Raw genomic sequence first — 121,896 nt, 5'->3', positions numbered from 1 at the left:
AAACAATAAAAGTTTGTTTGTTGAGTATTCTATTCACAATGCACAATAGTTTTACCAAAACTACCAAGTTCGATATTAGCTCAATTCTTATTTTAGTACCTTTTAATCTTCAGTAGTACCCCTGTTGTAGTATTACTGATCGTATTGCTGTCTCAGTTAATGCCCAGGCCTAGTTGTACGAATCTGTGAAAACGTACACATTGCAAATTTAATTGTGTTAATGTGGTTATGTTTACTGAGTAAATGGAATTGCAATAGAATTTCCAAAATTCATGGCTTACAGATAAAGAATTTAGCAAATGAATTTTAAAAAATGAGAAATAACAGTGGGAAAGCACAGTGTAAACGTTGTAAAGTGTATTTCAGAGCCCAGAAAACTGGTTTAAGAAAACATGTCTCCTTGAAAATCAGAAAGGTCACCCACTTTATACTATTGCCATCTGCCCAATCCATTGCATACTGCAATTCTACTGCTCTGGCATAGTATGCAATTTGCCATAACACACCACCGTCAACAGTTCAAAATTGCGGTCGCCGCCTGACAGTTCCAAACCCAGACTTCTGATGTGTTTCCAACTCCAGATGTTTCCATTAAATTGATGATTAGTAAAAGTATATAGCTGCAAAATAATTCATCTTTATATTTCGGTTACAAACAGTACATACATATCCTCTACTTTTGCAGCGCAACCTCGCTACTTTTTAATCTTCAAATCTGGCAACACTAGCTTCAATATCGAAAATAAAATTGAATTGAATGTATTTCTCTTGCATCAACTTAGATATGAGGAATGTCCTCAGGTAAGTATATCATACGTCATTTGTACTGAATACAAAAGGAAATAATAATAATGGGTAAAATCAAGTAAAGTTACCTTGTCGTGAGATTTATGTAGGCCTACTCCTCAATCGTATAACAAGAATTTTCTGATAGAAATTATTTTAACTTTTGTCTAAACCTTTTCATATTTTCATCATATTTTATATCAACAGGTAATATATTGTATAACTTAACACCACCATAATTTACACTTTTTTTTTGTATGTTGCTGATCGGTGATTATATAAGTGAAAATCATTTTTATTTCGCGTATTACAATAATATACATCTTTATTTGTTATGAAAGTGGATGAGTGACTTCTTAAAAACAAAAAGAGATGATACAAATATAAGTATCCAATGGTAGTATATTAAGTACTATTATAGAATAAAAAAAGAGTATAGTAAAAGAGTAATAAAAAAGCATCCAGATTAGTCCAGAAATGTAAATCAGAGAAAGTACAGTACTTAAAAAAATGCCTGAGATTGGGCATCACCCATGGTCATTGTTCATAGTTCATGGTAAAGACACAAAAGAAAAAAGTATTTTAGTACCTATTTTCTGATAAACGAGCTCTCGTGCACTCACTTGCCAGATAAAGCATATCAAGGACGTCATTTTTAGTGTTACCATGATTTTCCGCTACATGCAGAGGCAACGAAATAGTTAACAGATCTTCCGCTAGATGTCAGTTGAAGCGTTCTCCTCTCAGCTCTGGTGACGTCGAATTGGTTTATAGATCCAATATTACAACTTGTACGACGGCAGTTAGTTCCCGAGCGCGGCAAACGTTTAGTTCAGCTTATCGTGCAAGTGTATTCGATTGTGTTTAGATGTGCGCGCGTGGACCGATAATGCGCGCTTTCATGTGAACTTAAAAAGCAGCCGGCTGCAGAATTAACAACAGTGTCAGTGTCACTTATGATCAGCTGTTCAAGTCATTTATTTACTCTTGGTTTGTTAGTGATGCATTTTTGAAAAAAAAATAATTTTCGAGTGAGGGGTGTGTATGTGTAGATATGTTGTTTACTTAGAGGCTGGATGAAGTAGTGTCTTGAGAGAAAATTTTGTTTTGGGGGGGACAAAATATGGATGAAGAGAAATTGAAAGAAAAACCCCTTTCTGTTGGGGTTGTGGTTAGCAGCAATGGAAAACCGGGTCACATCGAAGCTGCCAAAAGATGCGAAACCGCGAGTGATGTTGGTGGTCCATCTACAGCAGCAAATAAAACTGCACCAAACCCAGAAATTCAGGTCCCGAAACCACCACGAAAGGTCAAGACTGTTTCTTTCCATAGTGCGACAAGCTTGCCCACAGAAAGGAAAATATCTAGCGGTAAGATATGTTACAATTTTATTACATAATAAGTGTGTTGTCATAGAACACATGGATATCCGAAGAAATCCCTTTCTTTCATACCAAAGCAAACACTGTGCAGTTCCATTTAAAAGTTCATAATTATTACACTGAATTATCTTTCGGCCTTGACCACTGTTGGAAGAAGTGTGTAGTTAATCTAGGTTTAGGTCACTTTGGTCATTTGATAAGACGTTTTGTATTCGCGGTTACTGGTACACACACACACACAAAAAAAAAAGAAAGAAAGAAAAATGAAAGAAAAAATGCAGTAGACAAGAGGTTTCTTTTAACATCAAGTGTCAGCTGTTCCGAACTGTCAAAATGAGAAACAAAGATTCATGTTGTGGAACAGACAGGATGAAAGAACAGTTTTGTTTACATTCGTAGTGGGACTCAACAACTGGTAGGTGATTGCTCTGATTACGGTTTAGAACATATGAGAGCAACCATCCTTAGCTATCTTTCAATAATAGTAAAAGCAAGGGAAACCAAAACACTAGGCGAAAATTATTTCTAGTTTCTAAACCTTGATTTTAACTACAACTGTTTAAAATGAATTTTGTCTAATAATTTATTCCAAAAAATTAAATAACCATGATAAAGCATTTAATGAATGTATTACTCTTGAATTAATGTCCTAATACTAGAAGGTTTCTTATAATTTGCGAAATATTGATTGAGGTAGTGTATCTTAGCTTGTCAGACAAGGAATCAAATAAATTTATTAAACGAATATACAGTAATTCCGCTTGTATAGCTGATCATGTGTTTACTAACACGCAGTTTCTGTAATCTCTGACAATAACAAATATCTGTAGAATGGAAGCAATTATATTTCGGCTTAGACATAATATTAATGTATCAAATTTCCGTACTTTTGCTGTACACATTCAATGTTCTAATTTGTTTTTGCACTATGAATACTTTGGAGTAACAACGTAGTACCCATTCTCTGTTTCGTATGTAAACAAAGCCATTGCACATACGAAACTACGAGCATTGATTGAATTAATTTCATTAATATTGCAGATATGAATGGGATCATGAAGGATTGCTTTTAGTTCATGTCAGATACATAGAAACATGTAGAAAGTGTATTTATATGCTTTTTTTCTTATTGTGTGCTGAAAGTAGCTATCTACAGTACAAAATATATTAATGTAGCTTCGACTGATCGCTACAATTTGAGTACCTCATTGCTATTATCAAGGTGTTCGGATTACCGTGTGACGGACTTTTAATAAGACATTTTTAATTTCACAAATAAATGTATGTTATTCGGCAATATCTTAATAGCATAGCGATATTATGTAATTTATACAACTAACTACATTTCACAAAATCGTTTACGGACATACTTTCGTAGTTACAGCTGGATGTGTTAGAAATTAAGCACTGCAACACTATTAATATTATTAATTATGTGCAAATGTGTATAGGAATCTTGAAGTAGTTGTCTGTACCTCCCAAACTCAAATAATCCTCCATCTCCTAAAATCCCATCTAGATGTCTGGTTAGTTATGATTCCAGGGGTAGCCCGGCGAATTTCCTCCTCGGAGCTACGAAATCCCCCCCTTGAGCCACATCTTCTATTCTCTTCATTGTGGAATCTCAGTATTTTCGAAGTACTATTCTCTCTCAGTGTATTAAAATCCCCCTCGGGAGAAATGTTTTCTGAAATCATGAGCGTCGGGCCCAGTACGAGTGCGAGGAGAGGAATTATACCGGAAGAGAAAGAAATTAGAAAACAATTTAGACATTGTTTTGTTCATTATTAACATGCAAATTTTAGAACAGATAATCTGACCTCAAATATCCATCTATGGGTGCTCCCATGCGTATTAAGTGTATATCCATATTAATGGTAGATATGTTGAGTGTTTCAGCCATCCATCCATCCAAGTTTACTCAAGGGACACGCGTAAGACTTCATTATCGTCAGGGTATCAATTTAATTGTCTCAGAAATAATAGTCGAGTAACTTCTATTACCCAATCATTTTTCTGATTTAGACATTCGGTTCTGTTTATCAAGGTCAAACAATCAGTTTAAGAGATTTCTACCAGTCGTGCAGACAGAATTTCAAGGGGGTTCAAGCTTCCGATGAGGCGAGTTGATGCCCAATTTAATATAATAAATGTTTTTTTTTTTTATTCTGTAATATCTTGCTCAAGGGGGAGATTAAAACTCCGTTACCTTTTTCGGATACACAACTGCCAACAACACAGTGATGTGATATGGATATAGCTACCAGCAGGTTAATGTAGAAGTTCAAGAATCTTCTCTTGACACTTTAAGTAATTATAATTTTCCAATAAGTTTTCAGACAAGCTTGAGGCGTTGAAGCCAGAGATTCAAAGATAATACGAAAAAAAAAACTGCAGAAATGCAATATGCAGAAATCATATTTGTTCTGAAAGAATACGAAGTTGAGTGCTTGAACTCCACTCGCGTATGCCACTGGGTGAAGTTAATGTGTCAGTCAAGATATGTGTCAAATAGACTTGTTTTAATTACAAGTTTCAAATATGAAATTATGGCTATAACCACTTGACGTATTACAACAATTTGTCTGTGTTTTTTACTATTTGTCAAGCATGAATGACAATCTCAGTGCTCCTGTATTTCGTAATATGCATATTTTACATTGCTCAAGTGTGGAAGTAACTGCTGTCATACAACGATTATTTTACAATGTGCATTATTAACTTTATTTTTATAGTGCTAGGTCAAGGTTAAAATTTGTTTACTCTCCATTGTTCACACAATAAATCCATTTTTGGCACGATAATTAGCTAGAAGTCATACATAAATGGTATTGAGACATTGTGTCTACAGGACCTTGGCTTATCTATTTTGAAAAGTGTATATATTTAGTGCTCCTTAAATGCTACTTGTTAGTTATTGCGGCAATACATTTTGGAGGTTTTGCTCTCAATCATGGACAACACAACTAGTGTTTTCCTGTCGTATACCAAATTAAAATTGTTTGGGCATGGCAGTTTTCTTTTTCTTTTTTTTAAATCGCATTTTCTAGAAATAATGACTTTATCTGATAAATGTTTGTCGTTTAAAATAAACTATGCAAATTATTCTTTTAACCCTTATCCGGGCCAGACATTTTTGTAACGTAAACGGGCAACCGGGGCCTGTCAGGCCCAGTATATATTTTAAGTGCAGAACACTCAAAATTCAATGTCTGTTGCCGCATACTGTTCCGACTAAAGGTTACAATAGTCACGTGTTCAATATATAATTATGTGACAATTTGATCTAATATTTGACAGAAATTTCACTAAAGTTATACGGGGCCTCCTAGGCCCCGGTTGCCCGGTTACGTCAGGAAAAGATTTTCAAATTAAAAAAAAAAAAGCTTTACCAACTCGATATGTTCATGATTTTAACTTCGACGAAAGATAGAAGAATTCAGTATTTTATGTCTTAGAAATATGTATGGTTATTGAGAAATTTTAGAAAAATGAAGCTACTGGGCCTGGGAGGCCCCGGTTGCCCGGATAATGGTTAAAATACAAACTTCATTGTTTTAAAAGTATGAATCAATAACAGGACACAAGAACTGATCTATTCAAAATGTCGATTTTCAGAAAACTAAAAAAAATGTCCCCTCGAAGCTACATGATAAAGCAAATACTAAACGAATGTTTGTTTAATTATGTTTTCTATTTTGTAATCGAGTTCAACTATTTTTGTAAAATGTGGTGAATACATGTTTCTGATAGAAGAAAACTGTGATTGTAAGTCTTGACTTAAAAATAGTAGGATACTGCACGAGAGAAAAGAGCCAAACAATTCTACTTAAACAGTTATTCTTCCTTTTTCTGTGTGTGTGTGTTTGGCAACAAGATTGAAATATTATAGCAAATTACATAGGAAATTCACGCAGAGTCTTTCACTGCCGAATTCTGTGTTGCAAATGTTTTTTACAATAAATATAAAATATAATTTGTTTAGGAATTATTTCAATAAGTGCTACCGCGTGTTGAATGGTGCTTCACATTCTTTTACATCGCGAGCTCCTCCGTGGCTAAGCGGTTAGCGTACGCGCCTTTGGCGTGGGAGACCCGGGTTCGATTCCCGGCGGGAGCTCATGTGGTTCGGATTCCACGTTAGTCAGTAGGTCCACGTCTCATATAGCCTCGCTGCTGAACGGGACGTTAAACTCAAAATCAACTCAAGTCTTTTACATCGCATGGTTCCCATTACTCTTGCCCACGAGACGAGACAATAAATAAGGTTTTCTAGTCTTGATTCTCAAAGATTTTTTTTTCATTTTGTTTTGTAAAATTATGTAAAAAAAAAAAAAAAACTTCAGTTTCCGTTGATTTCATCTAGAAGCTACCAAATCCTTCGGCATCACGAGAAATCCGCGGAGGGTGTGATATAAAATTATTTATACAACATTTATTTATTGGAGTATATTGTCTATTGGCCTCATATCTTTAAACGTTCTTAAATACTTTTCATTGTTCCGTACAATCGCTTGATCCATTTCTATTTTTGATAGTACAAATCATGCAACATTAAAACAGTGATTAACCCTTTCAGTGCGTAATTTTCAGATGTGAACCGCTGTAAAAAGTGTAAGTTTTTTTTTGTCATTATCACTAAAAGCGTCATCACTTTCCTCCGACTCTAAACCTGTTTACTCTAAATCTGTTTCAAAATCTCTTACATCAGAATCACTAATTAATAACTCTTCCTCTATGTCAGCATCGTTGAAATATCGTTTTGACGCCATTACTGTGCTGCCTGCTCTCAAACAAAACATAGAATGAAAACTGTATTTGACGAAGCACAAACTCTATTTTAATTTCTTTCTTTTTTTCTCTTCCTTTAATTAAGCAACAATAGAAACCAGCTGAGCGCAAACTCGCTAAATATTGTCGGGATAACAGTACTCATAGTATGGGCAAGTATATTCGCCATACGTAATACAAAATGGCCAAAGCAAAATGAAAGCGTATATATACGCCATCTGCACAGCAGGTGCGTTTTGAAGACACGAGTTAACTCGCCACCCACACTGAAGGAGTTAAGATCTTTGACTTGGGTAGATTATTGTTGTCCACGAGACTCGTGAAACTTCTCGTCTCTTCTCAAATTTAACCCATTGCACTGAAATAATGAGTTTAACTCGTCATGGCCTCCAGGTGCCAAATCGCACAATGATGAGCTACACTCGTCATAAAATTAAAACTATTGTAGCATCATGCAGGGTTAGTATATTGATGTTTTGAAATTTATTTAATGATAAACCATCTATAATACACTTTTATAACTTCAATTATCAAAATTCAGAAAGTAAATCGTAGTGGAAGGGGGTTAAAAATTTACTTCTCGTCTCGTTATGAAACGAGATTAGAAGTTTTTATCTCGTGGGCAGCACTAGTCTCCAGTAACGACGTTAGGTTTAATTTCTTGAGGAAAGGTGCTCAAACAAATGTGCGGAGACAGTGGGCGCAACTATTTTTTCGTATATCGAAAAGGATAGTATTACGTGTTCTACATTACATACCTGGGAGAAGGCGTCGCCACTGGAGAACACTATTTTCCTTTTACTTTCTCTGACATTGGTCACTGCTGGTCCCGGTTTTGATTCTCCACAGGAGAATCTTTTTATGGTAAAGACTCAACATAGTGAGACATTTTTATCTACTGAAATTTATGATGTTATAAACCCCTGTCTAGAACCAACAATTACTGCAATGGAGGCTAATTTGCTGACCACACATAACCTAAAGATCCTCCGGTTGGACATCTCTTCGTGGTCTGTAAATTACCACCAGGAAGTTTGAGTTATGTTAATAAATGTTACGTGAAATTAGGGAGAACAATTTGTCTGAAAGTTTCGATATATTCTGTTTCTTTGCTATCAAATTTTCATACCTAAGGCGGGATGGTACTTCACAAGCTTCAAGTGATCTACTAAATTGCATATGGAGGAAGGGATTTGATACTGTGTATTTTTTCACCTTTGTTACATAAAATCTCTCGCTTTTGCTGAACATTTATGACTACAGGAATTCCGCACTTTAAGAATAAAAATAAATCATTTACTAATTATTCGTTTTATAAATGTATTTATTTACATCAAAGAAGTCGATTGCGTTTTAGCTTATTCAAAGGTTATCTTAGTAGGCTAGTTTGTAATGTTTGTTTATATGTAATATTTATGGAATATTTTATAATTTATTATTCGTGAGGATAAAATACTTGCTGATAACTTTTCGATTGAAGGATTCACATACATTGCGCAATTCAACTTGAAGACCATCTGAATTGCATATTATAAATGTATTGGATTTGCTTCCCTAAACATGTGTAAGTTCGTGGAATGTGGGTGGGTGGGTGGCCATTTTTGTTTCGTTGAAGTTTATTTTCCTGTTTTCAGCACTGATGCTATATACAACGTGGAGCTACAGTTTAATACAGAATCGGAACCACCGCAATGCGTTCAAATTTCAATACTCTTGCACTGGAAATCGAACGCGGTACTACGTGCACCTATGGAGCGCTAGCTTGCAAGACCAGGAACGAGGGCCAAGGTGGGTCAGCGGATAAGTAATGAAAGACAGTGTCATCAATTGTACAGTAGGAAACGAAGATTGGCAACGAAACTTATACTACATGCTTAATTACTCAACAAAGAAAAAGAACACTTGTACTAGCGGTAGATATGTAGGTAGGGTTAGGCATATTACCGAGATCGAGACGGACTTCTGTAAATCGAGTTGAGACCGAGCCGTACTCGAGGCAAGGTAGAGACAGACACTTGCAATTTGAGACAATACTAAGCCCTGTATAGAAGGCTCAGTCTCGTCTCGAATATTGGCAGAAAAGTACTGGAATTATCTTTACTCAGAATTCGTGCAGTTTACGTTAGGTATAAGATATTTGAACAATTTCCATAGGGTAGAACTAGTCATAAGGGGAGTAATTCTGTATACACGGCAGAAGGGGGAGGGAATTACCACCTCTGATTACGTGGTATATCGAAGATGTTTCAAACAGCATACCATTTTGAGTTGCGATCCAAAATATTTCATTCTCTTTCTATTCATTTTGTTACTCAGAGTATGTTACCAACATATTCCAAAAATAATTTTGTGAAGCAAACACATGTGGTTTCAATCTCCCAACAATATCTTTCTACACAGTTCATGAATTATCATGGAAAAATGTGTTTAAAAATTCTTGTCTCTTTGCTGTTACTGCTCGTATAAGTAATGATACCAATTTTCATGGTCAATGGGAAGTACACTTCTTTCCAAAAGAGCCTAAGTAGAGTGTTCACTGGGAATCGTTACTGGGTCAATCCATCTAAAGTGGTCCAAAGATGGCAAAATGGTTGCTCGACCATCTCAAAAAATATATATAAATTAGAGTGATGAACCTTGTGTATGAGAAGGTTAATAACATTATTCACGTTGTCGTATGTACAAGTATTCCTGAATGGCGGCCATCTTTGTTGTCGGTGGAGTGCCAATTTTTGCATTTGGAAGCATTTACGAAAGAACTATAGTTGCTTGGGACATATGAAGCAAACACCAAACAAAATCGAGTGTTTAAAGGAGAAACTGAAGTACACGGAGAACATATATTCTTGCTCCTAAATAAATATCCAGTGTTACAAACCAATTCATGAAGTCACCAGAAAAAGTACAGAAAATTTCACTTTTAAAGTAGGGGCTGTAATTTGGAATGGCATAAAGTAAGAGGTTCACAAATTCTGTGCTGAATATTATTGCATGTAAACAGTCTGCAGAAACATCCATACCTACTGACACCATAGATTTATGGGGGGTAAGGAAGTTCAAGTTTGTGATTTTGATGTCATTTTTGGGGCGTAAGATATCACGAGGCCAAAGTACTAACAGTTACTGTTTTGACCACAAAATAATTCTGTAAGTGAGTAAACTATTGCAAAAGAATCATGACTGATATTACGTGGAGAAAAAAGTGAGGACATGGTAAAAACGCGAAGAAAGCAGGTGCGTAACGATGGTCATAGCCCGGAAAAATGTCTTGATATGTTTCATCCTAGATCTAAAAAAAAACTATGCATGGTTCAGCAATTAGATCCGCTTTTGTTTGTGTTCAGTTGTGCAAAAGCTTGCGAGTGGTCTTTGTACTGTCTTTCTAGCTCCATGACCGTTGTCATTTCTATATGGTAAGGGGGTTAGCTCCCCCTTTCACCCACGACACTCATCGTCGAACTGGACCGAGGTATTAAAGTACTTAATGTATCAGCAAAGTATCATTAAAATCCAATCCCAGTTACGAAGTTAATTTGTTTACAAGGTTGCGTTATAGCTATCTATCCTCCTCACTTCTGCCAAATTAAATAAATAATAATATTAATAACAGTTAAATTAGAACTACTTCATTAATAAACAGAATGTTACATATCAATGAAATATGGAAATATATTTCGATGTTTATTGTATGATATCCTTAATGTCCGTTTTTAATTCAGAAACTCTACTTCAGAACATACACGTAACTAGAAGGTACAAATACTTTTTTCATTTGGGTTAGGTCCAAGGGCAGTAGGGCTTCATACTTCCATGACTTCGGTATTGACAGGAGTTGATGCGCATTAAGATGATGTGTGTAATCTTCTGTGGTGAACACATCAGTTAAAGAAGAATTTAGCGAATAATGAATGAGAAATCGTGAAATTTGAATTAACTGCCTTACTGCTATTACTGCGTTATCTGGTATGTATGATTGTCACTGATTCAACAGGAAGGGTACAAAAATACAGGGTGTCCAATATACAACGCAACTCGGAGTTTGGGATAGTACAACTTTTGAACCTGAAGCGATACACAAATAATTGTTATATCAAAATGAAGCTTTGTTCATGCATATATTTTTAAACTAGGAAGCAGCGATTGAAGTACACTACGAACCACACAGTGTTGTCAGATGTAACCGAAGGTGTAAATCTTTTTTTTTTTTTTTAAAGAAAACACGTAAATTGACTCATAACTCATACGTATGGATGTTCTGTCGATAATTTTCAGTTTGTTTAGTTGCAATAGCGTAGAAACTATGGAGCAGAAAAAAATAATAACTTTTTATTTCCATCGATAACTAATCGGATGAGGCCTCTGTGTGGGGGAACTAGGGAAATCGTAGTTTTTATAAATTAAAACTCTGAATTGGCAACATTGCTGATGTTTCAGTGCATCAAAAGATGTGATAAGGACTGTCTACATTACACAATTCCTGAAAACAACGAAAAAGATACTTTGAAACTATCATGATAACCTTTTACTTACATGTACCCGGTAACACTGCTGTTCACTTCTATGGGGCTATTTAAAGCAAGAGATATACACGAACAATTCTCGAACTATGCAAGACCTGGAAACGAACATTCGCAGTACCATTGAAAACCTTAACATTTCTACTCTTCGTAAAGTTACTGCCAACATGATGAAATGTGTAAACCAGTGTTCGAATCAAAACAGGGGGCACTTCCAGCATCGCTGATAACCTACTCCAACTAAACAAATTAAAAATTATGGACAGAACATCCATACGTGTGATTCATGATCCATTTAAGTGTTTTATTTTTTTAAAAAAATACATCTTCGGTTACATCTGGCAACACTGTATGGTTCCTAATGTACTTCAATCATTGCTCCATAGTTCAAAAATATGTACATGAACAAAGCTTCATTTTGGCATAACCATTCTTTGTGTATCGCATCAGGTTCAAAAGTTCTGCTATCCTAAACTCCGGGTTGCATTGTAAATTGGACATGCTGTAGTATTGGAGTTGACAGTTGCTTGATTAAAGTTTAATTGTATAGGCAATTGTAAGACTATATTAGACAAAATTTATTGCTTAAAGTGGGATGTGAATCGTTAGTGAGTCTTTATCCAGGGCTTAATACACTCACTGAACCCGTGAACATAAACATACAAAGCATGAGAATTAGCTGCTTAGCTATGAAGCGGTACGCGAACTATAATAATTTTCCAGTCAAGAATAAAGCAAAAAAGTATTTAAAAAAGAAAAAAGAGAGCAAACGACAAGTTGTCAAGTTATAAGATGTTAGCACTCGGACATTTTTGCACACAATTTATTTTGCTACTGTCAAGATGAGACCGATACGAGAACGAGATGGAGATTTTCGACTCGATACGAGACCGGTACTGTATAAACTCTCATCTCGATACCATCCCTAGGAAGGGCGCACGACTTTGGTGAGTGAGATTTCTGATTTGGTTTCAAATCATGTGGACTTGAGATCGACAATACCTTAACTATAAATTTTCTTAGATTTCTCCTGCTTCCTCTAACTCTCGTCATACCGGTTATTTTTCATAATCCTTAAATTGTGTTTAATGCAGCCAGTCTTCTTTAGCCTATACGTTATATATGTGAGACGTGAAACTAAACATTTAAATTGTCTCTTAACCGGCGATGTCTCCGTAGTAAATCACCCACTCCAAGCTCAAATGGTCAGGAAATCGATCACAGGCTATCGAAGATGTTTTGTTGTTTCAGTTGTCTTTCCAGTACCGAGGCTGTATGATACGTGGACTTACAACTTAATGCGTGATCCGAACCACATAACTTTCCAGAGCTCCTCCGCAGCTAGGTGGTTAGCATATGCGCCTTTGGCGTGGGAGGCCCGGGTTCGATTCCCGGCTGGAGCTCATGTGGTTCAGATAACACGTTAATCAATACGTCCCGTCTCATATAGCCTCACTGCTCAAAGGCACGTTAAACTCAAAATCAACTAAACACATTAGCTTCCACCGGGAATAGAACTCGGGTCTTTCGTATAGCTACAAAGAAAATCTGGGCCATGGAAGCACTTAAGGGCAATACTGTGTGCGCATGGGCTATCCCTGAGTACTTCTTCATGGTTTATATATATATATATATAGGATGTACAAAAAATCAAAAACATTTTCAAAAGTGTGAAGATCATACCTAGTATGGTGTGGGGGCCTTTTTTGCGTCCAAAACAGTTTGGATCCAACGTGGAGTGGACTGCCTCGAGTCGAGATGTGTGGAAATTTGTGCAGTTCGCGGCATAGAAATTGTTACAAGCATTCTAAGTCCAGATTAATAAAAAAATCATGCCCCGTTTTCTTATGCATCCAGAAATACATGTCTCAATCAATTAGTTGCTTCTAGTATTCAATACAACTCCTCCACTTCTCCTTGTCTAAAGCAGCAAGTGTGACGTAGTACACTCTTTCCATTCAGCTGAAAAAGAATCAGGAATCAAGTTTACAACGTTATAGCTTTAAAACAATCTTTTCCATTCGTTTGATCTGAAATATTTTTAAGAGGCTAAATTAAAAAAAAAAAGTCTCACAATGTTCCAAGAACTTCATAAAGACCTTTAGTTTCATTCTTTCTCTTCTTTAAAGAATTCAAGCTAGTAAGACGCTCTTTAAGAAATCTATGGAAATTGCCAATAACGGCAGTAGGTTTTGTGCTTCCTAAAACGACAGTAGGTAATGCACGCACAGAGCTCTAAAATAACTACTGACAGAAATGAGTGTTATTCAATGATTCATTTCATTTCTTTTCAGTAATTGCAAGCAAATGTTCCAGGGAGGTCATTTCGGAAGGACAGGAGGGTGTAATTCTCCCTCCCTTGAGCTTCATAAATACGTATTGTTTGATCAAATGTATAGTAATACTCTAATAAAAAAGTGAAAAAACTTATGTCATCGGAGAATCCCCCCCCCCGGAATAAAATCTAAAAGAGACTGCTTTTAGCAAAAAACCTACAGAGTAACGATAGCACATTGCTAGAGAGCTTACATTTGGTTTCAAGAGTCTGCGGAAGGTTTGATCTCAAGCCATATGCTTCCTGAGAGACATTGAGAGTGAGGGAGAGATTCAAGTATGGAGACAGAGAGGGATGATTTATATACACAGATTTAGAATTGGGGAAAAATGATCGGACGGCATTCGTATTATGACGAACATTTTGATTTTGTGAAACAGAAGGGAAGGTTTCGAACTGCGAGGATCACATTAGGCAGTTGCCGAATTAAGGTGGAGAACTCTTTTTAGAGCATCAGATGATTACGAAGGCAGAGAAAGATCTTGAGAACTGAGGAATTAGGGATTTTAAAAATCTGAAACTTCCGAGACGGGTTTCGAACTACGAACCTTGTAGTTATCGAACCATGATTTTATCCATTCTGCTACGGAGAACTCTATGTACTCGTTACATACGTTTCCTTTAGGTACGTTAAAAAGCTAACTTAATGGGATATTCCAAAAGTTGATTCGGTGGATTCGCCGTTCAGATAGGATGTGAACCTCTTGTAACTTGTTACAATGTATCGTGGCGGATATAAATCATTGATCAGGTAATGGCGACTGCTTTGAAAAAAATGCAGAGTATGAGAATTAAATCAGTCATATATGTGGTTTCGTGTGGAGAAGAAACAAACTTGTGAACCAAAGGTTTAAGAACAACTCAAATTATTAATATAAACTTTGCCGAAGATTATTCACTTATATCATCATAAAAAAATACGAAAGACGTTCTGAAACGAAGAAATACAAGTTTGAAAGCGGAAACAAAGAAACCTAAAGTAACGAGACTAAAGACGAATCATTTACCGCGTAGTGATCGTGGTTCAGTGGTCAAGGCACTGGATCAGTAATCTGGAGGTTCGTGGTTCGAATCCACGTCGGGCATTTTTTTACTTTAGGATTTTTGTCAGCGATTAATCGACAATGACACACGTTTTATTATATTTAGATATTTGAATACTCGGATGTTTCAATACTTGAACTATCAAACCTTCATGAATAATAATAATAATAATAATAATAATAATAATAAACTAATAATAATAGTTATTATCTCGTAGAAGATTAAAAGCTAGGAGCTAATTATCGCTCAGTTCATGCCATTACAAGCAGAAACGTGACATTTGGCAAGAATATTTAGGTTTTGTTTAATGTTGCCCACGAGAAGAGGAATTTTTCATATCGTTTTTAAAACAAAAAAAAAATCAGAATTAACATTTTACATTCGAGACGGGACAAGGCTAACTCAAATTATCGTCTCGCTTTGGGGATAAGAATCGAGACGAGACGAAAAGTATCGTAAACATTTCTCGTCCTGTCTCGATTCTCGAAATAGTGTATGTCCATTCTTTAAGTAACAATTGATCTGTAGACTGAATCTTATAGGCTTTTTGTTACTTTGTATTTCAAAGCTCATTGAATTATGGTCTGTGTAAGTATTTTTGTAGCAAAGCTTTTATAATTACCTCTACATATCCTAGAAATTAGTTTATTATATTCCTTACTGTTGAGTGATATTCAGTTATTTTTATTACATTTATTTTCCTTAAAACATACAGTAGAATAATTTCTGCATGAAACTTTAGTAAAAAGCTTTTGTTTACAATGTGGGTAGTTGCAGAGGTGTGTCTTGAAGAAACGGAACCCCGTCTCCGAAATCCCTAGTCATTGAAATATTAAAGGTCCTCGCTGTATCTGTGTTCGTGCACCTGTCGTTCAAAGTTACTGGAAATACCTGTAAAACGAGAATAACCGAATATAATAGAAATATGTTACGGAGATACTTTCGGTCTTTTTTATAATTTAAACCTGAATTCTCTGGACTATAGTATTTTATCATGACCAAAATCAGTGTTTCATCGTTAACAAAATATTGGAATCGTAAACGTTTGCAATTTGCTACATAGACGAATGTTTCTTGACTCTTACTTAAAAGAGCGATCTTAGGGTAGTGGCTTGAGCATTCGTTTCGTGAGTTCGGAGTCCGCGGTTGGCGTCCCTCCCGAGGATATTCAGAAAATTTTTTATAATTTAGAATGTAGATATTTCTGAAGTATAATAACATAAAAAATAGTCAACTTCTCTCGTTCTTACAAGTTAGAACTGAAAAGACCTCCTCAACAGAGGAAAAATCTAAAAACAACGTCACAGTCTACAATCTTGATTCCAACTGTCTGAAAACTTCGCGTGTTTCGCAAACAATTCATGAATACAAACTGGTCTTCCTTCAGGCCTACTATATGAGTCATAAATTTGTCTGAAACATCATTGTGGAATTCTTATTAAGTTCTTCCACTCGAACTAGAAATATTAATAATATTTTCGTTCGCCATTTTCAACACGTTCCATATATTCGTTCAACAAAAATTGGTAAATAGTAACTATTCTTTTATATATTTGTTTCTATATTTTGTTAAAATATCAATATTACGCATACATAATCCAATGTCTTTTACCCAAAGAAAGGGTGTTACTATGTGTCGTGATGAAGACAAATCCTACTTAGTTTCTGTTAAGGCATCCGAAGGTTCGATTTTCATATTGTCCACTAGCTGACACCTTTCCCCCCTCTTTTCTTTCCAAAATAACTCTTATAAGGCAATTCATCCTTATAGAGGATCCAAAACATTTCTTTTTATTTTTCTTAACTAGAGTATGCTAATTTGCATTCGAATAGGTCGTAATATTGAGGTCTCAGATATACAGTAATAATAATAATAATAATAATAATAATAATAATAATAATAATAACTAATGGTGTTAAAAGTTTTAAAGTTGCCCTTAAATTTGGCAAGACTTACTTAAACGTAGGGATTTCGGAGAGGGGTGTGCCGTACCTTCAAGACGCGCCTCTGCAACTACCCACATTTTAAATAAGAGGTTTCCACTAAAGTTTCATGTGGAACGTATTCTACTGTATATTTTAAGGAAAATAACTAACAAAAGTAACTGAATATCACGCAACAGTCAGGCATATAATAAACTAATTTTTAGGACATGCAGAGGTAATTATAAAAGCTTTGCTACAAAAATACTTACACAGACCATAATTCAATGAGCTTTGAAATACAAAGTAACAAAAAGCCTATAAGATTCAGTCTACAGATCAATTGTTACTTAAAGAATGGACATACACTATTTCGAGAACCGAGACAAGACGAGAAATGTTTACGATACTTTTAGTCCCGTCTCGATTCTTATCCCCAAAGCGAGACGATAATTTGAGTTAGCCTTGTCCCGTCTCGAATGTAAAATGTTAATTCTGATTTTTTGTTTGTTTTAAAAACGATATGAAAAATTCCTCTTCTCGTGGGCAACATTAAACAAAACCAAAATATTCTTGCCAAATGTCACGTTTCTGCTTGTAATGGCATGAACTGAGCGATAATTAGCTCCTAGCTTTTAATCTTCTACGAGATAATAACTATTATTATTATTAGTTTATTATTATTATTCATGAAGGTTTGATAGTTCAAGTATTGAAACATCCGAGTATTCAAATATCTAAATATAATAAAACGTGTGTCATTGTCGATTAATCGCTGACAAAAATCCTAAAGTAAAAAATGCCTGACGTGGATTCGAACCACAAACCTCCAGATTACTGATCCAGCGCCTTGACCACTGAACCACGATCACTACGCGGTAAATGATTTGTCTTTAGTCTCGTTACTTTAGGTTTCTTTGCCTCCGCTTTCAAACTTGTATTTCTTCGTTTCAGAACGTCTTTCGTATTTCTTTTATGATGATATAAGTGAATAATCTTCGGCAAAGTTTATATTAATAATTTGAGTTGTTCTTAAACCTTTGGTTCACAAGTTTGTTTCTTCTCCACACGAATCCACATATATGACTGATTTAATTCTCATACTCTGCATTTGTTTCAAAGCAGTCGCCATTACCTGATCAATTATTTATATCCGCCACGATACATTGTAACTAAGTTACAAGAGGTTTACGTCCTATCTGAACGGGGCATCCACCGAATCAAATTTTGGAATATCCCATTAAGTTAGCTTTCAACGTAGCTAAAGGAGACGTATGTAACGAGTACACAGAGTTCTCCGTAGCAGAATGGATAAAATCATGGTTCGATTACCACAGGGTTCGTAGTTCGAAACCCGTCTCGGAAGTTTCAGATTTTTAAAATCCCTAATTCCTCAGTTCTCAAGATCTTTCTCTGCCTTCGTAATCATCTGATGCTCTAAAAAGAGTTCTCCACCTTAATTCGACAACTGCCTAATGTGATCCTCGCAGTTTGAAATCTTCCCTTCTGTTTCACAAAATCACAATTTTCGTCATAATACGAATGCTGTCCGATAATTTTCCCCAATTTTAATCTGTGTATATAAATCAGCTCTGTGCGTGCATTACAGACTTTAGGAAGCACAAAACCTACTGCCGTTATTGGCAATTTCCATAGATTTCTTAGGGAGCATCTTACTAGCTTGCAGTCTTTAGAGAAGGGAAAGAATGAAACTAAAGGTCTTTATGAAGTTCTGGGAACATTGTGAGACTTTTTTTTTGAAATTTAGGCTTTTAAAAATATTTCAGATCAAACGAATGGAAAAGACTGTTTTAAAGCTATAATGTTGTAAACTTGATTCCTGTTTCTTTTTGAGCTGGATGGAAAGAGTGTACTACGTCACACTCACTGATTTAGACAAGGAGAGGTGGAGAAGTTGTATTGAATACTAGAAGCAACTAATTGATTGAGACATGTATTTCTGGATGCATAAGAAAACGGGGCAAGAGTTTATTAATTTTGACTTAGAATTTTTATAACAATTTCTATGCCGCGAATTGTACCATTGTTCCTCCAAAACATGCTCCAGTTCCTTAAAGGATGCTGGTGGAAGGTAATGAGACCGACCACGTCTTTGTAACTCGTACCACAATGGCTCAATGATGTTCAGATCTGGTGATTGTAGGACCCAGAAGAGGTGTGATATCCCCTGGTCATGCTCCTCAAACCATGGTTTCACCGTTTTTACAGCGTGACAGAGTGCTAAATCATCTTGGTAGATGCCATCACCATCAGGGAACAATATTTGGAGCATGGGTAGAACCTAGTCCCCCAAAATGGCCACATATGTCTTTAGCATTCATCATTCCATGCAGACCTATGATAGGACCTTCGAAAAACCACGATATCACTGCCGATACTGTAACAAAACCACCCCGATCTTTTACAGTTGAGAGCAGACAGTCTTTATCATAGGCCTGCGACGGTGTTCTCCATACGTAAACACGACTGGTTGTTGGAAACAAGGTGAAGGTCGATTCATCGGACACATTACATGTTTCCACTGCTCATGAGTTCACGCCTTGTGTTCCTTGCACCACTGGATACGCCTCTTCGCATTTACTGCTGTGACCAGGGGTTTGGCGATAGTAGCCCTGCCATGAATTTTCATTTTATGAAGTTCCCGTTGCACTGTTTCGATGAAACCGGGTTTTGTAGGCTGGAATTGGGTTCAGACCTAATTTTCATTGCAGTGGTAGTCTTTTTAGCTTGCTATAATCCGTTTTAATGCCCTTCGGTCCCTATCTGAGAGGATTGTCTTTCGACCACTGTTGTGTTTTGCAGACGTCATTTGCCTATGAGTTGTGTATGCCCTTGTGATATTGGCCTTTCGATATAGCCACAATGTTCTCCACTGTTACCACTGAAGCTCGAACCAGACGAGGGCCGCGGTGGCTCAGTGGTAGAGCGTTGAGCTCTGGTGCTTGGGGTCCCGGGTTCGATCCAGCCACCGCCAAGTGAACTTTGTGGTGGACAAACACCGTGTGCGTGGGTTTTCTCGGGGTTCTCCTGTTTCCTCCCACTTTCTTCATTCCACCATTTCATTCATTATTCATCATCACCGTCTCCTTTAGCCTAACCGGCATAACCGTGGGACGTAAAAGTCAAAGATTTCATTTTTTCCAACCAGACGGGCAACAACGATCATGCCCATTTGGAAGTCTGTCAGGTTGCCCACTTTACCGCACCACTTTCACACCACGACACTGACAACTGAACGGGTTACTGCTGGAAGAGGAAGGTCCACATGACACATTGAAAACAAACAAACAAAAAAAAAAAAAAAAAAAAAAAACGATTGGGAACCGCATCACGTGTTGTAAAGTGGAGGGCCAAACTTGTGTCCTGTATGAAGTGTTTTAGATTTTGTCTTCCCCTGTATATATACAGGGTGACTAGTAATTCCATGCATTCTTTCCAAGTGGAGATATTCTACAAGTACTTTTGAACATTTTCACCTATATCAACGAGGGTTCTCAAATCAATAGTTTCTGAGTAATTTACACATGTGTGCTTTCTTTGAAATTTGCTGACTAACGAGAAATGGGCGAAAAAGTTTCACCCTGACCCACTTATACATATCGTAGAGCGATGAAATTTTACATGTGTAAACCTGCATACCTATGGAGGTGAGGTAGTACAGCTCGAAACTCTGCACCGTTGCTGTGTTACAGATCCGAACGTGAAGTAAGGTGTATTGGTCCAAAATCCATTACTGCACCCCAGAAAGCAGTATGACAACATCGAAGAAGTACTTGCCCCTAGGAACTGACTGCATGGTTGGTAAGAGGTGGAATGAAGATAGTGTGCGGCAAAGAGAACACGTGAACTGTGATGAATTTAATACGCAGGTTTGTGCATCTGTCTGGCCAACATTCGAGCAGTGAACGGATGCTTTGTTTTTCAGGAGGACATTTTTTTTATCAGTATGCCATGCTCTGGGATTTCACGGAATCGCACAACGCACGCAACAGTGAGGCATAGTATATCCTGGTAATTGTGGTTCCCTTTGCGTGGAAAGCAAGTAGTAATACCCCATGCTGATCCCAAATAAAATGTTTATCACTCTTGTCGCTCAGAGTTGAACACGGACTTACTTTGGTGGTGCAACGTCGACACTGTCATTGGTTTGACTAGGTTTTTCCAGTTTTTCTTCACTCCCACTAGGCGAATGCAGGGATTGTACTTTCTAGAAGGCCAGGGCCTGTTCCTTCCCAAATCCTAGACCCACATAAAAGACCGATGTGACTCCGGAGTTGGAGGTTCGAACCCTTCTTTGAGTCATTCCCTCGTATAAATAAATAAATAGCATTCAAATACATCACTTCAATAACTCTGAACAAATAAACAATAACTCAATGCAATGAAATCGTAATATTATAAGCTTTCTACAAAGGTAAATATGTAAACTTTGGAAAGTCGTAACAAAATAACACATTTAGCACTGTAACACTCACAAAAGCTTGTGAGAAATAGAAACAGAGCGTAGCATGCTAACAAAAGGTCTCCGCCTCCTAGAAAACAAAGCAACAGTTCACTGCTCGAGTGTTGCCCAGACAGATGCACGACTATGGGTATGAAATACGTCATAGTTCACGTTCTCCCTTGACCGCACACCATCTTCATTCCACCTCTTACCAACCATGCAGTCAGTTCCTAGTGGCAACTACTTCTGCGATGTTGCCACGCTATTTTCTGAGGTGCAATAATGGATTTTGGACCACTACACCTTACTTAACGTTCGGACCTATAACACAGCAACGGTGCAGAGTTTCGAACTGTACATTACTACAGGAAACACCCTCGCAACATCTGAATTTCACCTAATAATGCGACCGTGTTGCTGCCAACGAGGAAGAAATATGCCAAGGTGTTTCCTCTCGACGTTTCTCCCATTGTGCGCTTGTTTCAATGGAGGGGAAACTAACCCCTGTTTTCATGTCAAATTTTGCAAATGACCCCCATTGGAGATATTCACGATACGCCACTGGTGTCGCTACTATTTTGATTGCATTCTACACATACGATTTGGTAATGCAGTTTTTTGTTTGGTGGCTCTATGTTCAGTATTAGCTGCGATATAGGCCTGGTATGTTCTTATTGAATCACCCGGTATATATATATATATATATATATATATATATATATATATATATATATATATATAAAATATGATACAGGTTGGTCCATTTGAATTTTTCCACGGAAATGTCTCGAAAAGGGTTGAACAGAAATGAACTGAACAAAAACTCAAATAGAAAACACCATGGAGCAAATCGAATGGTAATGTCGCGGTGCCCCCAGGGCCGCTCTTCAAGGGTGCCCAGGCACAACCTAAAAATTTTAAATAGAAAAATGGATCGAGTGATACCTCGTTCGATAGATCTTCATACACTAAGCAGCGTTGTGGCAAAAGATTGTTCATATGGGTCACTTTTTTTTTTTCAAAATGGCCGCCAAGACATGGTGTCTGTATCAGATAAAACGTCCAGTACCACTAATATGAAAACGGTTGAAGATAATAACGGATGAACAGAATAAAACTCCTATAGGAAATCACAGAGAGTATTTATCATTCCACGCCTCGAGAATAATCCAATGGAGAAAAAGATTATTAAAGTGACAAAGTGCTAAAGAGAAAATCTAATTGTTAAAAAATATCTTCCCGATCTTCCTCCGTAAGTGGGTGAAGCGGGAATGAAGGGTAGAATCTCAAATGAGAACCCCACTTTTACTTGCAATAGGTATGGTTTGTCTGAAACACTTGAGTGTACAAGTGACAGGTACTGTAATGAACCGATATTGTGCAGACGACTTTTGAGCAAAACCAACGTTTGTATACATTGTTCTAAATTGCATTGTTCAACAAATTGGTTTCGCATTTCAGTTGATTCATTCTTGCGCAAATCATTGCCTACAATCAAAATGGAAGGTGCTATTTAACAAGAATTTTACCTACTTTTTTCCATTACAAACATCTATCTCTTATAAAAACACATTTCAGATAATTTTGTTGTGTAGATACAATTTGCAAAAGCTAAGGTTCTCATTTGCAATCCCACCATTCCTTCCCGTCCCGCTTCACCCATTTACGGAGAACGTTGGAACGATGATTTTCGAGGAATTGGATTTCGTCCTTTGTATTATGACACTTTTACTTCAATCATCTTCCCTGTTGCAACATTTTCGAGCCGTGATTTCTTATTGGAGTTTTATTCTGTTCATCTGTTATTATCTTCAACCGTTTTCATATCAGTGGTACTGGACGTTTTATCTGGTACAAGCACCATGTCCTGGTAGCCATTTTGAAAACTGTGACCCATATGAATAATCTTTTGCCACAACGCTATTTAGTGTATGAAGATCTATCGAAAGAGGTATCATTTGATCCATATTTTCGTTTAAAATTTCTAAGTTGTGCCTGGGCCCCCATCAAAGACGGCTCTGGGGGGCACCGTGACATCATCATTCGATTTTCCCCATAGTTTTCTTTTTTTTTTTTTGTTTGGTTCATTTACGTTTAACCGTTTTCATATTAGTGGTACTGGACGTTTATCTGATACAGGTAACATATCTTGGCGGCCATTTTGAATACAGTGACCGATCACATCGCCTTTTAGTTTTTAAAGATCTATCGAACGAGGTGTCAGTCGCCCCATGTTTCCATTTAAACCCGGGACCCTTGATGAGCGGCTCTCTGGGCACCGCGACATCACCATTCGATTTGCCTCATGGTATTTCCTATTTGAGTTTTTGTCCAGTTCATTTATGTTTAACCGTTTTCGAGATATTTCCGTGGAAAGATTAAAATGGGCCACTATATATATATATATATATATATATATATATATATATATATATATATATATATATATATATATATATATATATTTGTTCTTGGTGAGGCAGTGAATATGACTTACGACATTTTACTAAAGCTCTCCTCGAAGCTCGTACATTAACAGAAACAAAACACAACTTTTGTAGTGGACATGGGCATATTTGTTTGGTTTTTGACCTCTGGTCTGCTATAAGATTAAGATGATAACATACGTAAATGCATTATTTGAAAGTATTATTTTGGACGAGGCGTGTGTGGGAGGTGGAGAAAGTAATCATTAGGAAATGGGATTATCTTAGGAAATCGTATGATTCAGACGTTTATTAAGCTTATTTCGGGACTTGACGCGGTACTGTAATCTAACTTTTTGAGGTGATATAGTATGATATTGGCCTGATCTGTGAAAGATGATCTAGGTCTAGATAATAGTTTGCACTCGCCAACTGCACCAGGTTTAATTCCGGCATTGTTCAGCCTACATTAACGGTGGATTATGTTCCCAATAACGTCAGCGTTGCATAAGAGCGTTACAGCGACAAAGTCAATTATTCAATTAAGCATCACTCTGGCATGAAGAAGCAAGGTGGCCAAGATTCTCTTCCCAGTAGAGGTACAAATTCTCGGATGAAGATCTGAAATGGGTTTGGGTCTTATTTTATGCAAAAGAGAGTAGAAAAAAATGAATGCAGGGGAAAGTAAGAAAGAAAGAAAGAAACAGGCTGACTCACTAAGTATTTGATGTCTTTCTGTTCAACAAATGAACTTCCGTATGCAAATCTGATACGGATAACCTCAGACGAGGTGTTTAGTAGATCCTGCATTTGCGCTATCTGAAGGTCTTCTATCCTGAAATAAACATACCATACAATAGTATTAATAGCATTATTTGAAACTTTTTCCGTGTTTGTTCTTTTTTAATGAAAATTAATCTTTTATTTTATAACTGGGTGCAAACAACTCTCATATACATATAATATAAAATGTATATGTGTGTGCTTGTGTAAACAGCCTTCTTTCTATTTGCTCGAATTCTAAGCTAGGCTGCTGTGAAAAGAAGGGAGGAAAAAGTAACTACGATCATACAACATAAAAAGAAGCGTTCTTACCACTAGCAGATCTGCTAATTATGAGTTTCATATATTGTTGACTATGAAGTATGTCCCGTTTTCATACTGCATAGTTTGAAAGCAAGATTATTTTAAAATTGTAAGCAGTTTATTCCTGTATAGAGTTGCTGGCTTCAACAGATTTGTTATTGAAACTGGATCCATAATTGGTTGAGGCGTTTCTGTCTGTTTTATCATTGCCTATATATATGTATAAAAAATGATGCATCTGGTCGGAGTTTTACTACGTTGAAAAGATACGTGTTTCCAAAAGTGAAACTAAATGTTAAGTTTAATATTTCTTTGTTATATATATGCCTTTTAGGTTAGTGGCAGATAGTAAGTGTGACAATGGCAATGGAAGAATTGATGTCATGAGAAGGTGGGAGAACTCTGAGAAAACCCACGTACACAGCGTTTCCAACACAAACTTTTATGGCTCGTAATGAAACCAGGGACCCTTAGCACCAGTGGTGATCGCTCTTTCACTGAGCCATAGTGTCTTCCTGATCAAACTATTGGGTCGTTACATATGATATGTCGTTGCTAATGGTATGAAAATAAACTGCAATAACTTTGTTTGATCAGATATTTAGAATTTACTCAAAATATCATCTTTGCGTTTCAGTGGTCTTCTGTAATCGTTTTTTCCAATTTTTCAGTCCATTGTGGAAGAAGTACTTGAGTTTGGAAGAAATTGAATCATTGAAGGCATGCCTCACAGCTTGGACAGTAAGTTGTGGCACATGATTCTCAAATTATCATGGAATGGGATAGGCTCTGTCTATTCGTCACTGCTGCCTGTTTTATGCACAATTTACGGTTTGTTTCTTTAATATTATTACAGTATCTTTATTCGATACAAAAACGCTCTCTTTGATTCCCTAAATTAAGAGGGCTGCAGATTTCCAAGGGATGCATTTTTTTCAACATCTGACAGTTCATTGGATAACTATGTTATATAATATTTTACTTTACCTAAGGGAGCCAATTTACGAGGCACAGTTGCAGTAGAAACATGAAGGTCACCTGCAGTTTTACAGATTCATTTTGTGGGTTTTTGTTGGATTGCTTCCCGATCCTCAGGATTAAGCACAAGTCTTCCGTAGAATTCATTTTCAAGATACGAGGGCAAGTCAAAAATTATCTACACTTTTCATTCTACAGTTTATTTACATGAAGCTAGGGTTACACTATGCATATTATTTTTCTACATAATCTCCCTCCTTATCAATGCACTTGGCCCAACGGTCAACGAGCTTACGTATTCCTTCCAAATAAAATGTTTTCGGTTCGTCGTGAAGCCACTTTTGCACCGCATTTTGCACGTCTAAATCTGAGACAAATCGGCGACCATGCAAAGCATCCTTGAGTGACCCAAACAACTGAAAGTCAGATGGAGCTAGGTCGATAGTGAATTGCCTATTCGCCAGAACCATCTCTCGAGCTTGCTGAATGTTGTCATCTGTAGTGGAGTTTGATGGCCGTCCTGCTCCCTCTTCATGCGTTACACTTGTTCGATTACTTTTAAACTTCTCGATCCACAAAAACACAGTTTTACGTGATAGTGCACTTCTCCCGTATTGCGATGATAGTCTGCGATGAAAGTCTGACCCTTTGACACCCTCCGACCAGAGGAATCGGATCACTGCTCGTTCCTCTTTGGTGCAAACTTCTAATGGAGCAGCCATGATACACCTGCAACAGAAGGAATAAAAATGGAGGAATTAAGATCGCACTTTCACAGCATTACCACAACAGTATAACAATAAAATATGCAAGGACAGAAGACAAAGTGCGCAATTTAAGAAAAGTTATGACAGAAGTGTAGAAAATTTTTGACTCGCCTCGTACATGTCTCCACGACTAAACCATCTATCTAACGACCCAATACGTGATTTTCTGGTAAGTAAAGATAGCCGGTACATTAGTAGTAGAGGTCGATTTATTTTAGTGCAGAGTCAGTTTTATATTAAGACCAGTGCATCTCCACTAATATCTATGAGTAAATCCCTATTGATTTCACAATAGCTATTTCTTTTAAAAGTGAAACCTTTTCTACGCGTTAGCTGAAACATGTAAACAGAACTACCTCAGCGATTATAAACAAGTCTTATTGAGACTTACTATATATATATATATATATATATATATATATATATATATATATATATATATAGATATATATATATATATAGATACATAGATACATAGATAGATAGATAGATAGATAAAATACAGGGTGCGGCAGCTATTTGGAAACACACAGTACAAGTGACAGTATCCTGTGTGCCATTGTAACACATCCGTTTTGGTTGCAGGTAAACATTGTAAACCCTACGGTAACCCAAGAAATGAAGAGGCATGAAGGACACGCCGATTCCAAAATCGCTGCCTTCTGAACATCGCCCGGTCATTTGTCTCCAAAGTTCGGAGAGAACTGGAGGCCACCAGTGGTGATGTGGAAACCGTTTCCCACACGAAACGACTTTGTCAGCGCTCGGACAGGACCAGGACGCCCGAATTCATCGCCTCCGTCCAAGCTGTTGTCGAAGCGGACCCAGGGAAGTCCATGAGGACACTCGCAAGAGAGAAGCCGGTTGACGAGGCCACCATTCGATGTGTGGTGTATGAAGACCTCCGTAACAAGTCATACGTGATGAGGAGAGGTCAGTTCATGTCCGCGAGAACCAGGGAGAATAGTGACCCGCGCCAGGCGCCTTTTGAACAAGCTGAAACATACCAAGCAGCCAGAAATGCTCTGGTTCTTCTCGGATGAGAAAATCTTTGTCCAGGACCAGAAAGCGAACCAGATATGATCGATGGATGTGTAAAACACGCGAGAAGCTTTCGAAAGTCACGCACATCAAGCTCCCCGCCTCCGTGATGGTTCTGGGGTTCGTGAGCAGTAAAGGCGACGACGTGATGCCTCCACATTTCTTTCGTCAAGGTGCGAGAGTCAACGCCGTTACTTACACCAATGTGTTGAAGATAGTTGTGCAGCCCTCGATTACTGCTATAGCACGTGGCAGGCCATATGTTTTTCAGCAGGACTCCACTCCCGTCCATACAGCCCATTCAACCCAAGAATAGTTGGCCTCGAATTTTCACCCCAAACATGTGCCCTCCCAGCTCCCCAGCCCTTTAGACTTTTACGTCTAGGGCATGCTTGAGAGGGCCTCTAATAAGCATCCACACAACATCGTTGGGGCTCTCAGGGCAGCCATTGTGGATACCATGACAAACATTCCCAGGACCCACCTCAATCATGCCTGCCGACGGTTTCGACACCTTTTAGAGGCTATTATTGCGGCAGATGGCGGTTTCATAGAATGATATCCTGCATTGGGTCTGTCTCCACGTGTACATAATCTTCAATGGTCATTAAATGTTCTAGGCGAGTCAAAAATATTCTACACATTTGTCATAACTTTTCTTACATTGCGCACTTTGTCTTCTGTCCTCGCATATTTTATTATTACACTGTTGTGGTAATGCTGTGAAAGTGTGATCTTAATTCCTCCATTTTTCTTCCTTCTGTTGCAGATATATCATGGCTGCTCCATTAGAAGTTTGCACCGAAAAGCAACAACGAGCAGTGATCAGATTGCTCTGGTCAGAGGATGTCAAAGGGTCAGACATTCATCGCAGACTATCATCGAAATATGGGAGAAGTGCACTATCACGTAAAACTGTGTTTTTGTGGCTCGAGAAGTTTAAAAGTGATCGAACAAGTTTAACGCATGAAAGAGGGAGCAGGACGGCCATCAATCTCCACTACAGATGACTACATTCAGCAAGCTCGAGAGATGGTTCTAGCGAATAGGTGAATTACTATCGATGAGGTAGCAGCTGCTTTGAGCATCAGTCATGGCTCTGCCTGTCAAATCATCCACGACGAGCTCTGTTTTCATAAAGTCTGTGCACGGCCACACAAGGCTCATCACACTATTGAAACTATCAACAAGTTGGAATTTGAGTTATTGGAACACCCTCCCTACAGCCCAGACCTAGCTCCATCTGACTTACACTTGTTTTGGCCACTAAAAGATGCTTTGCGTTGTCGCCGATTTGCCTCAGATATAGACGTGCAAAATGCGGTGCAAAAGTGGCCTCACGACCAACCGGAAGCCTTTTATTTGGAAGGAATACGTAAGCTCGTTGACCGTTGGGCCGAGTGCATTGATAACGAGGGAGATTACATAGAAAAATGATGTGCATAGTATAACCCTAGCTTCATGTAAATAAACTGTAGAATGAAAAGTGTAGATAATTTTTGACTTGCCCTCATATCTTGTGTTCCTTTCTGCGGGGATGTTATTTTGTTCTCAAATAGCTGCCGCTCCCTATATAATATATATTCTGTAAATTAAATGTGTATCTACCTCATTGACCAGTTCTTTAGGAAATAAGTCGTGCAACGACAGAGTTGTGAAATAATTCATAGGATAATGATAAAGTTGAAACAAAGTCAACGTAGAGGAAATCATGCATACGGAATTTGTCTACAACATAGGGTAAAAAAAAAACGGTGTACAAATGTCCTAACTTGTATATCAGGAGCGAATTTTTATTAATGAGTTGCAATGCCTAGCAACGTCACACCAAAGAAGTAAGAATACACACCCGTATTACTTGAGTATTCTACTCGAAGGTAGGTTCTGTCCCGGTTACGTAACGTCGTTAGTGGGGCTTACAAGTCAGTAAATCATAGGTAGGATGACAAGTTCTTTTCTCCTGCAAGTTACAAACTGTAGGTTAAGAAACTGCAGTGGAGAGAGATCCTGAGATGTAGGATTAGTACCACTTATACGAAGATCTTACATAGTAACTGAATCGATTATACAGATCTTCACTTAACACATATCTGTTGATCATCCTTCGATATAAAACACTCTGACTTCTAATACTACCATAGATCGAAATCCATGGATCCAATAACACACCCGTATTGATTGCAAATTTATTAATGCCCTAAGCGCATTTTCTAGAAATGTCTACTGTAGATTTTACACCACCAATCTATATTTCAAATATATTATGTTTGTTTAGTTATTCTACAGTATAAGACAAAATATGTTTTTCTTAGTAGGTAAGATTCATGTCTCTAGTGGCATTGCTGCTTGATACTAAGTTGGACCTTGCAATAGGAAGATCACAGGTCGTGTTTTGATAACCGTTCAAGGCGTACTTTTTTATGTGTCAGTATAGGTTCTTAAAAGCACTTTGTAATTGGATCAGATTTTAAAATATAAAATTCGTTTTTCTTACAGTTAAGTCCTTTCATTCTCTGTGTAAGAATTTGGTGACCTTTGACCTGAAAGATTACGACGTTATAATAAATATCTGACATCTGACTTTGACCTTACTAAAATGTTTATTAATTTAGATTGTATGCTGCTTTTGTCTCACAAAAAATAGCTGCTATTTATAAGAGTTTTATGGAGACAAATATTCGAACTATATAATCCTTACGAATTCCTCTGCATACCTTGTAGAAAACTGGCGGAGACCAGGTTTTATTTATTAAAAAAAAGGTATGTTCTTGTTTTTCGACGTTTAGCGTTTCTTTTCAGCACCGATGAGACCTGTACTTAAAGTTTAAGGCAGAATCCAGACCACCTAATGGACCGTTCGTTTTAATGTTCTACGATTTTCGAATCAAACCCCGGACCACGTAAATTAAAGATGCACTACACCAGCGGGGAAGACTCATTTATCAAGTATTCAACGTGCATTATCTACAAAATGATATATTATTAACAGAATGCCCTTTCTTTGCACAGGAATAATAGAACTTATCGAAAACATTTGAAAGAGATATACACATTTTTTCTAGTTTTAAAATACTTGTTAATGCATGACTTATGACACTGTACTTACACGCTGACACGATCGATTCTAACTAACTTTTCCTTTAGTGTAATGTTTACGAAACTTAGCCAAATCGACATCTCTCCTGAGATATTCATGAACTCTTCAAAATAAATTGGTAATAATAATGGAAAACTTACTAATGAACCTATGTATCCCTCAGAGTAAATATAACAACTCCGTATTTCATTTTGGTGTATATAGAAAATATTCATACAAAATTTCAATTTCCTACTGCAAGAAAACTTTTTAACTTCTCTTTCCATTCTCTTTGATGTTGCGTTTCAGAAAATAGTTACGAGTCTGAGAACATCGGTGCAAAATTTCATTTACCTACGCCAAACTGTTTCGAGTATCTGCCGAACGACGAAAAGAGTTCCAAGCAAGGCCACTTTCCCGGAAAGAGATCGCTTTTCGTTAAACTCCTCCATAATCAGCTTAAGGTTCAATGAAAAAAAAAGTGCAACATTTTAAGTTCCTACTCCCAAGTGTTTTGTAGATCTGTTAAATGATTAAAAATCCTTCAAGACCATTTCAACTCTTAGGGGTAGCTTTTCTTAAAACTCTTCAACCTAGAGTTCAGGAATAACATTTGTGCAAATTTTCAACTAAGGTAAGTTCAACACCCTCTATTCCCAGTAGGAGATACATTTCGTAAGGCTCAACTTATCGTTAGCTTAGGATGCATTTACAGCATTTTTGTATATATCTAAAAGCTTTAGAGATCTAATAAACGGTAAAAGTATTTTTAAGTTTCCACATCCCTCCTTTCTCGAAAAGGTTGCGTTTAGTAAAAGTTTGTGCTGATCTCAGGCTGAATTACAAGAATAGCATTTCTACAGAGTATCCAGCTACTACGCTTAAAAGTTTCAAAGACAATGAACGCCAAAAACTACATCCAACAGCCCTTGCCTTCTTGAATCGCATTTTGTAAACTTCGGTGTTTAGTGGAAACTTTTGTACAACATTTCAATTTCCTATTTCCAGTTATTTAAGAAATGTAATGAACAGCAATAAATATTTTCAAGACCCCTTTCTTCCTTTGGGCGTCGCACTCGTAAAAGCACAATTTCTCTGTCAATCTGTATACGCAGAACACCCCTACAAAATTTTAGGGCACAAGAGATATAATTTGATGATTAAAGATGATCGGTGAAAGGTATATAGAAAAAGGGAAAGAGGTGTATGTGGTATTTATTGATCTTGAAAATGTTTTTGGCCGCGTGAATGGGGAATTGCTGTTGGAAGTTATAAAAAAAAAAGGTTGGGTTGGAATGGAGAGATCGAAGACTCATAAGGAACTTCTTATATATGAACCAATAAGTAAGTGTTAGAATAGGGGAGGAAATGAAAGGGGAGAGTGCAGTTAGAAGGGAGTTCGACAGGGAACATTATTTAATATATATATCTAGAAGATATACTGAAAAATTCCCTACATAATGAAGACGCCATTTCAGTAGGAGATAGAATGATTAGATGTATACCATTTACAGATTGTATGGTGCTTGCTACGGAATCAGAAGAGAAAATCAATAAGATTAGAAAACTCGAGGAAGGGCTTTGAAGAATATGGGATGAAAATAAATGTTAGAAAGACAAAAGCCATGGTGATTGGAACAAGTAGTCAGTGTCAAACATAGAAGTAGGAGGGGAGAAAATAGAACAGGTGACTAGTTTTCGATATCTTTGCAGCATTATTAGTGATGGGTGGTAGCATTATTAGCCAAGATAGGAATGGCGAAAGAAGCCTTTAGCAGGAATAAAAATCTGTTTTGTGAGACCTTGAATAAAGAATTGTCAAAAAGACTCATGAAATGTTTCGTGTGGAGTATTGTACAGATGTATTGTCCAGTATATCTCTGGACATTACGCAAAAGGGTGAAAAAAGACTGGAAGCTTTCGAAATGTGGATGTGGAAAAGAACGGAGAGAATTTGCTGGGTCGAGCGGAAAACGAATTAGTGTGTTAGAAATGGTGGGGGAGAAAAGAACAATTTTATATATTATTAAGAAGAAGACGACAAACTGAATGGGGCATTGGCTAAGAAGGAATTTTATCATGAGGAACGTGCTAGAGAGTATGGCGCAGGGTTGGCTGGTTTAAAACAGTTTTTTTTTAAAACTGTCTTAAACAAAAAAACAAAGAACGAAAAATGTTTTAAATCATGTGAACTTCATGGTGGCGTTTCCATATATCAAACCATCTGCATTACTTTCATCTCGTTTTCACCTTTTAATCAAGGCGTCCAATTCTCGGTCGAACTACAACCCTTCTTTCAAGTGTAAACGAAGTAGCGGTTCGGATGTCACTTTAAGCGAAAGTCTTCTCCTCGATAACCTGTGTATTACATAAGTATGTTAAGCCTAAACATACGAAACCAAGTTGTGCATTTTTGCTTGCCTGAATGCGTATTATTTTATAAAGAAGCCAAGGTTGCTTAAATATATTGATAAAATTGGCAAAAATTATCGACTGCCTACGTAGCTTCCAACATTAGCTTGGATTGGAATTTGTTTTAATTGTAATGAATGGCATCTACGGTACATACTAAATTTGTAATTTAATACCTCAGTTTTAGCGTACTGATTATGATTCATTGACCTTAAAATTTTATATGTAAAGCAATAATAGAATTTTCCCGTCACTACTTTGCATTTAAAGTAATAACAGGATTTTCCCGATGGCTAATGTGGGAGTTCCTCGATTTAATAAATTTACTGATTGCTCTTCTTTAAGGTTATGTGACCCCTTCCAGCATACCCTCGTATTTGCATAATAACACCAAGGCGAAATAAACTTATTTTTGTACATATGAATGTAAATATATAGAGCAAATTATTTAAGACCAAATAAACCTGGTTTAAGCAAAAAAAGTTTTTTTTTTCAAAAACAACCATGGTTTTTGCCAACCCTGGTATGGCGGCAGGAGAAGAAGGGAGGGGTCGAAGGGGCTACAATTAATGGAGGATATCAAAACAGAGAAATTGTACGTGAAGACGAAGAAGTTAGCGGAAGATCGTGGAGACTTTTCAGTTGCGGCAAGTGACCTGCCAATAATGGCAGAATGGCAGAATACCTATGATGATGATGATGATGAAATGATTCGATAATTAAAAGCACTTTGGTTGTGGTAAAGAAAACAAAACCGTAGAATGAGCGGGAATCGATCTGAAGACCCCACGATCTTCAGTCGAAGTTGTTATCTGTTACACTATGGAGACACTGCTTATAGTGAGAACAATATTACATTGAGTAATTTGTACGAGAGAGGCAAAGTACTTCACATGGAATCATCTCCCTTGTTTCCTTTTTGTGTTCACTCTTTGAGTTTGGTATCATGCATATATATATATATATATATATATATATATATATATATATATATATATATATCATATTTTCTGCTACGGTATCCATAAATACTGGGATAATGTATCGTATTTTATTTTCATATCGTCGATAGTAGAGACGATAGTATGCAAAAAAAAAAAATGAAATAAAAGAAAGAAAAATGCATTTACTTGTTTCACATATAGTATTTACCTTGTGGAAGAGTTGAAAAGAACCCTAGAATATCTTACACGTACTATGATAGACATTATAGAGAATGAAGAACTCTCCAACAGCATAAATAAATTAACAGCAGAAACCAGTTAATACCACAAAAACGCTTTACATCAACCGACTACAAATACAAACTCCTTTAGCAACACTGGGCGCATAATGAAAACATCAACTGTGAGCGTAGAATGTATGCGCATTGTATGCATGTATAGGAAAAACAATGAGAAAAAAATGAAAAGAGCAAAGGGCAAAAACACGGCATTTTTGGAAACCCGAAATAATGCGGAAAATTAAACAAAAAGAAATAGATGATGTGTGCTCCTGAAGAAACCAAAACTATCCACTGGGCGTAAATTCTGGAAGTAGGAAATAGCGTTGGATGGTTCGTCTTTTCGTTACGAGAGTGTGTGAAGCAAAAGACTCTGTGATCCCTCGCCCAAACAAAGTTTAAGCGCCCACACAGGTGAACAAACTAATATTAACTTAACAAGTAGTAAATTGTGAAGTGAAAGCGGAACCTAAATTTTAAAGAAATTAAGAATAAATAGTGATGCATGTGAAAACCGAAAACACAGGCGTAACCAGGGTTTGAAAAAACCCGGGTTTTTCTGAAAAAGCCCAACCCACCTGGGCCCATATGGGTTTTTTCGGGTATTTTCGGGTTTTATTGTTTTTTTTCGGGTTTAATTGGGTTTTATCAAAATATTTCAATGTCTTTGGGGTAAAAGTGTTAAAATGTGATTTATATTTCAAGATTATCATTGTCTCAACTTGCAACAATTTTCTATTCACTGCTGTTTTGAAAAAATGGCCGCCATTTTGAAATTTTACGTTGGATCATCGCCAAAATATATACACAGCTAATTTAGAGTATCTCGTGCTTCTACTCTAAAAATTTCGACTTAAAAGACCGAAAATTGCGCTTTGTAGCGTGAATACCTGCTATTTTGAAAAAAATAAATTGTCACCATTTTGAAATTTTACATTGGTATTCCGCCAAAATCTATACAGAAAATTTAGCGTGTCTCGTGCTTGTACTCTGAAAATTTACACTTAAAAGACCGGAAGTGATTCTCTGTAGTATGTGTGGTACAAGCAGCCGAAAGAACAAAATGCAGATTGAATCATCCCAGAAGCCTCAGTGACGTTTGCCAAATGTGAACACCAAATATATTAATTTAACAGCGTAAAATAAATGGTTTTTATTGTTGAAGTTCATTTTCGATACCTTGTGCGTTCAATTACGGGAATTTCCCGAGCACTCGTTGCAAGAGGGATCTTTCCAGAAAATTAATTTAAGACCATTAAGAAAGATATAATTCATATTTTATAAAATAAACTAGCTTTTGGCTACCTGGGGGCTCTGCCCCCCAGACCCCCAAGTTTGCTCGGCCCACGGCCTCGAATTTCTTATCTATCGCTCTTTGCATCAACAATGAATTTCGTGAACTTGCTCTTCATATTTCCCGAATCTGCCCACCCGGAGACATCGCCCCCCACACACTGTTTTTGCTCGGCCTACGGCGTCGCATCTCTTGAACCCACAATTCTATCATTTCTTTTCCTATTTCAACTATTTAAAAGATAAGATTTTGTATCCCAAGAAAACGCCCATTTAAATAACAAGGGAATTTCTTCATCATCCTTTAGACCCCTAAAAATATTAAAAATATTCACTTTTGGCTATTTTCCTGTCGGTTAGTCCTGGAATGCTATAATCATGCCAAATTTCATCATTCTAATCATGCCTGAAGGGCCTAAACATTTTGGGCTGTAGAAGACGTCCCATATAAAGAACATGGGAAAGATTTTTCAGTTCCCCATAAAACCACTCTACGGTTTGAAATTTTTATTTTTGATGCTTCACTTAGGTAACGCTTACGAAAATGTACAAGCATACCGAATTTCAAGATTTCATTCTAATTCTAAGTACCTAAAACATGAGATTATAAGTTAAAAAAAAATGTCTATTTAAATAACATGGGGAAATTCTTCATCCAATCTTTAGACCCCTCAAAATTAAAAATATTCACTTTTGGCAATTTTCCTGTGGGTTAGTCCCGAAAAGCTACAATGATATCAAATTTAACCATTGTAGCCCTACAGGAAGTGCTCAATAATTTGGAGGTGTAAAAGGTGTTTGGCAATTTTTCTGTCGGTTAGTCCCGGAAAGCTATCATCATGCTAAATTTAATCATTGTAGCCCTACAGGAAATGCTCAATAATTTATGTCAGATCATGTAGTTTTATATATATTTAGGATGTTTCAGAATGTCTTAAATGAAATTAAATATCTTCCAGCATAAAATAAATAGTTTTATTGTTGAAGTATTCAGCTCCGATGCTTTGTGCGTTCAATTGGGGGAATTTCCCGAGAACTTTTTTCGGGACGTGTTTTTTCCCCCTCCCTCGAAAATACAGCTCCCTTTACTGTACATCGAAACTTCCACTAGTACGAAAGTTCGAATTCAGCACTTGAAACAGTAAGCGGTACGTAGTTCGGAACTCTGAGCATCGAGTTTCTTAAATTTGACGAATTTTTACGCTTTTGTTGGTGTTGATTCTATAGAATGCCTATTTGAAGAGTACCTACAAATAACTGCACTAAACTGTTGTTGTTGGAAAACTAAATTTTACTGAAGAATCCTTGTTACCATCAAAGATAAGGCATAAATAATACTAATAGTTTTACTAATGCACTACATGTTTACTGGTAGTAGCGGCAACTATGGCTTTAAACACGTCAAACGTATGAGGAACAACGCCCCTCGGCGTCGTCGAGTTGGCGAGCACACTATTCACGGAAAATATTCTCTAAAATATAAAATTGCATTTTTTTTCCCTTCAAATAGGCTATCAGCATAATCCATACATTAATTTGTTACTTAATTATCTCAAGCTAAGGTAAGGTTTTTTTATTCATTCAGTGCATTCAGAACTTTATAAAGGTCTTATGTTGAATGTTGTATACCTTAACGGGAAAGCATTCAATTCGCCCATGGTAAGTCCAAAATCTGATAATAATCACTTTCAATGTGATCACCTTGGTTGTATCAATAATATATTAACAAAAAGCTCAAAAACCCAGGTGGGTTTTAAGGTGGTTTTTTTCAGATGGGTCCAACCCGAAAAAACCCGGTGTTTTTTTTCGGGTTGGGCCCACTTGGGCAAACCCTGGACGTAACCCAAAATTCAGTCCAAAGAATCTGAAGTAAAAGAAATATGAAAAGTACTAAAATAAATTTAAATACCTTAGACCTTATGCAGAGTCGTTTTGACGTATAATTAGCGTCCTACTAAAGGCCTGACTAGTCCAGGAATCATGTGCTAGGCACTAGGGTGGGTCGTTTTGCCACTTTTTTTTTCGGAACGAAATGTAATACCTGGCAAAAGTGGCCCACCCACATGGACATTACAAGTATAGATTTTTTTTTCAAATCAGATAATATCTTCTGTGAGAACTATTGCCTCAAAGTTTCAAAATTTCACTGAAAATTACAAAAAAATACCAAAATTGTTCATGAATTTTAGTTATGGTAAAGTAAACATATTTTTGGATTTATATCTGCCAGATGCTATGAAAAATGACATTCAAGTCTCAAAATGCCAGTTATATGCTCCAGAGGTGGGATAGGGGTGCCTCCTCTGGGGCCCGAAAAAGGGGGCAAATTCAGTACAATCAAGCGTTTCTACAGCTATTTTCGTCCTTGCCTTTTCCTTCTACTGGTGGTTCATAGTGGTAGCAGAGCATCGTTATTTTTCACCATGACACTCCCACCCCTCCACCTCACAATACTGCAACGCCCTTCTGTCCCGATCTGCGTAACTCAGCGTCACTATCAGAAACGAGCCGGATACGCTTCAAATTGGGCGCTATTTCTCAAGCGCTATATTTGGTTACTGTTGCCTTCAGCTTATATGAATTGGCCGTTACAGATAATAGTTTGCTAAACACTATTTTCACAGAAAATTCTGTATTTCTTTTTTAAGACAGTCAATCTTATTTATTATATCACAAAAATGACTTCAGTGACAATGAAGCAGACCTTGAAGAGAAAGCAGAGGAAAGCTCTTCTGAAGAAGAGACCAAATCCAGAGACAGAACATCTAAACCGAAGCTAGATTTGACTGAAACTGCTATGATTGCTCAGAGATACAATGTAAACGAAAGGGCTGCGGCACATATAACATCAACTGTGCTTCAGTCAGCTTTAAAGACTGGAATTATAACTTTTCAACAATCTAGCAACATAACTCTGCTTTTATTGTGGACAGGAGCAAAATAAGGCATGCGAAACTTAAAGTTGCTCGGAATTTAAAAGAACATTCTAGAAATGATGATCCCATTAAAAGCCTATACTTTGATGGTCAAAGGGAAGACACTAAAACACACGCAGGCATCGTTACAGAAGAGCACTTATCAATTGTGGCTGAACCTAACTCTCAATACGTTGGTAACGAGACACCATCCTCTGGCTTTGGCCATGACGAGACCGCGGCTATTTTCGAGTACATCATGAACCAAATCGAAGGTGGCTTTGATGAAGTTGAGGTTCTTGGATGTGATGGAACAAACACTAACACTGGTTGGAAGGGAGGTATTCGTCGAAAATTAAAGGAACTAACAGGCTATTTGTTTCTTGCATTTTAATGAACTGCCTTTCCGAGCTCTGTTCACGAATATTGGCGCTAATTCAAGCCCCTATTCTTACACAGGTCCCATAGGTTCAAACCTATCTGACTGTGAAAAGCTTCCAATGGTGTAATTGAAACCAATAAAATGTGACTTACCTCATCATAGTCAGAAGAGCTCAGAAAACTCAGTAAAGACCTGTGATACTTATCTCAAGTCTCCCATTGCTAATGGTCCTTGTCACGTCTTTGAGAACTTTCACAGGTCTGGATACTTACCAAATGAATACCAGGCTGTAATCCGTTCATCCATTCAGACGAATGCATTTCTCACACTCCCAGAGAATGTTCTTTTCGCCATGATAACTGATGGTCTACTTGCTGTCCGACAAGATGTATTACATAAGATTCTTAGTGCTCGAAAACACGAAGCAGAGAATCTCCATAACACTATTAGATATAACATCATTCCCAGACTGAATTTTGAGGCGAAAGATAACACTGAAATGATCTTTTGGGAAAGCACAGATGTTTCAATAACTGTACCAACAGTTCTAAAGACGGTATCAAACAAATAGCCCATGAACAAACTTTCACTTTCTAACAACACTGTGCCAGAATAGTCCTCCACCCGCACGATGGCAGTAGAATGGATAGTGAAATTAGTCACTGAAGCAGCCTCCCGAGTATGTGGCAGTGATGCTAGGGACGGGATGATTAGGTCAACCTTACTTTCTAGGCAAGCTGTGTCTAAATTGCAATCAAAGTCCCAATTTGTGAAAATTGTTCCTGACAGTGACGAATTGGTTAGTTCATCCATCCCTATATATGGTTGGTTGGTTGGGTAGGGCTGGCAGAGGAGCCTTAGGTGCAGCCACATACACGTGGTAGACGCTTGAACAGGCTATATGACCAGGTGAGCCAGGACCTGCAAAACCGTTTTAATGTACTGAATTTGCCCCCTTTGCGGGCCCCAGAAGAGGCACCCCTATCCCGCCTCACGGGCATATAACTGGCATTTTGAGACTTGAATGTCAGTTTTCATAGCATCTGGCATATATAAATCCAAAAATATGTTTATTTTAACATAACTAAAATTCATGAACAATTTTGGTATTTTTTGTAATTTTCAGCGAAATTTTGAAACTTTGAGGCATTAGTTCTCACAGAAGATATTATCTGATTTGAAAAAAAAATCTATACCTGTAATGTCCATGTGGGTGGGCTACTTTTGCCAGGTATTACATTTCGTTCCGAAAAAAAAAGTGGTAAAACGCTGCACCCTAGTGTGGCACTAATCACGCATCAGAACGACTCAGCCTAAGGCCCTTAATATACCATACAGCTCAAATAATAAAATCACAGAATAAAATAAAACAGAAAATAATACTATCGCTCAAGTATTTTTCTGTCTTATTCTAAGTTACTTTTGTTCTTGTATGTAAAAAATCAAAATTGTAACAAAAGTCATTAATATTTTAGAGTAATTCCACAATATTAAAAGTAAAGTAGCTGAACCTGTGCTGTCGACTCAGCGCATCGTTCTGTTTTGACCATGAATCTCCTTCCTACATGTCTTCTTACTCACACAAGTAAAGAATAGGAGACTTGCAAAGTAAGTGAATAGATGCTGTGTATAGACGTTGGAGTGAATTGGTAGCAAATTCGTAGAAGTAACACGATACCAAATGGAAATAGTTTTTTTTTCTAATAAGTCCATATCCGTCCGAGTACGCCTAATTGCGTCTCTTGAGGCTTTTGAATTTGCCAGCAGGCCTATTAAAATACAAAGGCTTTGAACAATAATTTTAAAACATAAACTTCATGAGAAAGATGTATTTAAATAATATTTAAAGTACACACACTTAAAATGTGTGTCTCTTTTAAACGTGAAATCACATACGTATAACCGTAAATGAAAGATTTGAAAGCCAAAGTTATAGGTTGGAGGTCAGGTGTTTTTTTTATTACTTTTAATAGATAGATGGTGATATTAAAAATAAATATTCCAGGTATTCATAACGTGTCCCTTGTCCGCGCGACGCACTGCCAGTTTGGTAAAGAAAGATGTTATGGCGGTAGCGAGGTGATCTGGGATATTTCCGCAGAATAGTGAGGCAGATGTGACCTATAGGGACGTTATTCTCAACAACATGTATGGTGCAAATGACCCTAAGTTTCGTCTAATGGATGACAATCACCACCAACACAGGCACAGTTGATGGAAGAGTATCTGGAGCAGAAGGATATCTTATGTATAGAGTGACCACCACGCTAACTGATTCTTAATCCGATTAAACACGTCTGGGGCGCCCTTAAACATACATCAAACCCATTACTTGGGACTCCGGAGAACTTCGAACTGGTGTTTGCCAGAAATGTTCAGTGTTGGATTTGATCGCCCGAATAGCTATATAGATTGCACACCGTATTTCCATAGTGCGGACGAGGCCATCCAGCGGCTTCACGCTATGCTATCGGAAATCTGGTAAATGCCATTAAAAATATCACGTCTTTCTCCCCGCTTAGGGGTCGCATTTTGCAATATCTCGTCTTATCAACAGCATAGGTCTGAAGGAGATTTTTATACAAAATTTTTAGAGCTGTACGGCTTACAGTTTTAGAAATATGTTGATGATTGGACCAGTGAGTGAGTCAGTGGATTTACTCATATATATAAATGGTTTAAAATGTATACATTGTTTAATTGTAAATAACTCTGAAATGGATTGGTAAAAAAGTTTCATTTTTGGTGTTTGGTATTACATTGCATCCCGATAATGGTTTCATTGTCTTCTTTTGTGTAGGTGGCGTGAGTGAAGCAATATGACTTCAAAGCTGACATTTGGAGAAAGGAGGTGGTCTTGAGGTGGTACACAAAGTACGAAGCCATCAATGAGATGCAACGACAATGGCGTAATTAATTTGGAACACAATCACTCACACGTTTAGCAATTGCCTGAATTCGTGATATATTTGAAGCCGGTGATTGTGTTACAGATCTGCACAAAAACCGCTCTGGACGACCTGTCGCAGTAACAAGTCCTACTAACTCCCGCACTGTGTTAAAACAATTCATTTCCTCAAAACGCGACTCACACGGGTTTCACGGGCACACGGTCTCGCAGACTTTCGTGATGAGGCCCGCAAAGTGGAAGGTATACAATCCAAGATTGCTTTACACAGTAAACAAGGGCGACTTGGTTCATAGATTGGAGTACTGCGAGCGGTTCGAAAATATGGTATACAACGACGAAACGTTTGCAGAGATTATTGTGTGTGTCTAATGAGAGCATATTTGAACCCATTGGCAGAGTAAACAGACAGAATTTTCTATTGGTCAGCTGTAATCCGGAAATCTACGTGAACAAAACCGTGAATTTACTGGGAGTGAATGTATGGTGTGGATTGTCTTATCGTGGTTTGATTGGGCCGTTCATCTTTTACAGCACAATAACCCGTGAGGATCATTCTCAGATGCTAGAGACATCCATGTTACCTTCTATCAATGACCTCTATAATGGTGTCCCACCCCACTACCATTAGTCTATTTTGTCATGGAATTTCTCAACGAAACTTTACCCGAGTGATGATAGGTCGAAGAGGGTTTTGTCGAGTATCCGCCACGTTCCCCAGATTTCACTCCTCTAAAGACTTCTACTTATGGAGGACTGTCAAGAATGTTCTTTATGGATAAAAGCCTCATACAGTACAGTGCATGACCTAAGATCAGTAATCAAGCGCTCCTTTGCAGATATCGAACTTGACACATTGCAGTCAATGGTATGTGCAGCAGTTCAACGTCATAGCCAGTGTATCGATGCTAATGGCCAACACTTTAAATACAAAAACTTACACTAGTTCTTTATCACACATTGCATGTAATAACAGAACACTAAGCTAGGAATTAGCATAATTGAGACTTTTTCTTTGGTCCATTTCAGAGTTATTCACAATTAAACAGTGCATGCATTTTTGAGTCACTTTGTAAATACTTATCAGTTTAACAGAAACGCCTTGAGTTGGAAACACGTCGGAAGCCTGGGTTGGCAACGGTAAAGTGGCTGTCGCCGCACCAGAATGTTGGCAGTGGTGTGTTAGGCAAACTCCATATTACATGAGGAGCAGTAGAACGGTAGCGTGCTGTGGACTGAGCAGACGATGATAATGTACAATGGGCGGCCTTAACTTCCAAAGATGGCAAAAATGGGCGCCTGGTTATTTGGTGCGAGCGTGACAAAAGTGGAAATTGTGTGTCGCGAGGAAGAGTGCTCATGATATAAACAGCCTACAAAACTCTCTGCAAAAGACATCAACAAAGAGGAACAGTGGTCCGAAGAGATCCTTCAGTGACAGGACACGCCGAGCATTAAAGCAGATTATAACTCAGAACTGCCTTGAGCCTGTGGTGCAAGTAACAGAAGAACTCAAGCAGCACCTCCCACAATTTGTGTCGATAATCCGAGTCCTATGACATGAACATATTGGTCGGGTTGCAGTGGAGAAACTTCTAATAAGTTACCATAACGCTTTGGAACGACGTCAATGGTGCCGTGAACATGCAGCATGGATTACTGATGACCGAAAACCTGTGATACAATCGGACAAGTCATCATTTACCTTGTTTCGAACCACGGGCCATTTTTGTGTGTGGCGGATTTCCAAGAAACATACGATCTTTAGTATCTCCGCCCAACGGTGAAACATGAAGGCGGCTGTATGATGTTGTGGCCATTAATATACCGGTAATAGTTTTCAATAAGTCTTGTGCTGACGTTTACCGATCGTGTCATTGCTCATGGTTATGTCGCCACCTCAGGAAACTATATGTACTCTATGGTCTAAATGTCTTTTTCGGGCAATGACGTCACATTTAATTTTCGCCAAAGTCTTCATTAGCAAATATCTCGCCAGGCGAGAACCTTACAGTCCGATATCTCACCAGAATAGAAGGTCTCCATAACAATTTTGTTCAACGCGGAACACTTTCAAAAAATTAGCGTGTGAATTCATTGTCTAATTCCCCTAATATTTACCACCTTGCAGGGGCCGCGGTGTCTCAGTGGAAGAGCGTTCACCTTTGGTGCATGGGATCCTTGGTTCGATTCCAGCTCACGTCAAGTGAACTTTGCTGGACAAACACGTGTGCATGAGTTTCCTCGGGATTCTCCCGTTTCCCCCCACTTTCTTCATTCAACCATTTCATTCATTTCTTATCATCACCGCCTCCTTTAACCTACCCGGGGTCACTGTGGGACGTAAAACTCAAAGATTTTATTTCACTTCATTTACCTTGCAGAGGGTTGATTGAGAAACATCAAGTAAACTATGCGCCATATTGCTTTAAAATCGAATTTTTCGAAAAATAATCATGGCAAATATCTTTTAAAATCGGATGGGATTGAAATTATTTCACCCTTTCATTCTTCATAGATTTCAACCATTTAAGAACTGTATGTTGGAAAGCCTGGAAGAAAATAAAACCCACATCGTGTTCAAATCCAATGATATTGGCTAAAGTTATAGATATTTTTAAAATCATATTGTTTAAGTAAAAATTCTCACGAAGCAATTTTTATAGAGAGAGTTTGGCTACGGGCATATAATTTGAAGTACTCTCGAACTACCTCTATACAAATTCTTGCAGATGTACAATAGGATTCTGAAACTTGGATATTTGGAGAGGACACATACTAGTTCCTAAGTAAAGTCTTGACCCGACTACGGTAGGTCCCATAGTTTTGGAGCTATAGAAATTTAAATTTCATTTTTCATGTTTTCGGGAGCCTATAACTCCGAAGAAAGCATTCGTGCATCCAGATTGGTCTATACTTTTTGTCTTATCTTGGTGTCAGGAATCACCTCCTAAATGTTGTTTTGAAACGCCCTGTATACTACTTAAACAGTTCTGGACAAAATACGGAGCACACGTTCTTCTAAAACAGACAATATTGGACTTGATGAAGAAGTTTGAGGCAACATAATCATTGTTGACCGAGAGTAGCAAAGAGTAGTGTTACATTCTCGTGATTGTCTGGAATAGTTACCGAAAAAATCATTACGTCGTTTGTCTCAAGTACACCAGATAGAAATACCAATTCATGAATGAACAAATAACTAAATGCTTCCTGCAAATGAGAATGTCTTGACATATTGTGGAAACATAAAACCGTATCAACTACGAAGAAAAAAGACTCCCTCAATTTTGCTTCCGTTGACATACGAAACTTCGAGAAATTCATCTACTAAACAGTATTCAAGTATCAATATCCTAATCTTCTCCAATGACTGAAAGAGAGTTATTTCTGGCTTGCTATTTTGTAATGTATGCACTTGCTGGAGTCATTTACTGCAACATTCCACACATTCCATAGAAATCCAAAACCAGTTAATGATTACCTGATTTCTTTATTACTTTGTCTCTTGTTTACTTGCCATTTCCGTTACGGTTTTCTCCTGTTCTAACACAGGTGGTTCCCTTGTGAATTGCATAGCTATCAATATCGAACTTAATTAAGAACTCTTGAGTCAATACCAACGATTCTCTGCTGGGAATGAATCCTTTAACATTTTTGGTTTCTTTTACTTCAAAATCTCGACTAATGCTCAGTCACTTGTTCTTGAAAGAAAATGAGTGGCTTCATTATCTTTCTACATGGCCACTAGGAGACCACAATAATGCATTTAGTATAAACTCTCAAGCGATTTTTAAAAGTCTCGAGCGTCTTTGATGGTTCTCTGCTGTTCTGCTTCCATACTAACTTAAAAAAAATAAAAACATACTTTTTTGTTAAACTGTTTTTCGTTACGTACCATGAAGAGATACGCCCAGCCGCCCTACTTGGGTGAACTGTAGAGAGCACATTGGATTTCATCATCTTTCTTTGGCCTTAATTCAAGTAGCTCCTTCGTTGGTACTTAATGCAAAGTGAACTTCGAAAATGCGTCCCTAACAAATATCAAGGGTGGGTCTGCTTGCAAAAAACACAACAGTCTAGCCATTCAGCTACACAACTGAGCACAACAGGTAGTCATTCTGCAAACAACGGCCTAGCCAAAATAGTTGGGGAGACCGAGGCTGGTTGGTGAACTTTTCATTCTTTATTTTTTTATGAGCAGATGGTGCATTGTATTGCAATGTAATGGATGTGTACGGACAGACCAATGTTTCCTCTAATAAATTCAATTTTTGTTTTCGTTTTGTTGCTTAAAGTTTCCGAGAAATAAAATATTATTTTTTTTAAATGGAGTATTCCAACCGACCCCTAGTAAGAGGCTGGTTGGCTGATATTGTGGGGCTTGTTGGCATACTTTTTAAATATGGTAAAACACAAACAAAAATTGGATTTATTAGAAATAAACGTTATTTTTCTAAATTATATTATATATATTGCAATGAAGTAGGCTATTTAAAGTTTGAAATGACTTTTATTCACAACATTTAAAAGAATCAGCGTCTTTCATTCTAGCTTGTTTGTCATGACATTAAAAGCTACAAGACTATCAAACCGCATCAGTTTTAATATGATTTGGTGTAGGTTAATTCTTCATATTATTTCAAAATGTAATTAAAATAACTGAACTATCAAGAAAGGTAGTTTATTTTCCACTGTTCACAAAGTAGATAAGAGAAACTAAGACGTGGTTTAGCCGAATTATGACCTAATCTCTCTGTGAATGTGATGTATACTTGTACGTGCTATTTCCGAAAATATAATTATTTGAATTTTAACAGCATTAGGCTGAATCCAAAAGTACGTTATTAGATTGATCGATTAAAATCGGGTGGAAAACGATTCCGGTAAAGGATTGTGTTGCCCATGAGATAAAAACAGGAAGTATATTTTCAAACCCAAGACGATGCAAGAAACATCTCGAGACTAGACTACTCGAGGCGAGACCACAACTTTCGTGTCTCGTGTCTCAAGAGGCGAGTCTCGTGTTTAACACCAGTCCACCCAAGTCAGATCTCGAGCATTGCTTTAGTGTTGCATGATTCATAGTACACAAACTATACATTGATGAAGTGATTATAAGGAACAAAGTAAGGAACACTTATCAGCGTTTAAGGATAAGCAAGTTATTAAACAATATACTCCAATCATACGTATGGTTTAAGTGTTGTAACATACCCTTTGTGGACCTTTCGTAACGCGGAAGTATTCTGATAGTTTCTGTACGATATTAAAAAAAAAAAAACGACAGAAATTTTGTACATAAATTTATAAAGCGATACGAGAAAAGCTTTCCGAGAATCGTGTCGAGACGATAAATCAACACATCTCGTCTCATCTCATGGTCAGCACTAGTAAATGATGACCAATTACAGCTTGTAAACGATGTTAGCGTCTCTGCCGTGTCAATAACGTGCGGCAGCTTTATGAGACTATACGATCATTTGAGAATAGAGGCTTCAGTTTGCTCGGTGCCCCGTCTGTTGGACTGGAGCAGAAACTTCACAATCAGACACTTGCGATTCACTCCAGGAGCTGTTATTAGCTTGTTACGGGGACCTGGTTTGATAGCGAATAACAACGACTGACAAAACTTGATTCTTGCTGAGTGGCATTTTAAAGAGACCTGCTATTGTAGTTACTTCACATCTACCTTATATGCCGGGTCTTCCTGTGACTCTAATCTATTCCCAGAACTGAGGAAAATTTACGTCCAAAGCAGCATGTTACATTTCCTTGGTAGCATGTCTTAGAATTTCGAGCAAAATAGATTGTGTGTGTATTGTCCAATGTGGATCTAAAACTCAGCAAATTGGTTTCCTCTGGAAGCACACTACATAACTGGTTCGACTCTACGGCAGCAGTCTGTCAGATGTGTATCAAATATTGATGCAGGATTAACCCTCTGCAATATCTTTTCATGCTGCAGACAGTTCACCGTCTGGAAATCAATAATTACCTTAAATGTAGACAATGTTGTGAAGGATTGATGGCCAGGGTGAACTAAGAGTCGATTTCGCGCTATGAATGTTTAACGAAGCCCGTTTTCACCTCAATTACTTTGTCAGTAAGTAACATTTTGTTATTGGGAAGAGGAACATCTGCATTACTTACACGATGTTCCTTTACGCATAAAGAAATTAACAGCGTGGTGTGTTGTCATTACAGGACATCAGGCGTCCTAATTTTATATGTTGATAAGCTTGCGGTCACTGGAACGGTTCATCATGACCGCTTTTATCATAATGCCGGCCTTCCACGAGATGAAACAACGTTTTATACCTCACACAGATCCATAGCAATTATACTATAGTAGTTTGGTCTCAGGGTAATTTCTTGATTCAATGACATCCCACGGCCCCCAAGGTCCCTTGTCTTTATCGTCTATGATCTTCGTGTGCGGTCATCTGAAGATCAACGGTACTTTACTTCCGTTGAAGCTATAGTTATTCAGTTGTAACGGCTTTAGTGAATATATGCGAATAAATCGCTAATGTCCTTGTCGAAATGTTACATCTAGCTATGAAGAATGTTTCTTGATGACTGTAGGAATATGTTCGTATGTCTTACCAACATCTTCAGCAGTATGTGCGCATATGTATTTTTGTAATACCATCGTCTGTACTATTAATTGATATAATTATTTTTTCACCTATTTAATCTCTTCTCTGTACCTTAGTTTTAAAATAGCCCATCTTTCGAAAGTGACTATAAATGATTTTTTTACTTCAAAAGTTTGTTTTGTGAATGGATTTGTCTGCATTTGTATGTTAGTCAGCTTGTCGCTATGGTGATTTGTCAATACAAATTCGCCCGTTGTGTTTGAAAATATTCTAATTTGTTTCCACGACAGTTAAACTGATGTGTTTGCTTGTGACTTTATCTACTGGAAATAGGCTTATGTGTATAAAGATAACAAGAGTGATACGATATTGTCCAGGAAAATGTTGGGATTATTTCAATAATGGATAGATTTGAAGAAGACAAAGTTGCAGAGCAGAGAAGTGCATCGATTCCGAGAACAGCTGTGGATTGGATACTGCATAAGAAAAATCATTGTGTCTTTTGGAATATTAATTAATTTGAACGAACGAAAGAAGTTGGATGGAAAAATGAGTTCCTTTAGCGTTACCAAGTCTAACTGCAACAACAGATCGATTCGATTTATGTAAATCTTTGCGCATTTGCAACAAAAACGAACTTACTTTATTTCGTTTTTGCAAGTCTAGTTCATTCAAAAGCAAATTCCAAATGTAATCATAATTTCATTATTTAATGATGGTTAACTTTATAAATCTAAAAACAAAAGTTTATAACCAATATCGGAGCTTACGTAAAACAGAAATTTTTTTGCATGTATTCGTATTTTATTTTCCCTATTTATTTCGGCCGCTCTTAGCTAGTAATGGAGGTTCAACTAGTAATAAATCCGAAACCAAACCAAACCAACATGATACTTGATTGCTTTGAGTTGGTGCGAGAGACCCTGGTTCCATTCTCGGTGGTGGTTTGGATAGTACTTTAAGTTATAGGTTCATGTTTCATATAGCCTCGGTGCTGAAAGGAACGCTAAACTCCAAATCAACAAAATCAATCAATTGGTTGGTTGAGAGGATAGCATAAAGTTGGGGGAACTAACTTCACGTTTTCCTTGTTCACATTTTCCTTATTTACGAGAAGCAATTACTAAAGTGATATTGATGCCATTTTAGTAATTGATGTTTATCATTGATGTTATTTTCTAAGAATCGGCGTTCCTTGAAGATAAATAAATGTTATGTTCATTTGAGATTTTGCTTTCAAAATATGCAATTTATTACACAATACAACGAAGTACATGCTTTGCTCGGTGAGAGTATTTACGAGTAAATTAAATTTATTATTCATCATAAATGTATTTTTTACCAAAGACCTTTTGTTTTGTCAAAATCATCACTTCTCAAAGTCAAAAACTAGCTTCTTCATATCCATAATTAGATTTGTTCTAGCTATGAGATTGAAATCCTGAAAATAAATACTTCCCTTTGTCCCTAAACTAGTTTATTATGTCACACTTAAATAAGTTGACAGAACTCGAGGCCTTACTAAATCGCTGTCTCATATCCGAAAACGGCAGATTTACTTTACATATAGTCCACGAAAATCATTAACATTTAATCGATTTCGCTAAATTAGGGTGATGTGGGTAGTGATGAGCGCAAGAGTCTTGGTCTTGCAGTTTTTGCAAGAGTCTTGCATGCAAGACCAAGACCAAGACTCTTGCGCAAGAGTCTTGCACAAGTACTGGTTCTACTTGAATTATTTTATAGAATGCAAAAAAGGGGAAAAGTCATTACATCTTTCACTTGAAGTTCTTGGCTTCAGTAAAAATACCGCTGGAGTGAATGTGTTCCCAGTAGTTTATGCAATCCGTGTGAGTCGATCTGCCCCTGTAGCATATAGCTACAGTATGTCGTCTTCTAAATTGGTTGTTCTCGTTTTCTGTAGATATTGCTCTTTTTCAAACTGCACAGGTGTCATCTTGCGCCATGTGAGCTTTCTCGGTAGACAACACTGTGTGCGTGGATTTTCTCGGCCTTTTCCCGATTCCTCCTACTTTCTTCATTTCACCGTTTCAGTCATTTCTCATAAGCACCGTCTACCTTGCCTTGGTGCATAATCGTGGGACGTTAAACTAGATACTTCATTTCATTTCAAAGCATATTAGTGGTGTTCTTCCAAAACTAAAAACATATGAGTATTGAACATCGGTAATACCGTACACCATAGGGTCGACTACATAGGCATGGCCTTGGCTCCGAGACTCAAGCATTCGTTGGAAATTTTTAACGTGTCTTCATAAAATTAACATCGAAATAACATTTTCATGACATTGACGAAAACTTAGTACATGTGATCACAAGTTTGATTTCATGGACGGATGCTTGTACGTTGAATAATTGTTTATTAATATAACTTTTAGCCTCCTCAGGTATACGGCCCATCGAGGATTGAGTGATATAATATACTACAATAAATCTATATTATAAAATTGAAAGTGACTATTTTTATGACTACTAATCTCTTGAACCACCCGACCGATCTCGATCAAGTTTTCAACATGGATAAGGTTTGGGCCTGGGAGTGTTTTCATCATTTCACTTTCACGGTAAAATTTAGGGGACGGGAGAAGAGGGAGTTATAAAATAATAAATAAAACTTAATAACCCTTGAACCAAACGACCTATCTCGATCATTTTTTTTTTAAATATAGGTGAGGTTCAAGCCTGGAATGTTATCCGTCAGTTCACTTTGACGGAGCAACGTAGGGGAGGAGGGGGAGATGTATAAAAGTCAATATGAACAAATATAAAAGTTACTGAGTTTGTGACTTAATAACTCTTGAACCGATCTCAATCAAATTTTTAACATGCATGAGGTTCGGTCCTGGAAAGTTTTTTATAGTTTGTTTCATTTTGATTGTAGAATGTAGGGGAGGAGGATGTGAGGGGGATATATATATGAAAGGCCCGACCGATCTTGATCAAATGTTCAACATAGATGAAGTTGAAGCCTGGAGCGATTTTTATAATTTTACTTTGATGGTGTAACGTAGGGGACGGGAAGGAGGGAGATATATGTAAAAAACTAAAAATATAAGTGACTGTCATTGTGACTTCATCACTCTTGATCCAGCCGATCGATCTCAATAAAATTTTCAACATAGATGAGGTTGTGGTTTTTATGAAATCACTTTGACGATAGAACGTCGGGGAGGGGAAGGGAATGGAAAATATACAAAAATAAATAAAATTTAGTAACTCTTGAACCACCCGACTGAACTCGATCTTATTTTCAACATAGATGAGGATCGGACCTGAGATGGTTTCTGTCATGTCACTTTGACAATGCAGCTTAGCGGCGGGGAGGGGAGAGATATTTAAAAATGATTCAAAATGACCAATATTAAAATGAAATCTATAGTTTTGGGGGTCGCTGAGCTAAACAGTGACAATTCCGAAATTCAAATTGAGCCCCGTAGCTTAGCGGAGGGAAGGGAAGAGATATAACAATGATCGAAAATCACTAATATTAGTGTCGAATCCATAGTTTTCGAGGTCGCTGAGTTGAATACTGACCTTCCGAAACCGTTTACGACTAAATTCAGCCTCGTAACTGGGGGGAGACGGAGATAAATAATAATGATAAAAATGATCAAATATTATTGTCGAATCCATAGTTTTCGGCATCGCTAAGGTGAACAGTGATACTTCCTATCCCGTTTAAATGCCAATTCAGCACCGCAACTTGGGGGAAGAAAGAGATATATAAAAATTATCGAAAATGACCATTATCAATGTCGAACTCATGGTTATCGAGGTCATTGGGATGAACAATGACACTTCCGATGCCGTGTCTAGCAATATGGGGGAGGATATATAATATATATATATATATATATATATATATATATATATATATAAAGTTTATTGAAAATGACCGTTATTAGTGCCGAATCCATAGTTTTCGGCGTGTCTGAGACGAACAGTGACACTTCTGATGCCGTTTAAATGATCGATATCAGAGAGCGCTTTACTAATAGTAAAAGGTGAGTGACTAACGAAATATATTATTATTATTATTATTATTATTATTTTCTTTTAGTTTAACCCGCGAAGTGGATAATTGATGCTAGTAATTCATATTCACCAGTGAGACTTCAAATAACTTGGAGTTTGATGTCGTTATTTTGTATTTCTAATACAGGTCGAAAGTATTCATATAAATTGAGTTTATACAAGACATAGATAGTTGAGTCATTTTCAGTTTTCACTCAAATTATTCTAAAATATTAAGAGGTTTGAAAATAATAATTATTATTTTAATTTTCTCTCTGTTTTGGTCAGTGTTGCTAAATATGTCATCATCATCATCATAGCTATTTTGCCATTATTGGCAGGTTACTTGCTGCAACTGAGAAGGTTGGATGTTCGGTGCTCCTCAGCTAGTCCTTTCGTCTTGCCGTAGCAATTTTCTGTTTTAATACCTTCCTTCAACTACAGTGTCCTTCGCTCCCTCCCTCTCTTTCCTTCCGCAATACCCTCTAGCACGTCCCTCTTAATACAGTTCCTCCTCAGCCAATATCCTAACTATTTCCTCTTCCTCCTCTTAACAATATCTAACATTTTTATTTTTGTCCCCTACTGCTAATATGTATTTCTAAAACCTTCTCATTCGTTTTACGTTCAACACAGCTAATTCTCTCCTCTTTTTCTCTATGCCCACATTTCGAATGCCTGCAATTTTTTTTTTTAATCGATTTTGCGTAATGTCAATTTTATGCCCAATAGAGTACATATTGGAATCAGTAAAACAAAATCTCAATATTTGATTGGAAGTTTGTTTAATACAAGGATTGGGTAATCGTGGTTAAAAAGAAAAATCTGATGCCTTTAGAGTGTAAAAATAATTTCGCAATTCATGGTATTTCAATAATATGTGCCGTCTTGATTTTCTTTCATGCGTCTCAGGGGTAGCCTTCCCAGTTTGGGAACGATTGGAGTGTTGGATCTGTTAAAAAATATAAACAGATTACGAAACGTTGTGATTTAGGCATATCTTATAAGTAGTGAAGCGTGGGCACCCATTAAAAAATAAAGGACATCACCTATGTTTTACACTATCATCATACTTACACCAATAATCATACTTACACCAAGGTAACCTATATTACATTTAGAAACATACATTTCCGTTGCTATTAGCCCATTGTAGAGTTTATTATCCCTTATATCCAGACTAAAATTTACCTATGAAAAGGTTGAGATTCCCTAAATGCAAGACTTGCAAGACTCTTGCAAGCAAGACCAAGACCAAGACTGGGTGTGCAAGACCAAGACCAAGACCACCCCAGTCTTGGTCTTGGTCTTGCATTTGCTCATCACTAGATGTGGGGCAATTCTGGCACGTGGCAATTATGACAAGGGCTTATAACTTCTATGTATTTTAATTTCATAGCTCAATTCAATATGTTGTTTAGCAGAACACTCACAAAAGACAAACATAATTGTTTAAAACGCTGGTTTTAGAGATGCTGTTACAGGATATATATATATAAAGGTATCCAAGAGAGTTCTGTCGCTTTTTGTAGAGGTCCGTGTTCAATTGGCTCTCACACTGTGAGTTGAATGCGAATAGAGATAAGGCGTAGATCAGTTTGTTAGTGTGGGTATATCCAACCTACTACCTGGTTGTGGCAGTTCACTTTTACCGTGAACATGGGACCTCCGCAGAATGTGTACACTGTACGAGTTCAAACTGCGGTCAAACGCCGCTGCAGCGGCCGGAGGATATGCCAGGCCTTTGGTGAAAGTATCGTGACTACGTGAACAGTGCAGCGATGGTTTAACAAGTTTAAGGACGGTGACGAAACAGTCGAAGACGCACCACGTGCCGGAAGACCACCACATGTACAAAATTAAGATCTTCAGGCAGCAATTGAGGCGAACAATGGCCAGACATGTGACTAACTGGGACTACAATTCAGTGTGAGTGGAGAAACCATTCGGTAGCATCTCCATCAACTTGGGAAGCACTAAAAGTTGAGTCGATGGATCCCACATGAATTGACTGCAGGATAGAAGGCAACGCGAACAGATACCTGAGTTCCTTTGCTATCTCGTCTGAGGAAGGAGCTATTTCTGAACAGGGTGTTGACATGTGATGAGAAGTGGGTCCTGTACGAAGCTCCACCGCCTCCATCATCATTGGTTAGCATCCCATGAACGAGTTGCAAAACAGCCGAAAACAGCACTACATCAAAAGAAGGTCCTCCTGTGTGTTTCGTGGACTGCTCGCGGCATCGTGCATCGGGTACTGCTATCAGCTCTTCAGAGCATCAATTCAAATGTGTACTGTCAGCAGTTGAGCCGTGTTTAAGGAAAAAAAAAAAATCGGAAGCCAGCAATTCTGAATCACAAAGGGTCTTTCTGTTACAGGACAACGCTAAGCCCCACGTAGCTAGGATGACCCGGGACACCATTCTACGCCTTGGATGAGAAGCACTATTGCATCCGTCATACTGCTTGGAAACTGCACCGTCTGATTATCACCTGTTCAATTCCTTGGACAATCACCTTAGAGGACGCCAGTTGAAATCCCTAGTAGAAATGCAAAATGCACTTGATACCTTCTTCGCTTCACGGCCCACCAAGTTGTACCGTGATAGAATCCATTCTGAACGTTGGCAGACGGTTGTCGGATCTGGTGGGGAGTATTTTCTACCTTCCTGGTATGTCTTAGGTGACATATCGATGTTGGAAGGTGGTGGATGAAAAAGCGACAGAACTTTCTTGCTTACCTTTATATATGTATATAACTGCTTCCATTCGCTGCGTGGGGGTTTCACAACACTTTGCCTGTCGTTAATATTTAAGATAGCCATTTTAATATAATATTTTTCGTAATGTAGGTGGTTTCTCTATGTTTCAAAACACTATAGAAAAATAATCTCATTTGCTATTACAATAAATTCTATAATTTACAATGGTTACTTTAATTGCCTCATTTTGTTATGTTGTTAGGTAATTATGACAAAGAAAGTAAAAAAAAAAAAAGGAAACTGTCTCTTTTAGTAAGAATATAACATTTGAGGAAGAAAATATATCAAAACAATGCTTTATTGGATCTCTGTTTAAGGGCTACTGAATTTGGATGTCTTTGTAAACATCGGTGACATCCTTTTCGATGTTGATGTAGCGAACTGGATTTTGTGTTCGTCCTCTTATTTTAGATGGACATAATCCATTTAGAGTATAAGACAGTAATATAGGAAGAAAAATGTACAAATGAGTTTCTAGATATAAAGATGAACTTTTTCCAATATGTCTGGACTTAGAGTTTAACTGAGAAGTCACTAGTCAGAGGCGGAAATGGGAGAACAAGGGCCCACACGAAGAATGATGCTTAAGGACCTTGATGAATACCGAGTTGGTCTGGAGTCTTGACTGCCCTTTCAGGAATGAACCCTTACCTGGAGACTTGGATGGCTAATGATCCACCCTCACGAAATGTAAAGTTGTGTATTCGTATCTATAGGCAAGCAGTGGCGAAGGGTGATAGTTTCAAGAGGGTAGGCCCAATGTTCTTCTTCTTCTTCTTCTACTACTACTACTACTACTACTACTACTACTACTACTACTAATAATAATAATAATAATAATAATAATAATAATAATAATAGTAAAATGAAACAGATTAGAAATAAATATTTTACTACAGAAACACAAGAAGACAAATTCACATACATTTAATGCAATTGTAGACCATCGACAGCACTTATTCGATCCGGATCTCAATTTTCATAATGAAATTGACGTATATGTAACTCATAGATGATCTTAATTCGCCATAATGCAATTTAATTGTTTTAATTGGCGTGATCGGGTAGGGAAGATGGACTATCATGTTATCTGAGCTTCACAAGAAACATATGTTGTTTAGTCTACATGTACTGAAACAAACTCTGCTTGTAACATTTTGTCTTTAATTATATTGTTCAAAACACAAGACAGGCATTCTATCAAGATATTTTCTGTCACCTAATTCCCCTTTAAAAACAGAATCATACTTAAATATTTTTTTACGCTGCTCTTTATTTCAACAACAATTTTTTTTTGTACTAATGAATGCAGAACTCTCTTGCCCTCTGTTCTATTTTCAACACATGCGTTGGTCTTCGTTCCTTAATAACACATAAGACCACTTCAAAAGTTTCAATGTTTCAAACAGACCACTAAGTTTCAAAAGACCACTGACATGAAGATTCTTTAATAGGAATTATATTACGTATATTCATATTCTTCACTTACTGACATTTTCTCTCATTCACTTTTGCAAATGTAAGAAAAAAATATCACTCACAATATCTCAAAAACACATACTCTTTCTAATGAACTCAACGAGTCTGATTTCGTACAGGTTTGCGCCAACGCAACGGAATAAAGGGGCATTAGTTTGCGATAATAGGCGTAGCGCCTTTAGAATTGCTTGTTCCAGTTTTTGCTTTGCGTTAGAATCCGCAAAATTAAGCAAAGTTAGAACGGAATGGAGCCCACGTTATTGCTCTTTATTTGTTTGATATATCGAATCGAAATCGAAGGTCTCGAGAGGAACTAGTAGGTAGAAACGAAAGTCGATAAGCGCTGAGGCCGGTCTCTTTCTCAGGTTATTACCAACACGTTCTCTCGCGGGGTTTTCTGAGTAGCTTGACGATAGTTCTACTGCTGCCTGAGACACTGCTCGGTGAGCCTCCCAGCAGTGGTGCCAACCACGATTTCTTTATCGAACATTTTTTTTCAACTTAGAAAATATCATTCATTCTCTGCAAGGAAAATAAATTAATTATATACTACATTATAATTTCTGAAAGTAAATGGGTAGGCCGGGCCTCAGGGCCTCTTACGACCCTTCGCCACTGTAGGCAAGTATTATTTCACTTCCTTTATTTTCTAGTCTGAAAATCTTTGCAATGAATCGTACATGTGCCTAGAAAACAGCGACTGCTTATATTGAAAGAGATCTGAAAATGATACGATTCTATCTTCAAAATTATGGGGAATTTAATTTTCATGAATGGTATGCAAATAAGTGATCAAATTATTACAAACTTAATTTTATTGCTAAAATAATAGTCTATCTTTATAGATTTATTTACATGACATATAATGACGAACCTTGAGTAACCATTCAATTATGGAGGTGAGAGAAAAAGAAAGTAACATTTTGAAAACACAAAGTTTAGAGAAAGGGTTTGGAACATTTCTGATAAAGCAAGCTGAGTTTGATGAGAAATAATTTCTTACTGACTTCTTAAACACTAATTAGATTGCAACATTACTACAATATATTAGCATTGCAGCCTAAAATACTTTTTCTACTAACGAAAGTTAGGAATTACCCTCTCAAAATGAAAAGGGAACGGAACTAACAGCACGAACATAAAAGTTCACATACTTACTGACTACAGAGAGGTGATAACGCGTTTGTCAGTGCTATTCTTACAAAATACATGAGTAATGAAGTTCATTTATCAAACCAGCTTTTACAGCAGCGTTTTTCTGAAGACAGAAGATTTTCCAATTTCATCGACAATTTCATCGTTAGAGATATTTTTTTGAAGAACATCCCTTTCAATGGCCATAAATGATCCCAGAATACGATTTAACAAAAACGAACGCGTACGAGTTTTAATTAATTTAAGGTAACTGAATGTTCGCTCACATATTACTTGAGTAACTGAAAGAGTTATCAAATATTTGCATACAATAAACAGTGTTTGGAAAGTGGAAACATTCATGTTTATATTTTAGTAGCAATCTGTAGCAACACAAGTAACACTGCTCATACGTAGGATTTTTGTTGCACATCTTAATAACTGGCCTTCTGAAAAAGAGGCAATGCATTCCTTAGTTTCACTTTCGCCCTCCGATTCACTACACTCAGTACAACTGTCGCATTCTGCTACATCTACGTTGGGTTGTATGTCAGTACAGTCTTTATTATTTGCTTTAGCGGAATTGTATTGAAACTGAACTAGAATACTCTGAATAGTGTTTATACTTTGCTATAATGAAGTTTATTTTTTAACGCATTTCAAAAGAACAAGTTCGGGTTACAACAAAGAGTGCGGTTCCTTTTATCGTCTCAAGGTTTTAGATGGTAGTGAATACAATCGGTATTGTAAATTAATAAAAGAAAAGTGTGATTTTATGATGGTAAAATTTATTTTGTAGGGATTGGAAATGGTGAGATATGCTTTATTGCTAATCGCTGTGAAACGAAGTGTTAAGAAAATACCAGAAAGCTCATCCAAGTTACGACAATGGTTAATTGTATTATCTTTCGGTGACCTGTTTCCTTTGAGTACTCCTTCCTGCTGAAGACTCATATGACCTGTGTAATCTTTACATTTCCCTAAGATGAATTACTCCACATAACACACGCATAAATACAATTCAAATTATATTTTTCATGTTACTATTAGTATTGTAACTAAGATCGCGTGCCCCCATCCTCCCGCAATATTCGCAAATAGGCCCCCATCAATATTCATGCACTCTTGTTAGGTATACCGAATTAGAATCCCCATCTTGCTATCCCCCTTCCTCTTCATCGACTCGAACTTTTTTTTAAGCTGATTGCATCAGCAATGGAGACCTTCTTATACCCGAGTTTTGGAAACAAGTAAAAAAAAATATATATTCATAAGTTGGAAACTAAGGATTTGCAAGAAAGGAGTGGTGCGTCTCCACTGCGGTTCACTATTTCCCGTGTACTTTATATATATGATAAAAATAAATTGTCCCAATCTAATGCCCTGTTAATTCACACGCTTTGTAATGTCTTTGTTACTTTTGGATAAGAACATAGAGAATATTCCATAAAAATCCTCTCACAGTAAGGAAACCGTGTTAGACATGGAGTTGGAAACGCGAGTTGTGGCTTTGGAAAGAACCGGGTCCCCTGAGCACAGCGGTGATGTTAGAAATCGGTCCCGTGGCCCGAAACCCAAGAAATCGGGCCCCACATGTTTGAGTTGAGGTCCCTTCTATTCGATATCAAATATATTGCGCTGTCCGTTACTGACGTGCAGCATCACATACGTATATTGCCTTGTAATATTCGATTGAATAACACCCAGGCAGGATAAGGAAACTTACTTTTGTGAGCAAAAAGCATGAGTAACATGGCATTATCATTCTTTGGGGCCTGATTTCTTGGGTTTCGGGCCCCGGGCCAGATTTACCACAACATTGGTGAGCTCAGGGGAAACAGACTTTTCCAGTGCCACCTCTTACGTCCAAGAACTAAATATTTCATTGGTGAATAGAAGGGTCTCAAGCTCAAAACTTAGGGGTCCGATTTCTGGAGCTTCGGCCCGTTTCCCGACATCTCCGCTGTGCTGAGGGGACCATTATTTATCGCTACCTCTCGCGTCCAACAACTCCATGTCTAACACGGTTTCTTTGCAGTAGGAGAATCAGCTCCATGCTCTTTATATGTTATCGATTGCACATCACATTATTGAGTACATACATTATGGACGAAATTACATTTTCGAATTAATAACTTACATGTATTTTTTAAGACTTTTTTATTGTCTTATTGATTTTTCAACAAACAAGGCTACAGGTTGGGCAGGGGGCCCTTTTGTTTTTGCAGAGTTTTGAATTAGTTATAATTAATCGAGCAATATCTTAAGTGATTTTGCAGAGGGCAAGGCCCACCCGGAAATTTCCGGATATCCGAGCGGCCCAGTCCGCCTCTGCCGCTAGTTACGTTGCGCCTGCAGCAAATATTTTAATATATATTTAACAATATAGGTTATTAACATTTACCAAGATATGCACGAACTGTAAATGTTTTAAATAAATTGAAGTCTAAGAGTTTTAAAGTTTGCTTGTGAGGTTCCATAGTCAAATTGTTCTTATTTGTTTCTGTAGATAATAAATAATAATAATAATATAATAATAATAATAATAGTTTGTACTGTCTGGAATTTTTATTCATAACTTCATTAAAATACATGTGGGAAACATTTAAAAGACTATTTAAATAGCTATAACAGATCTTTGATATGATTATTTAGAAAGTCATTGTAATATAAATGCAATATAAAATATGTGGTAATTTCCCAGGGTTGGGGCAATTGTGGCAGTTGGGAGTTGAAAAAAAATCTCACATTTTTATTGCTGGGGTTTGGGAGCTTTCTTCTTAATTTATGCACATAATATAGAATTATTATAATATTTGTTGGAATTTAAGGAAAACATATTATTTTGTCAAACAAGCAGTTAAGATTTACGTTTACCTGCCATAATTGTCCAACTGCACCCTATGCTCTCCGAAATCATTCCTAGATGGTGTTTTTCAAATCTATATCGCTTTCAGACACTCAAAACGGCAGATTTACTCCATTCTGTGAAAATTATTAGCCCATGTAACATAAAGAATACTGAAAGCCGTTACTGTATGAACATCTTGTAAAGAGACACACTGATAAGTTAGTGTCCAGCGTATGAAAATTTAATGTAGACGAATCCAGCTAAAAATACTTAGATGCCAAAGAACGACTTCTTTACATGTCCCTAAAATAAGTTTTCCCCAAGCCTCTCTAAGTGAGATTTTTACGTCATTGAAACTAGCACAAAAATTCAAGAAAATACACCGAAACTAATTTGAAGAACCAGTAGAGCTAAGCGACATATCCAAAAGTTAAACTTAACTCGAGAAAGTTGCTTTCAAATTTGTTGTATATCCTGAAGAAATGGACTGGGAAGCGAAGATTCTGAATATAGAACCTTAATCAACAATGTTGCAGAAGCCATTCCACAAGATTTGGACAAATTTGAAAGAACAGGAACTAATTGAAATTTTCATCTGATTGGTTTCAAATTTACTTTAAAAGCGTATTCTTATTTGTGCAGAACACACGTTCTGTATATAAAGGGTGTTTCAAAACAACACCGACCACGTTTGGGAAGTGATTCCTGACACCAAGATAAGACAAAAAGTATAGACCATCCTGGGTGCACAAATGCTTCCTTTCGGAGTTTTAGACTGCCGAAAATATGAAAAAAAATGAACTTTTGAAGGTCCATAGCTCCAAAACTATGGGACCTACGGTAGTCGGGTCAAGACTTCACTTAGGAACTAGTATGTGCCCTATCCAAAAATACATGTTTCAGAATCCTAAGGCACTCATGAAGCAATTTTTATAGAGGGAGTTCTGCTATGGGCATATAATTTGAAGTACTCTCAAACTACCTATACAAAAAATGTTGCGGAAGTACCACAGGATACTTAAACATGGATATTTGGATAGGGCACACATTGGTTCCTAAGCGAAGTCTTGACCCGACTACGGTAGGTCCCATAATTTTGGAACTATGGACCTTTAAATTTAATTTTTTCATGTTTTTGGCAGCCTATAACTCTTTGTGCACCCAGGTTGGTCTATACTTTTGTCTTATATTGGTGTCAGGAATCACCTCCCAAACGTTGTCGGTGTTGTTTTGAAACATCTTGTATAACGCAACAGATGTGTAAGATCTAATTGCTTTCCATGCATGACACTGTCCGAAAACTGCGAAACAACAAGGTAAATGAAAATCAGAAAGCGTAAGACCAAACTGTACTCCACGCATATTGCGAGAGAAAAATGGTAAAACAAAAAGGTAAACTGGAGAAAAGTTGTTATACTGTGTATAACTGTCCAAACTGTCAAACCAAACATTTCCCCCAAAAAATCTGTAAGCTAGGGTTTCAATGCGTATTTTGAAGATTTGTGGAGCGTATTGCAACATATCAGGGTGCAAAATCATCTCATTCAAAGTGAAGGGGAATTTTCTTTTAAACGTAATACCTGCACACAAAATCGTAACTTATCAGAAAGAAAAGAAGCTAACAAGCTTTCTAGCTTGTCGCAAAACACACTCACTTCCAATTATGCTATTCCGTATTGAATAAAACTTGAACAATGCAAGAAAAGTGTACTCTGAACTAAAACGTTGTGCTTTATTTATTGACCTTCAATGTGTTCTGCAAGCTTGCATTAATAAGCCATCAAAAATAGAAATAAGGGCATTGTTTCAACTGGTGATCTATCAGGCTGCTTTATATTTAATGTTACATCTAAACATGATTGGTCATTTAAGTATTTAATTTTATTTTTTCCTCAAATATAAATCTGTGTCTATTGGTTCATGTCCTTTATTAATATAACCACAAGTTAAAATAATACTGGCTAGGTTAGAACTCTGTAGGTCAAAAGTTAGAACAATTCCGAAATGGGAAACTGTATATATATATATATATATATATATATATATATATATATATATATATATATATATACACACACACAAGAAAAAGAATTACAGTCATCCGTTAAATCTGACAAACACGAGAATACCGGTAACATGTTAGTACTCTTTATAGAAACAAATTATATTCATACTCATCTTCATTGTTCCGTATAGTGGTATATTTACTGTCTGCCATATAGTGCCCCTCCTTAACCCAAGACTGTGCCACACTTAATGCATTCCACAAATTCAAGGGTGGTCCACACAATTTAACTGTCATTAAGTCTTCTAATGTATCTATTGTTAATCGACTTCTTTCATAGCTTTTCAAGTCATGTGCAAAAATGAAACCACGCTCTCACACTGCAGTCGATAGTGGAACTGATTTTATTTTCCGCAACAGCAGTTTAAATACGGGAAGATCATCAATAGATTTGAGACCAGATTTCAAATGTCTCCATTCCATTACAGCTATAGATGGATCTATACCCAATAATTCAGCAGTCTTATAGACATCAGAATTGCAGTACAGTGGGCTAAGTCTTTTGAACTTAATGTTTCATCAAATACTTTGAAGCAGGAAATCAGTTCACCTGCTGGAAATCTTCTTCGTAGTTCATCTAAAATCCCTTGTAAGATTTGACATCTTACTCGCTTGAATTGAAATGATGTCGAGTCACCGTCAACACAATAACACAGATACTTTTCTTTGCAAGTCTTGAGATAAACGCCATCATTTTCTTTCATTTCAGTAGGAGTTGCGTACGCAGTATATAGCTGAGTTTCTATTTCTCGATATAATACAGTTTTTTTTTTTTTTTTGCATTGTTGTACTGACCGTAGTTAATACATGTGCAATGTCAAAAAGCAACACTAACGTAAGTATGGTTTGTCTTGAAGTTAGCTTACGATACAAACCTTCAAATTTTGCCATCGTTTGTTCACTTGACTTTTTTCTCACTTCGTCAGATGTATAGTCTCTACTTACGGCTAGGAGCATATCTTTTTTCAGTGGAAATCCAACGGATTCGAAACCGTTTCTTTACTTTTAAACACCTTTTTCGCCAATGATTTTGGCAATGTTTTCGAGGCGAGCAAATGCAGAAGTCTTACTGAAGACTTTATAAAGTTCGTCAAGCAGATTTTCAAAGTAGTGTACTGCATCCACGACTCCAAAAACTTTTTCTGTTAGTAAATCAAGCCTATGAACCGCGCAATGAATACTGACTAAGTGAGGACCAAAATTTCTTCTAATGCGAGCAGCAAATCCATCGTGCTTACTTATGAAAACCGATGCGCCATCTGATCCAAGACCCACAAGCTTCTCTTTAATAATATCAGAATCAATGCCATCCTCTGCGAAAGCTTCAATTATCTTCATTTCTATTTCTTTTGCATTTGCTTTCTAGATGCGTACTACTTTATGAAAACAGCTTCGAGCAATATTCCTCTCATCCAGGTATGTAGTATACAGAATCAAATGCTTTTCAGATAATTGATATGTAGACTCACCAACGGATACAGAGAAGCAATCAGTAGACTTCAAAATGTTACCAATTTCTTGTGTAGCTGGTCTGCAATGAAAGTGTTATCAAAGCAGCGCTCTTGTCTGTATGGAGGAGAGTTCCCATGTCTATGCCATTTGCACGTTGTAATTTAATCAGTTCTGGGTGATCCCTGAAACTTCAACCTCGCTTTGCACTAGTATATACAGTACAAAATACTTTTACCGTTACATCCAATTGCTATTCTTGCTTTCTCAGACACGTTTCCCTTGCTGTTTCTGCGTTTTTTCCAGTGCATTTTTCTGACGTGTAATTTCTGTATCTAAGCACAACCAATGAACTGAACTTCTGTCTGTATACAGCAATCAAATTTTTATTTTTCCGAGAAACACCTTTCGATGACCACGGCAAGTCATTATTGGCTGTTTTAATGTTATTGTTTTTACACATGTAAGAAGCATGCAGTTTACAAATATTACACATCACCTCCTGTCCAGGTTTCATTTCGAAAACAAGCCTTGATCTGTCTTGTTTCCACGAATTATGAAATCTTTTTCCATCCCATGGGCGGTTGACTTTCTTCTAACAATGTTACATTTTGGTTCATTTTACTTGACGTTGTTTTATCACTTCCATCACACGAACTCTCAGAAATGTATTTTAGAAGCTTTCGTCACATTTGCACTAAAACACTTCTTTCGAGCTTCACCTGTTTCACCATTACTGCATTCGTCACTGCTTTTGTTCCTGAATAGCGATGCATTATTAGTAACACACGAATTGTCACTATTTAGTTTGCGAGCTTTATTGTCTGACTCAGAATTAACATTGAAGTATTTTGTAATTACATTATTCGTAGCCAGTAGCGTATTTAAAGGAGGCCTCCGGGCTTAAGCCCCTCCCCCCGAAATTGTATTTACTCTATTAAAGTAAATGAAATATCTTGCAGAATTTTTACATTTCCAGGAACAAAGTTAGTCAAGCCCCCTCCGAAACAAAATCGTAAATACGCCACTGTGTGTAGCACTCTTTCTAAGTTTCATTTTTGTTACATTTAAGAAGTCAATAACACCGCACTCAAGTATGATCACCTTAGTAGTAGAAGGACAAATATATATATAGTTACTTCGGATTTAATCTCTATTTTGTTTTCAGAGTTGCCAGATCAAAGCACAGTTTAATTATTCACTGCATTTTTATTCTTGCTTAACGCTGACTGCACTTCGTCGAGTTTCATTATACTTTTCCTACCGAAATATTTGCAAATATATTGGCAAGTGGGCTGAACTTGTATTAATAGGGTACGTGTGCCTTTGAAAGTATTTAGTAGGGAAACTAACGTTACATTTTCAAGAAATATGTATGACTTCTAACAAATACCTGCATATTATCTTTCCCCCAGTAACTGTGCGGTGGGAGGATTATTTAAAAAAAACAGTAAATGAGGGGGAATTCTCTCTCATCCCTCCCAGAATTTCGCACCCTGCAACATATTCCACTTTAGCAATACCCCTTATAAGATCATTTCTTATTTTATCTCTCGTCGCACCACACATCTTAACATTCTTATCTCTGCAACATTCGCCTTTCCTGAGCCTTCTAAATGCCAAAGTTTCACTACAGTTAGGGGTGCGCACAAGACAAGATTTGTGGCTGTCTCGTCTCGAAAATTTGCTGTAAAAGTGATGTCTCGACTCGAAACATGTATATTTCTTTATTGGAAGAGCCGTATCTCGACTCGAATTTTGTCAGAAAAATCCTGTCTCGACTCGACTCGACTCGTCTCGTGCGCATCCCTAACTACAGTACATCATCACCGGCACGGTGGCTCAGTGACAGAGCACTTACCTATGGTGCGTGGGGTCCCCGGTCAATCCGTGGCCAAGTAAGTTTGTTGTGGACAACATCGTGCTCATGGATTTTCTTGAAGTACTCCCGTTTATCTCTCACTATAAGATTCCTCCAATTCATCCATCATCATCCACTTGCTTTAGTCATCTTCCCACTTAGCCTAAGGGATGTAATTGTAGAACACAAAACTCCAAGATTTCGATTTTTCACAACGAATTACGAACATAGTTTTCAATAGATACAAAGATCATAATGCCGTTTACGGTAATGTATAAAGGTAACGAAGAAAGTTCTGTCACTTTTTTACCCACCACCTTCCAACATCGATATGTCACCTAAGATGTACCTGGGAGATCAAAACTACTCCCCATCAGCATCGAAGTTTTCTGCCAACGTCCTGGAAGGCCATGAATTCCATCGCGGTAGAACTTGGTGGCCGTGAAGCGAAGAATGTATCAAGTGCATTTCGCACCTCTACTAGGATTTGAACTGGCGTCCCCTAAGATGATTGTTCAAGGAATGAAACAGGTGATAATCGGACGTTGCAATGTCCGGGGAGTATGGCGGATGCAATAGTGTTTCCCATTCAAGGCGTAGAATGGTGTCCCGGGTCATCCTAGCCACGTGAGGCTTAGTGTTGCCCTGTAACAGAAAGACCCCTTTGCGATTCAGAATTGCTGGCTCCAGAGTTTTGAGTCTGGCTCAACTGCTAACAGTAAGCAATTGCATTGATACTCTGACAAGCTGGTAGCACTTTCCGATGCACGATGCCGCGAGCAGTCCACGAAACACACAGGAGGACCTTCTTTTGGTGCAGTGTTGTTTTCGGCTGTTTTGGAACCCGTTCATGGGATGCAAACCAATGATGATGGCGGCGTGAAACTTCGTAAAAAACCTACTTCTCATCGCATGTCAACATCCTGTCCAGAAATGGCTCCCTTCTCAGACGAGACAGCAAAGAAACACATGTGTCTGGTCGCGTTGCTTTCTAGCCCGGATTTAAATCATGTGGGACCATCGACGAAACTTATAGTAGTTCCAAAGTTGATGGATGTGCTGCCGAGTGATTTCTCCACTCACACTGAATTGCAGTCTCAGTTCCTCACATGTCTGGCCACTGTTCGCCTCAATTGCTGCCTGAAGATCTTTGTTTTGTACATGTATTGGTCTTCCAGCACGTGGTGCGTCTTCGAGCGTTTCGTTACCATCCTTAAACTTGTTAAGTCACCACTGCATTGTCGGTGTAGTCACAAAACCTTCACCAAAGGCCTGGCGTATCTTCCGCCCCGATGCAGCGGCGTTGACCCCAATTTGAACTCGTACAACATCTACACCCTTATGACGCTCTGTGGAGGTCCCATGTTCACTCTGTCCTTACGCAAGTTCACAGTGTAACTGAACTGCCACAACCAGGTATGTTGGATATACCCACACCAACAACTGATCTTCGCCTTATCTCCATTCGCATTCAACTCACGGTGTAAGGGTCAGTCGAACACATACCTCCACAAAAGCGACAGAAGCTTCTTGGTTACCTTTAGAATATCTCAAACCATTCGGGAGATATGATAGAAATGATAAAATTTCATAAAAATTCATTTTTTTGTAAGTTTATTTATACTTGTTCAAAATACGTTGTACGATGACCATAGTATTAGAGATTAAGCTATTATTGGGTGGCCTCATCTGTGTCACTTGCGTTATTACTGTTGTAGAATCCTCAATTTTTTGATATTTCTGGTACTATAGCGTCCTTAGTTTCCAACACTAATGTGGTGTTCTAAGATTTAGCTTTATATGAAGATTTGAAATGCGTATTAGCCTAACGTGGTGCCATTTGAAAATAATAATAATAAATTTGTTGGATTGTCAACACTGTTTGTTTGGCTATGTCATGGAGTATGTCAAACAGTCCTTTTATCGTTTACACGACACAAAATTGAGTTGTTTTGTATCTATTCTACTAAAACTTAGACGGGCGTATGAAGATAAATTGTGCGCCACATATAGTCTTATGTAAACTTCATAAGGATTTAATTATAGTTTTCGGTGCTGGACCACGAAAATTCCTCAGTGGCTTAAAGCGTTCATACCATAATTGTGTGATCACACATAACTTTGACGAAAGTTCACTAATTTTGATTGTTCTTTTTTGTTTTTTGTTTGTTTAAAAGAGCATTCATTACTTCCTAGTTTTCCTATGAAAACTTCATAAAGATTTAACAATAATCTTCACAGCTGGTATCTTTAAATAGATAAAAGATAATCGAAATGTGGAACTAGAGCGCCTTAGGCAATATTGTTTTGCATGAGGTACCGTTATCACGAGTCACCTAGTAGTTTTCCGTTTGCAGTCATTTAGAAATGCGAAAATAAATGCTGATTTCCTAAATAGCTGGAAATTGAAAGCAGATAAGTCGTGAGAACGGTATCTCATGTAAAATAATATTGTGTAGTGAGCTCTTGTTCCACTTTTCCACTATATTTTATCTATTTGAAGATATCGCATAATCACTGTAAAATTAGCGGTATTTTAATTTCGCAGTGTTGGGGGCCTCTTAAGAGCTGAAAATGATTCATTACTATTATCTGTGTATATGTAAAAGAAGCACAAGTCTTTTCCAACCCAAATAATTAATATCTAATATAAAATTAGTTTCGGTGATAATTTTACGTGGTATTAATTCATTTTGTTTGGCATATACTTAATCTCTTTTAAATGCATAATAGTAAAAAATTATATTCTGTTTTTAAGCACTTTATATTATTATTTCTACTTCTTAGTGCTTTTTACTATTTTCTAATTTTGTTGAAGATATGAAGACTTGCTGAAGATTTTAAGATTTTATATTTGTGGTGGCTTTAATAAGGAGCAACCTTCGTTCCCTCGCGCTAATTTCCAGCACCATCCTTTTGCTCTACAACAACGTGCACTTTACCGATAACAAAGAAAAAAGAGCTTGGTGAAAAAAACTTGACAATTGACACTAATTTCGCGCTTTGGTGTGTGTGAACGTGAGTACCTTTGTGATATATCCTGATTTGGCTCTGAAAAATCAATGTACAAATAAAATGGATTTTCCCCATGGTTTGAGATGACTGAATTGAACTAAACTCGCAGTGTAGAAACTCATTGATTTCATGAGTGTAAAAGTATCAATATGGTAGGTGAACGTGATTGGTGGCTTACATTTTTCTAAGAATAGTGAATTTCTTGCCTGAAAACTGTAACAAATCAAAAGTTTTTCATTCTTTTATTTTTTATTTTAGTAGTTCTTTATTAATATATCAGTTAATATATTCTGGCTATGAAATTACCACCCACACAATATCAAATGATAATTCATTGAGTAATCTTCCACATCCCCACCATAAGTAAATATTCACGATTTTGAGGGGGAAAAATGAACAAACATTTGCATATTAGATAGCATTATTGTTGGTAATAATGATAATAATAAATATATTTTAAATCTTATATAATGTAAACAGTGTACAAATCGTGCACTTTTGTCACGCGAGAAATCAACAACAGAAATTTGAAGATCAGTACAAACCAATAATCAGATATGTTTCCTATTTCACTTGCTTCTATGCAGCTTTTTAACTAAAATAAAGTTGATTGCATATTACTGTATGCATAGAAAAAATGAAATGAAATCTTCAAGATGATGGGTGGTATGAATAAAATGGAGCCTAGACTCTGCTCACTTGAGGTGAGCATGCTCTATTCGTGAGCAAACTCTAAAAATTTCGTATGAATAAAAACTATCAATAGTTTTGAGAGCTTACTCTTGCAGAAGCCGAGCATGCTCATAGAGGTTGCTCCACTCCGCGCTGGGACGACGAAGCAAGCAGTCTGCAACTGCACTTATTTCTGCTATATTATTTTTAAAAGAATAGCATGTATTGTCATTTATTTTAAGAAGTGTCAACAGACATAAATGAAACAAAAAAAGAGAAAGACATTTATTTCAAGAAATTTGTGTTGAACTTTTCTATAAAACCTCATAGATGCTATAAGATTTATAAGGATTACTAGATCTGTAGTATAACATGAATATTTGATATCAAGTATTTGACAAACTACTACTGTAAATAAACTGTACTTTTCATGAAAGTTCTTACATTTTAATGACCAACTATCATCCTGGCAATTTCATTTCTCCTTTGTTGCCCACGTTGTCTCACGCGCGGGATGCCCTCGTTATCCTCTTCCATGACGTCATCGTCTTCAAACGCTCTCTCAACAATGTAAAACTCGCCGTCTTTCAGATATTTAGCCACATTATGAAGAACAAAACAGGCTAGAATCACCGAAGGCACTTTGTTGGTCGCCAATCGTATTTTATTTTCCAGTATAGGGAATTGCTGCTTGACTTGACCGAAGCATCTTTCTATTATAACTCGTTCTCCTTTGAAGCAGTTGTTGAATTCTCTTTCTCCTTCTGTAGCTGGGTTTTGGAAAGGAGTCATAAGCCAAGGAGCAATGGCGTATTCAGAATCGCCCAGAAGCAAGGTTCCTGATCTGTTTTCTGTCATGACCACACTAACAGCTGAGTTCATCCATATTCGGGAGTGTGCACCGAACCTGGCCAAGAAGCATCAACGCTCGTGAATTCCTCGTTACAACTACAAGTGGCTTGAACATTCAGGGTGAAACGTCCTTTACGATTTATGTACTCCTCTGCGTGTACATGAGGTCGTTTAATTTCCACATGTGTGCAATCGATGACCTCGATGGCAAAGGGAAAATTGTATTTTTGGCGCCAATTATTCATTTCTGCCTGCTGTTCAGCAACAGTTGTTGGGAACTTTATCCACAGGGGAGCCTTTTCGATAATTTTGTCTAGAACATTTGCAAATGTCACGGACACCGTACTCTGATTCACAGCTATATCCTCCCCTACCCCACTTTGAAACCCTGGATCACTCAAATATCTAAAAAAAAAAAAAAAATCGCATTATCTGTTCGTTAGTAAGTGCCCCGCCTCTAGTTTCATTTGTTGCACCTAGGAAAACCACTTCACGTTTTCTTGATCAAAGCGATACAGAGATTTATAATCCACTTCCCATATGCTTCTGCGCTCCTTGTATATTTTACGTCGTTGTAAATTCATGAATGCAGCCATTTTCACAACACACCTTCACTGCACGGCTTGAGTCAGCTAATGAGGTGACTCCAGATTTTTGGAGACAGTACTCCGAAGTGCGAGCACGAACTCGTTTTTTATTCATATGAAATGTGAGCATACTCGATAGTTTTCAGACCATGCTCCAGCACTGAGTAACCTCTCCCTGAGCATGCTCTCTTTGCTCCTCTTTATTCGTACCAAAAGGAGTAAACTCCACAAATACTGGAGCATGCTCACCTTGCTCCACTTTATTCATAAGACCCTACGTCCCACGGTTATGTCGGTTAAACTACAGGAGGCATTTATGATGACAAATGAATGAAATGGTGGAATGAAGAAAGTGAAAGGAAACGGGAGAACTCCGAGAAACCCACGTATACGTTCTTTGTCCACCATAAACTCACTTGGCGCGAGCTGGGATCGAACCAAGGGCTCCATGCACCAGAGGTGAATGCTCTATCATTGTGCCACCGCGGCCTCACATATTATGTATAGAAACATGTAGATTGTGTTTATACTTGAACTTAAAATGTCACTTGTCGTCAGAAGCTAACCAAAAGGCCTAAGCAAAAGTTTGGTGATTGACATTTAAAAAAAAATCTATGAAATACGAATGCAAACTAAGGTAATCCCTAGAAAATCCTATGTGAATGCTGTGTGTGAGAAAACATCTCTATTATTTCATCACACAAGACAGTAAGCATATTTTCAACTGATAGATGTTTTCGTTTGTTCTAGCACTCTGAAGGATTACGTCATAATTTTGATCGACTGGGCAATAAAGGAAGATAGGCCTACAGCGTTTGCAAAATTATTCTAGTATGGTTTGCTGTTAATTTTAGACCACTGATTTTTCTCGTTATTCCTAACAATAGATGTTCTGTTTTGGTCAATGTTGTTTACTACAATGAGAATAATGTGATAGAAGGGATTACATTCATTGAGATTAATTCTTGCAGATTTATCCAGCTTTCACGAACACTGATAGCATTAATGTGGAAGTATTTTGTATTCAATGTGATACATTTATCTGATTTCCATGTTCTCTTTTATTTAGAGTAGAAAAAAGATTCTTGATACACACCAGTCTCTCCCAAACCTTTGGTCCACTGTACGCACTAGGTTAAAATATTGCCTAATTAGAAACTTTTTTTCTTACATTGCAACATTTTACTTTTTTATCTACTAGCATAAATTTCCGCTTCGCTGCGTTAAATTAAAAAAAAAATAATACGCTCCGTTAGTTAGTCATTTTTTCTATTACTAAAGCGCTCTCTAATACCAGTCATTTAGGATCATTTTTATATTTCTCCCTCACTGTTCATCTCAGCGACCCCGAAAACTATGGATTCGTCACTGGCATTGGTCTTTTTCGATCATTTTTATATATTTCTTCCTCCCCGAAGTTGCGGAAGTTGGTTTGCTGAAGTTGTAAAGATGCGCACTAGTCGAGACATGTCTCAAATCGACTCGAATGTCTCGAAAATCTTTCTATAATTTTTAATATTTTGAAGAAAGTGTTCACTCAGTAATACCCCGCACGAGAATTTCGGAAATTGCATTACTTGTCGGGTGTTCGAGGAGTGCTATGGTGACTGTCTTCAACAATTGGGGAAACCAAGGGGAAAGGACGTCCAAACGTCGAGGGGTTGGATGCCCCCACCTCATTACAGATGTCGGACGTCGTAAGATGGGTAGACTGATAAAACAGGACAGGCAGTGAACTGTGGCTTAACTGACATCAGACTTTAATGCTGGGCAAAGTACAAGTGTGTCTGAACACGCCGTGCACTGGACACTTCTAACGATAGGCCTCCGCAACCGACAACCCATCCATGTGCTAATGTTAACACCACGACATCGGCAACTTACGACTGAAATGAACACGTAACCATCGCCACGGGACCTTGGCGCAGTTGCAGAGCGTTGTATTGTCTGATGAATATCGATACCTTCTTCATCATGACGATGGGAGGGTGCGAATCGATCGTGTTCCAAGGAAACAACACCTTGACACCTGTACTGCGGAACGGAGACAAACTGGCGGCGGCTAAATTAGGGGTCTATGCTCTGGGGAACATTCGAATGAGAATCCATGTGTCTAGTGGGGCTCGAAAAAGGCACCATGACGGTCGAGGCGTATCCCTTACTGATTGCAGACTGGTCCAAATGGTAGTGGCATTTTTCGACAAGATAATGCACAATGTCACGAGGCCAAGAGTATGATTGAGTGGACCGAGGAACACAGGGGCAAGTTCCAAGCGATGTGCTGCCCCCCAACTCGCCAGACTTGAACCCAATCGAACACATCTGGGAATGATTGAACATGACGTCAGAGAGCATCACTCCTCCTCGGAATTTACTGAAATTAGATGACCTGTGTATGCACATGTGGTGCCAACTCTCTCCAGCGACCTACCAAGGATCATTGCGTCCATACCAAGACGCGTTGCCGTTGTTATCCTTTCAAAGGTGGATATACTGACAATAAAGTATGAAGTCAATGTTCTGGCTGGTGTATGCGTATATTTTAACTCGTATATTTTGGCTCGACTCGACTTTCGAGACGTCTCGTATCGAATTCGAGTCGAGTCGAGACAAAAGCATATTTCCGAGTCGAGACATTTTCTCGAGACGAGTCGAAAGAGGCAAAATCTCGAGTTGACTCGACTCGTGCGAATCCACATGAAATTGGATTTAAACAGCATGTAAAGTCTCACTGTTCTTCTCATCGACCCCGAAAACTTACTTTCGATACTAATATTGGTCATTTTCGATCACTTTTAAATACCTATCTTCCCTACCCCTCCCCTAACTTGAACGTGAAAGTGATATGATAAAAGCCATGCCGCCGGAACTCATCTATGTGGAAAATTTGAGTGAGATCGGTCAGGTCGTTTAAGAGTGATGAAGTCACAAAGAGAGTCACTTTCATTTTCTTATATACCATGCCCCTCCTGTACGTTGTACCGTCAAAGTGAAATGACAACATTCCAGGCCCAAACCTTATCTATATTGAAAGTTTGATCGGGAGGTTCAAGTTATTCATTCATTCATTCTTATATATTTCCTCTCCTCCTCCCCTCCCCAAACTTCTACCATTAAAGTGTATAAAAAAAAAATGCCAGGTTCGAACTTCATCTATGTTGAAAATTTGGTTGAGTTCGGTAGAGTGGTTCAAAAGTTAAGTCGCATACGTAGTCAATTTTATTTTTATGTATATTGATTTTTGCATATCTCCCCATCCTCCGCTTCCCTAAGTCACACCATCAAAGTAAATACATAAAAAATACTCGCAGGCACAAACCTTATCTATGTTGAAAATTTGATCGATTTCGGTCGAATGGTTCAAGAGATTAGAAGTTCGAGTTACTTTCAATTTTATAGTACATTTTTTTAAGTTTTAAGCGACGATAGGAAATAACAAATGTAGTAATCATGACAGTAATTCGAATTCAAGATTTCAACGGATTTGCACTTTTCATGGTTCCTACATGTATAAAATATGACTTTTTTTTTAAACTTTCGTCTCGACGTATGTACACTGACCTAGATGCCATACAATTCCAATTTATCCACACTTAATTTTAAACTTGAAGCTTTTAAAGATTCCTCTCCCGGGGGGTTCGAATTTTCCTCCTATCTGGAAAACTAAGGTTGGTATGTTGAAGGATTAAATTTAAAAATTAAAGAAAAAAACTTTTTAATTTTGTTCGCTTTTTATAAATAAATGTAGTAATAACTGAAGCATTATTTAGTTTAATAGGTCCGGGTTCGATTCATGGCGGGAGCTCATGCGGTTCAGATCCCACATTAAGCTGTATTCCCACGTCTCATGTAGCCTTGCTGTTTAAAGGGACGCTAAACTCAAATCCATCCATCCATCCATTAAGTAGTTCGTTATACACAACATTGTGTTGATTTTAAATAATTGAATAGCAAGCTAAATAGCAGATAGCGAAATCTGTAGCATCAGACAGGCAAGTGATAATGCAAGTAGTGACATCATTCAGCCTGATTGTTCGTTATTAGTATTTAGTGTGACTAGTGATGTGAGGTGGAAAATTTTCCATTTCGGAAAATTTTCCGCTATATTTTTCCGGAAAATTTTCCGTTCTAAAAAAATATTAGTGATCAAGTAACAATTCCTCAGTAATCATAAAATTGATTGAATTAATGTATAGAAATGTTAAAAAGTAAAAGATCGTTTAAAAAATCTGAAAAATTTTCATGGCTCAGACAATTTTCAGTACTATGTATGAACAAGTTAAACAATTTTTCATGAATCGAAATATTTTCTGTTTTCTATGGAAAAATTTAAGAACTTTTTATGAGTCGGAAAACTTTCATCATTTTGAAACAAACAGTAAAACAACTTTTTGTGAATCAGAAAGTTTTATTGCTCTCTAGAAACAAGTGAAAGGAATTTTCATAGATCCGAAAATTTTTATTTACGATGTAGAAACGAGTGGAGAAAACTTTTCATAAGCCGGAAAATTTTGGATATTATGTATAGTGATGTTAGGTGGAAAATTTTTCACTATATTTAACAGCACATTGAGCAACAAAATTGAATTTCTGTAGAGGAAAGTTAGTTACCAACAAATTATAACTTTCCAATTAGCTTTCGGGAACCGGAGAATTTTCTAATATTTCAAGTTGGGAAGTAAAAAATTACATAGTGTTTCTCTCTCTTCCTTTCTCTCTCTCTCTCTCTGCGAGCTCCATCGTCACTCGGCGGTTAGCATACGCGCCTTTGGCATGGGAGTCTGGTTTCGATTCCCGGCGGGAGCTCAGGTAGTTCGAATTTCACGTTAATCAGTTGGTCTCGTCTCATATACCCTCGCTGCTGAAAGGGACGTTAAACTCAAAATCAACTCAATTCAACTCATGTGTGTGTGTGTAAAGTGCAGAGAACATACATCGAGTTCGTAAAGTACACATATCCCATACTATTATTTAAAATTTAAATTTATTAAAATTGTTGAATATTTTCCGATTCATGAAAACATACTTCACTTATTACTAAATCGTTGTTTAGCCGTAAAATTTATTGGTAATAATTATTGTCTTGAGAAGTTTCATAAAGTGAAAATCTAACGATTCTTCATTTTTTCAAAAATGTTTCAAAAACTTCAATGCGTTCTTCCCTCAGAATTCACCTTTGATCTCACAAAATTATATTTCTTCAGTTTAATACACGTAAGATGAAGTTTTCTCATAGCTTTACTACTTTTCTAGATTTACATAGTACAACATTTATAAATAAGTAGATATAATATAAAGTGCCTACTGTAAATTTTTGACTACCCAAAATTCGAGTTTAATAAACTCATGGGAACAAACACTGACCATTTTCTGAAAATCAACATTTATTTATTCATATATTGATTCGGAAGAGAAAGTGAAATATAGCTAATAAGGAAGCTGATTTGTGTAGTTGTTATTCCAATAACATAATTAGAGGAACATAAAAAAGCTGCAGTATGAGCGCTGCGTTCTAAAAGCAACAACTAATTTAATTTTAATTTACAAAATATAAACGTGTGTATACTTTTCTGTCGAATCTTTTTTTATTTCTAATACATTTTTATATTAGTTTTACAATACAAATGTCTGCTCTAAGATGTTGATTATACAAAATTCCAATATTGAAATTATGATTTACGAGTGCTAAACACAATAAAATCAAAGCACTTCTTTTTATTTTCTGTTACGAAAATAATCTTCATAAGGAACTTTTATGTAGTTATTTCATTACATAGCCAGGCCTATATGTGAATAAATAGTGGAATTTTCTGTTTTTAAAATAATTGATAAATTCACAAAGGTTTCTTTTCGATTTCTTGTTACATTTTAAGTATTGGAGTGAAATATAGATAATGTATGTATGCATGTAGATATGTATACAAAGAGAGAGAGAGAAACACGGTGTAAATTTTTACTTCCCAACTTGAAATATTAGAAAATTTTCTGGTTCCAGAAAGCTAATTGGAAAATTATACTTTGTTGCTGTCTAACTTTCCACTTGTTTCTACATCGCAATGAAAATTTTCCGATCCATGAAAATTCCTTTCACTTTTTCTACAGAGCAATAAAACTTTCCGATTCACAAAAAGTTGTTTTACTTTTTGCTTTAAAATGATGAAAGTTTTCTGACTCATAAAAAGTTTTTAAATTTTTCCATACAGGACAGACAATTTTTCAATTCACGAATTCATTCGACTCGATTCATTCAGTACTTCATGAATTCAATCAATTTTAGGATTACTGAGGAATTGTTACTTGATCACTGATATTTGTTTAGAACGGATAATTTTCGGGAAAAATATAGAAGAAAATTTTCCATCTCACATCACGGCTAAACAACGATATAGGAATAAGTGGAGTATGTTTTTATGAATCGGGAAATTTTCCGTCAAAATTTTCCGGAAAATGTTCATCATTGAGTGTGGCGCACACATTCACGAACTATAGTCGTTTGCTTTTAATTATTAGTAGTGTTGGGCAAAATCAATTGAAATCAATTGCAATTGATCAATCAATTGAAAGTAATTGCTCTGAAAATTAATTGAAATTTATTTCAATTGCAATTGATTTCAATTTGTAATTGACAATTAATTTCAATTGCCATTGAATTCAATCATAAAATTTGCAATTAAATTTTCGTCAATTGTTAATTGGTCACCAGGCAATTGAAACTTTTAATTGTTAATTGTCAATCGCAAAGAGTGCAATTGAAACATTTAATTGTTAATTTGCAATTGACAATTGAAACCTGTAATTGTGAATTGCAAATAAAATCAGCAATTAAAACTGAAGATAAGAGGATATGTGTATATTCTGTTCTCCACTTATTACTGTTTTACATATTTCAAATAAGGTACTTACAAGAATAAGAATAACTACCATCCTTTCGTCCCCCCTGAGAAGAAAGCCGTGAAACTAAGCATTTTAAAAGTATATTTTTTTTTTATAGTTCTATACCCCTCGAAAGAACTCTATATGCCCGTCATGCATACAACAGGGATGGACACGAGCGAGTTAGAGCGAGTTTTCTTTAGAACTCGACTCGACTCGAAGCAGACATCTTTGAGCTCGACTCGAGAACTCAGCTCGAAAGATTTCCCCCAACTCGACTCAATTCGGATCGAGTTTCCAGTCGAATCGAGCCAAAACGAGCCAATTCGAGCTAAATCCTTTGTGTAGTTCCAAATACTACTCTCTTGAAGTATCCTACATAGACAATATAATTATCAATGATACTACTACTACTGCTGCTATAACTAATTATTAGAACACCGTATATAAACATGGAATATAGACGGTTTGTATCTGAATACTAAAAATTAGTTGACTGTCGATCCCGGTCGTCAAGAAATCTTCAGGAGGCAAGGACATCGGTCACGAGATTCTAGGTTTGAGTTCAGGAGTATCAAGTATTCGAGCTCGAGCCAAAAATTGTTAAAGTAATAGGACTCCAGCTAAACATGTTCAAAACTGCTCGACCCGGGTTTAGGGTTAACGACTCAAGTGGCTCTCTCACAACTCATTAACTTATCGAGACGAACCGAGAAGTGAGCCGAGCCAACTGCTCATCCAACCGAGCAAACTCGAGCCGGTGGCTCACACGAGCCGAACCGAACCGAGCTGATTGCTTACCCCAACCGAGCCGGTTCGATCCATCGGCTCAGTTGAGCTGACTCGAACTCAGCATATGGACTCGTTTCAACGGAGCTGGTTCGAGCGATTGGCTCCAATCAAAACGACTCGATGACTCGTCCCTACCGAGCCGGCTCAAGCCTTTGGCTTAATTGAGCCCAGTCGATTGGTCTTCCCAACCAATCCAGCTCAAGCTGCTCGCTCAGTTGAACCGAGCCGAGCCGGTTGACATCACTATCCCGGTTAGGCTTCTACTTTGGCTAAAACATTAGACCGTGCAGTTCTCAACCTTAATTGTAAGAACTACAGTATATACTTATATTGATGCTCACGGCATCATTAACCAACGAATTTCGAGGTAATTTGTTTTGCATCTTTTGTGCGTGTTTTGTGTCGCTTTTTTGAGCCTATTCCCACATTTTATGCGTCACCGGAAGTGGATCAAAATGGGCCTACCAATATGGTGGAACAAGTTATTGCTGTTCCGCCACCAATGAATTTCGAGATCGTTTCCTTCACATCGTTTTGTGCCGTTTTGTGCGTCATGAGAAGTGGGTTAAAATCAGTCCCCAAGCTGGGACGAAAATGAATCACTGTTCCGTCACCAACGAATTTCGAGGTTGCTTCTTTCGCATCGTTTAGTGCCAATTTCATGTCGTTTTGAGCGCGTATTTTCACGTTTTGTGCGTCTCGGAAGTAGGTCAAAATGGGCTTCCAAGATGGGACGAAAATGACCAAGAGTTCCGCCACTATCGAATTTCGAGGTCGTTAATTTCACATCGCATACCCTTTTGTGCGCCTATTTCGACGATTTGTGTGTCACTGGAAGAGGGTCAAAATGGGCCTCGACGGTGGGACGAAAATGACCCACTGCTCCGCCACTACCGAATTTCGAGGTCCTTCCTTTCGCATCGACTAGCGAATGTTTCGTGCCGTTTAGTGCCCCTATTTCCGCGTTTTGTGCGTCACCGAAAGTGTGTCAAGATGAGCCTCCAAGGTGTGACGAAAATGATCTACTGTTCCGACACTATCGAATTTCTAGATCGTTTCTTTCGCATCGCTTAGTACCTTTAAAAAAAGTTTCTGCATATATTTCTCGTCTTGTGCATCACCCGAGGTGAGTTAAACGGGCCATTAAAGTGGGAGTCAAATGGCTCAGTGTTCAGCCACTATCGAATTTCAGGATCGTTTCTTTCGCATCGTTTAGTGCCTGTTTTGTACTTTTTGTGCGTCACCAGAAGTGGGTCAAAATGGACCTATGAATATAACAAAACAAGTTAATGCTGTTCCGCCACCAACGAATTTGGAGGACGATTCCTTCACGTCGTTCAGTGTGTATTTTGTACCTTTCTGTTCGCCTATTTCCACGTTTTGAACATCACCAGAAATGCATCAAAATGGTCCATCAAACTGTGAGGAAAAACAGCCATTGTTCCGCCACTATCGAATTTGGAGGTCGTTTCTTTCGTATCGTATAGTGCCTGGTTTGTACCGTTTTGTGCTCCTATTTCCACCTTAGTGCGACAACAAAAATGGGCCAAAATGGCCTACAAGTGTAGCGGAATAACTATTCCGCCATATTTGTAGGATAACATTGACCCATTTCCGGTGACGCACAAAACGTGGAAATAAGCGCACAAAACGACACAAAAATGGAAATTTAGCTTAATTACATGGAAATTTTAAGTTTGTACGGTACGCTTAATTATATGGAAAATTTTATACCTTTTTCCTTTACGTTGATTTGGGACTTTCAAATTTTATTCTTTTTTCAACTGAAAAGTATCTATAAGTCAACAAGGAAATAATTATTAATGATAATTATAATAATTATCTATATAATTGAATTCATTGTAATTTGGTCCATGACAAACACTTTACCATTTCGTACAAGCTTTTATGCTCGTTCTTTGCACGTATCAGATAAAATATCAATGTAAACAAACTGAACAACGGGAGAACAATTAAGAAAAATATCTAAAATTCGATATATTTTGTGTGAATATATATCCAACAACGTGCATGTATTTTCATTGGGAAGGCCGATAGGGGCTGAATTTGATCGTAAACACTATCGGTGGTGTCACTATACATCTGAGCAACACCGATAAATATGGATTCGACACAAATATTCGTCATTTTCTACTACTTTTACATGTCTCGGTGAACACTCCCTCAGGCCCCCTTGGTTCGAATTGTAAAAAAAAAAAAAAATCTCCTCTGTTCCCCAGCCGATACCGCGAAAACCATGAATGTGACACTAACAACTGCCATTTTCTACTACTTTTTACCTATCCCGGTAAAAACCCCTATGATCCTCTGGTTCCAATTTTCAAAAAACAACGCCTTTGGCCCGCAGTCGATGGGGGCTGCATTTGGAAGTCAACGCCTGTGGAAGTATCACCATTCCTCTTAGCGACAGTGAAAACTATGGATTTGACACTAATATCGGTCATTTTCTATTATTTTTACATGTCTCGCAATTTTCTATCCCCGGTGACTCCCGACACGCATACAATGGTGGCTAAATTTGAAAATCATCGCTAATGAAAGTATCACCATTGATCTCAGCGACCGCGAAAACTACGGATTTGACACTAATATCGGTCATTGTGGATTATTTTTACATGACTCTTAATCCCCTTTATAATGCCTCCTTAGCTGGTCGGAGGTAAATGTGAAAGTAAACACGGTCTTTAGTTTCACCATTGAGCTCAGCGACCCCGAAAACTATGGATTTGACATTAATATCGGTCATTTTCGATTATTTTTACATGTCTCGGAATTCCGCCCTTTGGTGACCTAAGGCCTGCATACAATGGTGGATCAATTTGAAAGTCATCGCTAATGGTAGTGTCACCATTGATCTCAGCGACCGCGAAAACCATAGATTTGACATTAATATCGTCATTTTGGATTACTTTTACGTTTCGGTATCCCTCTTCCTCCCCGTTGACTACCGGACCGCAGCCAAATGGGTTGAATTTGGAAGTTAATGCGATCAGAGTTTCACCATTGATCTCAGCGACTGCGAAAACTATGAAATCTACACTAATATCGGTCATTTCCTACTACTTTTACATATCACGTTAAGCACCCTCCGGAGACCCCCTGGTTCGAATTTTGTCAAAAACGCTTCACGTTGGTGTGGAAACTGGACCAAGGTACCTGTGACCAAAATTTGGTTACTCTCGGTCAACTTGTCTGGTCCCCAGGCCGGTCCCGGTAAACGTTCCACTGAGACCCCCTAGTTCGAAATTTGAAAAAAAAAAAAGAACTCTTCGTCTTGATCTGGGGCCTAGACCAAGCTGCCCGTGACGAAATTTTGAAAAGTTTCTGTCCACTCGTCTGGTCCACAGGCCGCACAAAGATAGATAGACAGACACAAATAAACTCTTTATTTTATTTATATTAGGGAGGCCCAACATAGTTTATACGGTTTACCCAACATTGTTAGGGTCGTCAAGTCTAGGAGGCTTAGGTGGGCAGGTTATGTAGCTAGAATGGAAGAAAGTAGAAACGCTTTCAAAGCCTTGACTGGTAGACCCATAGGAAAACGACCATTAGGAAGACCTAGGCGCAGATGGGAGGACAATATTAAGATGGATCTCGCAGAGATAGGAATACAAAGTAGAAACTGGATCCAATTAGCTAAGGATAGAAGTCAGTGGAGAGCTTTTGTGAACGCGGCACTGAACCTCCAGGTTCCATAGGCCATAGAGTTAGTTAGTTAGTTATATTAGAAAGGCCAGATCCGCCGTTATTGTAATAGAGTGGTGCTTGAGCGATTGATCGTAGAAATTCAAACTCCGATAAGTGATAATTTCATAGGCTTGTTTTATTACAAGTTTAAACTCTTTAGTCAGTAGAGAAGAGGGCATGAATCATGGGTCATAGTTGATGACAATGGGTTTTGGTGGGTCTGTGGGTCACAGTGGGTCGTGTGTCACGATATGTGGTGAGTCAATTTGTCGTGGCTAAAGCTTTCATTGCTCCACGCCCTCTCTGAACTACAGTATTGAAAATTAATCAGTGAAAATCAACTGCAATTGATCAAACAATTGAAAGTAATTGCTGATAAAATCAATTGCAATTGAATTAATTGCCAATTAATTTCAATTGAAATTGAATGACTGAATTTGCTGCAATTAGTTTCCACTGCAATTACTTTCAATCAATTGATTAATTGAAATTGATTCTCCATTATTAATGGCCAACTGCAATTAACAATTAATCATTACTTACTTCAATTGTTAATTGGAATTAACAATTAAATTTACACATTAATTGTTAATTGTTAATTCAATTGAAATTTGCCCAACACTGATTATTAGAATATCGAATTATGCACTCGTTGAAGCCCGTGAAGGAAATTTCGTTGTGGAAGGAATCTATCCAAATAGAAAAATAAATAAATAAAAGAAACGGAAGTAATAGTGTTATTAAATAGTTTTATTTCACAATCTTATTGTGCAAATAGTGTTGATATTTTTTGGTTTCTCTAGTGATAATATACAGTAACATAGCACAGAATTGCAACATAAATTAATAGAATTGCTATACAATTAAGTATAATTTTCGTTTCTGATTCAGGAGATCCAGATTCGATTTCGATGACAACAAATGCAGTTTTGGCTCTACGTTAAAATATTGGTGTATTTCTTTTATAGCATTGATGTTCAAAATAGTTGTTAAATTTCATATTTCACTCTTTTGCGATATTTTTTCTCGACTCTTACATGTAGATCCAGATAATTATATAAATTCTATGAGCTTCGATAGATCTTGTCAGTCATCTTGCTGAATAAAGTGTACGGAAATTGAATACAAAGGTGGAAACTAAGTACAGTAGAACACTTCTGATTTGTCACCTTTGGGACTGGGGATATGGTCGGAACGCAAAAAAGGTCGGATTATCAGAAAGTACAGAAGATTTGTTGTAATGCTTACATTGAGTTCCTTGGCAATGTTTTGGAGTGATTCCCCTTTGGAGTCTTTGTAGCATAGCTATTTTTTTTTCATTTAATGAAAGATTAACATGTTTACGTTTCACTCCTGATACGTTGAAAAGACACTGTACTGTAAGGAACACAGAACAACACCGTCGTAAAACCAACGAACAGTAAGCACTAAAAACTGCACAGTACAGTACAGAAAACACGCACAACGAAAGAAACGTTACAAAATATGACGGAGTACTAAAGCAGACAAGCGGTAACAGCAAGTAAACAACAGTGCCGCGACGGCGGTAAACGACAGTGGACCTCGTGAGTCACCAACGAGTCAGAACAAGTTCGGCTCGACCAGCCGAGGGCGGACGAGAGGGGTTTTACTGAACTATCAAAGATATCTTTACATTATAAACACGTAAGGGCACCAGTGTACCCAGGATATACGTATAGTAAAAGCAGAGCTACACACAACACTCAACATTGCTCGTACAGGATGCAACAGACGTAGTTGTGAAGTGTGTGTGATTGGATTGCTCTAAGACTGTTCTGCAAGTCAAAGCAGCGTGCGTTGTTAAAAATTAAGGTGGTACCAGGTAGGAAAACAAGATAATGCCATGCGCTCTCTTCAGCAGCGTTGCCAGACTGACCAAACGCGAGAAACAAATGCAAGACAAAAATGGACCGTTTCACCCTCTGAGGGTTGTGCATTGACATGAAAGCTCTTTCATTTTTGAAACCCACACAACTTTTTTCACTTACCCACACATGTTTATTTATTTATTTTGCTTTAAAATTATGGAGAAAAAAATAAAATTAATAGATAATTATGAATGTAATATTGCTGTTAGTTTGCAGCATGCAAATAATAATAATAATAATAATAACAATAATAATAACTCACCGATTTGTGAATTACCAAAACAGAAGTTATGATAATCTTCCAAGGGAACCATCCTCATTTTCCATTAAATTCTGCTTCGTGTTCGAATTATACGGAAAAATTTTCATGCAATTTAACTTATTTTGTGGGAAGGTGAAGGTGGCAGATGTGGTGTCATAATATTTTATTCACTGTCACATTGACTGACTAAAAAACGCATTCATTCATGGTCGATAATAAGTTTATTTCGAATTTTCATTTTTGATACACTGATTTTACTGAACGACGAAACACACACACACAGCACCCAAAACGTCACTACAACGAATTGCAGCGAGTTGTGAACTACTAGTAATTGGAAGGTAAGAAATATAATAGAGTATTAGAACTTTTCGTGTAAAAATAAAATAAAAATGATAGCATATTACAACTTTTATAGGAAAATAAAATATTGCTTCAAAATTTGGGTATGAACGTACATAAAGCGTACAGTCAAAGGATCGGACTGTGTATACCGTACGAAAAGAGCAATTTACCATATTCGTACGGTCAAGACCGTAGTCTGGCAACGCTGCTCTTCAAGAAACTTGGTAATGAAGCCTTGTCATAACGCATGGTAGTCCGTTGCATAGCAGGGCTACAGTAAGGACGTAATTAAGTCTGTCCTGGCGGTTGTTCGGCATTTGAAGACGAGGAATTTAGCCGCAGAGACAGGACCAACACACTCGACAGTGTTGCATGTGTTACGCCAAATACTCAATTATCCCAAAATCGCAGGTGAATTCTTCATTATCTTACATAAGTTCAAAAACAGACACGTTAGTCTTGAAAGTGATCATTTGGCGCATTACATCGTGGAAGAACACGCATTTCTGGACAGAATCATTGCCATTAACGTGTCTTGGATGCGATCATCGAACCAGAATTAAACTGCAGTCCAAAACATAGCGTCACCTATTGTCCCACTTAGAAAAAACAGACAGGGAATGCTGCATACTACCAATGGGTGTTTTGTAAAATAAGAAATATAATAGAGCTCCTGCTCCGCATAGAAAAAAGTGGCTGTTCCAAACACGTTCGCCTATTATCCTGTGTTACAATGCTGCTCTGTGGGCGACTTACTTCGTCGTTCGGGATGGAATATTCTTGGTTGGATATCTTTCATGCTCTGTGATATGAACTTACGTGACTCATTTCTTCACTTGAGGAGACAACCGTATAGCAAACAGCGTTTTCTCACCATTCTGCATGTGATAGGATGTTCTGTCTGGAACATTAATAAAAACAAGGCTTCTACTGGTCTCCAATGTCATACCGCACTGTGGTAGCGAGTCATAAGTATGACAGGGGGTTACATTAAAGGCATGTAAACGTTTGCACGTTATGCAATAGTTGGGGAGCTTTCATTCCAACTCTCGTAAATTTGTAAAACTAAATTTCAGCCATTTAGTTTGTGAAACACGGTCAAGTGGAAGTTTACTTCAGATTTTGTAAATGTATGGCATGAATAACTTCGTCAGTTTAAGGGAATGTTATGAAACATAAAATTTTGTGCTGACATTTACTACACACATACATACACATACACAAAGTCTGAACCATTTACACTCTACTGAACTTTATTTGCAAATTTTAATTAATATTGCCTCAGAACTGAGCGTTCTATACCTTTCATGCGGGTGTCCAAGCAGAGAACCCTATTGTTTTCCCTTCTTTCTATATTTTTTCTTTTTTTTTTAAAAAAAAAAAAAACGTGATATGAAAATTTAATCACTACAAATCGATTAATTTTGCAGCTCTAGCAATAAGAATAGCGTTGTTTTTTTGAAAACAAAATGAAAAGGAAAATAAAGTAAATGAATGTTGAGAATACTTTAGTAGTGATTACACATACAGTCGACAACCTGTGTCTACCACTGTATCGCAATTTCTGATGTGAACATGTTCTCATTCAATAAAGGTTACCTTAAATTTCGACGGTATAACTTAAGTATTATAATAGGCCTAGCTACATATTGCACGGGAAGACTGTCACTAAAAATGGCAATATACGGCAAAATTATGTATATGACAATATACGGATTCTTATCAATTTAGTGCAAACATCTAGAGTTGGAAACATGGGTTGATAACGTTCACGAGGCGCCTACAGCGACGGGTTGTCGGTGCTGTTATAAGGGCAAATTTTTACTACATGAGGAGCACTAGAGTGGCAGTGTGCAGTGAATTGAGCAAAAGGTGATATTGTAAAATGAGCCACATATCTGATTTCCAAAGAGGGTAAATTTTCGGCCCTTGGTTATGTAGTCCAAGGATGATGAAAGTGGCAAGCTCGTTGAGTGTGTCGCGAAGAACAGTGCCTAAGGTGATGATGGCCTACAACAATCACGGCAAAACAACATAGGCGAAAAGGAACAATGGTCGCATGAAAATCCAAAAGTGACAGGTCTCGCCGAACATTAAAGCGGCTTATCATTCGGAACCGTCATGTAACTGCGGTGCAAATGACTGAGAAACTCAAACAGCACTTCCCACAGCTTGTGTCGACAATCGCAACCTAAAATGGATATACGGTTGGGTTGCACTGACGAAACCTCAGATAAAGGACAATGATGTTTTAGCACAACTCCAATGGTGTCGCGAATATGCAACATGGACCGCAGATGCTGAAACGTATATGATTGAATGAGTCATGGTTCACCATATTTCAAACCGCGGGCCGCGTTCATGTGTGGCGAAGGCCGAACGAAACGTACGACACAACAGTGTCTTCGTTCAACCGTGAAACATTGCGGCGACTTTGTGATGCTGTGAGCCATAATATCCTGGGTTTCAGTGAGCCTTGTTCTGACGTTTACCACTCGCGTCACAGCTTGTAATTATGTCATTTTAGGAGACCATGTGCATCCTATGGTCCAGACGTTTCCAGGTAATGGCGCCATATTAGAGGATTATAAGGCACCCATTAATACAGAACAACATTGGAATGACGTTTAACACCTCCCCTGGCCCACCAAATCCTTGCATCTGAACTTAAGTTCTATCGTCCCTTTTGTAGACATGAATCCGGGACATATTTCCGCCTCCATCCTTCCTCACGGAACTGAGTGATACACTTGACGTGAAACGGTGTAATATTCTATCAGACCTCTGGCTCCATCCCATATTGCAGCAGAGCTGTTCTAACAAGGGACCATTCCGATTTGGAGAATTCAATTGCTGAAAATGATTGCTAGCACTGTAACAGGCTTTCCACTCTATAGCAATGTATGAGTACTGTCGTATAGGTGGCGTGAATGAGGAACTAGAGGTCCTGTAGTACGGTCCATGGGCACGTGGTATGCACGTGGAGTAGAAAGAGATAGAATCGAATCCTGGAACATCAAGGAGAATGTTCGCAACGTGTAATATTCCACTCTATTAGTACTTTCACCGGATGAATACTGGCGTGGTACCATGCAGAAAGACACCGGTTCTATTCAGGGTTCTGATGTATTAATGACACCCTACAAGAAACGTACCGGTTGTAACACTGGTGGCTCTTCTCAATACCAATTACATACAATTGGCAGTTAAAACACTGTTCACATTATGCCTATTCAGTGGAGCTCTATATGCATTCCCCATATAGAACATTTGACCCCAGTCCCTCTATCTGTTTCAAAATTAAAATGCATTTCTGGACATTTACTACGTTATATCTTCGCAGCTTGCCCTCATTTATCTCCCACCCCGTATACGGTCTGCCAATAAACATCCTCTTTCTTCTGTTTCTGTTGGTGCTGAATCCAGTACTAGCAATCATTTTCAGCAATTGAGTTCAACAAATCGGAATGGTCCTTTGTAAGAGCGAAAGGTTGTCCAACACCATGTTAATCTGGTAAGGTGTGCCTTTTTAGGCGTCTCTGTTAAATTGATAAGGTTATGCATATTAATATCTTATTTATTTATTACTCTTATGTAAGGTTATGTTAGTCAGCGTATACACTAAATGAGAAATTAAAATTTTAACATCCTTATTATAAAATGAAGACGTATCAGTCTGTCAGTTATAATCGTAACAGTTGACGACCAACGTTGATGGTAGCTACGAACCCTCCTTCTTAACGCCAAAATATGTCGTTAGCGTGCAGGCAATTTGCAAACGAGCCATAGGCTTAAGGAAAGCAGCTAGTAAACCTAATGAAATGAAAACACTAATTTGAAATATTAACCCGTTTGGGCATTATTATTTTATTTTATTTTATTTTTTTTTTTTTGTTGTTTACTCATCGATTTTTGTTTTTATTTTGCACTATTACGCTCTTTGACTTAACAAATGAAATGCAATCCGCCATTTTGTTTGCAGGTGTCGTTTAGAGAATTATTCGAGGCACGCATTTGTATACACTAGGATTAAAACATGTATATAAAATCGAAAATGACATTAATCGAAACTATCATCTTAATCTACGCAATTTAAAAACTCGAAAGACATCACTAAAACAGAAGAATGGCATACTGCAATTTTGTTTTCGTTAAAAATAAAATAGCTTATGTGGCTGAGCTGCTTCTATTGTGGTAGCCCCTACAGGTATTGTTCGCAGCTTCGTGACAACAGATGAAAGCAGTAGAGAATCATGGAAAATGATTTAGACAATTTCAAAGAATGCAAGGGCATAAAATTCAGAGATTTTGAATTTTACAGAGTAATTATATTAACCTTGAAATATAATGTGCACATATGTTACCGCAACCGAAAAGGTTAATAAACATTAGTAACTGTGTAGGTATGCTTTGTAAACTAAGTGAATGATCAACATTATTAGCTAAAACATTCTTGAGAAATTGAGCTATGACTAACTGAAAGAGGGAACGAACCATTTTTTTAAAATGTTTGTTTACGAAACTACTTTTTGAAAACTGACACGAATCTTCATTGTATACTGTATTTTATTGTTATATGAAGACAAGGCTGTTAAACACGTTTAATATAAACACGCTTTTATAATTGTAAACACATTCTAACAAGCCGTGAGTCGGAAGGCATACTGTATAATTGAAAGAGTAAAATACTTTTGATTGATGTTACGAGAGCTTACGAAATACAAACATATGGACTTTTAACACATCATGTAACACTAATAACATAAAATATCTAGGGACAAATCGAGCCAAAGACCATGGAACTGCTTTTTTGTCTATTTCTGTCGCATTTTCTCGATTTTTAAATCATGTTTCCTTGTTTTATTGATCGATTTGTGTTTACATCCTTTATCAGCAGTAGTGCTATATAGAACAAGGCCTACATTTAAAGAAATATTTGAACCACTGTAGTGTGTTTGATGCTGCACATTAGGAATTGAACCCTGAACTTGGTAAACGAAAGGTTCTTGCGCTAGCCTTGTAGCAAGGAGAGCGTTTTGTCCTTGGTCTTCCACGTTCAGTTCTTCCTTCAGATTTGCTTCCAGGAAATATGTTAATCCAAATAAAGAATGGTTTCGACGTCATTAAGAAAATTGTATATTTTTCAGACACAGATTGAACAGTTTTGTTCGGTCATACATGTACAAAACACTGTCATTTAATAAATATGTCAAACTAATATGTCATTAATTTACTCCCTCGTGGCAAAATAGTTATTGCTGTTACGTAGCGCGTGGGAGACGCACGTTCTTGTCTCGGTAAGTGCTCGTGGGATTTCGATTACACATTAAGCTGCAAGTTTATGTTTCATATAGTCTCGGTGCTTGGAAGGGACATTGTACCTTCAATAGTCATTAGGTAGGACCTAAGGGACATTAGTCAATAGTCATTAATGAATTAAGTTAAGTATGCTGTAATTCTATATATTAATAGCGGTGTCTGTGAACAAAAAACTTCAGATCCAAATTGAAAGTGACTATGTTTGTGACTCTTAATCTCTTGAACCACTCGACCGATCTCAATCAAATTTTTGACGTAGATGCAGTTCTGGTCTGGGAGTGTTTTTTTAGCTATTCACTTTGATGGTAGAACTTAGGTGAGGGAGAGGAGGGGGAATTATAAAAAGTAAAAAAAAAAAACTTTTGAACCAAACGACCAATTACGATCGAATTTTCAACATAGATGACGTTCGTGCCTGGATTTTACCATTTCACATTGACGGTAAAACTTAGGAGATGGGGAGGAGAGGGAGATATACAAAAGTCAATTAATATAAACATAAAAGTGGCCATGTCCGTGAGCTAATAACCCTTGAACCACCCGATCGAGCTCCATCAAATTTTCAACATAGATGAAGTTCGAACCTGGATTTTTAAAAATAATTTCATTTTTATGGTAGAACTTAGGGGAAGGGAGGAGGGGTAAATATATGAAAATGAATATAAAACTTAATAACTCTTCAACCACCCGACCGATATCCATCAAACTTTCAACATAGATAAAGTTGAGCCCTGGGATGTCTTTGTCACTTCACATTGACGGCACAATGTAGGGGAGGTGAAGGGAGGACATATATGTAAGAAAAAAAATAAAAATAAAAGCGGCTGTCTTCCTGAATTCATCACACTTAAATCACTGAACCGATCTTAATCAAATTATCAAAATCGAGGAGGTTCGGACCCGGGGTGGTTTTTGCCAGCATGGTGGTAGAACTTAGGGGAGAGGATATATATATATATATATATATATATATATATATATATATATATATATATATATATATATATATATATATATATATATATATATAATATAACCCTTGAACCACTTGACCGATCTCGATCAAATTTTCTGCATAGATGATGTTCGAGCCTGAAATGTTTATTTTTTAATATTTTCACTTTGACGGTAGAGCCGAGGGGAGGGGGAGGTGAAATTAATATGTAAAAATAAATAGATCTTAACCCATGAACCACCCAACCGATCTCGATCAAATTTTCAACATACATGACATTCGGGCCTGGAATATTTTTTATCATGCCGTGCCCCGTGGCATGGGGATGGGTGAGGGATATAGAAAAATCACCGAAAATGACCAATATCAAAGAGCTCTTTAGTAATAGTAAATACGGAACGTATTACTATTTTTCCTAATTTAACCCAGCGAAATCGGGATGCGTCTTAGATTCGAGGACGTCTTATATTCGAATAATTATCGGGAAATTCTTAATTAAATATATTATTAACGTGTTATTAAAATTACTTTGCTAGCTATAAATATTTTTAATTTTGTATCATATTCAATCATTCAGACAACAATAATGTCCTGCGCTTGCGCAGGACGTGCGGGTTTGCTAGCATTATATTATTAGTCACATACAAACACGATAATAATAATAATAATAATAATAATAATAATAATAATAATAATAATAATAATAATAATAATAATAATAATAACGTGATAGATTTTAATGAAATAACCAATAATAATTGAGTGAAGAAGTTGAGTAGTTGCGTTTCATATTAAATATTGTTAATACCATGCATTATTTTATTACAATTTTCATTTGATATTTTCGTTAGAAATAAATTTTAAAAATATCAGCATGCTTTTCATCAATCTTGTCTAAAGTACTGTATGTATTATGTAAGCCGAGGTCGCAATCCCAGACCGGTCAGAAGAGAATTATTTTCTTTCAAGATAAATTACTAGTGCGGTTTCATTTTAATTGCGTAATTAATCATGAACACATGTAGCACTCTTTTTTTGGTATCATTGTACGGAATTTAGCACCAAAATCCTGTGGAATTTGCTGAGTTGTATCTGTGTTTTGCCTCGTGAAAGAGAGAAAAAAGAAAGAAAACTGTGTTAGCATCCCTCCTAAGCATTATCGTGTAAAATCTACATTCCATTTTAGTCCGTTGTCCAAAGTAGAATTTTCTCCGCGTGGTTTTAAATTGTTCTCTTATTACCAGCACATTATTATTTTTTATCTTGTAGAATTTCGAAATACTAACTCAGCTATTAAGGTTCTAAATTTGTAGTTGCGAAAAGTTCATTAACTCCAAACGTAATTAACTGTCGAATATTGCTAACACCAACAATGAGAACATAATTTATTATGTGATTAAGGTGAACGATATAGAAAATTAGTCAGAAATGACTATTTATTGCTCTATTAGAAACAGAATCCAGCAACGAATTTTACTGAAACACATTTGCGTCCATGGAATTCTGATAACTCATGCCTCAAAGTTACAAATGGCGGAAAAAGTCCCACTTTTGTATAATAATTTTCAGTTATAGGTGAGATTTAGAAGTTTAAAATTGTGTTAGATTGGTGTACAATTACTTTTGTTATACTTACTCAATTCCTCCATTTTTCACTTTGATTACATCTAATCAATAGGAAATCCACTTACTCCATGTACCATTATGGATATTAGGCCTATAATAATAGCCACTATCCCATCAATATTTGTTTACACTTTTTTTTCTCTTGAGGCCTTTACCATAAATATAAACTCTACATGAACATACATTCAGATAATTAGTACATGAGCCCACGGCATTATGCTCGTAAATATGAACTTTGTAAGAACTGCAAACACAGTGTTCCACCAATTTGGTAGGCAATTTAATCTATACTATGAACAACAAACAACACAATACTCGTTACTAAGTTGACAAATTAAATACATATGCCTAACTTTCTATGATTATGACTTTTATACGAATACTATACTCAAAAAACAATTTAAAGTTTCATTTGCTACTGATGATACTAACTAATAATAATTTTCTTCACTTAATTGAAATTAGCAGTTGGCGAATTATGTTTTACACCATTCTGCAAGAGCAACGTAATAGGCTTGGAGCCAGATAAAATATCGAAAGTACAATTTAAAAGAAATTAAGAATTCGTGGCGAATAGGATGCGAATGTAAATAATCATTGAGAGAAGTGGCTGCTTATTGGGAGAAATAGGTTATGTTATTAACTAGCTCCAAATTATGGGACCTATCGTAGTCGGGTCAAGACTTCACTTAGGAACTAGTATGCGCTCTATCCGGATATCCATGTTTTAGAATCGTGCGGTGCTTCCGCAACAAGAGGTGGTTGGTGAGTACTTCAAATTGTATGTCCGTAGCTAAACTTACTCTATAAAAATTGTTGCGTGAGTAATTCAGGATTCTGAAGCACGTATTTTTGGATAGCGCACATATTAGTTCCTAAACGAAATCTTGACCCGACTAAGGTAGGTCCCATAATTTGGAGCTATGAACCTTTAAACTTCATTTCTTTTTTTATATTTACGGCAGCCTATAACACCAAAAGGAAACATTTGTGCACCCAGGTTAGTCTATACTTTTCGTCTTATCTTGGTGTCAGGAATCACCTCCCAAACGTTGTCGGTGCTGTTTCTAAACACCCTGTATATATAATTATGTAAATGTGATAATTTTGCTTGTTGATTTGAAAAATAAGTTGTCAAACATAATGACTAAGGCTTGCCTGAAATATTTATTTCCGTGTACCTAGTGACTCATGCATGCAAAGCCTTGTTAAAAAAAATCATGACTAACCAGATATTTAGAATATTTCTATTTAAAACCTATATTTTAATAGTTTGGTTTTAAGTAAATATATTGAACAGCCAAACAAGATTAACATTTGTTTTTACCTAATTTCACTTTTGATTAGAGTTTTGCAGTGAGAGGTGGAAGGTCAGGATTTTTTAAATGTTACTTTACTCTCATAGAGGTGTTTAATTGCAGTTCACACTAACGGTTTGGAACAACCTAAAATGAGGAACACTCAAACATGACAATGTTGAGTTATTTCCGAAAATTTAAACATTTTATGTTCACTCGGAAAGGAAACTAGTTTAAAAAACAGTACGTATACATGACCTCTTAAATATTGTGCTTCCTGATCTCATTATACATTTTTTTGTCTTGCTCTTCGTATTCATCGTATTGTTCTGTTTGTGTGCATTATCTTGTTCACTGTTTTATCTCGCATTTTCTCCCTTAACATGTTTACGCTTAATGATTACATGGTCCAAATCATTCATTCTGCCACAAAATTTAACTGTTTACGTTCAGTTAAATTACTGACAGCTCACATTGTTAAGTATTTTTCTTTCGCGAGTCACACTCCGAATGGAGGAACAACTCATCCGTAGCGACAACAAAGTGTACTTACAATCGAATGTGCAAATCAAAGCGCGGGGATGGGCACAGTGTGCAATTAATGTATTAACTTGTCCTTCGTGTGAGGGTAGTGCATTTGAGAGAGACCATCGTGTTAATGACGTGGTCAAACTCGAGCATGTGTACTGAAATAAAGTGGCATCTCTGTCAACTAGTAATGAATCATTGGAATTCAGAGACATGCATGAGAGCAAATGAAAACAAGATGTAGGTATGTGAAGATACCTCTCTGGAGACATACACAACCAAGCTCAACCACAGAGAGCGCTAAATGAATCTTGATTATTAACAAAGCGTTATCCATTTTGAATAAAGAAACAATACATAATGAAGATATTCACACTAGTTTCATTTATGGTGGAAACGAGCACTCCTAGACCTAGCCTAGTTAAGTAGCAGTAACATGCTTATCTTGCATTGCATTTAGGAATGTCCTGATTCCGATTTCCTAATTTTTATTGAGTTTTCCTCTGGATTTCTCACAGCTATATCAAGACACGGCAAAGGGAACTATTCTCCGTTTCAAACAGAACATACGATTGGTATCAATTTATTTCAATTTTTATGAATTTAGACAATCATTTGAGTACATCTTTTTTGGTCACAATTGTAGACACGAATACACTGGAATATGTGAGCCATTCCTGACTTGTTTTGATATAGCAAGATGATTACACTGGACATCAGCAATACGTAGTCACTATTTTTTTAATACATAGGTGCGATGAATTTTAGTTGAAAAAAAATATATATTTGCACAACCATATTGCAAAATTTCTTACAACTTTGGTGGAAAGTAGCAATAATTACTAGTCAAGCTTTTCATATAAATGTATATTTAAAATGACCCAGATATATTTTGTACGTCTTTTATGAAATGCTAATGCATATCAATATTATTTGTTTCTGCATATTGTCATATTTTGGGCGTTTTTGTACGATTTTTACATATTCACACATATTTACATTGTATTTTATATTTTTCTTTAATACTTATTTCCACACTAGTAGCACTTTGGACAACCCGCCCTCTTTCTTCCCCCCAAACCTCGTATTTTTCCTCACCCTCTTAATAATTATTAGATTATGTTAAGAAAGTCCTTTCCTATGCGATTATATTTTCCATTTCTGTACTAAAATAGCTATTTTTCGACGCTAAATTTTGTTCGTGTATTGCATGTTGACATACTGCATCATACATAGATGAAGCTGGAGAAAATCATTTTCGGTAAAATTATATTGTGGCTGATTATTCGCGCATTGAATTTAGAACACTTTGTCCTGTTTATTTACTTTTTTTTAAAAATGTTCTATTTACTAGTGTTTCATTTCTATTTTACATTTTTTTTGTGCTGTATGATTGCGCTTGTTAAATTTTTTTATAAGTCCATTAAATATAAAATACAGCACCAGCTTGACGAGAGGGAAAGGCGTATCAAGTTGTGCTGAGCTTGCCTTTTTTTCTGCAATGTAGCGCTCATGTAGGGAACAAATTCAGCATGATCTACAACTAGATTACTTTTCTTTCCAGTTCGATTTAAATTACATCAATATATTTTAATACGAATTGATTTAAGCCATATCACAATAAATTGAAGGACTCCTTGAGAAGAATTTTGTTAACTTGCTTATATCTAATAATTCTGTGCTCATAGTTACTTAATTTATTAAATATTTTCTTCTATAGTTGAAAGCAGTAGATCCTCTTAATCTCCACTGGCATCATGCTATATTATATTCAGCCTCACTACGGCATTTCTTAAGTTTGTGAATCATCGCTTTGTTCTTTTCTCAAAGTAGTACAAATTCATTGTTGTTGGCAAATAAAATTACATAAAATAACGGTAGACCAATCCCAAGACAACTGGACCTATTTGAGATTAATACATTAGAAATAATAGAAGAAAATATTTAAAATACGAATATAATATGAAAAAAAAAAAACAACATAAAATGCAACAAGTGAGTTTCGTTTTACAGCGTGAAACTACAGAATATTTCCAAACTAATCAAATTCAATACTAAAACCAAAGTATTACATCTATTATTTCTGGTTGTAATAGAAGGATAAGATCAAAAATAGAACTTCTCCCTGAGACGCTATATGAAATGAAACGGAATCTTGTAGTTTAACGTCCCACGATTATGTCCTTTAGGCTAAAGGGGACGATGATTAAGGCAAGTGAATGATAATGGAAGAATTGGGGGAATGAGAAAGTGGGAGGAAACAGGTGTACCCCGGGAAAACCTACGGACACGATTTTGTTCACCACAAACTTACTTTGCCGGGCATCGAACCACATACCCCACGCACCAGAAAAAAAGAAAAATTGCCACTCGACCTTTTCAAAAAAAAAATCCAAATTTTTCATGAATATCCTATATCAGGGTATTTCAAAACAACAATTAATTATTTTTTTTTACAACATCCCATGGCGACGCAACGGCTGCCGCCATTTTGCGTTTTTCGATTTTAGGCGTTTACATTGTTTTGAATATCTCAGCATGTATTTGTCCTACCAAATTGAAAATTGCTGGACGTCTCCACCTCGTGCAGAGCTAAAACTTTGATTTCTTAAGATTTTTGCCTAAAACCATTTGAAGGGGGTGAAATCAGAGCATACAGTAGCAACATTTTTGGACATTGAAGACATGTTTGGGAAGGGGAAACAACTGATGTAGAGGTCTGAATTTGTGTGTGCATGCAGTAGGAGGTCATAAGCTAATATACAAAAATTTACAGACCTGTAGCTGTTCCCAAAGATCTGAAAAAATCGTAAAGTTCGGGAATTATGCCAATTTAGCATATTTCACTGTCCAATATCTCCAATGGGCCTGGATAGAAAAATCTGAAATTTTGGGAATAGTTAGTCCTTTAGTATACCATTACACACAACAAAGCGCGTTTTGTGTATTTGAGCAGAAGGCCGTCAAAGTATTAAGTAAGGACGTCATACTCTAGGAGGTGTTTTGTTCATAAAATCTACTGGAAATATGTCAGTCGGTTTTTGGTTTCAAATGTCGCATTAGATGTTTTCGGTTTTGAAAACCAAAACCGATTTTCTGTTATAAACTCAAAATTGAAAATCGATTTTTGGTTCCAAATGTCGCATTAGATTTTTTCGGTTTTGAAAACCAAAACCGATTTTCTGTTATAAACTCGAAATTGAATTTCTGTTTCGAAAGAATAAAATGGATTCAAAACCGAACAACCAATGGTGACTTTTGTACACAAATACTCCAGTACAAAAATACTTTCACGAGAATAAGAGTATTCGAATTAGGGGAAATGATATTTTCTTTCTTTCCATTTCTTTAAGATTAGTATTCCTCAAGTTTTCGAAACATTCCCTATATAAGAGTAAAGAAAGTATACTCTTCAAAAAAAAAAAATCAATAAAATCAGTGCTACTATGTCAAAGTTACACGTGAATATATACACAGTGAAGCTAGTTAATTACCGTCGAGGTCTTTCATGCTGTAACTCCGATGACTCTCATTACATCCGGATGAAATTTATATGAGACCACCACAGAAGTATACTTTGTCAAATAAATAAACAAAATCGTCAAAATCGGTATCCCTATGTCCACGTTATGCGTGAAAACACACACACACACACTCACTCACAGACACACACACACACACACATACTGTATATATATATATATATATATATATATATATATATATATATATATATATATATATATATATATATATATATATAACTGGTAAAAATTAAAAACCAAGATTTCAGTTTTTTTTTAAATTTACATTTGAAGTAATGTTTGTTTTACAAATTTTATATGTTGATGATGATGATTATTATTATTATTATTATTATTATTTGTATTCTTTACCTGTAATGCGTACATTTTATATTTAAATCTATCGTAAATTTTTGAGGTGAACAAATTGAGTTTAAACCCCGAACAAGGCGGTTTTGCATAGCACAGACATTTCTTGAAACTAGACCCAAGATGAACAGATGAACAGAGTTTTCTCCCGCTTTCTTCATTCCACCATTTCATTCATTTCTTATCACCACCGTCTCCCTTAGCCTCGGTGCATAATTGTAGGGCGCTAAACTAAACATTTAATTTTTGTCTTGAAACCAGTTAATTAGTTATGCCAAGATATTCCTTACTACGATCTACACCAAAAGCTACAATAGATTTTCTTACCATAATGTATTGTTATTTGATGAAAGAGCAACATATTTTTGTATGCTCTTTGTGTTTACTAATAACGTTATGGTGTGAATGAGTCAGTTGTGAACTGCGATGTAAGATATTTCCGTGGATCAATATTTCTGAGTGTATTTTCATTCAATTTACCAGTAACTTTTGGCTTTATCCTCCACTGTTATTTTTGCCTGCATAAAATTAATGGAAAACAAAAGTAGACCTTACATTTGCACATCTAAACATTATTACCAAGGTTCTACCTTTTCTTGATTTTTCTGCTGCGTTTCCAACTTTTGACTGCTTTGATTTGATGCTGTTTTATACATCACACTTTGTCGCATGAGAACCAGAGGAACGTAACTCCATTTTCGTACGTTTACAAGCAAGAGGACAAAAATATAATTTTCTTAGAAAGATATGCTTTTAATAAGATGGTAATGGAGATACATTATAACAGATGATCGACAGGGAGAACAGATGACGTTACGTTCCATTTGCACCAAGTGGGGCTTTCAAAATTATGTCCAAACATGAAGAAAACGGAAACCATATTTTTTTAGGTTACGTTCCTCTGGTTCTCATGAGGCGACTTGATCAATCAAATCAACTTCAGGATGAATAAGATTTTTCCCCCCTTGGGCAGTGTTGGGAAACTTAGGAATAAAACTTCTTGCTATATCATGCAGTTAGCGTTATTCTTAAATCTTAAAGACTTAGTTGCTGCAGATTATTCGATTAGGTTTCGTGATGCAGTGGTCTTTGTAAGGGCTTTCACTAAAAATTGTTCGAAATTAATATTTACCCTACCAATTCAAAACCTGTATTAAAAATATAGAAATGGTTTGAGCATTAAGGTAGCATTCTCACCAGGATCCCGTGAGTCGTTCGCGTGAGCTGCAGCTGCTAGCTTTACATTGTCTTAAATGTTGTCTTTCACACACGCGCTTTGGTGCAAGTGAGACGCGGCTCTGAGCTTCTATGAAGATCACCCCGCCAGTACTGATTCGAGCATTCTGCTGGCGGGGAAGAAAATAACACAGAGTCTTATAAGAGCCTTTCACGCATGAGCATGAACTCAGTTGGAATGGAGAAAAGTGTACATATATTTAATGTTGAAAATTTTCTCATTTTGGTGTTATTCTGATGACGTGAACATTTTATACTATTATACAGCTCGTCAAAGGAAGACATAGACATACTGAAGTAATTCATAGATTTTCTTTCATCTTCTTTCAGTTTAGGAAACAGAGTGTAAAATGAACATTCTACCAATCTTGATCGATTCATAAGATGAATCTACCTTGTTCTGGCTCTAGTATGGCTACAATTTTGGAATCACGATCTTCAGAACGGCTCACAAGTATTCAATGCCTTCACACTACAGGTTCACGTGAGTGGCTGGCTTACACAGCTGCTCACAAGATCCTAATGTGAAAGCGACCTAAGTCTCTTGAGGGACATGAAAAAAGTCTCATCGGTAAAAATTTAAATTTTATTTCTGCAACCTAAGGGCGAAAAACTAATCTAACCCAGCATTTTTTCTATATACCTTTCTGAAGCTGTGTGAAGAGAGAAAATTTAAATTTTTACTGATGTGACTTCTCTCAAGAGCCGCCACTGGCTTTACTGTTATTGGTGTGTTACTCCGTTCGTAGAAAAGAAAAGTACTAATGACATATAGAAATAATTTCCTATCAGTTTGCCGTAAAGATAATACTGTAACAATCCTTAGTAAACCTCAAGGGTTATTTCATGTTTATCCATCTGCTGTTATAGAAAGAATAGCACCGCATTTAATATGTTAGGTAATTTAGATTAACAAGGGGAGATGCCCAGGTGATACATGCCGATCTTAATGAAACTTATACAGTGGACTCTGGGGATACAATATAGTCGCGCCATACTCTTACAAAATTAGCATATTGTTCGTTATTAGGTTATTTACAAAACATATAAAACAATAAGGTAGTGGGGATCATAGTAAAACCCCCTAAGACAGCTATCAAACATGCAACATGCAGAGTGTAGTGTAAAAGTGTTGACCTTTGGCACGGAATACACAACGGGAGGGCGATCTTCTCTTCAAAATTAGCTAAGTGATATTTATACCTTGATAAACATACTTTGTATGTATAAAAAGAACTCGCATTCATAAATATAATACAATAATTTAATGATGTTATAGCACGATAGGGTGTACAGAGAAGTAGCTTCAGGATAAATAATGTATGCATTGAACGATGGAAAGAAGTCTGTGTGAAATACTCAAATGTTGTAGTGAATGAATGAAGTAATGCATTTATAATGTACAGTATTAAAACGATGTACGTATCAATTTGTTCATTTACTTTGCTTTATTACCCATTATGCTTTATAAATAGAACTAAAAATACATTAGAATGTAGAATGTGCATGCGCAGCTTATCAGCTTTATGAAATGCCTTTACTTTTCCGATTATTTGTAGTTACGATTTTCCTGTTTCTCATATTTTCATATTAATGTTTTTTTTTTAATCTAAATCTTTGCATTAAATATAAATTGTCACAATAACAAGCTTCAACAGGCTTTAATCAATAAAAAATAACTTAAGGATACTATATTTAGGTTTTTATTTATACCATATGTACAGTCCTGTACAAAAAAATCTTGACCACTTACCTTTCTTTAAAAGGTCATATTCTGAACACCGCACGAAGGAAGTTCTAACACTATGGCCCTAAATGAAGATCTCAATCAGCCAATAAATTTGTTGATTTACTCGTAATTTCAGTTGTATTTGAAAGTTTAGGACTTTCGAAAATGGGTGGACATAATGTTTTGAACAAGACTGTACATATGAGGCGTTCCAAGCAGTAAAGACGAACCTGAACATTACTTGTTTTCTGAATGCATATTTTTTTCATGATAGACTGGAAAACATTAAGCCAAGGAATGGTAGCTAAGTTTTGATGAATCATCGCATAAATGTTGTATTTTCTTTTGCAGCGAAATAGTTAAACACAATAAGTTATCTAATATTTGCATACCACATTTTTTATGGTATTGTTACTAAGAAAGAGTATAGAATCAAAATAAAACAATATGTAATGAAATATTATACAAGTAAACATTATTAAAGCAATTTAAAAGAACAGACTAAAGTACGATTTCAATCACAGAAACATATTCTTGGAAATACATTGTCATACCTTAATATACTCGGCGACTTACGTCATACATTAGATTCCTCTCTCTATTTTTCCAGCGTAAATTCTTTATTCCTTTATGCTCATCAAAGTTGGAATTTCGTTTTGAGAAGCTACTGGAAATTCGTAAGATTAACAGAATACTTGAAACTGCGAGCCCTGCAGTTGTGCAATGTTTGAATAGCTCCTTTCCTTTACTATCCTGTTCTAAAGTTTGAGATTTAATGGATTAAAAAAAAATGATCCTCTGATTATGGAAAACAATATAGAAAAAAGCTTGTTACTCCAATTTTCTATTTACTATCAGATTTAAACTCCTCTACATCAATGTCAAAGCTCAGAATAAATGACATGAAGAAAACAGAGGGAAATGTATCAAATTGCCTTTAATGGTTATAAGTTTCTTAGTGTAGGTTGTCTTTTGCAGCTAGGGCGGTGTGTAGACGATGGTAAGATCTTATGTAAATGGTTTTGAGGCATCTTCCGACGTTAAGGAATCTCTCTCAATATGCTAGAACTTATAGTCGTTCTTCCTTTATACAGAATCTCGAACAAACTCCTTTCTGCCTAGAACAGTACCAGGAAAGATTATGTGAACGATGAGGAAATATTTACATTACTCCTCAAAGCAATGTCAATCAATATAACTTAGAATTACAAAGGTATTTCGTAGGAAGTGCCTTGTTCTAAAATTGGAATTGATTAAACACTCTTAATATGGATAGTCATATACAGATTTTATTGATATAAAATATAGCATACCCCGATTAATTCTGTTATATTACTAGGATATTTATACAAAAAATAGTGCATATACCAATCGGTAGATCTAATTGATCTGAATAAATGGCATGAGTGAATGTAAATCCTCATGCATAGGTTTTGAGGAAATTGAGAAAAATAGTACTTTATAAACCTGATAATTGATTATGTACGATAACCACGCCACCTATTAAGGCGATGACTAAAATCCTTTAAAAAACTAGCCCTCATTACTTTTTCACTATGACACTAGCAACACGACAGTGCACAGTACGGTTAATGAGATACGTGTCCAGCTCAGAAGAATGCATAGAACTAGGGATGGCCAGAACCGGTTCCTGGTGGAACCGGTTTTCGGGTCTGAACGGATCCGGTTCTAGAAGATCCGGTTCCGGAACCGGTTTTTCGGATCCAGGTCTGGAACCGGTTCTTCGGAACCAGGTCTGGAACCGGATCCAGAACCGGTTCTGAAAACCGGATCTCCAAGAACCGGTTCCGCTGGAACCGAAACTTTATGACCATCCCTAGGCTAAACCCGAGCTGCTGGTAGGCTGTGAACAGTATGCTAGATGAAATGGTGGAAGCGACAGGCAGGCGCCCAGGCGGCGGCAGCTTGTCTCATTTGGCTAAATAAACTGGGTAACTGGCAAACTCATTGGCTAAACAGGCAAACTGGCCAACTCATTTGGCTAAACACCCACTGGTGGACCAATTTTTTTTTCCGGGGGCACAAGCGGGTCTGGGCGGGGAAGGCACAAGCGCATGGTCCTCTTTGCATTTCTTTTGAAGGTGAACTTTGTGCCTGTTTTACGGGTCTTTGGGGGCTTTCGGATCCAGATCTGGAACCGGTTCCTAAGATCCGGTTCTGGAACCGGGTTTTCAGATCTAGATCTAGAACCGGTTCCTAAGATCGGGTTCTGGAACTGGGTTTTCCGATCCAGATCTGGAACCGGTTCTTAAGATCCGGTTCTGAAACAGGGTTTTCAGATCCAGATCTGGAACCGGTTCTTAAGATCCGGTTCTGAAACAGGGTTTTCAGATCCAGATCTGGAACCGGTTCTTAAGATCCGGTTCTGGAACCGGATTTTTGAATCCAGGTCTGGAACCGGTTCCTAAGATCCGGTTCTGGAACCGGGTTTTCGGATCCAGGTCTAGAACCGGTTCTGAAAACCGGATCTCCGAGAACCGGTTCCTCGCGGAACCGGTTCCGCTGGGACCGGAACTTTGTGGCCATCCCTACATAGAACTCCATGTATCGTCTCAATCGACATCAGTTTCGGCTGGTCAACTCCTCTCTCTTAATTTGCCTAGAGCTATGAGAAATCCTAACCTAATCCAAGCCTTCTAGCCTGACTGGGGCTCTGAAGCTTTCTGCCTATTCAGCTTGTCTGCAGATTTTTGGAAACTCAGCCACTCTCATAGCTTGCGTCGAGCTCTGAGAGATTCCTAACCGCAACCCCTATCTTACGTGGAGCTTTGTGGTCTCCCTTCCCGCCTAGCTTGCCTGAGACACTGAGAATTTTAACCCATTTCCACTCACCTTGCTTGGAACTTTGTGGTCTCCCTTCCCGCCTAGCTTGCCTGAGGCACTGAGAATTTTAACCCATTTCCACTCACCTTGCTTGGAACTTTGTGGGAGACCTTCCCGTGGCTACCTAGATCTTGGGACACTTATTTTTACCCTAACTACTTAGTGGATTTTGTAGTGGTTTTAGAACCACAATTATAATGATTCTGTGTTATATTCTTTTATACCAAACTTTTAGGTATAATAAAAGCTTGTAGAAGAAAATCAAATCTCAAGTTTAAGTTGCTCTACCTTTTTACCTAAATAAGGTAATATTACAATGCACTTAACTAGCAATGTACAAAAAAAAAAAAAAAATGCAATTAACTAGTAGATCATATCCATTGTTGTATATGTCTTTTAATAATGACACATATTCCTAATAATGTTGCACGTACTGCATGTAACTAATATTTGTTTTCTCAATCACTGTCTAAGACAGGAGAACAACACCTTTTCTCTTTCGCCACTTATTACAAGAATATTTTCTTTGTACGCAACAATATTTTTCCTTGAGTATAGTTAATGATTATTATGGAGCAACACAGGATGAGCACGTACATGGACGTCTCTGGCATGTCGAAACTGCGTTCTCCAGCCTAAAGGTTAATTTCGGTTCTCTCCTCTCGACTTAACATCCCGTCTTACCAACAAGAACAAAAAAAAAAAAAAAGTGTCAGTTTGCGTCCATACAGTGCTCCACACATAACAAAATTTAAGCCTAAAAGATAACACAAACTATTCTAAATCCATTCACAGCTTCAAAACCGTTGCAGAGTTTTTTTTTTTTTTAAGTAACTTTACCGTCGGATTTCTCTTCGAACGAGAATGTTGTTTAATATATCGCACGACCATTTTGCTATTTAAAATAAACAAGTTGATTTCAATATGGCGGCCACCAAGATGACGGATGACAACATTAACTACATCATAATGTTTCCCTTCCCACAAACATTGATCCCAAATGACTTAGAATCGAGAAAATACGAGGCGCATCCAGAAAGTAAGTTTCCAACGCGTCCCATAGCTAGGAAACTGTATGCTGCGCGAAGCGACTGAGTGTACGTGAGAGAGTAAGTTCCTAACATGGCGCACGCGCCAGCAGAACTTTCCTAATTCTCTCAGTAGCGTCGTGGCAGTGACTGAAGATTGGCGTTCCTATTCCAGCCCCCGCCGCATGTGAAGTGCGAACAGTGATAAAGTTTTTGAATGCACAGGACATAGCACCGATTGAAGTCCATCGTCAGCTGTATCGTTACAAAAATGTCAATGCTGACCTGTGCGCCTTGCTTTGTGCTCTAGGGCCAGTTGCTTCAACACAAAACTTCTTGATCAACAGGCACACCGTGACAGTGGTGTGCAATAAGGAGCGGAAAATCTACAGGAAATGCTTGCTCATGCCGTTAGGCCCATGCACCTGACACAGCTAACGATGGATTTCGATTGGTGCTATGCCTTGTGCATTCAAAAACTTATCACTGCTTGCACTCCACACGCGTCGGGAGCTGGAATAGGAACGTCCAGCTTCAACCACTACCAGGACGATACTAAGAGCACTAGGGAAGTTCTGCTAGTGCATGTGCCATGCAAGGAAGGGCCTTACGCTCTCACGGACACGCAGTCTCTTCGCGCAGCATACGGTTTCCTAGCTATGGGACGCGTGGGAAACTTACTTTGTGGATGCGCTTCATATATAGTCATTGTCAAAAGTCTGAGCACCACTGCTGGTTTTCAGAATTTTCCAACAATCACAACAAAGAAAAGACACGTATCCATGCAAAACCCAGTTTCTTGAACTTGTTCTGTAAAGTAAACATCATTTCTCATATAAATGAATGGAAATACCTGTTTCCACTGAGATAAATTTATTGAGTATGTTTGTGTTGAAGTCTTGATAAGAGCTCTTCAAATTCCAGGCATTTCTTTGATTAATTTATGCGACTTTTGTTAAGCTATGCGACTCCAGTACCTAGCTGTAAAAAGCCTTCCGAAGATCATGAGTATTCGTTATCATCTACTTACGTACTGTCAAGTTCATGTTACAAGAGCTCGATGGGTAACAAGTCCCGTGACTGTTGTAACTGCTTTATTTGCTGGTAATGTAGGCGTCTTCTTTGCATTGCAAATAATTACTGTATAGCTTGCAAGAATGTTTGGGATGTAGTACAAATGTTCTGTCCCAGTAGTACAAATGTTCTGTCCCAAATCTGGGTTACTGGTAGAATTCCATGCCTCACTTAAACGTTCTGGAACACGTTTTTGTTCATTAATCCATAGATTTGAACTAAATTATCAATTCAGTGGTCTGTAAAACTTTGGCAAACAGTGACGGTACCTTCTCCGTGTTTTGTTGTAAGTTTTACACTTTCGGTATTAAAGCGCTCTTCAGAATAACGACACACAAACTTCTGTCATTGAAAGGCGAAAATTTGGAATTTACACTCTCTTCCAGAGTACCCTTTTTCATTGTTCATCATTTCGGCCTTTATTTTGTTCTCTTTTTCTGCCATCCGCGAGTATCTTTTATAATGTTTTCTACTTAAAGAAATGGTTTCTTTACTACCATCCTACCCCTAAGACCATAGATACGAAGGCGCTGGGCCACAGATACCGATTCGAAATTGTTCTTCCGTAGTTCTATTGGTTTTTCCAAAGCGAGTAACGTCTATGCCGTTTGCTTGTCGTTCCAGTGAACTTGGCCTTGAGAGATATTATTTCTGGACGATCAGTACGTTTCCGTGTTTACACCGCTTTGTGACTATCTTTCCAGAGTCCGACGCATTGCTTCACCCGATCACTGAGTGTTTTTTTTTCGTAGAAAATTACTCTTCTCTGAAAATAACCACTTAAACACTTGCTTTGACTCTTCGTTGATAGTTTTCCATTTGCATTTTGTAGTATTTGCATATTATTCACGCTATTCAACTGGTTCGCGCAAATAAAAACAGTAAGATCGCATGCCACAGATTTGTATTCAATTTTCGCCATATTGCTACACAATTGAGTTGAGTTGATTTTGAGTTTAACGTCCCTTTCAGCAGCGAGGCTATATGAGACGGGTCCTATTGATTAACGTTGATTCCGAACCACATGAGTGAGCTCCCACCGGCTACTATACAATTGAATATCGTATGCACAACTGTTCGTTGAAGTTAAGATACAACTACTGGCAAGGGTTCATACACATACCACGAAGTGTTGTTGGAACGAAAAATCATCAAACAAGGCGTGATGCTAGTTGTCTATTCATTAGTTATCTGTTGATTGCCAAGCAGATTTCCTCAATAAATATGTCTGGATGTCAACAAGACCATGAATTTTCGTATCCTTATATGAAAAACGTTTATTTTCAAAAACGAGTCCAGTAAACGTTATTTTGTATGGATGGACACAATGTCTTTTATTTGGAAATGAAAAATGAAATGAAATCTTTAAGTTTTACATCCCACAATTATGCCGGTTAGGCTAAAGGAGACGGTGATGATGAGAGATGACTGAAATGGTGGAATGAAGAAAGTGGGAGGAAACGGGAGAACCCCAAGAAAACTCACGAGCACGGTGTTTGTCCACCACAAAGTTCACTTGGAGGAGGCTGGGATCGAACCCGGGACACCAAGCACCAGAGGTGAACGCTCTACCACTGAGCCACCGCGCCCCCTTTTATTTGGAAACTGTAGCTGACCATCGGTCATCACTACTTTTTTTTTTCACTGAAACGGAACTATATTTAGAGAAGAGCAATGCACTGGAACCCTCTTTATGCCGACCATCTCTCCTCCCTACGAGAGACCACCGATTCTTGTCAGCAAATATTATTTTTACCCTTCTTAAGACTATAACTTGACTAGAAATATAAAGCAGATGAACCTGGAGTTTATAAAAGTGTGCAATCGGTTTTGGGACTTAAACTAATTAAGCCAGTCGTAATTAACAAATAACAAATTAGTCCTAATTAAACTAATTAACAAATAGAACCAACTGCAATCCATGTTTTAATTCTCTTTACATATTATTCTTGTTGTGATACTGTTTAGGAAGTATTCTTAGATTTGCGAGTTCTTCAAAGTCATATCAAGAATTGTCGAGGTGTTGTCGATTTTTTTTTCTGAACCAATAAATGTACAGTAGAACCTGAATGAATTACAACGTTAACCCTTTCAACAGTGAGTGCATTTGTAAAGGCGTTGCGCCGCCAACTATGGATTGGGGATAGCAACTTAAGAGTCATCTTATAAAAATATTTTTCCCTACCAGGTTATTGCGTTCTCCCTATGGTTCTGTCATCTAGGATGATTAAAAAAAATAATTGGTGTTAATAGAAGAAGAAGTAGTACAAATATCATTCGCATGGGTGAAAGTGTTGTGATAGTTTAAAATCGAAAGAACGCCTAGCGGTTTTTTTTTCATTCACTTACCCTCGGTAACTATCTAAAACAAAAATATTTCGTTTTGGCATTCGCTTATGATGCATGAGTGTCTTTCTTTCGGTACCGTTTCTCATATGGTTAGATACTGGTCTTCGGCGCGAGAGTCTGGGGTTCGATTCCCGACGGAAACTCATGTACTTTGGATTCCACGTTAAGCTGTAGATTCACGTCTCATGTAGCCTTGCTGCTAAAACAAACACTAAACTAGTTACATCTTTCGAGTTTTTATTAATAAAGTTACATATATGTTTTTAGCATTTTGTAATTATTTTTTTAAAAGCAATGTCATGATAAAAAAAAAATTATATTTTCTGCTCCTCTTCAACTGAAAGAGACGTTTTCTGTTCTTTATCTTTAATAAGGAGCATTAATCTGTCGAAAAAAATGTAATTGAATTCGCTATAATGAAATATAATGAAGTGTACTTGAATGAATGTCCTGATAAATAAATAAATTCATATTCTGACTTTATTATTTGTTAGTAAAGAAAGTTGCTCGTTTCTAGTATTTTGAGTTTACTCAGGAAGAAGAGCTGTCCAGGAATTTCGAATGTGGATTCTGTTCCGGGAAACTGATTACGTTATTATAGGAACTATGTGACACTTTTATTGTTAATTCTATACAAACTTATTTCTTTGAAACAAATTCCGTTTGAAAGTGCAGTATATAGTAACATTCATTCGCTGAGTATTGAAAATAATTGCATATCTTCTATTCAGGGAAATAGCGTACTCTCGAACGAGTTTCTTTCAATGACGTACGTAATCAATTATGCAGATTCCTTTTGTGCTGGTCGAGGTGCTGATTTTGATAACGATAATTGCGCTTTCATGTTTCTTTCTCTCCCTTTTATGCATTCACTTCTCTTAAACGAAGAAATGAATTGTTGCATAGAACTCAATTTAGAGAAGAAAAAAAGTGGAAATGAATCTTGTCAAGTACAAAATTAATGAAATGCAATCATTAAGTGCCCAAGAGGCAATGTGATTGTTACAGATAAGAAAAAAAATAGTTAATCAGTTTGTATACATTCGGTTAAAAGCAGCAGTTTTGTTTGTTTATAAAACAAAACTAATCTATCTTCAATATTTGTTGAAGCGTTTGGTACATACACACAAACATTTGCTAATTAGTAATATGACTTGTCATTTCTTTTTAATCAAGTTTATAAAATTGTAAACCCATATCTAGATCAATAGATGCAATATTTTTGTTTGTGTAATTCACAAAATCTGCATGAATAAATGTGAGATACGAGAGAAATCGCTATGTCTATTGTCTACTGAACTTCTTAACTGTAAAACAGAATGATTTTCTTTTCTTTTTTTTTTTTTTTAATAGCTGCTCACCTCCTGAGCAGTCGCATTCCTTTTGCGCTGGCCGAGGAATGGGCAAAGTTAAGAACTTCAGCTTTTTAATGTGGATAAAATAGGATGAACTAAACTAAAATAGTATTCTAGTATTCTCCAGTGGCGTTCGGTGAAATTTTATTCGGGAGTGGTTTGAGATGCGCAAGAGTCTTGGTCTTGCAGTTCTTGCAAGAGTCTTGCATGCAAGACCAAGACCAGGAATCCCGATGCAAGATCAAGACCAAGACCAAGACTCTTGCGCAAGAGTCTTGCACAAGTACCGGCACTACTTGATTTTTTTATAGAATGTAAAAAAGAAGGGCATTGATTTTTTGGCTTCAGTAAAAATGCTACTAGAGTGAATGTGTTTCCAGTAGTTTATGCAACCCGTGTGAGTCGATCTGCCTTTGTAGCATATAACTACAGTATGTCGTTTTCTGAAGTGGTGATTCGTGTTTTCTGTAGATATTGCTCATTTTCATGCCACACAGGTGCAATCTTGCGCCATTTGAGCTTTTTTGGTGGACTAACACCGTGTGCGTGGATTTTCTCGGCGTTTTTCCGTTTACTCCTACTTTCTTCATTCCACTGTTTCAGTCATTTCTCATCATCACTGTCTCCCTTAGCCTTGGTGTATAATCGTGGAACGTCATTTCATTTCAAAGCATATTAGAAGTGTTCTTCTTCCAAAACTAAAAAGAAATGTAGTATTGAACATCGGTAATTCCGTACACCATAGCTGCCGACTACATGGGTATGGCCTTGGATCCGAAACTCAAGCATTCGTTTGAAATTTTTAATGTGTGCTAATAAAATTAATATCGAAATAACGTTTTCATTTTCACGACATTGACAAAAACTTAGTACATGTGAGGTAAGTTTGATTTCATGGGCGGATGCTTATACGTTGAATAATTGTTTATCAATATTACTTTTAGCCTCCTTAGGTAAACGGCACATCGAGGATTGAGTGATATAACATTATACTACAACAATAAATCTATATTATAAAAATTGAAAGTAACTATATTTGTGACTCCTAATCTCTTGAACCTACCCCACCGATCTCGATCAAATTTTCAACATAGATGAGGTTCAGGCCTGGAACGATTTTTATCATTTTACTTTCATGGTGCAACGTAGGGGAGGAGGGAGATATATATGTAAAAAAAAAATAGTGACTGTCTTTGAGACTTGAACCAGGCGATAAATCTCAATCAAATTTTCAACATAGATGAGGTTTGGATTTGGAGTGGTTTTTGGCAGTGCATCTTAGGGGAGGGGGAGGGGAGATGTACTTAAAATTATCGAAAATGGCCGATATTAAAGTGGAATCTATAGTTTTGGGTATCACTGAGATAAGCAGTGACACTTCCGATGCTATTTAAATCCAAATTCAGCCCCGTAGCCTGGTGGAGGGGGAGATACATAATAAAGATCAAAAATGACCAAATATTAGTGTCGAATTTATAGTTTTCGGCGTCGCTAAGGTGAACGGCGATATTTCCGATCTCGTTTAAATGCAAATTCAGCACCACAACTTGGGAGAGGGGGAGGAAGGAGATATATAAAAATTATCGAAAATGACCATTATCAATTTCCAACTTATGGTTTTCGAGATCATTGAGATGAACAATGACACTTCCGGTGCCGTGCCACGCAACAGGGGGGAGGAGATAGATAAGTTTATTGAAAATGACAGATGTTAGTGCCGAATCCATAGTTTTCGGGGTGTCTGAGATGAACAGTGACACTTCTGATATTGTTTAAATCCAAATTCAGCACCGCAACTTGGGGAGGAGGAGGAGAGAGAAATATAAAAACCATCGAAAATGACCGATATCAGACAGCGCTTTAGTAATAGTAAAAATTGACTGACTAGCGATATATATATATATATATATATATATATATATATATATATATATATATATATATATATATATATATATATATATATATATATAATATTTTATAACCCATCGAAGTGGGTAATTGATGCTAGTAATCCATATTCACAAATGAGACTTCAAATAACTGGGAGTTTGATGCCGTTATTTCGAATTTGTAATGCAGGTCGAAAATATTTATATAAATTGAGTTTACACAGACAGTTGAGTCGTTTTGAGTTTTCACATTAAGATGTTTGATTATAATCATTATTATTTTATTTTTTTCTTCTTTTGTGGTCAATATTGCTGAACATATCATCATAACCATCATAGATATTCTGCTATTATTGGCAGGTTACTTGCTGCATCAACTGAGAAGTATCAACGTACGGTGTTCCTCAGCTAGTCTCTTCGTCTTGACGTAGCAATTTTCTGTTTTAATACCTTCCTTCAATTAGTCTCTTTCGCTCTCTCGTTCTCTTTCCTTCCACAATACCCTTCAGCACGTCCCTCATAGTACAGTTCCCCCTCAGCCAATATCCCAATCAATTCCTCTTCCTCCTCTTAACAATATCTAAAATTCTTCTTCTTTCCCCTACTGTTAATATTTCTAACACCTCATTCGTTTTCCGGTCAACACTGCTAATTCTCTCCTTTCTTCTACATGCCTATGTTTCGAAAGCCTGCAATTATTTCATCGCTTTTGCGTAATGTCAATGTTTCTGGCCCATAGAGTATATATTGGAATCAGTGAAAAAAATCTCAGTATTTAATTGGAAGTCTGATTAACACAAGGATTAGCTAATCGTGCTTGAAAAGAAAAATCTGACGTCTTTAGAGTGTCAAAATAATTTTGCAATTGCAATTCATGGTATTTCAATAATCTGTGCCGCCTTGATTTTCTTTCATGCGCCTCAGGGGTAGCCTCCCCAGTTTGGGAACCAGTGGAGTGTTGGATCTGTTAAAAAAAAATAAACAGATTACGAAACGTTGTGATTTATCTTATAAGTAGTGAAGTATGGGTCCATTAAAAAATAAAGGTCATCACCTATGTTCTACACCATCATCATACTTATACGAAGTTAAACTATATCACATTTAGAAACATACATTGTATTTCCGTTACTATTGCCGCATCGTAGAGTTTATTATCCCTCATATCCATAGTAAAATGTACCTATGAAAAGCATAAGATTTCTTAAATGCAAGATTTGCAAGACTCTTGCAAGCAAGACCAAGACCAAGACTCGCTGTGCAAGACCAAGACCAAGGGTTCCAGTGCAAGACCAAGACCAAGACCAAGACCACCCCGGTCTTGGTCTGGCATTTGCTCATCACTATTTTAGAATGGTATACTATTCAGGCAGTTAGTGATTTAATAATACATAACCATTTCTCTTTAGTTGTGTCCAGAACTTCTTTAAATCTGTTTTACTCTGTTCTTCATTTGTGTTTAGGTCTCCTATTCTTTCTTCCATGCTTTCTATGAAATTCTTCTTCGTGCCATCATCCACATAACTTCGTTTGTGGCAATACACTCCCGCTGCACACTCTTTTTGGTACCAGGATGTAATAAAGTCTCCTCCTTCTGACTTCTTTATTTTCATATCTAAATAGTTTATCTCCTTGTCTACTTCTATTTCATTTTCTAGTCTAATCCCTTTCTTTTCATCTTCCACGTCTCTTATGAATTTTTCCAGCTGCCTTTTCGTTCCCTTCCATATTCCTAAACAGTCATCCACATAACGGCAAAAAAGAACCAGTCTTTCTCCTCCTCCTTTCTATCGTCTCCTTCTCCCATCGATTCATTATTATATCTGATAGAACTGGACTCAAACAAGATCCTATATTAAATCCTTCCTTCATTTTAACAATCCTGTCTCCGATTATACAGTATCCATTCTCCCACAATGCCTCTAATCCTTTTCTTACCTTCTTACTGTCCCAGTTTTCTATTCTCTTTTCACCCATTTCATCTTCTATTATTCTCAATATTTCTTTTCTCTTAAGGCTCGGGAACATACTCTTAACATCCAAGCTAAATAACACTGTGTTCTCCTTTCTTCTTCCTGATCTATTTATCATCCTCTTAAGCTCTTGCGTATTCTCTACTCTCCTACTTTCTTCTCCTTCTCTCACTGCCTCGGCTATCCTCTTAAGCTTTTTCTTCAACAGTTCTAACATATTATTCCTGCAGTTAAGCAACGGCCTCAACTTCACTATTTCTTTGTGGATTTTTGGAAAGCCTTTCATCCTAGTTAACTTTCCTTCTTCTCTCACTAACCTCTTGAACCCTTTCTTTTTGCAGTCCTCTATAATCTTTTTCTTTATCTCTTCTTCTTGTCCTTTTTCCGCCACATCTTCATATGTCTCGTCTCTCAGATCTCCAAGTTTTTCTTCATACCATACTTTATACATCACAACTATAGCTATGATAAAAGGGGGAGCTATAGTCGATGGGGGGAAGGGAGACGATAGAAAGAAGAGGAGAAAGACTGCTTCTTTTTTGCCATTATGTGGATGACTGTTTAGGGATATGGAAGGAAATGAAAAGGCAGCTGGAAAGATTCATAAGAGACGTGGAAGATGAAAAGAAAGGGATTAGACTAGAAAATGAAATAGAAGTAGACAAGGAGATAAACTATTTAGATATGAAAATAAAGATTCAGAAAGAGGAGAGTTTATTACATCCTGGTATCAAAAAGAGTGTGCAGCGGGAGTGTATTGCCACAAACGAAGTGATGTGGATGATGGTACGAAGAAGAATTTCATAAAAAGCATGGAAGAAAGAATAGGAGACCTAAACACAAATGAAGAACAGAGTAAAACATATTTAAAGAAGTCTTATACACAACTAAAAAGAAATGGATACAACGAAGAGGATAGGGTCACAAGAAACATAGCAAGAGAGAGAAAGAAAAAGGAAGAAGACTAGAACAAAAAATGGTTTGGAATAGAAAGGCTAGGCAAAGAAACAGAGAAGATAAAGAGACTGCTTCGGAAAGCAGGAATTAGGACGTACAGGAAAGGAGGAAGCAGAATAATTGAGCTGGTCAGAAGAACCAAGAGAAAAGCAATAGCGGAAAAAGATCAAAGGGAAGTAATATATAGAGTAGGATGCGCGGAGTGTAACAAAATTTACATAGGAGAAACAAAAAAAAAAAAAAAGAAAATACAAGAAAGGATTAAACAGCACCAGGATGATGTAAGATTGAAAAGGGACAACAATGCGATATACAAGCATCAGAAAGAGACAAACCACAGGATAGGGTGGGAAGGAGCAGAGGTCATAGAAGTAGAGAACAGAACTTTGGTGAGAAAATGGAAGGAAGTCAGGGAGATTATGAATGCAGGAGACAAGGTGATGAATTGGAATGCAGAAGTCTCGATAAAGAGTGGGAGAAGATTCTGCATAAAGAAGAAGAAATGAAAAAGAAGAAGAAAGAAAGAGAAAAATATAATAAGGAAAATAAGGATAATTAGAGGACAGAATGTATCCAGGAAAAATAGTATACTTTTAATTGAACACGTATGCAGCTAAAAAGTGAAAGTGAAAGCCACACAAGTGTTACTTTTTAATGAAGGGGCGGAGCCTAATTAAAAGTTGATCTTCGGAGGAGTGGAAGTCTGATGAGGACACAGTTATTGTGTTGAAACTGTTACGTGATAATGTTTCTTTTTACATATTATCACATAGCCTTGCTCAATGTGTTATTATGTATTATTATAAAGTATTATGAAGACGGACCTTTTCGTCTATTCCAATTCAGTCCGGGATATGAAGAAACTTTCCTTTTTGATTTACAGAGTATCCGAGTCACGCACCCCCACGGAGAATCGGACCCAGGATAGAGCATATTGTACTTATAAAACCACAAGAAAGTATACACAAGCGTGGACAAATCTACAGTATCAACCAAAACAATGGTAGAGCGTTCACCTCTGTTGCACGGGGTCCCTGGTTCTACCACAGCTCGCGCCAAGTAAACTTTGTGGTGGACAAACACTACGTGCGTGGGTTTTCTCCGGGTTCTCCCGTTTCCTCCCATTTTCTTCATTCCACTATTTCATTCATTTCTCATCATCACCGTCTTCTTTAGCCTAGCCGGTATAATCATGATATAGATTTAAGAAATGTAATACTGTAGTCATTTGCCTATTGAATCATAAACTACATAAGTGAAACATGTTTTCTTACAAGCAATGTACAGAACAAGGCATAATCAGATCCGACTCAAAATAACTTCGCCCAGAGAACATATAATAGAAAAGAAGAAAAAAATGCCAAATTGGAGCTGCCCCCATCCAGAAACACCGGAGATATGCTCCGCAACATAACGCACCAGCCGACAATATGATATAAGGTAAACGTTGCAAGATACCCGTTTATGTCGGAAACGGAAAGGATGGGCAGCACGAGGATATCAAGATATTTGATATGCTATAACACTGACTTGGCGGCCATCTTGAAAACCATCATCTTGGATATAGCGTAAGGTAATGAAATGAGAAGTGGGGTGTATGATGATATCAATGTAAGGTAAAATGTAAAAGGAAAACCAATGATGTAACCGCGAAAAACATATGTGTAATGGTATGGACGGGACGAAGTGTAGAAGACTCGGACAAAACAAACGTGTATTCGAAGGGCATAACAATATGGCAGGACTACACGATAAATGGTACGCGACAAGTAACTGCAACAGTGTCTGTGCATGGAAGTGCATCCGCCTTGACAGATTATGCCTTCCGAGGATATTGGGGTTCCGTTTAGAACAGTGAAAACCACAATTGCAACCCGCGATACGAGCACTCTTTTTGAGACTACATAAGCTACAAAGGACTATCTCTTATGGAACAGCAATTCGGCACCTCACTCCGGAGTGTAGGATATAACATCATCTTGGATTGGTGATCAAAAGCACAACCTACCTGTTATTGAAGCCCACCCCTGGACACCATTTTGTGCGTTTCTTGTTGAATTTTCTTGCTATTTCGTGTAAGCAAAGGAAATTTCGGTCCACGTTTGTTTAAACAACACTATCTGAAACAAAGTTTGTACGGATGAAAAAGGCCAGTCCTGTTCTAGCTTACATTTCTTTACGAATGTATCTTTTCCTTTGCACGGTTTGCTACCCTGTTTCACGACGGTCCCAAACAGTCACAATATCAGGGAAAACAGTATTCTGCATTGACTCCATGAATTACATGAGTTGTTGTAGTCTCCCACGAGAAGGCTACTTTACCACACAATGAAACGACTCGAATTGTGTCTACTGGTCCCGAAAGTCTCATCCAAATACACTTCTGTTACATCGTGGTTGTTCAAAATCTCCACCATATGTTCAGTTGCTTGTCGTTCGTCCACTGTCGGTTCTGCCGATTGGACTTACACTTGCTTTGGAAGTACACTTTGCATCAGTAACACCACATTCGGAGGGTTCACCATTGCAGCTCTACATTGGTGTTTGTAGATGAACGATACTGCGGACACATTCACTACACAAAATATTGTGCGTTTTGGCTTGCGAATACCACAAACACACTATAGATTCTCACTGGCCGGCCCCTGCTGTCACGTTCACTTCGTTTCATATGTGTCAGTGAAATCAGTAGACACAATTCGAGTCGTCTCATTGTGTTGTAAACTAGCTTTCTAATGGGAGACTGCAACAACTCATGGAATTCATGGAGTCAGTGCAGAATGTTGCCTTTCCCTGATATTGTGACTATTTGAGACCGTCGCGAAACAGTGCAGCAAACCCCGCAAAGGAAAATAAGCATTCGTAAAGAAATGTAAGCTAGAAATTGCTGGTCTTTCTCATGTGTACACACTTTGTTTCAGATAGTGTTGTTTAAACAAACGTGGACCGAAATTTCCTTTGCTTACACGAAATAGCAAGAAAATTCAACAAGAAACGCACAAAACGGTGTCCAGAAGTGGGCTTAAATCACAGGTAGGTTGTGCTTTTGATCACCAATCCAAGATGATATGTCCTACACTCCGGAGTAAGGTGCCGAATTGTTGTTCCATAAGAGATAGACCTTTGTAGCTTATGTAGTTTCCAAACGAGTGCTCGTATCGCGGGTTGCAATTGTGGTTTTCACTGTACCAAACGGAATCCCAATATCCTCGGAAGGCATAATCTGTCAAGGCAGATGCACTTCCATGCACAGACACTGTTGCAGTTACTTGTCGCGTACAATTTATCGTGTAGTCTTGCCATATTATTATGCCCTTCGAATACACGTTTGTTTTGCCCGAGTCTTCTACACTTCGTCCCGTCCATACCATTACACATATGTTTTTCGCGTTTTCATCATTGGTTTTCCTTTTGCATTTTACCTTACGTTGATATATCATACACCCCACTTCTCATTTCAGTACCTTACGCTATATCCAAGATGGCGGTTTTCAAGATGGCCGCCAAGTCAGTGTTATAGCATATCAAATATCTTGATATCCTCGTGCTGCCCATCCTTTCCGTTTCCGACATAAACGGGTATCTTGCGACGTTTACCTTATATCATATTGTTGCGTGGTGCGTTATGTTGCGGAGCATATCTCCGGTGTTTCTGGATGGGGGCAGCTCCAATTTGGCATTTTTTTCTTTTTTATTATATGTTCTCTGGGCGAAGTTTGAGTTGGATCTGATTATGCCTTGTTCTGTACATTGCTTGTTAGAACAAGACAATGTATCGTGTAAGAATGAAATAAATTAGTGGGCGGAAAAATCACATGTAATTTTCTGGAAATTTAATTTTTAGTTCCAGCTCTCCGTCTCTTCCAATTTACGTGTAATCATATGTCAATTTCCAAATAGAAACCATTGAGTAGCGCTAAACAGCTACTAAAATAAAATGCTTTTAATTCTAGAACTATTTTATAAATTAAATTATTTTAAAGTAGATCCAGATTTTTGCTGGGGGCGATCAAATATTATATAGGGTGGCGCATAAGACAGTCACATCCACTTTACCTATGCAAACTGACTTATGCGCCACCCTGTGTCGGAGAATTTAAATGATATCTTTATTAGCCATAAATTGCTTACTTCACATTTCACTTCGTAAATTTATTTTGTTAATGCTCTAAATATAGCTACTCGTTTCAGGTATCTAAAATTCAGTCCTAGAACCTTCTTTTACAGTCTATTAATGGTACATTCCCTTTAATATTAATTTAAATTTATCTCCTCTCCCACTTTCTTCTAGAAAATTCCATGAGCCTTTGAGCTGTCATCACTATACAGTATTTTTCCGCTCTTGTCAGTCAGTTAGTTCATTTTCCACTTCTCTGTCCCCTTTGTGTGAAAATCTTCATAATTTTAGATTTGACATATATATGTATGGTAATGTGCAACTTTGAATTTGTATAATGAAACTTCAGGTGTATCAACTTGGGAATTGAAGGTAATTACTGTGTTCTACGTGATACAGTAATTCAGTGAGAATATAGTGCTATTGGATATTATAAATCACGAGTAACTTTCAGAAGTAAAATTGCCTAACTCGCGTGAGATTCATTTTTTTCTTTGAACATTGTAATTGTAAAATATTCACCCACATACGTCGTCTTGCTATACCTCCGACCAAAGCAAATTGGGAGTTAATGAAAATGAGAGAAAGTTTTCAATGCTAGTTAGAATCAATACTGTGTGTGTCTATATTCAAACAACCAGTCAATGTTTGATTTGAACTATGATAGTTGAAAAAGTTGTTTTAATATTGTTAGTTTTTATCTTATTTTACCATTGTATTAAAAAAAAGCTCTACAGTGTGTCCCAAAGATGGCGGAACCCTTTTTTAACACCAAGCTTTTAAACCAATTGTAATAATTAAACCATGCTGACACTTTTACTCACTTCGTGTATTTACATTTCTTTTTCGTAATGATAGCTTAATTTGTGATTAACAACAAAAAAAGCAACGAAATCTCCAAAGCATGGTTTTAGAAGATGACCTTTCTGTCATTTTTGGTAGAGCACTTGCCGCATTTGAGAAGCTTCTATGCACCACACTCCTAAGCTGACATCTTCGTCTTCACGTAATAATACGTTATTTCAAACACCATCTATCAACTGTAGCCTCTTTCTGCCCTCCCTTTTTCTTTCCACCGTAATTTTTAGCACATCCCTCGTGAAAAAGTTCCTTTTCAGTCAAGGTTCCAACAAAATTTTGTTCTTCTTTTAATTACACCTGAAATTATTTTTTTCTTCTACTGTTCTGAACATTTCCTGATTAGCTTACCGTTTGACCCAGCTAATGTTCTTAATTTCCTCCATATTCAGATTTCAAACCCTCTAGTCATTTTTCATTGATTTTGCTACGAGTTTCTGGCTTATAGAGTGCAATACTTCACAAGAAACATTTTTTGTGGGGATTTTTTAAACTATTTATTCAAGGACCCACAAAATAGACTTATCTTCATCCTAAAGGCTTCATACACCATTCCTATCCTTGCTTTCGTTTTACGTTCTTACTTCATGTCTTCACTTTATAATACTACCCATGTACCGAAAACTAGAAAACTAGTTATCTATTGTATTTTTCCCACTCCTATTTCCATATTTGATACCAACCACTTCGTACTAATCACCGTTACTTTTGTATTTTCTTGTTCCCATAAATCCAAATAACGTCCATACGTTCACTTGCAAACAAATTAATGTGTGTGTAACAAAGTCATCTGTATAAAAAAAACTTATATATATATATATATATATATATATATATATATATATATATATATATATATATATATATATATATATATATATAAACTATTCCGCATGTAGGGAACAAGAATTTCAAGAAAGTGAAAGGTAAAAATTGAAAATGAAAAAAAAATGTAAAATAATTTTAAAATACTATTACTTTTCTATTTTAACCATATCTGACAAATGGAATATCAGATTGGCTGTATTCTGGGTGAACAACATAATGTTCGTTGGATTTCTCAGGATTTTCCCTTTCCTCCCACATTCTCGTTCCACAAATTATTTCATTATTATTTATTTTAATTAATTATCCGTGTTCTTTAGCCTAAATGACATGATCTTGGAATATAAAACCTTCGACGTAGCGAGACCAAAATTTGAACGTTAAGGTTTAAATTGAATACATATGCAGATGAAGGGATGAATCGACTTAAATAGATAAAATAAGTAACGTACACTTCATCATTGTTATCGTAAACTCGCTCAACTCTCTTGTTGATTTGATCGGAAGCGAATTCGTCATTATCATTATAATACTGTTTCCCCCCCACACACCTATCCGGTATAGTCTTTGAGAAAATATAATGAATACTTATTGCTGTTTCGGAACTGCAAAAAAACAACTATATTGTAGCTTAGCATTTATAATAAATCACTACTCACCACTTTTTTCTTTCTTTTTTTCACAAAACAAAATGAGGATTTTGCTTGAAAAAAGAAGAAGAAAAGAAAGGCATTATCTTGTTTGATTTCAACGAAGTTGCCCAAACGAAAAGAGGATTAAGGGTGGACAGAAGACAGTTACTCTCCGCTGTAATCCTTTCTGTTTGATCCTGCCACAGACGTGGGTCACTTTTTTGCGCTTTTTCTTCTTTTATTATGTCTTCAAAAAGAAACGAAGAGAAATTAATACAGAACTTGGACGTAATGTGAGTCCAGTGAACGATAAAAATGAAATCTCTAAGGAAGTGTCCTAAGAACGAAGGAATTATTTCAAGTAATTTAAAACAAACTTATTGGATCAGACAATACAGAAGACATTGGGCCATCAGATAACAC

At 37.0% G+C, this 121,896-nt stretch overlaps 1 long non-coding RNA gene across 1 annotated transcript; it reads left to right on the top strand.

Annotated features, from left to right (window-relative positions):
• Positions 1-1,576: 1,576 nt before the first annotated feature.
• Positions 1,577-46,677, top strand: LOC145688052 (uncharacterized). The gene is made up of 2 exons (XR_014131835.1): positions 1,577-2,156; positions 41,642-46,677. It is a non-coding gene; the product is annotated as an uncharacterized LOC145688052 (long non-coding RNA).
• The last annotated feature ends 75,219 nt before the right edge of the window (positions 46,678-121,896 follow it).

This window comes from Thermobia domestica, chromosome 6 (assembly GCF_964235325.1).
Source record: "Thermobia domestica chromosome 6, izTheDome1.hap1.1, whole genome shotgun sequence".
In the NCBI taxonomy this organism is placed as follows: domain Eukaryota; kingdom Metazoa; phylum Arthropoda; class Insecta; order Zygentoma; family Lepismatidae; genus Thermobia; species Thermobia domestica.
The sequence above is the reverse complement of the archived record's forward strand: the minus strand, read 5'-3'. Positions and strand labels throughout refer to the sequence as shown.